Source organism: Salmo salar, chromosome ssa13 (assembly GCF_905237065.1).
Source record: "Salmo salar chromosome ssa13, Ssal_v3.1, whole genome shotgun sequence".
NCBI lineage: Eukaryota > Metazoa > Chordata > Actinopteri > Salmoniformes > Salmonidae > Salmo > Salmo salar.
The window spans coordinates 55,921,661-56,065,839 of record NC_059454.1 but is presented as its reverse complement, the minus strand read 5'-3'; the positions used below and the strand labels follow the sequence as shown (position 1 = coordinate 56,065,839).

At 43.7% G+C, this 144,179-nt stretch overlaps 2 protein-coding genes across 5 annotated transcripts; both read right to left on the bottom strand.

The window, feature by feature from the left end:
- Window positions 1–43,816: 43,816 nt before the first annotated feature.
- Window positions 43,817–82,539, bottom strand: LOC106567451 (neuronal vesicle trafficking-associated protein 2). Of its 2 annotated transcripts, none has more exons than XM_014136724.2 (5): window positions 82,272–82,539; window positions 81,739–81,905; window positions 71,593–71,709; window positions 45,531–45,641; window positions 43,817–45,161 (listed from the first exon to the last, which is right to left on the bottom strand). In XM_014136724.2, the coding sequence occupies exons 2-5, from the start codon at window positions 81,865–81,867 to the stop codon at window positions 44,970–44,972; spliced, it is 549 nt and encodes a 182-aa protein (XP_013992199.1). In that variant the 5' UTR covers window positions 81,868–81,905; window positions 82,272–82,539; the 3' UTR covers window positions 43,817–44,969. The 2 variants fall into 2 exon arrangements, with proteins under 2 accessions (XP_013992199.1, XP_013992200.1); XM_014136725.2 differs by having other exon boundaries at window positions 82,283–82,503.
- Window positions 82,540–90,055: 7,516 nt separating this feature from the next.
- LOC106567449 (cytoplasmic polyadenylation element-binding protein 4) lies at window positions 90,056–117,244 on the bottom strand. Of its 3 annotated transcripts, XM_014136720.2 has the most exons (11): window positions 117,152–117,244; window positions 116,802–116,872; window positions 114,809–115,963; window positions 108,208–108,298; window positions 101,915–101,938; window positions 97,555–97,725; window positions 96,792–96,881; window positions 96,411–96,529; window positions 96,015–96,129; window positions 95,141–95,322; window positions 90,056–94,066 (listed from the first exon to the last, which is right to left on the bottom strand). In XM_014136720.2, exons 3-11 carry the CDS (start codon window positions 115,916–115,918, stop codon window positions 93,839–93,841), a joined length of 2,130 nt encoding a protein of 709 aa, XP_013992195.1. In that variant the 5' UTR covers window positions 115,919–115,963; window positions 116,802–116,872; window positions 117,152–117,244; the 3' UTR covers window positions 90,056–93,838. The 3 variants fall into 3 exon arrangements, with proteins under 3 accessions (XP_013992195.1, XP_013992196.1, XP_013992198.1); XM_014136721.2 differs by having other exon boundaries at window positions 116,802–117,222; XM_014136723.2 differs by lacking the exon at window positions 101,915–101,938 and having other exon boundaries at window positions 116,802–117,222.
- Window positions 117,245–144,179: the final 26,935 nt, after the last annotated feature.

Here is a 144,179-nt window from a genome sequence, read left to right as displayed (position 1 = left end):
ACCCCTCTTAAAACAGAACATAGCCCAACAAACCCCGAAACACTCTAAACAAACACACCCCTGCCACGCCCTGACCAAACTACAATAACAAATAACCCCTTTACTGGTCAGGACGTGACACTGTGCTGCTCTTCAAACATTCACACCAGATTGGGGAGTTGAATCGAATGCCAGAACCTGCTTGTTCTGAGACGATTCTGGTGATAAAACAACAGTCATAAATATTTAGGAACATGCTGAGCTGTACAAGTTCCTGTTAGTTATTATGTTGCTGTTGCTGCCTATTAATTTGTTCACAGCTCCAACTACACCCATAGCAGCAGGGGTAGTCGAGGCGATCTGAGAGGGAAAAGTAAACTGCCACTTGAATAATTCAAAGTCTCCTTGAACGGCCCTGCGGCCAAGTAAAAAATGCATGATGGCCACAGATAGATACACTAACAGTTACAGTCAATTCCAGTCTTTCCACGGCTCTGGCAGTAATTCTAACGCCTTACTGTTAGTCAGTCTATATCTCTGTCCATGAATGTATGATGTGATTGCATTGAGCTGAATAAACAGGGATTGGCTCTGCATTACACTGAGGTTATGTTTAACAGCTATCGACTGGACTGTGGTGAAATAGAAGCTGGCACTACAGCGAGAGTTAGAGTGTGCATCCCAAATGGCACCTATATAGTGCGTTACTTTTTACCAGGGCTACGCTATATAAAGAATTTGGGTACCATTTGAGACGCAACTAGAGTGTGACAACAGATGTTAGAAATGGCAAGGCCAACCTCAGGCATCTTCAATCTCCAACATATTCCACAGGGAGTCTTAGCTATAAGTTGCAGCAACATTTAAAACCAAACCAGACAGGTTCCAAACCATTGCAAAGGAATTCACCTATCCATCAAGTACACAGTGCATTTGGAAAGTATTCAGACCAGTTCCCTTTGTCCACATTTTGTTACGTTACAGCGTTATTCTAAAATTATTAAATGAAAAGTGTTCCTCATCAGTCTACACAAAATACCCCATAATGATGAAGTGAAAAGGGTTTTAGAAATTTTTGCAAATGTATTCAAAATAAAAAACAGAAATACCTTATTTACGTAACTATTCAGACCCTTTGCTATGAGACTCGAAATTGAGCTCAGGTGCATCCTGTTTACATTGATCATCCTTGAGATGTTTCCGCAACTTGATTGGAGTCCACCTGTGGTAAATTCAATTGATTGGTCATGATTTGGAAGGCACACACCTGTCTATATAATGTCCCACAGTTGACAGTGCATGTCAGTGCAAAACCCAAGCCATGAGGTCGAAGGAATTGTCCGTAGAGCTCCGAGACATGATTGTGTCGAGGCACAGATCTGGGGAAGGGGAAAACAAAAATTCTGCAGCATTGAAGGTCCCCAAGAACACAGTGGCCAACATTCTTAAATGGAAGAAGTTTGGAACCACCAAGACTCTGCCTAGAGCTGGCCGCCTGGCCAAACTGAGCAATCGGGTGAGAATGACCTTGGTCAGGGAGGTGACAAAAAACCTGATGGTCACTCTGACAGAGCTCCAGAGTTCCTCTGTGGAGATGGGAGAACCTTTCAGAAGGACAACCATCTCTGCAGCACTCCACCAATCAGGACTTTATGGTAGAGTGGCCAGACGGAAGCCACTCCTCAGTAAAAGGCACATGACAACCCGCTTTGAGTTTTCCAAAAGGAATCTAAAGGACTCTCAGACCATGAGTAACAAGATTTCTCTGGTCTGATGAAACCAAGATTCAACTCTTTGGCCTGAATGCCAAGTGTCACGTCTGGAACCTGGCACCATCCCTATGGTGAAACATGGTGGTGGCAGCATCATGCTGTGAGGATGTTTTTCAGCGGTAGCAATGTCTGAGCAGAGGAACGCACCCATTGAGATGAGCCCAATGCAAGACTTTGCTCTCACACGATTACACAGAGAATTTGCGCATGTGCACGGGTGTGCTCCACGCTGCTACAATGTTGTAGCTATGGGACCAAAACAGCGGAGAAGATTAGCCTAGTGCTTCAACGCTCCTGGTTGTTGTGGAAATTGACCCACTACTACTGTTAACTTCGTGCATCTACCTCATCTTGCTGAGTATACCTTTAAACCTAACCTATGACCCATCACCTTATGCATTACTGCTAGTGGTATGAAGTGACCTCCCAAAAAACACAAAAACTATAACACACATAAATAGCTCCGAGCCTCCCACGCATATGTTACTTGCTGTCCCTAACACCAAAACTAAAACTGAAACTAAATAATATATAAATGAAACAGAAATGTTTAAAAAAAAAATATATATATATAGTTTATTTATATATATATATATATATATATATATATAATAAACTTAAACTAAATAAGAAATTGTTAATCAGATCTGAAAGCTAAATTAATCTAAATTGAATTTCAAATATAAATAATAGAAATATAAACGAATCTAAAAACACAAAACTATAATAACTAGGAAAGGGAATACTGTACAGTGAATGCAGTGATTTCAGCACTTAGTCAGTCAATACAGTATGATGAGAATGGAAGTGGAAAGGTTCCCACATTGAAAAAGATCCAATCATTTTAATATTGACGTACCTCAAGCTGCAAACTAGCTCAATAGTCATTTTCCTGCAGAGGCGGTGATAGAGATGAATGTCTTTTGATGTAACGTGTAAAAAAATATTGATATAAAAACACCTTTTACATCACATCCATGCTTAGATATTATTTTTCAAATTAAAATGTTAGCTGGAAGCTGTGCACCAGAAAACATTTATAGTGAGAATTTGCAGAATGGAAAGCAGAATTTGAATTTTCAGGACCTAGCTACAGAACACTGTTGTCTAGCAACAGCCATATTTATCTTTAAAGGACAATGAAACATATGAAATCTTCAAATGCAAAAGCTTAACCTGAATTAATTTCAGTCAGCGAGTAAACAACCAAATTAAAGGATTTAAAGCGCATTCAGTTATCCATTCAGTTCTCCATTCAGTTCTCCAAAAGCCCTCACAATCAGAGCATACAGAGGCTGCATTCAATAGAGAAATACTTTTCTCCCCTGGAATATTTCAATCATTCTTGGCATTTCTAGTGTTTTGCCGCTAGTCTTTAGGTTAATGGCATGCCACTGTGCATTTCTTTTAAGTCACAGAAGTTTGTTGGTTTAAAGATGGACATTACAGGGTGAACAAAATAATAAGCATATTACCAAGGTTGCTTTTATGGGTATCCGATGGACCAAATTGTGGGGTATTGGGACTGATGAGTCGGTAGTGAAACTGCAGGGCTTATAGGCGGTGTTAGTGACATCAAGGAAATTTGGTGCTTTAATATTTTATACCAGTATATACAATGCCTTCAGAAAGTATTCATACCCCTTGACTTTATTGGGTTACAGCCTGAATTCAAAATGGATGACATTGATTTTTTTCTCACACATCTACATGCAATACCCCAAGTGAAAACATGTCTTTAGAAATGTTTGCACATTTATTAAAAATGAAATACAGAAATATCTCATTTACATATGGTACCAGTCAAAAGTTTGGACACACCTACTCATTCCGGGGTTTTTCTTTATTTGTACAATTTTCGACATTGTAGAATAACAGTGAAGACATCAAAACTATGAAATTACACATATAATCAAAATATATTTTAATTTTGAGATTCTTCAAAGTAGCCACCCTTTGCCTTGATGACAGCTTTGCACACTCTTGGCATTCTCTCAACCAGCGTTATGAGGTAATCACCTGGAATGCATGCCAAATAACAGGTGTGCCTTGTGAAAAGTTAATTTGTGGGATTTCTTTCCTTCTTAATGCGTTTGAGCCAATAATTTGTGTTGCGAGAAGGTAGTGGTGGTTTACAGAAGATTGCCCTACTTGGTAAAAGAACAAGTCCATATTATGGCAAGAACAGCTCAAATAAGCAAAGAGAAATGACAGTCCATCATTACATTAAGACATGAAGGTTGGTCAATCTGGACTGACCTTGGCAGCTTCATTAAATAGTACCCGCAAACCCCCAGTCACAACGTCAACAGTGAAAATTCCGGCCTTCTGGGCAGAGTTCCTCTTTCCAGTGTCTGTGTTCTTTTGACCATCTTAATCTTTTCTTTTTATTGGCCAGTCTGAGATGGCTTTTTCTTTGCAACTCTGCCTAGAAGGCCAGCATCCCAGACTTTCCTCTTCACTGTTGACGTTGAGACTGGTGTTTTGCAGGTACTATTTAATGAATCTGCCAGTTGAGGACTTGTGAGTCATCTGTTTCTCAAACTAGACACTCTAATGTACTTGTCCTCTTGCTCAGTTGTGCTGATGGGCCTCCCACTCCTCTTTCTATTCTGGTTAGAGCCTGTTTGCGCTGTTCTGTGAAGGGAGTAGGACACAAGCGTTGTACGAGATATTCAGTTTCTTGGCAATTTCTCGCATGGAATAGCCTTCATTTCTCAGAACAAGAATAGACTGGCGAGTTTCAGAAGAAAGGTCTTTGTTTCTGGCCGTTTTGAGCCTGTAATCGAACCCACAAATGCTGATGCTCCAGATACTGGCAAAGTGGGTGGGGTTATATCCTGCCTGTTTGGCCCTGTCCGGGGGTATCATCGGATGGGGCCACGGTGTCTTCTGATCCCTCCTGTCTCAGCCTCCAGTATTTATGTTGCAGTAGTTTATGTGTCGGGGGGCTAGGGTCAGTCTGTTACATCTGGAGTATTTCTCTTGTCTTATCCGGTGTCCTGTGTGAATTTAAATATGCTCTCTCTAATTCTCTCTTTCTCTCTTTCTGTCTTTCTCTCGGAGGACCTGAGCCCTAGAACCATGCCTCAGGACTACCTGGCATGATGACTCCTTGCTGTCCCCAGTCCACCTGGCCGTGCTGCTGCTCCAGTTTCAACTGTTCTGCCTGCGGCTATGGAACCCTGACCTGTTCACCGGACGTGCTACCTGTCCCCGACCTGCTGTTCTCAACTCTCTAGAGACAGCAGGAGCGGTAGAGATACTCTCAAAGATCGACTATGAAAAAGCCAACTGACACTTACTCTTGAGTTGCTGACTTGTTGCACCCTCGACAACTACTATGATTATTATTATTTGACCATGCTGGTCATTTATGAACATTTTAACATCTTGACCATGTTCTGTTATAATATCCACCCGGCACAGCCAGAAGAGGACTGGCCACCCCTCATAGCCTGGTTCCTCTCTAGGTTTCTTCCTAGGTTTTGGCCTTTCTAGGGAGTTTTTCCTAGGGAGTTTTTCCTAGCCACCGTGCTTCTTTCACATGCATTGCTTGCTGTTTGGGGTTTTAGGCTGGGTTTCTGTACAGCACTTTGAGATATCAGCTGATGTACGAAGGGCTATATAAATCAATTTGATTTGATTTGATACTCAGCTAGTCTAAAGAAGGCCAGTTTTATTGCTTCTTTAATCAGGACAACCGTTTTCAGATGTGCTAACATAACTGAAAAAGGGTTTTCTAATGATCAATTAGCCTTTTTTTAACGATAAACTTGGATTAGCTAACACAACATGCCATTGGAACACAGGAGTAATGGTTGCTGATAATGGGCCTCTGTACGGCTATGTAGATAGTCCATAAAAAATCAGCCGTTTCCAGCTACAATAGTAATTTACAACATTAACAGTGTCTATACTGTATTTCTGATGTTATATTAATGGACGAAAAATGTGTGACCGCAAACTTCTGAACAGTAGTGTAAGTATTCAGACCCTTTCCTCTGTACTTTGTTGAAGCGCTCTGGAACAGGTTTTCATCAAGGATCTCTTTGTACTTTGCTCTGTTCATCATTCCCTCGATCCTGACTAGTCTCCCAGTCCCTCTCGCAGAAAAACATCACCACAGCATGATGCTGCCACCACCATCCTTCACCGTAGGGATGGTATTGGCCAGGTTATGAGCGGTGCCTGGTTTCCTCCAGATGTGACGCTTGGCATTCAAGCCAAAGAGTTCAATCTTGGTTTCATCAGACCAGAGAATATTGTTTCTCATGGTCTGAGAGTCCTTTGGGTGCATTTTGGCAAAATACAAGCGGGCTGTCATGTGCCTTTTATTGAAGAGTGGCTTCCGTCTGGCCACTCTACCATAAAGGCTTGATTGGTGGAGTTCTGGAGAGATGGTTGTCCTTCTGAAAGGTTCTCCCATCTCCACAGAGGAACTCTGGAGCTCTGTCAGAGTGACCATCAGGTTCTTTGTCACCTCCCTGACCAAGGTCATTCTCCCCCGATTGCTCAGTTTGGCCAGGCGGCCAGCTCTAGGCAGAGTCTTGGTGGTTCCAAACTTATTCCATTTAAGAATGATGGCCGTTGTGTTCTTGGGGACCTTCAATGCTGCAAAATTTTTGTTTTCCCCTTCCCCAGATCTGTGCCTCGACACAATCATGTCTCGGAGCTCTACGGACAATGCCTTCGACCTCATGGCTTGGTTTTTGCTCTGACATGCACTGTCAACCGTGGGACATTATATAGACAGGTATGTGCCTTTCCAAATCATGTCCAATCAATTGAATTTACCACAGGTGGACTCCAATCAAGTTGCGGAAACATATCAAGGATGATCAATGGAAACAGGATGCACCTGAGCTCAATTTCGAGTCTCATAGCAAAGGGTCTGAATAGTTATGTAAATAAGGTATTTCTGTTTTTTATTTTTAAAACATTTGCAAACATTTCTAAAAACCTGTTTTCACTTTTTCATTATGGAGTATTGTGTGTAGATAAATGAGGAACACTTTTAATTTAATAATTTTAGAATAACGCTGTAATGTAACAGAATTTGGACAAAGGGAACTGGTCTGAATATTTTCTGAATGCACTGTAAGAAAGGATTATTTTTCGATAAATAGACAAGTGCTTATCTGTCCTTAGTTGCAGAATCTTATCTTTTTTTGCAAACTTTCTATTGAAATTGGTTGTGGTAAGTTCATTTATATTTTTTGATATATGATTAGCAAAGATGTCTACTTCATCATCCACGCATTGTATTGGTAAACTACAAGGTAGTGTAAACATTGTGTCTTTTAACGATCCAATATGTAATATGGTAATAATATGGTATACATTTTTAAGTCTTGCCATAGATTTTCAAGCCGATTTAAGTCAAAACTGTAACTAGGCCAATCAGGAACATTCAATGTCGTCTTGGTAGAAACTCCAGTATATATTTGGCCTTGTTTTTTAAGTTATTGTCCTGCTGAAAGGTGAATTGTGATTGACCGCCTGCATGCGGTCTTATGTATCATAATTTGAAAGTGTTTTTTTTACATTGGATAAAAGTAGAGACTCAGAGCTAAACATTTGTTTCTATATTACACTGCAGTTGAGGAACAATTGGAAAGTAATTCTTCTTTGTAAGTTGATAAACTTGTAACCCCACTTTTGAGAAAATGGCCCTTGAATGTTTTGGTACACCTACGGGAGAGCTCTTCTTTGTCTACACCCATTCAGCATTGTTCACATCCTTTTACGTCTTAGCCCCACCCATCTCTTAAAGGATTCACATGTGAGGCCATGTGCTAAACAGAGTGTGTAAAGTAGTGTAGTAAACAACCAAAGATTTCAAGACTAAAAGTGGTGAAAGTAGTAGCCCGCAATAAGGAAAAACTCCAGGCCAAAATATACTTTATCTACACCTTGGCCTATATCCTAATCTGACTTTGGTGCAGTCTCTGGTAAACACACACTATGTCAAATCAAATCTACATACATTTTTCACATGCACAGGATACAGAAGGTGTAAACACTACAGTGAAATGGTTACTTGCATATTTGCATAGTATAAATATAAAAAAATAGAAAGTGTTCAGATCAAAATATTGTATAAATATTTTAGAATTATTAGATGATGGTTACCCTGGCACACTTGTTTAAATTGATGGGTCATGTGAAAGAAATGCTATAACTACCCCCCAGACACATCTAGCTAAGTGGATGGGTCACTATTATCTAGACATGTACACATGTTTATGAAATACAATAGATGTCTGTAATCACCCCCAGACACACCTGGCTAACTAAATGGGTTCATGTAATCATCTGGCGAAGTGGAGTCTTTTGCTTAAACATGTAGCTAGCTAAACAATGAACCATATTCCCAACCCATACAGCACAAACGGATTGTTATAGCTAGTCACCATGCATGAAATGCTGTAGTATGAATCTGCAGGCAGCTAAAGCTAACCAACTAGGTTCAATATTACCTAGCTAGCTAAAATTAGGCTATAACTAGCAATGCAAATTGCTTTCTGAGCTACGAATAATATTACTACACAGATCATACACAATGTTAGCAAGCGAGCCAGCCAGCTAGCGTTAGCTAGCTAGCTAACAGTACACTTTAACTGAGATCTAGACTCTTACCGGTATACATGGATGAACGCTTCTCCCTCTCTATCACAGATGCCATGCTTGCCCTTAGTTTGAAGATGTAAACCCGGAGACAGGTGTTTTATACAACAGCTTTCTGTGTTCCCTTTTCGGCTCCTTCCACATTTGAAATGAAACGGCAGAATTTTCTCCATCTCCTTAGCTATCATACTTTGCTTCCACTGGGCATTCCATTGATTTCAAAACTCAGTCAACTTCGTCCATGACAAAAACACTGATTGCTACAACTTCTGGTACAATTAAAATGTTTTTACCTAAATCAGGGATTTAGATTCTGATTCATTTTCAGAGTCAAAGAGAGTCAGCATGGCACGATCATCCTCCAGAATGTAGTCCGTCAGATCTTTTTCCCACTTATCTTTGTTGTTAGCGGTAGCAAGGATTATCTGCACATACTGAGCAGCTCATATTATAGACAGAAGCATGCTACGTTGCAGACAAATCCGAACTCATCTCTCAGCATGTCCAGCCCATCCATTATCTCAGCCAATCATGGCTAGCGGGAAGGTTCTTGACTTTTTCCATGGCTAAACCAACTAACAATTTTATTTGTATTTACAGATGGCATACAAATGTGTTGTTAAGGCACATGAAAGTTCACATGTTCCAGTATGCATTTCTACCCAAAAACTAATTTTGATTAAAAAAATGTAAATGTTTACGTTAAAATGCTCCTGATTGGCACAGCGGTCTAAGGCACTGCATCTCAGTGCTTGAGGCGTCACTACAGACACCCTGGTTTGATTCCAGGCTGTTTCACAACCGACCATGATTGGGAGTCCCATAGGGCGGTGCACAATTGGCCCAGCGTCGGCCCGGGTTTGACCGATGTAGGCCATCATTGTAAATAAGAATTTGTTCTTAACTGATTTGCCTAATTAAGTAAAGGTTACACTTTTTATTTATTTAAATAAACATAAATGCCTCTCCTGTGAAGTAGTGATGTGCGACATATACCTATCTTCTTGAAACGGTTTACAGTTTGTCTACCAGTGTCTGCTGGAAAGCAGACTGAACCAGGTTCTCCTCTAGGATTTTACCTGTGCTTAGCTCTGTTCCGTTTCTTTTTACCATAAAAAAAACTCCCTAGTCCTTGCCGATGACATTTATACACATAACATGATGCATCCACCACCATGTGTTGTGTTGGATTTGCCCCAAACATAATGCTTTGTATGTTTTTATTATGTTACTTAGTTGACAAACATTTTTTTTTACTTCTTCACCACATTCTTTGCAGTTTTACATTAGTGCCTTATTGCAAACAGGATGCATGTTTTGGGGAAAATAATATTCTGTACAGGTTTCAATTTCATTCTGTCAATTAGGTTAGTATCGTGGAGTAACTACAATGTTGTTGATACATCATCAGTTTTTCTCCTATCATAGCCATTAAACGCTGTAACTGTTTTAAAGTCACCATTAGCCTCATGGTGAAATCCCTGAGCGGTTTCCTTCCTCTCTGGCAACTGAGTGATATTAATAACTTCACCATGCTCAAAGGAATATGCAATGTCTTCTTGACTTTTTTTTTTACCCATCTACCAATAGGTGCCCTTCTTTGCGAGGCATTGGAAAACCTCCCTGGTCTTTGTGGTTGAATCTGTGTTTGAAATGCACTGCTCGACTGAGGGACCTTATAGATAATTGTATATGCGGGGTACAAAGATTAGGTAGTCATTCAAAAATCATGTTAAACCCTATTATTACACACAGAGGGAGTCCATGCAACTTATTGTGTGACTTGTTCGTTACATTTTTACCCCTGAACTAATTTAGGATTGCCATAACAAAGGGGTCGAATACTTATTGATTCACGACATTTCAGGTTTCATTTTTCATTAATTTGGAAGAATTTCCAAAAACATAATTCCAGGCCAGTGACAAAACATCTCAATTTAATACATTTTCTGTAAAAAGACAAGAGGTGTGAATACTTTCTGAACGCACTGTACAGTATACCTTAGCTCTCGCATGATTGTCTAGATTGTCCTGTTTTAAAAGCTCACCGCAAATTATGTTTTTCCTCAGATAGACATTCCAAAAACATTGTTATAGGGATCACATTCTTAGTACATATATCTTCAGCAATGTCGTCACCTTCCAATGCAGTCTGGCACATATGTCCCCAGTGTGTCTGTCTGTTGCAGTCTGGGTCTGTGTAGCATACAGTTGAAATTGACCTTGAAAGGCAGGTCATGGCTCCTGGAGAGGGATAGAGAGAAGGCTACAGAGAGCCGAATGGCCTCTGGCCTGGATTCACCAGGCAATAACTCCCCTAGTGGATGCCATCAAATCCCTACAGGAACACATGGCCCTACCAAGCGTCCTCTTCTGTCCTGTCCTGTCCTGTCTTGTCTTGTCTGCCTGGCTGTCTGTCCTGTCCTATTCTATTCATGACTGGACCCAGCAGGACAGCAACAGACAGAAGTACAAAGTGTCAGACAGGAGATTTGGTAATCCTGATCTCATCTACATTTTACATTTTTACAGTCATTTAGCATTTTACATTTTTACAGTCATTTAGCAGACGCTCTTATCCAGAGCGACTTACAGTAGTGAATGCATACATTTCATACAATTTCATAATTTTTTTTGCTGGCCCCCCGTGGGAATCGAACCCACAACCCTGGTGTTGCAAACACCATGCTCTACCAACTGAGCTACAGGGAAGGCAGCTTCATCTCTACAGATATCATTGCCGACACGCTGGGCTTTCTGATCTCGCTGACTCCAGAGTTCATTTTTATCTTGGTTGTTTAAGCAGTTGACGGCTAGCCTTTCCCTATGGCCCTGTGTGATAAAAATGCTACACCAGGAACTATTGTACTATTGTACAGTTATAGTGGTGATAAACATGGCAGTGAGGTTTTTGAATAGCTATAAGAAAATGTATGCAGGAAACAAACAAGTTTATGTGTAGTAGGGAGCTTAGGGGCAAAGTCATGCCTTAATTGTTGTTTTTATGGGCAACTCTCTGTATGTGTTGTTATACAATAGGAAAAAAATGGAGGCATTAATCATTTATATTGTAAGCTACCACAGTTACCAGTCTATAGAACATTCTCATGTATAAACATTCTCAGCCGACCCAAGAGCACAATCCTCCCGCTAGCTGGAACATCAAATGATCCACAGCAGATGCATGCTGCTAAATCTGTCCTCTTTTATAAGATCAAAAGCGACAGCCCTTCCCTTTAGAATATGAAACACACTAGAATAGTAGTAGTGTGTTTCACATACAGTATCTTGCCCCTCATCCCACTCTAAAAACAAACAAGTACAGTTAGAAACCTATTTGCTGGGTAGGTGTCCTGTTATTGTTTTGACAAATGGTGCCATTTTCCTGAGATGCCCTTTCTGGAGCTGTAAATCACCTTGCCATTCTCAGCCCCCTAATACAACACCTTGACATAGGCTGGTAATAGCACTGTGCAGTATTTTTCTCCGAGGCCCTCTTGCCAGTCATCCGTCAGTACTGATGGCTCCTCCTGCTGCTGCTGCTGCTGAGGTGAAGCCTGGTCAGTGGGCCACAGGATGTCTTGGCACTGACAGCTTCACCAGCACAACACACAGTGCTTCATCCCCAACCTAATGTCCATGCAAATCTCAACATGGCCCTGGTTCAAAATTATAATGACAAAGAGCAGGACAGCTGGCTCTTTTACAAGCTCCATTTTGGGCATAATTGACCTGAGCAGTGAGAAGTAAAATGAACAGGAGCCCACAGAGGCTTTGCTGTACAAAGCCAAAAATGAGGATAGAACATGGCCTTTTGCAGCAGAGCTTTTCATCAACATGAAACACTACAGTAGGCTATGTCTTTAAACCAGCAGCCTTAGAAATAAAACCATGATTGTTGTACAATGCAATCATTTAGGTTTATTTTCTCTGAAATGTAGTTTATCTGAAATGGCACATTTGGTCATTTTATTGCTGCACCTTTACTACTGTCATTTCTGGAAATTCTATGTGCATGGGATTCTGTCTACCTTGGCCTTCGCTGTATAGTATACAGCTTATTTCCTTCACAGTATCCAGACTGTTATCACTGCCTCCCTGCAATTTGTCCTGCCTGCAGCAGCTGTCCTTGTCAGTTAATGGTACAGTATGCTGTAACAGTGTTATACTGCGATGACTACTAGGTAGCTTGTGCATTTAGCAACGTTTTGTGAAACAGTAGTCTGTTTGTTTTGGTGTTGTTTACCTCAGCAGTGGAGTTACTGTAGTGTATGTGGTAAACATGAACAAGATAACAAGACTTCCACAGACAAGGAAGTCATTCCAAATGAATTACTAATAAGAGAAACGACAGTCATGGTAGTTGACTCTCAAACGGTCACATAAGTGTAGCTGTAGTATGGTAACATAACAAGCAAACACTTTTGGCAAAAAATGTTATCTTTAAATTACAAACTGTATAAACTATGAGAATAGAAATGTTCAGAACCTTTGTGAAACGTCACAGCACAGTTGAAAAATATATGGCAAATAGACTACCTGTCACGGCTGTCGAAAGGAGAGGACCAAAGTGCAGCGTGCGTGTAGTTCCACATTTTATTTAATCTGTGAAACTTTGCAATACATAAATAAACTGAATTGCCAAAACAAACCGTGACGCAGAGGAGAAACAAACACTACTCAAAAATAATCACCCACAAAACCCAAAGAGAAAAACCCCTACTTAAGTATGATCTCCAATTAGAGACAACGAGGACCAGCTGCCTCCAATTGGAGATCATCCCAAACAAACCAACATAGAAATACAAAAACTAGAACCTAAGAACATAGAACTAGAAAACATAGAAAAACACAAAACACCCCCTGTCATGCCCTGACCTACTCTACCATAGAAAATAACATCTTACTATGGTCAGGACGTGACACTACTGGTCAAAAGTTTCAGAACACCTACTCATCCCATCTGGTTTGGGCTTAGTGGAACTATCATTTGTTCTTCAACAAGCCACCTCCACACTGTGTAATGGCAATTTGACCAAGATGGAGAGTGATGTTGTGATGGAGTGCTGCATCAGATGACCTGGCCTCCACAATCACCCGACCTCATCCCAACTGAGATGGTTTGGAATGAGTCGGACTGCAGAGTGAAGGAAAAGCAGCCAACAAGTGCTCAGAAAATGTGGGAACTCCTTCAAGACTGTTGGAAAAGCATTCCAGGTGAAGCTGGTTGAGAGAATGCCAAGAGTGTGCAAAGCTGTCATCAAGGCAAAGGGTGGCTACTTTGAAGAATCTCAAATATAAAATATATTTTGATTTGTTTAACACTTTTTTGGTTACTACATCATTCAATGGGTGTTTCATAGTTTTGATGTCTTCACAATTATTCTACAATGTAGAAAATAGTCAAAATAAAGAAAAAACCTTGAATGAGTAAGTGTGTCCAAAATTTTGACTGGTACTGTATATATTTACAAAAAATATTCAGTTGAAGTCGGAAGTTTACATACACCTTAGCCAACTACATTTAAACTCAGTTTTTCAGAATTCCTGACATTTAATCCTAGTAAACATTCCCTGTCAGTTTGGATCACCACTTTATTTTATGAATGTGAAATGTCAGAATAATAGTAGAGAGAATTATTTATTTCAGCTTTTATTTCTTTCATCCCATTCCCAGTGGGTCAGAAATGTACATACACTCAATTAGTATTTGGTAGCATTGCCTTTAATTGTTGAACTTGTGTCAAACGTTTCGGGTAGCCTTCCACAAGCTTCCCACAATAAGTTGGGTGAATTTTGGCCCATTCTTCCTGACAGAGCTGGTGTAACTGAGTCAGGTTTGTAGGCCTACTTGCTCGCACACACGTTTTCAGTTCTGCCCACAAATTTTCTATAGGATTGAGGTCAGGGCATTGTGATGGCCACTCCAATACCTTGACTTTGTTGTCCTTCAGTCATTTTGCAACAACTTTGGAAGTATGCTTGAGGTCATTGTCCATTTGGATGACCCATTTGCGACCAAGCTTTAACTTCCTGAATGATGTCTTGAGATGTTGCTTCAATATATCCACATAATTTTCTATCCTCATGATGCCATCTTTTTTGTGAAGTTTACCTGTCCCTCCTGCTGCAAAGCTTCCCCACAACATGATGCTGCCACCCCCATGCTTCACGGTTGGGATGGTATTCTTCGGCTTGCAAGCCTCCCCCATTTTCCTCCAAACATAATGATGGGCATTATGGCCAAACAGTTATATTTTTGTTTCATCAGACCAGAGGATATAGGACTCGTTTTACTGTGGATATAGATACTTTTGTACCTGTTTCCCCCAGAATCTTCACAAAGGCTGTTGTTCTGGGATTGATTTTCACTTTTTGCACCCAAGTACGTTCATCTCTAAGAGACAGAACACGTCTCCTTCCTGAGCGGTATGATGGCTGCATGGTCCCATGGTGTTTATACTTGCGTACTATTGTTGTACAGATGAACATGGTACCTTCAGGCGTTTGGAATAGGCTCCCAAGGATGAACCAGACTTATCTAGGTCTACAATTTTTGGCTGATTTCTTTCGATTTTCTCATGATGTCAAGCAAATAGGCACTGAATTTGAAGGTAGGCCTTGAAATACATCCACAGGTACACCTCCAATTGACCCAAATTATGTCAATTAGCCTATCAGAAGCTTCTAAAGCCATGACATAATTTTCTGGAATTTTCCAAGTCGTTTAAAGGCGCAGTCAACTTAGTGTATGTCAACGTCTGACCCACTGAGATTGTGATACAGTGAATTATAAGTAAAATAATCTGTCTGTGAACAATTTTTGGAAAAATGACTTGTGTCATGCACAAAGTAGATGTCCTAACCGACTTGCCAAAACTATAGTTTGTTAACAAGAAATTTGTGGAGTGGTTGAAAAACGAGTTTTAATGACTCCAACCTAAGTGTATGTAAACTTCTGACTTCAACTTGTGGCGGATGAATCAGAATTAGTTGGGTATTTGCATAATATGCTTTTGTGAGATACTTGTCATTAGAATGTATCCCTTTGGATAATGAATGTTGGCAGTTGCACCTTTCCCTTAACTGGGGCTCAGTTACTTTGGTCCCAGAGAGGGGAGAGGTCAGGCTTGTCTTTCACATATCCCTGGTGCTATGCAGAATATCAGAAAGGGAAGAGGACAGGATGGAACATTGTCTTCATATGTGAATGTATCTGCTAAACCATGTGAAGGGATGGCGTGATTAATGGGGAACCAATTACTTGTCTCCACAATGTCTGTGCACAAGTCACTCCCTACTTTGGCTTTGGGGGAAGGTGTATGGCAGTGTCTGGAACCATTGTATGTCCCCTCTGATGTTGCACTTATCTTGGGATAGTGTATGACCTAGAGACTCACTCCCCTCAGTGAGCTTGTCCAGGAGTGGAGTCAAGAGGGGGTTTACTTGAGATGGGAGTATCTAGAGTTGTCAATTGATTTATGCCATTGGATGAGATGGTGTTTTTGTGCTATGAAGTATCAGGAACGAGATTAGAACCTCGTCTTAGGGACCAAACTGAACGATAATTTATAGCGAATGCTATCTGGCTAAGGGATACTCCTTTCTCAATTATAAAGTCCCTTTGTGAACTGTTCCTAAGATCTGTGGTTCGTCATGTAGGTTGAGAGGGGTGTATCTTGGCTATAAAAGATCATTGTACTTTTGTGTTTTCACTTTTCAATGGTTCATTAGAGATAGTGCATCATTGAAAGTCAAAGTGCTTTTGCAAAACTCTTATTATTAAAGATGTAGTTTAAGTATAACTCTGACTGGTGTGTGAAGTTTGTAACTCTCATTTGATAATGCAGAAATTAGCCACCACAAACTGTATGGGGGGTTGGAAATGATGCAGACAATTACATTGATGGAATCTATAATCTATCTGCACTGTTAAAGCTGATCTACCCCTCAAAAAATAAATAATAATCCAAATAACCCTTTTTTTTAAAGAGTGTAGTTATTCCCTCCGGAAGGCAATCAAACAGGCAAAACGTCAGTACAAAGGGAAAACCAGCTACATCGCGGACACTGACATCTTGATCCCGGACAAGCTAAACACCGTCTTCGCCTGCTTTGAGGATAACACAGTGCCACCGACGCGGCCCGCACCCAAGGACTGTGGGATCTCATTCTCTGTTGCCGACGTGATTAAGACATTTAAGCGTGTTAACCCTCGCAGGGCTGCCAGTCTAGATAGCATTCCTAGCCGCATCCACAGAGCATGCTCAGACCAGCTGGCTGGAGTGTTTACGGACATACTCTCCCTATCCCTGTCCCCACTTGCTTCAAGATGTCCACCATTTTTCCTGTACCCACGAAAGCAAAGGTAACTGAACTAAATTACTATTGCCCTGTAGCACTCACTTCTGTCATCACTAACCAGCTAGCAATGAGGAATTGGCCCAGAAGCGGTCCTCTTCCAGGGGGCTGGAACTGATTGAATCGGGTGTCGGACTCAGCCCGGAATCAAAATGAATGACTGCCAAGAATCGGCCCAAGTACATCAGGGCGTTTCCGTCTACCTGGAATTCAGTCGACCTTACCGGCATCTTACCAGAATCTCCCCAAAAGGGCCTGATATTTTATGCATACAAATTATACCCATCCACCGCCAAAAAAATTGTGTCGGAGGAAACACCGTACACCTAGTGACCGTGCATGGCCTGGCCCGCCACAGTAGTCGCTACAGCGAGATGAACAAGGACATCCCAGCTGGCCAAACCCTCCCCTAACTCGGACCACGCTGGGTAAATTATGCATCGCCTCACGGGTCTCCCGGTCACGGCCGGCACAGGTATCGAACAAGCATCTGTAGCAACGTAGTTTGCAATGCAATGTAGTGTCTTAGACCGCTGAGCCACTCGGGAGGCTCCATCCACAAAGTTCGTAATGCTTATCAATTGCCTTGCACAAGGTATCAAAATACAAAAAAACTACTTAAACAGGACTCTTAAAGAATTTATTTAAAATGTTAATTGTATTTTTTGATCATAGAAACAATGAGAAAATACGGAAAAATAAATAAATAATGAAATGGTAATTATATAAAGCAGCCAGTGTAATCATCTGCCAGAGAGTAGCCCCAATCGGCCCGAGCCCCAAGTAATATGTTTGGGCCAGATAACTCACACCAGAATCGGCCAGAGACCCAAGTAAAACATTTGGGCCAGATAACTCATACCGGAATCGGCCCGAGCTCAATCCCCGCATCCTAGCCATACAGTGAGGGAAAAAAGTATTTGATCCCCTGCTGATTTTGTACGTTTGCCCACTGACAAAGAAATGATTAGTCTATAATTTTAATGGTAGGTTTATTTGAACAGTGAGCGACAGAATAACAACAAAAATAATCCTGAAAAACGCATGTGAAAACTGTTATAAATTTATTTGCATATTTGCACCCTCTCTCAATCAGAAAGATTTCTGGCTCCCAGGTGTCTTTTATACAGGTAACGAGCTGAGATTAGGAGCACACTCTTAAAGGGAGTGCTCCTAATCTCAGTTTGTTACCTGAATAAAAGACACCTGTCCACAGAAGCAATCAATCTGATTCCAAACTCTCCACCATGGCCAAGATCAAAGAGCTGTCCAAGGATGTCAGGGACAAGATTGTAGACCTACACAAGGCTGGAATGGGCTACAAGACCATCGCCAAGCAGCTTGGTGAGAAGGTGACAACAGTTGGTGCGATTATTCGCAAATGGAAGAAACACAAAAGAACTGTCAATCTCCCTCTGCCTGGGGCTCCATGCAAGATCTCACCTCGTGGAGGTCATGAGAACGGTGAGGAATCAGCCCAGTACTACACGGGAGGATCTTGTCAAGGATCTCAAGGCAGCTGGGACCATAGTCACCAAGAAAACAATCGCCGTGTTTGGAGGAGGAGGAATGCTGCCTATGACCCCAAGAACACCATCCCCACCATCAAAAATGGAGGTGGAAACATTATGTTTTGGGGTTGTTTTTCTGCTACGGGGACAGGACATCTTCACCGCATCAAAGGGACGATGGACGGGGCCATGTACCGTCAAATCTTGGGTGAGAACCTCCTTCCCTCAGCCAGGGCATTGAAAATGGGTCGTGGATGGGTATTCCAGCATGACAATGACCCAAAACACACAGCCAAGGCAACAAAGGAATGGCTCAAGAAGAAGCACATTAAGGTCCTGGAGTGGCCTAGCCAGTCTCCAGACCTTAATCCCATAGAAAATCTGTGGAGGGAGCTGAATGTTCGAGATGCCAAACGTCAGCCTCGAAACCTTAATGACTTGGAGAAGATCTGCAAAGAGGAGTGGGACAAAATCCCTCCTGAGATGTGTGCAAACCTGGTGGCCAACTACAAGAAACGTCTGACCTCTGTGATTGCCAACAAGGGTTTTGCCACCAAGTACTAAGTCATGTTTTGCAGAGAGGTCAAATACTTATTTCCCTCATTAAAATGCAAATCAATTTATAACATTTTTGACACGGGTTTTTCTGGATGTTTTTGTTGTTATTCTGTCTCTCACAGTTCAAATAAACCTACCATTAAAATTATAGACTGATCATTTCTTTGTCAGTGGGCAAACGTATAAAATCAGCAGGGGATCAAATACTTTTTTCCCTCACTGTAAGTAATACTGCCTAAGGCGGCCACATGACGTCGGCCGAGTCTGACTCTCAGCCGAGTGCTCCGACTCAGTCGGAATCGGCCTTGATCCACTGTGCTAGCTGGGCTAGTTAAGGATCATATCACCGAAACCTTACCTGACACCCTAAACCCACCTCAATTTGCATACCACCCCAATATCCACAGATGATGCAATCGCCATCGCACTGCACACTGCCCTATCCCATATGGACAAGAGGAATACCTATGTAAGAATGCTATTCATTGACTATAGCTCAGCCTTCAACACCATAGTACATACCCTCCAAGGTCCTCATTAAGCTTGGGGCACTGGGTCTGAACCCCGCTCTGTGCAACTGGGTCCTGGACTTTCTGACGGGTTGCCTGCAGGTGGTGAAGGTAGGAAACAACACCTCCACTACGCTGATCCTCAACACAGGGGCACCACAAGGGTGGGTGCTCAGCCCCTACCTGTCCTCCTTGTTCACCCATGACAGCGTGACCACGCAATCCTCCAACTCACAACCTTTTACATCTTGTCGGGCTATATCACCGCCTGGTACTGCAACTGCACCGCCTGCAACTGCAGGGCTCTCCAGAGGGTGGTACAGTCTGCCCAACGCATCACAGGGGCACAATGCCTGCCCTCCAGGACACCTACAGCACCTGATGTCACAGGAAGGCCAAAAAGATAATCAAGGACATCATCCACCCGAGCCACATCCTGTTCACCCCACTATCATCCAGAAGGCAAGGTCAGTACAGGTGCATCAAAGCTGGGACCGAAAGAATGAAAAACAGCTTCTATCTCAAGGTCATCAGACTGTTAATTAGCCATCACTAGCCAGCTACCACCCGGTTACTCAGCCCTGTACCTTAGAGGCTGCTGCCGTATGTAAATATACATGGAATCACTGGTCACTTTAATAATAGAACACTAGTCACTTTGATAATGTTTACATACTCTTTAAAAAAGAATAGGAGACTCTAGGAGCTCAGGTGCAATAGTTGAATAACCTAATATCCAACATTTCGACAGACCAGCTTGGCAACATAGGCCTACATACATTTACAATGAATACCAAAATCACAATAATCACAAGAATGGCATCAGATCAAAGTCTACGTTGAGACCAAGGGGAGCAAGGGTCTTTAAATTAAAGATCCAGGCAGCCTCTCGTTTAACAATAAATTGTCGAGGGAGTGTGACATATTTGATGCCGATATAACGTAGGGACGAAGTCAAGTGGTTCGTTTCCAAAAAGTTGGGCGCAACTGGGTATGTCGAGTTCCTACACCTAATGGTGCTCCAAGATTCACACTTTTAATTTGCGCTTTGTTTTACCCACATAATCTTTATCACAAGGCAAGTTATAAGATAAATAACTGCCTTAGTGGAGCACATGATAACAACTTTGATTGGGATCTGTTTCCCTGTTTTGGGGGATCTACATTTGTAAATGCCATTGCATTGAGCGCAGCCATTACACTTGAAGTTTCCATCCGGTAGAGGCGCAAATAAACGTGCAGGGATATTTTGCGGAGGTAAATCAGAGTTTACCAATTGATATCTGATATTTCTACGACCAAGGGAAAACACATTACCGATAGTGTCATCGGATCTTAGAACGTGCCAATGTTTGTGAACGATTGCCTTAATTTGTTCAGAGCACTTTGAATAGCAGGTAGTTAGAATGCAAGAATGCTTCTTTTTGCGAGACTTTCCTTGAAAGAGATCAGGTCTGAGATCCTGTCTCAATTTGTTTAGAATTTTCTCAATGGCAGTATTAATCGGACCATTTTTGTACCCCCTCTCCTTGAATTTTCTTTGCTTCTCAGCCATATTTCTGTTGAAATCTGATTCAAATTGGCTGAAGGGCAAACTGTTTTTCAAGGGAAGCAGGTGACTATCAGCCCTCAACAAACTGTTACGATTAGTAGGTTTCCTGTAAAGATCAGTGTATAGAACATTATCCTCACACAAAATCATACTGTTTTACTCATTTCATATGTGTATACTGTATTCTTCTGTATTTTAGTCAATGCCACTGCAACATTGCTCATGCATTGCAAAAGTATTCATCCCCCTTGAAGTTTTTCCTATTATGTTGCATTACAACCTGTAATTGAAATGGACTTTTATTTGGATTTCATGTAATGGACATACACAAAATAGTCCAAATTGTATCAAAAAAGTGGTGCGTGCATATGTATTCACCCCCTTTGCTATGAAGCCCCTAAATAAGATCTGGTGCAACCAATTACCTTCAGAAGTCATTTAATTAGTTAAATAAAGTCCACCTGTGTGCAATCTAAGTGTCACATGATCTCAATATACAGTTGAAGTCGGAAGTTTACGTACACTTAGGTTGGAGTCATTAAAACTTATTTTTCAACCACTCCACAAATTTCTTGTTAACAAACTATAGTTTTGTCAAGTCGGTTAGGACATCTACTTTGTGCATGACAAGTAATTTTTCCAACAATTGTTAACAGAGAGATTATTTCACTTGTAATTCACTGTATCACAATTCCAGTTGGTCAGAAGTTTACATACACTAAGTTGACTGTGCCTTTAAACGGCTTTGGAAAAAGGATCTTCTGAAGATGCTGGAGGAAACAGGTACAAAAGTATCTATATCCACAGTAAAACGAGTCCTATGTTGACATAACCTGAAAGGGCGCTCAGCAAGGAAGAAGCCACTGCAACTGCACATGGGGACAAAGATCGTACTTTTTGGAGAAATGTCCTCTGGTCTGATGAAACAAAAATAGAACTGTTTGGCCATAATGACCATTGTTATGTTTGGAGGAAAAAGGGGGAGGCTTGCAAGCCGAAGAACACCATCCCATGTTGTGAGGGTGCTTTGCTGCAGGAGGGACTGGTGCACTTCACAAAATAGATGGCATCATGAAGGAGCTGGAAAGCTCCACAGCGGAGATTGGAATATCTGTCCATAGGACTACTTTAAACTGTACACTCCACAGAGCTGGGCTTTACAGAAGAGTGGCCAGAAGAAATTCATTGCTTAAAGAAAAAAAACAAGCAAACACATTTTTACATATGAAAGGTAATATGGTCAGATGAGAGTAAAATTGAGGTTTTTGGCCATCAAGGAAAATGCTATGTCTGGTGCAAACCCAACACCTCTCATCACCCCGAGAACACCATCCCCACAGTGAAGCATGGTGGTGGCAGCATCATGATTTGGGGGTGTTTTTCATCGGCAGGGACTGGGAAACTGGTCAGAATTGAAGGGATGATGGATGGTGCTAAATACTGGGAAATTCTTGAGGGAAACCTGTTTCAGTCTTCCAGAGATTTGAGACTGGGATGGAGGTTCACCTTCCAGCAGGACAATGACCCTAAGCATACTCCTAAAGCAACACTTGAGTGGTTTAAGGGGAACATTTAAATGTCTTGGAATGGCCTAGACAAAGCCCAGACCTTAATCCAATTGAGAATCTGTGGTATGACTTAAATATTGCTGTACACCAGCAGAACCGATCCAACTTGAAGGAGCTGGAGCAGTTTTGCCTTGAAGAATGGGCAAAAATCCCAATGGCTAGATGTGCCAAGCCTATAGAGACATACCCAAGAGACCTGCATCTGTAAAAATTCCAAGGGGGCTAAAAACTTTCGTGAGCCACTGTATTTATATATTCCTCAATTCCATTATTTTACTTTTAGTTTTGTGTGTATTGTTAGATACTTCTGTGCTGTTGGAGCTAGGAACACAAGCATTTTGCTACACCCGCAATAACATCTGCTAAATATGTGTAGAGACTTCAAATCCAACTCTGACTCAGCTGTACCCCTGTTCACACCGGACCCTATTCCTTTGTTTCATGGGCTACCAAAACTGCAGGCGTAGATGGGCTGGTGTCCTGGTGAGACCGGCACTCACTCATTATTTTACTATGTCAATATGTCTTTGTTGGTGGCAGTTGTGAAAGAAGTCAATAGCTGGAAGAGTTGCAGAGTCAATTGAAAATAATGCCATTGTTGATTAGATCCTTTTTTTTCATTAATTCTACTATTTTCTCTTGAACCATATGGCCTATCCACTAAAACACATGGACAATATGGACACATACTGTATATACAAAAAATGTATACTTACTTTATACTTGTATTATTTAATTCAAGTAAGCAATTTATTCAAGTATAAATTACCAAAGTTACCATACCATACAGCCATAGATTACCTGTTAATTACCAAAATTACAGAAGATTCTGGTAACTTTGGTAAATTACCGGTAGCTTTGCAACCCTACTTTGGACCCACAACTAGCATCTCTGCGTTGTATGAGTTTTAAAGTACAATTCTTCTGGTATTGATTTCTTCCTGCTACAGTGAGTCCCATGGTCCCATTCGAAGGAGACTGGGCATTTGGTGTTGTGTTAACAGTGTGGGACATTGTCTGCTGACCACTTTCCCCTTGGATGCACCCGTCCACCTCACGCACTGTCAGTCATGGCAGCTTCAAGATGAAGCGCCGGACAATGCGGTCCCCAGTGGTCCCTGTGTGTGTGTGCGCGTGTGTGTGTGTGTCTGTGTGTGTGTGTGTGTGTGTGTGTATGTGTGTGTGTGTGTGTGTGTGTGTGTGTGTGTGTGTCTGCATGTGAGTGTGTCTGTGTCCTATCTACCTATCTCTATCTAGCCTACATATTTGTGGCTGTCAGTATATGTCCTGTGGTTGAGGAAGCAGTCTAGTTATGCAGTGGGAAACAGATGGACCATTGATGGTGAGCAGGGAGAGAGTCACCCGTCCTTGACTATCTCAATCCAAAGTGCATTTACTGTAGAATTGCACCACTCTCTCAAACATAGATCCTGTTTACATATGCAGTTCAGCTTATTACTTTACCTTATGCAGCATAAAAATCATGCATTTAATGTATACTCAAGTAATGCAGGATATTTTGCTCAAGAACATATAACAGTGTCCTTTGGGAGATTCGTCCACTCTTTAGTAGTGTTCTTCTCCCCTTTAGGCTAGAGGCTCAAAGGAACCAGTCAGTAAATGAGACAGTACGTTGAACTTGCTGTCAGAGGACTTCTTCTCTTTCAGAGGTTTTCTTGCAATTCAAATAAACCTGGAGCCTTTTTCCCCATTTAATCCTCCCAGAAAGTTATATTATTGCCATCTGGCAGTTAGCCTAGGAGTTACTAAGAGTGTTGGGCCAGTAAAAGAAATGTTGCTGGTTCAAATTCCGGAGCTGATGAGGTGAACAATCTGTTAATGTGCCCTTGAGCAAGGCACTTAACCTTAATTGCTCCTGTAAGTCACTCTGGATAAGAACATCTACTAAGAATGTAAAATATCCTCTGCTTTGGTGAGATCTCTCCTCTCCACTGTGATAAAAGCATAGCAAGGTGAGAGATGGTTTTGTTAATGAGAATTGGCTATGAAGGACTCCTGAGTGGCGCAGCGGTCTAAGGCATAGCATTTTAGTGCAAGAGGCATCACTGCAGTCCCTGGTTCGAATCCAGGCTGCATCACATCCAGCCATGATTGGGAGTCCGATAGGGCGGCGCGCAATCAGCCCAGCATCGTCCGGGTTTGGCCGGGGTAGGCCGTCATTGTAAATAAGAATGTGTTCTTCACTGACCTGCCTAGTTAAATAAAGGTTAAATTAAAGAATAATAATTAAAATGATGGCTACCGTTCATCCGAGAGGGGCCAGGCCTGTGAAGATAGTGGAACAGCCTCTGGGTCTGAGTGTGAAGAGGTTCAGCCAGAGTCAGGAGGACAAAGCTATTCGCCTGGTTAATGTTGCCTCTCCAGATGAGGTTTAATAGCCAGGCAGTGGCATGATCTGGTTGATAGGCCAGTGAATGAGGGCCCAATTAAAGCTTCATTAGTGTGAGGAATTGGAAAGAAGATTCCCTGGTAAGGGACAGAAATCTTACCACTAGCTTGACTTTCACTGTTTGCTTAGTCTCTCTGTTACTTGGTGATATAAGGGCAATTCCACGGTAGCAGAGTAATGCTGAGACTCTGATGTTTCACTTTAAAATGTTTGACAAAAGGATGACCTTTAACAATTTCCACAGAAAATTTGCCAAAAACACATTTACTTGAAGAATCACTCAAATTTCAATCACGTTTATTTATAAAGCCCTTTTTACATCAGCAGTTGTCACAAAGTGCTTATACAGGAAACCCAGCCTAAAACCCCAAAGAGCAAGCAATGCAGATGTAGAAGCACAGTGGCTAGGAAAAACTCCCTAGAAAGGCAGGGAACCTATGAAGAAACCTAGAGAGGAACCAGGCTCTGAGGGGAGGCCATTCCTCTTCTGGCTGTGCTGGTAGAGATTATAAGAGTACATGGCCATTAAGGCTAGATTGTTCAAACAATCATAGATGACCAACAGGGTCAAATAATAATCACAGTGGTTATAGAGAGTCAGCACCTCAGGATTAAATGTCAGTTGGCTTTTCATAGTTGAGCATTCAGAGGTCAAGACAGCAGGTGTGATAGAGAGAGAGAGAGAGAGAAAGAGGGAGAGAGGGGGGTCGAAACAGCAGGTCCGGGGATAAGGTAGCAGGTCCGGTGAACAGGTCAGGGTTCAATAGCCGCAGGCAGAACAACAGAAAATGGATCAGCAGCACGACCAGGTGGACTGGAGACGGGGACAAACAAGAGTCACCAGGACAGGTATTCCTGAGGCATGGTCCAAAGGCTCAGGTCCTCCGGGAGGGTAGAGAGAGTGAGAGAGAGAGAGAGAGAGAGAGAGAGAGAGAATTAGAGGGAGCATACTTAAGATCACACAGCACACCAGCTAAGACAGGAGAATTACACCAGATAGGACAGACTGGCCCTAGCCAGTCTGTCCCATAGACTATTGCAGCATAGATACTGGGGACTGAGACACAGGGGGTCGAGGAACACTGTGGCCCTGTCTAACGATACCCCCGGACAGGGCAAATCAGGCAGGATATAACCCCACCCACTATGCCAAACACAGAACCCACCAGAGGGATATCAACAGACCACCAACTTACTACCTTGAGACAAGGCGGAGTATAGCCTACGAAGATCTCCTCCACCACACGAGCCCAGTGCAGATGCAAAGTTTGGTAACAGAATTATGGCACCAACAGCACAAACCATCATTGTGTTACCAAACTTTGCATATGCACTGTTCTTCTTCAAGTAAATGTGTTTTGTAAATTGTTAAAAGTTGTCCTTGTGCATAGGGTTGTATAGTTTGTTTAACTTTTCAATCATTTTTGCTTTGTTTTAGATACAGTACATTTTAAAGTAAAAACTCTGAGTCTCAGCATCACTCTTTTACCATGGGAATTACCCATACATGCGATGGCTATGTGACGGCTGACGTGTCCTGTCTTAAGAATACAATTAATCAGAATGCAGTTTCTTAATCAACTGCTAAGTTTTATTGGCTTAGCATACCATTGTATATGATTTAGCCTGTGTTGGATACTCATTATTCAGAAGGCAACACTTAGTGTATTTTGCAGTATGTGTCATCTGTGTCTGCAGTCAGTGTGTCAGCATACTTGGAGTTATTTAATATGATTGACATGACCAGGGGATTATCCCATGACCCAGTTTCACTGTTAGCACTTAGTCTACTCTGTCTGTTTCCAATGAGATACATTGAAGTTGTTTTAACTGAATGTGCACGTACGCTAAATGGAAATTAAGCTGGGGAATGAGCCATTAATTCAGTATGACCAAATTATGAATTACCACTATGAATATAGACTATTACTGGTAATTACATAATCCTTAGTTACCAACCTGAAAATAGCTAACTGAAACATTTGCTCCTTTTAATTCTGTTGAAAACAAAAATGTGCATAAAACTCGCTTCCAATTAACAATACATTACAAGAAAGGTCCTATATAATGAACCGAGGTGTGTGATTTAGATTTAGTTTCTGACAGAAGCAAAAAGTGTTGGCAGGCAGACATAAGCAGACAGGCAGGCAGGCAGACACTAGAGGGAATGGATGGAATCACCATTACAGGTTTGTGTTGCACTCAGGCTCTGCGCTTGGTACAGTATGTTTCAGCCGTCAAGACAGGGATTTACATGACCTCGCCAGACACATTTTCTAAATAATTAAATGATTCTCCACGCTTTGAATATTGCATGTACCAAACTAAAGGGGGGTCCCCAAAGCACACCAGTGAAGAACTGTACAAAGCCTGCTTTAAATGTCTCAAAAGAAAACTAGGCCAAACCTAAATTACATACAACCCTTAGGCTTCCTCAGGGGACCCAACCAAGTCTCCATTAAGAGAGACCAGAAGACTGAAGGAGGACTCACAGGTCAGAAAACTCTGTGTCCACAATGACAAACAGACTATAATTCTGTTGTCCCATATCCTACTCTAACACCATTAAACGGTCTAAAAGATGGCGGTGTACTGTACTTTTGCCGTTAATCTTTACTTTATTGGCACGGAATGTATCCGCTATCATTTCTTATGATCGGCAAGAACCTTTGAACTTCAGTTCGGCAGTTACTAACCTCAATTCCAGCTTCAACTTCGACTTCTACTCATCAGCCCTGGGCTCTTTGTGTACCTCCAACCCAATCTTTGGGCTACCCAAGAGGAAATGCCAGCGAAAAAGAGGCAGGAGTATAAAAGAGGCAGGAGCACCGAGGCATGCCTGAGAGCCCCCGCCACCCCAGAGAACTGGGTGATCTTGCTCTCGAGGCTGACATGAGTAAGGCAGACATCTTCAGTAATTTTCAGGAGAGCGAGCATCCTGGTGAGACTAAGGCGAAGGGAAAACTAGCCCCACTTCCCTCCATTCTATGGGCCACTCTATTAGTAACTTGAGAATAAGATAAACAGGGGCAACAGTCCATTACAGATTACAAGGGAAGACCTAGCCGAGATCTCTCCAACAATGCCTCTCTACCAGACGAACTCAATGCATTTAATGCACTATTCTACGAGGAACAATTTTTATCTGGTCAACACTCGCAAGGCCGCTGTGAGACTAAGGCAAAGGGAAAACTGGCCCCACTTCCCTCCATTCTATGGGCAACTGTTAGTCACTTTATCATAAGATGAGTGACCTCTGATCGCGGATTTGCTATCAATGGGACTCTCTTAACTGCAATGTTCCCTGTTTTTCTGAAACAGGCTTTTGGAAAAGATACCCCCCATGGCTATCCAACTCGAAGGATATTGGATTCAGGGAAATCCAGAGAGGCAGGAATATGTATCTTCAACAACAAATGGTGTGCAGACTGTAGCGCAGTAGAAGTCTCAACCTATTGTCTACCCATCTTGGAATACCTGACGGTCAAATGCGGACCCTTCTACCCTACCGAGAGATTTTTCATCTGTTATCAAGACTGCTGTATATATTCCACCTCAGGACACCAACAACAAGCTGGGATTTAACGAACTGGATGAGGCTATAAATAAGCAGGAAACCATGCTGCTTTTTAAGGGCTCCCAAGTGGCGCAGCATTCTAAGGCACTGCATCTCAGTGCTAGAGGAGAGAATTTGTTCTTAACTGACTTGCCTAGTTAAATAAAGGTTAAATAAATAAAATAACATTTTCTTGTTGCCGGTGATTTTAATTCCGCATCACTAAGGCACGTGATACCCAACTACTATCAACACGTCTCCTTCGCCAGTAGGGGTGAACAGAAGCTCAAACAGGAAGTTTTGTTTACCCTGACTGGAATTTGTTCCGGTACTCTGCCAATAGCATCGACGAGCAACCATGTACGTCACCAACTTAATGAGGAAATGCATCACTGACATTGTCCCCACAGTGAAGGTTCACTGCTTCCCCAATCAAAAGCCCTGAATTAACACCTACAGTACCAGTCAAAAGTTTGGACACACCTACTCATTCAATATTTGTATTATTTTCTACATTGTAGAATAATAGTGAAGACATCAAAACTAAGAAATAACACATATGGAATCATGTAGTAACCAAAAAAGTGTTGAACAAATAAACATTTATTTTAGATTTTAGATTCTTCAAAGTAGCCACCCTTGGCCTTGATGACAGTTTTGCACACTCTTGGCATTCTCTCAACCAGCTTCACCTGGAATGCTTTTCCAACAGTCTTGAAGGAGTTCCCACATATGCTGAGCATTTGTTGGCTGCTTTTTCTTCACTCTGCGTTCCAACTAATCGCAAACCATCTCAATTGGGTTGAGCTCAGGTGATTGTTGAGGCCAGGTCATCTGATGCAGCACTCCATCACTCTAAATCACCGACATTGTCACCAGCAAAGCACCCCCACACCATCACACCTCCTCCTCCATGATTCACGGTGGGAACCACACATGCAGAAATCATCCGTTCACCTACTATGCATCTAAAAAAGACATGGCAGTTGGAACAAAAAATCTCACATTTGGACTTATCATAACAAAGGACAGATTCCACCAGTCTAATGTCCATTTCTTGTGTTTCTTGGCCCAAGCAAGTATCTTCCTCTTATTGGTGTCCTTTAGTAGTGGTTTCTTTGCAGCAATTCGACCATGAAGGCATGATTTCACGCAGTCTCCTCTGAACAGTTGATGTTGAGACGTGTCTGTTACTTGAACTCTGTGGCGCATTTATTTGGGCTGCAATTTCTAGTGCACTTATCCTCTGCAGCAGAGGTAACTCTGGGTCTTCCATTCCAGTCCTCATGAGAGCCAGTTTCATCATAGGACTTGATGATTTTTGCAACTGCACTTGAAGAAACTTTCAAAGTTCTTGAACTGTTCCGTATTGACTGACCATGTCTTAAAGTAATGATGGAATGTCATTTATCTTTCCTTATTTGAGCTGTTCTTGCCATAATATGGACTTGGTCTTTTACCAAAAAGGGATATCTTCTGTATACCACCACTACCTTGTCACAACACAACTGATTGTAAAGAAGGAAAGAAATTCAACAAATTAACTTTTAAATTAAATGCATTCCAGGTGACTACCTCATGAAGCTGGTTGAGAGAATGCCAAGAGTGTGCAAAGCTGTCATCAAGGCAAAGGGTGGCTACTTTGAAGAATCTCAATTTCCAAAATAAAATATATTTTGATTTGTTTATTTGTTCAACACATTTTTGGTTACTACATGATTCCATATGTGTTATTTCATAGTTTTGATGTCTTCACTATTATTCTGCAAAGTATAAAATAGTAAAAATAAAGAAAAACCCTTGAATGAGCAGGTGTGTCCAGACTTTTGACTGGTATTGTATGTATTTAAAATCTCTCTACGTATATATATATTATATAATTCATGGATTGTTTTAAATGCTCATAAAATATGGTAAATACTTACTTCCTCACGTGGGACAATATGTGCTCTATCAGGTACAAATTGAGCTAACGCCAAAAGCAAAGTAATTAACTTGTAAATAAATAATCATAACAGTCATGGGAGCCTGTGCCAGATGACTACATTCAACAAGAGTCAAAGGACAGAGGGATATACTGGCTAGAACCTTCTCATTGTGGATCTGGTAGGACAAAAAGCATGGCCAATGTTATTGTTTCCCCCGATGTTGTTTATAAGGTTCTACTGTAGGTGAAAGGGCAACATGTTGTGTGGACTAAAACAGCATACAACCGAGTGTACCCCAAAGCATGATCAAATGAATTTGCCAGCTACAGTAATTCTGAGAAACATTGAGACATTCTGGTAGATTTTTTTGGGTCACATTAATCAGTTAGCTCTCTATAAGCAGCTAGCTATAGCTAGCTGGTAACTTGCTAGCTAGTTAGCTCCCATGCCAATTTCAAGTCTTTCTAAGCTAATGTCATACATTTTAAGTTATTTCAGAATGAAAGTTAACTGACATTATGTTAGCTAGCTATCCCCAGTTAGATAGTGTGTTTTCACTTATTGCATGTGCATGCTTGTTGCATTCTCCCTGGTGCACTCATTCTTTCTTGAGCTGGATGCTCGTTCTAAATAGTTATCTGTTCAAAACAGTGGCAGCATGTGCAGGAGTGGTCATTCAGTTTTTGAAATGCAAAACTGAAATAGGTGTTTTTATGCTGTTGTTCAAATGCACAGATAACTTTATATATATATATATAAAGCAGGAAACCATGCATCTGGAGGCTGCATGTCAAAGAAACTACCGGTAGTTCGATAACTTGGCATCATATTTCTGTTATGATGTTTTGTTGACTCCAACCACTCCAACCACCTCACGTCCCAGGTATTCAGCCAATCAGCGGCCGCCGCTGAGCTTTTCAAATTGAATAAGGTACTGGCATTGACCTGTATATACTTGCACTCTCCTGTTTCTTCAACCTGTTTCGTACTTCTTGTGTGTTTTTTACAATTCTATTTTCTATGACTATCTACCATGTATTATTGTTATTACTGAATTGTTTCGAAAGGGCTTTCAAGGTAAGAATTTCACTGTACTGTTTTACACCTGTTGTAGCTTGTGCATGTGACAAAATTCGAAACTTGAAAATAGTAAAAAATAAATTAAAAAAAGACTTAAACAAGAGTCAATGGGAATCCAATTCTTACTGTTTCAGAGACCAATTGTTCCCTGTTTTCTATTTTTCAGTAGATGGAATGAATTGATTTGTCCCAAATCAGTCCTTAAATAGAACAGAATAGAATCCTTGGTTGTGAATAGATCCCTGGTGACCTTTCCACACATTTGTCAGCTCAACAAATGAGGCTTCAACTTTAACTGCCTCACAGAGGTCAGGACTGTTAAAAGTGTCAAAACATTAGCTCTGTCTGGAGGGTGGGGGGGGGGTGCGTGTGTGTTTGTTTGTTTGTGCGTGTGTGTGCATGTCTGTGTTTCTGTGTGTGTGAGTGTGTGCATGTTATGTGTATGTGTTCTGTTTTGACCTTGTTTACTTAATGTCTCCCCTGGTGCATGTGTCCCCCTGCCTGGGTGTCCAGCTGAGCTGCAGCCTTTCTCTGACAGCACGACAGCAGGTGGAGGAGATGAAGGTGTAGACACACAGTTTGCATCTCAAATGGCACCCTATTCCCTATGTAGTGCACTACTTTTGACCAGCTCCCACTGGTCAAAAGTAGTGTACTATATAGGGAATAGGGTACAATTTGGGAGACAACCACACAGATGGCTTACAGTGGGTAAGTCTTACACAACACTCCTCTAGCAATGCCTAAGAGCAGCATCCAATGTACCTGAATCATTGGCATCTCAGGCTGGAGCCACTCTGTCAAACATTGCAGTCTGACAATACACCTTGTTGTGATTACACCACCCACTTTTCATATTCAGCCTGAAATATTGAAATCTGGAAATGTTGCTCTATGCTCTCTAAAAACTCACCAATAAATCCTGCAACAAGGAAAGTGTCTTTGAAAATGAAGTCTGTTCAATTAAAGATAAAGCAAATAAAAGAGAGAAGGAGGGAGAGGAAGGTGGGGGTACTATCGGCCAGCATTGAAAACAACCAATCAAAGCGTCAGTATTAAAATTGATGTTTTAAACATGGCTGTTTCAGTGAGAAAATAAATGGCTGTTCATTTCCACGTGTCAACAGTAATTCACGAGGGTGTCAGTCAGTGCCAAGGCTGCATAGACCTCTATTATCTCCTGTCCTGCTCTCTTCACAGATAGTAAAGACTGTCCACAAAGACAAAAGGTATGTCTCTAACAGTGACTTGACTAGTGCAGGGTTTATTGGGTTTGATAAACCTGGACAGCCTAACAATTGAGGCTATTTTCAATTATGAAAATCCCCGTTTAGGAATCAACCTTTGATTGTGGTAAATATTGGTTCAATATTAACAATCAACCCTCTCTTAATGACATAAGGCTTGCTTTGAGATGATGAATGAGAATCAAAGACCAATGCTAATTGCAGTCAGGTAGTATCTACTACACAGTGCCTTCATAAAGTATTCATACCCCTTGACTTATTACACATTTTGTTGTGTTACAGCCTTAATGTTACAACCATATTTTCACGTCCAGACCAGTAAAAGGGGTTGTTTGTTATTATAGTTTGGTCAGGGCGTGGCAGGGGTTGTTTGTTTAGGGTGTTTCGGGGCTTTTTGGTTAATGTTCTATGTTAGCATATTTCTATGTTCGTTCTAGGTTTTCTATTTCTATGTCTAGTTTATTGGGTTGTTCCTCGTTGCCTCTAATTGAAGGTCCTATTTAATAGGGGTGTGTTTTCATTGGGATATGTGGGTAGTTGTTTCTCTGTATTGTCATTTTGTCCTTACGAGACTGTTTTTTCATCATTGTTTTGTTTAAGTGTTTTGTATCACGTTTCTTTATAAATAAAGAAGAAGATGAGCACTTACATTCCCGCTGCGTTTTGGTCCACTCCATACGACGAACGTGACACATATACACACATTACCCCATAATTTATTAACAAATTAAATACAAACATATCTCATTCACATAAGAATTCACACCCCTGAGTCAATACATGTTAGAATCACCTTTAGCAATGATTACAGTTGTGAGTCTTTCTGGGTAAGTCTCTAAGTGTTTTGCACGCCTCGATTGTACAATATTTGGCCATTATTCCTTTCGAAATTCTTGAAGATCTGCCAAATTGTTGCTAAATAACCATTGCTAAATAACCATTTTCAAGTCTTGCCATCAATTTTCAAGAAACTGTAACTTGGACACTCAGGAACATTTCATGTCTTCTTGGTAAGCAACTCCAGTGTAGATTTGGCCTTGTGTTTTCGGTTATTGTCCTGCTGAAAGGTGAATTAGTCTCCCAGTGTTTGGTGGAAAGCAGACTGAACCAGGTTTTACTCTAGGATTTTGCCTGTGCTTAGCTCCATTCCATGTATTTTTTATCCTGAAAAACTCCCCAATCCTTATCGAATACAAGCATACCTATAACATGATGCTGCCAACACTATGCTTGAAAATATGGAGTGGTACTCAGTAATGTGTTGTGTTGGATTTGCCCCAATTATAACAATTTTTTTGCAGTATTACTTTAGTGCCTTGTTGCAAACAGGATGCATGTTTTGGAATATTTTTTCTTTTGTACAGATTTCCTTCTTGTCAGTCTGTCAATTAGGTTAGTATTGTGGAGTAATTACAATGTTGTTTATCCATCCTGTTTTCTCCTATCACAGCAATTCAACTCTGTAGCTGTTTTAAAGTCACCATTGGCGGTGAAATCCCTGAGCGGTTTCCTTCCTCTCTGTCAACTGAGTTATGAAGGACGCCTGTATCTTTATAGTGACTGGGTGTATTGATTTACCATTCAAAGTGTCATAACTTCACCATGCTCAAAGGGATATTTAATGTCTGCTTGTTTTATTTTTACCCATCTACCAATAGGATCCCTTCTTTACGAGACATTAGAAAACCTCCTTTTTCTTTGTGGTTGAATCTGTGTTTGAAATCCACTGCTCGACTGAGAGACCTTACATATAATTATATCTGTGGGGTAGAGAGAGGAAGTATTCATTCAAAAATCATGTTAAACACTATTATTGCTCACAATGACTCCATGCAACTTAAAGTGACTTGTTAAGCAAATGTTTTCTCCTGAACTTATTTAGGCTTGCCATAACAAAAGGGTTGAGTATGTATTTACTCAAGACATTTCAGCTTTTCATTTTTTATTAATTTGTAAACATTTTCAACATTATGGGGTATTGTGTGCAGGCCAGTGACAAAAGAACTCTATTTAATCCATTTTAAATTCAGGCTGTAACACATCAAAATGTGGATAAAGTCAAGGGGTGTGAATACTTTCTGACAGTGTATGTAAAGGAATGTGCTGTATCTTGCTTGTATTGTCCCTGGAGTTATTCAATCATCCTGTTTACTGACATTGTTCAATGTTTATGCAACAAATCTCTCCTGTTTCACGTTGTCTCTGCCCTATGAATATCTAATTGCATGTGTTTTCCCAGCTCCTAGTTGCGTTTTGATCTGAATCTTGACATTCAAGATGTGTCTGAGGTTTCCCGTTGTGAGCATATGGGGAGCAGAGAGCTCAGAGAAGAAGCGCTAATTAGAACAGTAGATATAATAACCCTGTCAGTCACTGACTCTCTGCAGAGACACAACACACTGCCTCCCTGTGAGGCAGCAATAACAAAGAACAGGTAAGGTATTACTGTACTGTATATCTGTACCTATAGTATATCCTTGTGATATGCATGGTATACAGTGGTGGAACCCCCCCCCCTTGACGCGTGGCTCCAGCTGCGCGCCGACACCGTCCTCGGGGACGACCCGGAGGGCGAGGCGAGGGCGATCCGGACAAAGACGATGGAACTCCTGCAGCATTGAAGGGTCCAACACGTCCTCGACCGGAACCCAGCACCTCTCTTCCGGACCGTACCCCTCCCACTCCACGAGATACTGAAGGCCCCTCACCCGGCGCCTCGAATCCAGTATGGCGCGAACGGAGTACGCCGGGGCCCCCCGATGTCCAGAGGGGGCAGAGGAACCTCCCGCACCTCAGACTCCTGGAGCGGACCAGCCACCACCGGCCTGAGGAGAGACACATGGAACGAGGGGTTAATACGGTAATCGGGTGGAAGTTGTAACCTATAGCAAACCTCGTTCACTCTCCTCAGGACTTTAAATGGCCCCACAAACCGCGGACCCAGCTTCCGGCTGGGCAGGCGGAGGGGCAGGTTTCGGGTCGAGAGCTCACTGTGGTGGCGATCTGCGTTCTCCTTTTGGTGCGTCACGGCCTGCTGAAGGTGAACACAGACAGCCTCCCATGTCTCCTCCGCGCGCCTGAACCAATCGTCCACCGCAGGGACCTCGGTCTGACTCTGATGCCAATGCACCAGAACCAGCTGGTGCCCCAGTACGCACTGGAAGGGAGAGAGGTTAGTGGAGGAGAGGCAAAGTGAGTTCTGTGCCATCTCAGCCCAGGGCACGAACACCGCCCACTCCCCCGGTCGGTCCTGGCAATAGGACCACAGAAACCTGCCCACATCCTGGTTTACTCTCTCCACCTGCCCATTACTCTCGGGGTGAAACCCTGAAGTAAGGCTGATCGAGACCCCCAGACATTCCATGAATGCCTTCCAGACCCTAGATGTGAACTGGGGACCTCAATCAGTCACTATATCCTCAGGCACCCTGTAGTGCCGGAAGACGTGCGTAAACAAGGCCTCCACAGTCTGTAGGGCCGTAGGGAGACCAGGCAGAGGGAGGAGACGACAGGACTTAGAGAAACGATCCACAACGACCAGAATCGCGGTGTTACCCTGTGAGAGTGGAAGATCGGTCAGAAAATCCACCGACAGGTGCGACCAAGGCAGTTGTGGAATGGGTAAGGGGTGTAGCTTACCTCTGGGCAGGTGCCTAGGATCCTTACACTGGGCGCACACCGAGCAAGAGGAAACAAACCCTCACGTCCTTAGCCAAGGTAGGCCACCAGTACCTCCTGCTCAAACAGCGCACTGTCCGACCAATCCCAGGATGACCAGAGAAGGGTGACGTGTTGGCCCAATAGATCAACCGGTCACGAACAGCAGACGGGATGTACAGACGCCCAGCGGGACACTGGATGGGAGCGGGCTCTGAATGTAACGCCTGCTCAATGTCAGTGTCCAGCTCCCACACTACCGGCACCACCAGGCAGGAGGCGGGGAGTATGAGAGTGGGATCCATGGGCCGCTCCTCTGTGTCATACAGCCGGGACAATGCGCCTGCCTTCACGTTCTGGGAGCCTGGTCTGTAGGAAATGGTAAACACAAAACGGGTGAAAAACATGGCCCACCTTGCCTGGCGAGGGTTCAGTCTCCTCGCCGCCCAGATGTACTCCAGATTACGGTGGTCAGTCCAGATGAGAAAAAGGTGTCTAGCCCCCTCAAGCCAATGTCTCCACGCCTTCAAGGCCTTGATGACAGCCAACAGCTCCCGGTCCCCCACGCCATAGTTTCGCTCCGCCAGGCTGAGCTTCTTCGAGAAGAAGGCACAGGGGCGGAGCTTCGGTGGCGTACCCGAGCGCTGAGAGAGCACAGCTCCTATCCCAGCCTCGGACACGTCCACCTCCACTATGAACGCCAAAGAGGGATCCAGATGGGCCAGCACGGGAGCCGAGGTTAACAGAGCCCTCAGGTGACTAAAAGCCCTGTCCGCCTCAGCTGACCACTGCAAGCGTACCGGCCCCCCTTTCAGCAGTGAGGTAATGGGAGCTGCTACCTGACCAAAACCCTGGATAAACCTCCGGTAGTAGTTGGCAAACACTAAGAACCGCTGCACCTCCTTTACCGTGGAGGGAGTCGGCCAATTACGCACGGCTGAAATGCGGTCACTCTCCATCTCCACCCCTGAGGTGGAAATATGATACCCTAGGAAGGAGACGGACTGCTGGAAGAACAGGCATTTCTCAGCCTTGACGTACAGGTCATGCTCAAACAGGCGACCAAGCACCCTACGCACCAGGGACACATGCTCGGCGCGTGATAGCGGAGTATATCTGAATGTCATCAATATACAACACTACACCCTGACTGTGCAGGCCCCTAAAAATCTCGTCTACAAAGGCTTGGAAGACTGATGGCGCATTCATCAACCCGTTCGGCATGACGAGGTACTCATAGTGCCCTGAGGTGGTACTGAAAGCCATCTTCCACTCGTCTCCCTCCCGGATACGCACCAGGTTGTAAGCGCTCCTGAGATCTAGTTTGGTGAAGAAGCATGCCCCATGCCTTGACTCAATCACAGTGGCTATGAGCTGTAGCGGGTAACTATACCTCACAGTGATCTGGTTCAGACCCTGATAGTCAATACACAGGTGCAGACCTCCCTCCTTCTTCTTCACAAAAATGAAACTCCAGCCGAGCACTCTTGCGACCACGCCGTGAGAGCCCTCTGTGGCCAAGAAACAGTGGGGTCATGACAATCTAACCAGGGTAGGCCTAGCACCACGGGAAGCGCAGGAGAGTCAATAAGGTAGAGACGAATTCTCTCCTTGTGACCCCCCTGCGTCACCATGCCCAGAGGAGCGGTGGACTCCCTAATCAACCCTGATCCTAATGGTCGACTATCTAAGGTGTGAACGGGGAAGAGCACAGCCACGGGAACAATGGGGATCCCTAGACTATGGGCGAACAATCTGTCTATAAAATTCCCAGCCACGCCTGAATCGATGAGTGCCTTATGCTGGGAATGAGGGGAAAATTCAGGAAAAGTGACATACACAAACATATGTGCAACAGAGGGCTCTGGGTGAGAATGGTGCCGGCTCACCTGGGGTGACGCCAGAGCGCCCTGCCTGCTGCCTCGATACCCAGAGAAACCAACCCGACACCGACCGGCAGTGTGACCTCTGCAGCCACAGATGGTGCACGAGCTGGAACCCCCTCCGGTCTCCCTGCGCACCGCCCCTCCCAGCTCCATGGGTATCGGAGAGGGGGTACGGGGGGATGGAACCAACAGACCCCGATCTGAACGTCCGCGGGTAGCCAGCAGGTTATCCAGCCGGATGGACAGGTCCACCAGCTGGTCGAAAGTGAGGGTGGTGTCTCTGCAGGCCAACTCCCGACGGACGTCCTCGCGCAGACTGCAGCGATAATGGTCGATCAGGGCCCTGCCGTTCCATCCCGCGCCGGCAGCCAGGGTCCAAAACTCCAGGGCGAACGCCTGGGCGCTCCTCGTCCCCTGCCTCAGATGGAAGAGGCGTTCACCCACCGCTCTACCCTCGGGCGGGTGGTCGAAGACTGCCTGGAAGCGGCGGGTGAACTCCTCACACTGGTCCAACGCCGCATCTCCCTCTCTCCACACTGCGTTGACCCACTCCAGGGCTTTCCCGGTGAGGCACAAGACGAGGGCGGACACCCTCTCGAGGCCCGAAGGAGCCGGGTGGACGGTTGCCAGGTATAAGTCCAGCTGCAACAGGAACCCCTGGCAGTTCGCAGCCGTCCCATCGTATTCCTGGGGAAGGGAGAGATGAATCCCACTGGGACCAAAAGAAGGTGGGGCGTGTAGTGGAGACCCCGGTTGTGCTGGTGGAGGCGCTGGGAGAACTCCCTGTCTCTCCCAGCGGTCCATTGTCTGGACAACGCGGTCCATGGCGGTGCCAAGATGGTGGAGCATTGCTGCGTGCTCCCGGACGCGCTCCTCCACCCCTGTACCCGGGGTACCTGCTCCTGCTGACTCCATAAGTTTGGTCCGGAATTCTGTAAGGGGTGCGTACTGGCGGCAGAAAAGTCAGGCGCAGGAGAGCAAAAAACTGTGTTTCCAACGGTGCAGTTTAATAATAAAAACCACCGAAAAACAGAACAATCAATAAATGGGTACAAAACCCGACGCACACCAGACATAACGTGCACAAGCACTTACAATAAACAATTCTGGACAAGGACATGGGGGGAACAGAGGGTTAAATACACAACTTGTAATGATGGAATTGAAACCAGGTGTGTGGGAAGACAAGACAAAACAAATGGAAAATGAAAGGTGGATCGGCGATAGCTAGAAGGCCGGTGACGTCGACCGCCGAACGCCGCCCGAACAAGGAGAGGGACCGACTTCGGCAGAAGTCGTGACAGCTCTGTATGCACTTTAACCCTCATACTACCAACCTATTTTACATTATGTGCATGGGTTACAAACTGACCCAAGAAGAAACTATTGGAAAAAGCAATAATCATTGCATAAATATCAACTTTATTCCTATCAAAATATAATTAGACCTGTACATAATATTATCTTTTTTTTTAACAAAACATAATTTTAGCACAATTACAGTTCATTTGCATTTTCTGTCAAATGAAAATATACACTTTTCCCTTACATAATGTGCAGCTTTTTTTCCTAAGTACAGTTGTGGCCAAAAGTTTTGAGAATGACACAAATATTAATTTCCACAAAGTTTGCTGCTTCAGTGTCTTTAAATATTTTTGTCAGATGTTACTATAATTACAAGCATTTCATAAGTGTCAATGGCTTTTATTGACAATTACATGAAGTTGATGCAAAGAGTCAATATTTGCAGTGTTGACCCTTCTTTTTCAAGACCTCTGCAATCCACCCTGGCATGCTGTCAATTAACTTCTGGGTCACATCCTGACAGATGGCAGCCTATTCTTGCATAATCAATGCTTGGAGTTTGTCAGAATTTGTGGGTTTTTGTTTGTCCACCCGCCTCTTGAGGATTGACAACAAGTTCTCAATGGGATTCAGGTCTGGGGAGTTTCCTGGCCATGGACCCAAAATATCGATGTTTTGTTCCCCGAGCCACTTAGTTATCACTGTTGCCTTATGGCAAGGTGCTCCATCATGCTGGAAAAGGCATTGTTCGTCACCAAATTGTTCCTGGATGGTTGGGAGAACTTGCTCTCGGAGGATGTGTTGGTACCATTCTTTATTCATGGATGTGTTCTTAGGCAAAATTGGGGTTGCTTCTCAGCCACTCCCTTGGCTGAGAAGCAACCCCACACATGAATGGTCTCAGGATGCTTTACTGTTGGCATGACACAGGACTGATGGTAGCGCTCACCTTGTCTTCTCCAGACAAGCTTTTTTCCCGGATGCCCCAAACATTCGGAAAGGGGATTCATCAGAGAAAATGACTTTACCCCAGTCCTCAGCAGTCCAATCCCTGTACCTTTTGCAGAATATCAGTCTGTCCCTGATGTTTTTCCTGGAGAGAAGTGGCTTCTTTGCTGCCCTTCCTGACACCAGGCCATCCTCCAAACCTCTTTGCCTCACTGTGCGTGCAGATGCACTCACACCTGCCTGCTGCCATTCCTGAGCAAGCTCTGTACTGTTGGTGCCCCGATCCCGCAGCTGAATCAATTTTAGGAGACGGTCCTGGCGCTTGCTAGACTTTCTTGGGCGCCATGAAGCCTTCTTCACAACAATTGAACCGCTCTCCTTGAAGTTCTTGATGATCCGATTAACGGTTGAGTTAGGTGCAATCTTACTGGCAGCAATATCCTTGCTTGTGAAGCCCTTTTTGTGCAAAGCAATGATGACGGCACGTGTTTCCTTGCAGGTAACCATGATTGACAGAGGAAGAACAATGATTCCAAGCACCACCCTCCTTTTGAAGCTTCCAGTCTGTTATTTGAACTCAATCAGCATGACAGAGTGATCTCCAGCCTTGTCCTCGTCAACACTCACACCTGTGTTAACGAGAAAATCACTGACATGATGTCAGCTGGTCCTTTTGTGGCAGGGCTGAAATGCAGTGGAAATGTTTTTTGGGGATTCAGTTCATTTGCATGGCAAAGAGGGACTTTGCAATTAATTGAAATTCATCTGATCACTCTTCATAACATTCTGGAGTATATGCAAATTGCCATCATACAAACTGAGGCAGCAGACTTTGTGAAAATGTATATTTGTCTCATTCTCAAAACTTTTGGCCATGACTGTTCAGTCCACATTAGTTCTAAAAAGCGGATTTACCATAACTCCATTGTAGTGTTATTTAGTTTTTAGAATTTTGAGGTAAATATAAATTCTGGCATATTTATGTGGTAAAAATGACTGCAATCTAAAGGGGCGGTACACCAAAATTTGAAATATAAGTAATTTTATTGACAAAAAGTGTTTCATCCATTGATCCTGAGAGACAATTACCAAACATATGGCTTAGTTTCTTTATTTACTTACCCCATAGTCAGCATTACCCCACAGTTGCCGCTAGTGACACAATGGGATTGGTAGTACCTATGGCAGAATGATCCTACTGGCCAAATTCTCAAAGTCACTTAGGGCCCAATTCTGTCCCGAGTTAAGAGCACATAAATGGAACGTAATTCCCTTTTTATACACTTTTCTCTCTATGCCTATTCTGACCTTGAATTTAAGCAAATAAATGAAAGTGTGGTGGAGGTGTGTCTACAGATAGGTTGTATTCTGACCTTGACTTAATTCCAACGCCTTTACGCGGGAGGAAACTATGAAGAAGGTCTAGCGCACGGTTTCCCAAACTCGGTCCTGGGGTGCCTCCTGGGTGCACGTTGTGGTTTTTGCCCTAGCACTACACAGCTGATTCAAATAATCAAAGCTTGATGATGTGTTGGTTATTTGAATCAGCTGTGTGGTGTTAGGGCAAACACCAAAATGTGGACCCAGAGTGGGGCCCCAGGACCGAGTTTGGGAAACCCTGGTCTAGAGAACCTATCGGTTCCAAGTGGAAAAAGCATCTACTTTATTTTTTCAGATATAAATAACACCATTCTTCATGCACTGTAATTTACAACTTGATGAAAGCTATTGATACGAGCTACGTAAATGAATAATCCGTTTGGATGAGGGAATTGTAAATATAAATGACATTTGTTTTAGATATATTTAACCTTATAATCGCTGGAGACAGATGAGAAACCAGACATATGGCAGCAAACTGAAACATATTAACATATCAAAGGCCTTGGAATGGGCACTCCCTTAATGTCTTAATTATAGGCTACCCAACTTTCTCTGTATCCTATTTCTAACATGTTAAATATTAACCACTGTCAGTATCGACTGTCAGTAGGCCTAATAACAGCACAGATTCAAATGCCAATTTACTGTTAGTTACTTTCAGTTGCTATAGCCTACATGATCATTCCATTTAATTCCATTGTTTTGTTTAGCTTAATTTGCTTCCTCTTTAAACACCGTCACGGCCATGTGGTTGTTGCCGAGGATCATTAGTAACAGTTGATAATATTTAAAAAAGACATGTAGGCTAATTAAATTGTTATGGAGTGGAGCGCAGACCAAGCCGTAACAGTTTAAACACGACACATGGTGCAATACTGGGCTGTGTCATCACACAGTTCGATGGTTAGTGCAGGCAATTGACACCCTATTCTCCCTATTATAATTGTACACTTATATATGTACACTAATCTTCCAACATTACCATGGGTTAAAGAACTGAAGTCCATATCGATACAGAAACAAAACACAATTATTCTGATTTATTAAGAGCAAGTTGATTGACAAAGTCATGAAAAGTTGGAAGAATTTAATAAACCACTTTTGGGCTATGATTAAAAAAGCTCATCGTGACCATAGGGTTCTTGGTCACCTCCCTGACCAAGGCCCTTCTCCCCCCGATTTCTCAGTTTGGTCGGGAGGCCAGTTCTTGGAAGAGTCTTGGTGGTTCCAAACTTGATGGAGGCCACTGTGTTCTTGGGGACCTTTTTTGGTACCCTTCCCCAGATCTATGGCTCGCCACAATCCTGTCTCTGAGTTCTATGGACTATTCCTTCGACCTCATGGCTTGGTTTTTGCTCTGACATGCACTGTCAACTGTGGGACCTTATATAGACAGGTATGTGCTTATCCAAATCATGTCCAATCAATTGAATTTACCACAGGTGGACTCCAATCAAGTTGTAGAAACATCTCCAGGATGATCAATGGAAACAGGATGCCCCTTAGCTCTCATAGCAAAGGGTCTGAATACTTATTTAAATGTGATATTTCAGTTTTTTTTGTTGAAAACATTTCTAAAAACCTGTTTTTGCTTTGTCATTATGGGGTATTGTGTGTAGGTTGAAGAAAGAAAAACAATTTCATCTATTTTAGAATACGGCTGTAACGTAACAAAAGGTGGAAAAAGTCAAGGGGTCTGAATACTTTCCGATTCACTGTAAATGTGATATTTCAGTTTTTAGTTTTTTTATATATTTGCAAAAATATATAAAAACCTGTTTTTGCTTTCATTATGAGGTATTTGTGTGTAGATTGAGAAAAAAAAAAGTGAAACATTGACTTCAATTGAATCACGCTACAACGCTGATCTTCGGCGCTACAGATTGAATCCAACCACTACTGTACAGATGTGGCCGAGGATAATGAAGAGATTTGAAGTCCGGGAACTTTGAAAACAACAGGACAAATACTTTCTGTACAGGTCACAGCTTGCTTTATTTTTCCATTTCAAACCTATGGGATGCACACTGAGAAACTACTCCAGGCTTTGCTACATATCATCTACCAAAATCACAATAGTTCAAAAAGCGTTTTTTGACAACATAAAAAAAAAATGGTAACGGAACTAAACCACACAGAGAAGCTTATCTAAAAATGTATCTAAAACATTGCAGAACCAAGAGTTTTAGCAAAGACAGTGATACGCACACTGTTCCCCATCATCTCCACGTCTTGGGTATTTATCCCTAGCTAGGCCCACATATTCATGTTGTGTACAGTATCTGGACTGTTTTTCTAAAGCGAAACATAACTGGCAATAAGGCCATTCCCCCCCCCCCCCCCGTTGAATTATTTTTTAAAACGTCATGAAACCTAGCTACAACAATGCACACACAGAAACTAGCATGAATGCATTGGGCTTTATACAGCTTGCCTCAATGACGGAACTATGACATACAGTACAGTACCTTGAAAAGTGTTCAGTTATCAAACCGTCATGATAGAGAATACTTAGCTAGCTTTGCTCAGATAATTCAGGAAATCTATTGTATACTGTTTTGTATACTGTGTTTATGTTCAACTTCCATAGACGTACAAATCGATACTCACTTGGGAAAACCTTTTTTATAAGAATGTATTCCAGTATGATTATGCACAGAGTGACAGATAAGCCTGGACTTGAATCAGAAACATGTTCCTAGTGTTTATCATTACATGCCTTCCACTACACACAGTCATGACACTACAGGAGGCCAAGCAGATAACAGGCGCACACATCTGAAAAATTAAGTTTGACTCTGTTAGTAGCAGCTCAGAAAAACTGACTCTGAGTGGATTTCAACATTGACTCGTGCCTTTGTACAAACAGTTGTTTGATATCAAATACAAAACAGCAATAACAAGTTAAAAAAAATTGTGATGATAAATAATAAATACATAGAGGGATGAGACATGAAAAGAGAACAGAGACAGCCGGGAGAGAAGGGAGATTCGGATACGGGCAGGAAGGCGGGTGTGAGAGTACTCTGAGCCAAGCAAGACACTGGGGAGACAGACACTCCCTGTTAAAAGCTTGGAATGGAGACGGGCAGACGAGGTGGGGTTGGTGGGAGGGTTGGGCAGGCAGACTCAGTGCCCGTCTGTGTTGGGCGGCTTGGCATCGTGCGGGGCAGCGCCAGCAGGGAGCCAGGGAGAGACGGAGCGAGAGGTGGTCTGCTTGGCCATACTGTAGTGGCTGATCACCGTATAGAAGCGCCCTCGGGAGTTGGCATCCTGAGCAGTGTAGTAGGCCTCCAGAGAGGCAGGGATGCACCGCTTATGCTGCAGGGGGGAGAGAGTGGGGAGGGTTCAATATCATACTCTCCTCATTTACACACTGTTGCACAGCACTAAGGGCTTTTTCTGGTAAAGAGTTGTTGTTTTTTTCCTCTGGAGAGTGCAGTGGCTGTGTCTAAATGAGATTTACTTCAGCTAACATGCCTGTAGTCCACAGCAAAAACCTCTAAAGGTGACTCTGTACAGACAATTAACCAGTGTAGTTGTAACGCTCTGTCCCAAATAGCACCCTATTCCTTATGTAGTGCACTACTTTTGACCAGGGCATATATGGCTCTAGTCAAAAGGAATACACTATATAGGGAATAGGGTGCCATTTGTGACACACACTAAGACCCTCCAGGGCCCACTCACCTTGTATATGAATCCGTCTGGGCAGCTGTGGTCGTAGGTAAACGCCTTGTACACCACCAGGAACACTATGCAGGCCAGGAAGGCCAAGGCCAGGACTATGAGGATAGTGACCTGCGAATGAGAGATACACACCGTTCAATTTAATAGCTGCCGGCGAAGTCAGGTTTCCTGTCAAAGCGGAGATCTAAAACATCTTAAACCAAGGTTCTGTTATTTAATAGATTCGATGGAGTTTGACACTATAATATCGGTATATGTTCAAAAGAGCACGCAAACAACTACTACCATCATTTGTCTGGTGACAAGGTGAGAGAAAACAAGTCAATATGCAAGAGATAACTCATCATCATTTGTCTCCAGAAATGCCATCTGAGTAGAGGTAGAACATGTTCATTGCCTGCCATATTTAGCCCAGTGGAGACAAACAGATTCAATAAACACCTTCACTAATTACATTTTTCACAACCCAGCAGCCAAATTGGTCACAAAATGCAGTTGAGGCAGACAGACGCTGGAAGAAAATAGCTCCGTAACCACATTCCTAAAAAAGACAATCCAATATGTCAGAATACATTACTTTCAATAGAGTGATGCAAATAAGTACATCTGTATAACTACTTGATGTAGAAATTTGGTGCTTCAAATGTGTATTTCCCTGGTAGACAAGATGATTTTATAGTGGGAGATTAACATATAACAGGACTGATTTTCTCTCTGTTCCTCCTGAATCTATGATTGGTTAATTAACATTATGCAAATGTATGTAAAATGATAGCTGAGAGATGTTAGAATGGTTTTGCAATCTGATTACTTTAGAGAGGAGTGAAAGAACGTGTACACACGGCAACGCTCTACCATAATATAAATGTGGTGGTAGTACAGTAAAACTCTGGTTTACTACAGTGTCAAATCAAGTGACTGAAGGGCTATTTTCATCCTCACTTCCACAATTAATCATAATGCACCATAAAACCATTTCCCTGTTTCCAATGGCCTCCCTCCATATCACCCATCACGCCATCTCGGCAGGACGCGAGGCTAGGGGATTTACATGTAGCTAGCTGATTTGTAAAAAGGGGAGCACAGAGGCTAAATGACTATTGACTTGGGTGTTAATGTGAGGACACATGTTTGGTTCTGTCAGAATGTTCATTAAATTACGTTTGCTTATAACACACCCTAAACATGTGAAATGGCTGCTTAAAGGGTATTGGGGCTTTAACAGCAATTCTTTGGCAGTTATCCATATGACATATAAACACATTATTCCAGTACGGGAGCGTTTAAGCATTCAATTGACAGCTTTTAACCTAGATTTGAAGAGTATTGGTAATATTGACAGAAGCATGTGGTCTATTAATATTAATTATGAACTTTTTACATTATTCATAAACTCAATGAACCCTAAACCTCACAGGATTTGGTTTAATGCCATGACACTAATTTGACATGCATAGACACTGAATTTTCTTTATCTATCTATATGTCCATGTTAAGCCTGTATAAGACTCATCTCATAGCTAGCATCCATTTCGATTTACCGTAATTTCCGAACTATTAAGCGCACCTGAATATAAGCCGCACCCACTGAATTTTTTTTGTATATTTTTTTTTTGAACATAAATAAGCCGCACATGTCTATAAGCCGCAGGTGCCTACCGGTACATTGAAACAAATGAACTTTACACAGGCTTTAACGAAACACAGCTTGTAACAAAAATAAATAGGCTTTAACGAAACACGGCTTGTAACAAAAATTTTAAAATTTGCAGTAAGCTTTAGTTGTCTTTTTGCACTGAGTCAATTCCTCACGCTGCTGTTTCCAACGTCTTATCATCGACTCATTAAGACCAAGCTCCCGTGCAGCAGCTCTATTTCCTTTTCCAACAGCCAGATCAATCGCCTTCAACTTGAAAGCTGCATCATATGCATTTCTCCGTGTCTTTGCCATGATGAGGGTGACAAAATGACTACCGTAATCAGAATGATGGGAAGTTTGAGAGCGCTCGATTTAATCTAAACAGTAAACAAAAAAGTTGTTTGACCGTAACCCGTTCGGCAATTTCATTGGTCTAATGAAAGCTTCATGCCGCCAAAAAACTGAGCACGTCACAGAATGTGTTTTTCTCGAGAAAAAAAAATTGAAAGCGGGAAAAATCCATATATTAGCCGCGTCATTGTTTAAGCCGCGAGGTTCAAAGCCTGGGAAAAAAAGTTGCGGTTTATAGTCCGGAATTTACGGTTGTTTGTCTCCCTCGTCAGGTATCGCCAATACAATGGTTGGCTTTGTCACTGTGTCCTTCTAGTCAGAACACTACAGTATATTGAGGGAATGGAACCCTACTATTGAACAGGGAAGTCTGAATCACACAATCTAATATATTCCTCCTCTAGGTGAGGATACGTTGGCCAATTTCCACTACATCAAATGTCCTACAACACTACCCACATGGAAAAATACTATAGTATAAATACTATAGTATTCACTGTAGTGTTTTTGAGGACTTTACTATAGTATTCACTGTAGTACACTGTAGTATTTACAGTCAACTATAGTATAAATAGTGTAGTAAAATAAAACTAGTATATATTACAGTAATTAATGTTCAATAACCTGTAGGTAGGACTGTGGTCTGAATGGATAGTTCAGAGTTCAGCTCTTTTCTATAACCTGTAGGGAATACAATATTTGATCTATACTTTGCATATTGACTTCTTACTTATGGGTGGCACAAATTGGTATATGGAGGATATATGCAAGGTAGGGATTATGGACAGGGTATGTGCAAATGAAATGTGGTGTTTTTGCAGACTGTTGTGTTTTTGTGGACATTATTGTGCGATTTACTACAGCGTTTTTTTTGTGGATAATATTGTAGTATTTACTATAGTATTCCAGAGCAGTGGTTCTCAACTGGTTTTGCCTGTGGACCCAAAATTGACAATGACAATTGAGTCACGACCCAGTATTATGGACTGTTGTTTTGCAGCTATATTTTGTAACGTTGCATTGCACCTGCCTTCTTAGGCAGGCTTCACTTGAAAAATAGACAGTGTCTGCTCACTTAAAAGACACACCCTATCCCCTCAGCCCTCAAATTAAGTGGACACTCTGATGACGTAACATGACGTCTGACGAGTATACACTTGCAGGGCAAGGGGCGAGAGAGGAAGGAACGATTTTTAAATGGACCACCCTTGGGCATAAATTCATCACTCGTTCATCCCGCGATGATTGTGTTTTCAGCCACCGGTCGCTTGTGGTTGCTTTATATGCGCTTCAGTCAATTATGACTGCATGTCTACTTATATTAAATATATAATTATTAATATACACCTACTGTGTGATAGCTAGCAAATTAATTAGCTAACTAATGTTAGCCTGCCTAGCTGGAACATCTGAAGAAGGAAAATGTTTTATTTCTACAATTTCCAAAAGATAACCAAACAAAAACATGTACTTTTTATGGGACATGTTTGTGCCGTCGTGTGCATAAGTAGCACAACTTATTTGCATTTGTTTTTACTTACATGTGTATGTTGACTTCTGCATTGATGTTGTTTTTAAGTTCTCAGACTTTTCTTAGCGGATGTACAGTTGTCGCAACTTGAATTATGGGGAGTTTCAGGCCCCGGAGTGAATATAATTGTACACTTGCAAAGCCGACTAAAAACGAGGGCTGAGGGGCCTTACGTTGCAAACTTCCCTTGCTTGTCTAATCATTTGGACCACCCTTCAAGATGGCAACGGTTATTCCCCCAAGGGCATAAGGCGAGGGTAAGTTGAGATAATTTGTACATGTAGGTGAGGGTGAAGTGACTACGCATAGATAATAAACAGCGAGTAGCAGCAGTGTACAAAAGGGGGGGGTCAATGTAAATTGTCTGGTGGCGATTTTATTAATTGTTCAGCAGTCTTACAGCTTGTGGGTAGAAACTGTTGAGAAGCCTCTTGGTCCTAGACTTGGTGCTCCGGTACCGCTTGCCGTACAGTAGCAGAGAAAACAGTCTATAACTTGGGTGACTGGAGTCTCTGACAATTTTATGGGCTTTCCTCTGACACCGCCTATTATATAGGTCCTGGATGGCAGGAAGCTTGGCCCCAGTGATGTACTGGGCCGTTCGCACTACCCTCTGTTGCGCCTTATGGTCAGATGCCGAGCAGTTGCCATACCAGGCGGTGATGCAACATGTCAGGATGCTCTCGATGGTGCAGCTGTAGAACATTTTGAGGATCTGGGGACCATTGCCAAATCTTTTCAGTCTCCTGAGGGGGAAAAGGTTTTGTCGTGCCATCTTCACAACTGTCTTGGTATGTTTGGACCATGACAGTTCGTTGGTGATGTGGACACCAAGGAACTTGAAACTCTCGACCCGCTCCACTACAGCCCCGTCAATGTGAATGGTGTCCTGTTCGGCCCGCCTTTTCCTGTAGTCCACGATCAGCTCCTTAGTCTCGCTCACACTGAGGGAGAGGATGTTGTCCTGGCACTATACTGCCAGTTCTCTGACCTCCTCGCTATAGGCCGTCTCATCGTTGTCGGTGATCAGACCAACCACTGTTGTGTCATCAGCAAACTTAATGATGGTGTTGGAGTCGTGGTTTGCCACGCAGACATGGATGAACAAGGAGTACAGGAGGGGACTAAGTACACACCCTTGAGGGGCCCCAGTGTTAAGGGTCAGCGTGGCAGACGTGTTGTTGCCTACTCTTACCACCTGGGGGCGGCACTTCAGGAAGTCCAGGATCCAGTTGCAAAGGGAGGTGTTTAGTACCAGGGTCCTTAGGTTAGTGATGAGCTTTGAGGGCACTATGGTGTTGAACGCTGAGCTGTAGTCAATAAATAGCATTCTTACATAGGTGTTCCTTTTGTCCAGGTGTGAAAGGGCAGTGTGGAGTGCAATAGAGATAGGATCATCTGTGGATCTGTTGGGCGGTATGCAAATTGGAGTGGGTCTAGGGTTTCTGGGATAATGGTGTTGATGTGAGCTATGACCAGCCTTTCAAAGCATTTCATGGCTACAGACGTGAGTGCTACGGGTCGGTAATCATTAGTTAGGCAGGTTACCTTAGTGTTCTTGGGCACAGGGACTATGGTGACCTGCTTGAAACATGTTGGTATTACAGACTCAGACAGGGAGAGGTTGAAAATGTCAGTGAAGACACTTGCCAGTTGGTCAGCGCATGCTCGGAGTACACATCCTGGTAATCCGTCTGGCCCTGCGGCCTTGTGAATGTTGACCTGTTTAAAGGTCTTACTCACATCGGCTGCGAAGAGTGTGATCACACAGTCTTCCGGAACAGCTGGTGCTCTCATGCATGCTTCAGTGTTGCTTGCCTCGAAACGAGCATAAAAGGCATTTAGTCCATCTGGTAGGCTCGGGTCACTGGGCAGCTCACGGATGGGTTTCTCTTTGTAGTCCGTAAAAGTTTGCAAGCCCTTCCACATCCGACAAGCGTCAGAGCCGGTATAGTAAAATTCAATCTTAAATCCTGTATTGACGCTTTGCTTGTTTGATGGTTCGTCTGAGGACATAGCGGGATTTCTTATAAGCGTCCGGATAAGTCTCCCGCTCCTTGAAAGCGCAGCTCTAGCCTTTAGCACGATGCGAATGTTGCCTGTAATCCATGGCTTCTGGTTGGGATATGTACGTACAGTCACTGTGGGGACGACGTCGTCGATGCACTTATTGATGAAGCCGATGACTGAGGTGGTGTACTCTTCAATGCCATTGGATGAATTCCGGAACATATTTCAGTCTGTGCTAGCAAAACAGTCCGGTAGTGTAGCATCCGCGTCATCTTAAGTTTGCCTGCATTAAAGACCCCGGCCACTAAGAGCACCGCTTCTGGGTGAGCAATTTATTCTTTGCTTATAGAGTTGCAGTACAAGATGGCGTAGCAGTCAGACGTCTTTGTCCTCGTCTTTGTCGTGTCCCATGTATATATATTTTACATCTTTTTTTCTTTGCATATCTTTTTATATTTTTTCTAAACCTCAAATTCTAAATACTCTCCTGCAACCCGCCTCACCTAATGTGGTGTGGATCTGCTTTTTCTAAAGTATTTTCTTTACTCCTGAATCGGAACCCCAACAGAAACTAGCCAGCTGACTAGCTAGTAGTCAGCTAACCACTGCTAGCGGTCATCAGCTAACCTTTAGCTCGGAAAACTCTCGCAAGTTTGCACAACACGATTCAAACCAGAGCATACCGGACCTATTTTCTCTCCATATCCCCGGACTCCCACCGCAAGCTCTGAACCTTTTCACCTGGATCATCGTAGCTGGCTAGCTGCAATCCGAGTGTCTAATCCTGGCTAACATCTCTGTCTCGAAGCAAGCACCAACTAGCCTGGAGTTAGCCCATGCTAGGCCCATCTCCCGGCTAGGTGAAGATTTCCATCAGCCACTCCTGGGCTACTATACCTATTTTGCCAATTGGCCTGGACCCATTTTACTGCCGGTCCGGAGCCCCGCCGGTCCTTCACGACTGGTCTACCGACGTAATCTGCCTGAGGGGGTTATTCAACTGGCCCCTCCGTCGCGACGTCCCCTGATAGCTCATCTGCTAGCCTGCTAGCCGTGGCCCGCTAGCTGTCTAGAGCATATTGGCTGTTAGCTGAATAGGTCCATCAGACAATTTCTTGGGCCACTATACATATTCTGCCAATTGGACTGGTCCCCTTTACCACACGGAACCCTACTAATCCACCACGGCTGGTCTACCGATGTAAACGCACAAGGAGGCTCTGCACGAGGAGGCTATAAACAGACTCCTCCCATCACAACATCCCTCTGAGGCCCTTCTGCTATCTTGCTAGCCCCGGCTCGCTAGCTGTCTGAATCGCCGTGTCTCCAACCAGCCTCACTACTCACTGGACCCTTATGATCACTCGGCTACGCATGCCTCTCCTTAATGTCAATATGCCTTGTCCATTGCTGTTCTGGTTAGTGATTATTGTCTTATTTCACTGTAGAGCCTAAGCCCTGCTCAATATACCTTAGCCAACCCTTTAGTTCCACCTCCCACACATGCGATGACATCACCTGGTTTAAATTATGTTTCTAGAGACAATATCTCTCTCATCATCACTCAATGCCTATGCATACATCCACTATATTCACATCCTACCATACCTTTGTCTGTACATTATGCCATGAATCTATTCTATCGTGCCCAGAAACCTGCTCCTTTTACTCTCTGTTCTGGACATACTAGACGACCAGCTCTTATAGCCTTTAGTCGTCTCTTATCCTACTCCTCCTCTGTTCCTCTGGTGATGTAGAGGTTAATCCAGGCCCTGCAGTGCCTAGCTCCACTCCTATTCCCCAGGTGCTCTCATTTGTTGACTTCTGTAACCGTAAAAGCCTTGGTTTCATGCATGTTAACATTAGAAGCCTCCTCCCTAAGTTTGTTTTATTCACTGCTTTAGCACACTCTGCCAACCCGGATGTCCTAGCCGTGTCTGAATCCTGGCTTAGGAAGACCACCAAAAACCCTGAAATTTCCATCCCTAACTATAACATTTTCCCGACAAGACAGAACTGCCAAAGGGGGCGGGGTTGCAATCTACTGCAGAGATAGCCTGCAGAGTTTTGTCTTACTATCCAGGTCTGTACCCAAACAATTTGAGCTTCTACTTTTAAAAATCCACCTTTCCAGAAACAAGTCTCTCACTGTTGCCGCTTGCTATAGACCACCCTCTGCCCCCAGCTATGCTCTGGACACCATATGTGAACTGATTTCCCCCCATCTATCTTCAGAGCTCGTGCTGCTAGGTGACCTAAACTGGGACATGCTTAACCTGTTAGTGACCCCTTAACACGCGAATCCCGTTAGCGGGCTGATTTGACAACAGCCAGTGAAAAATCAGAGCGACCAAATTCAAAACAGCAAAACTCTCATAATTAAAATTTCTCACACATACAAGTATTATATACCATTTTAAAGATAAGATTCTCCTTAATCTAACCACATTGTCCGATTTCAAAAAGGCTTTACGGCGAAAGAAAAACATTAGATTATGTTAGGACACCACCTAAACAAGAAAAGCCACACAGCCATTTTCCTAGCAAGGAGAGACGTCACAAAAACCAGAAATACAGCTACAATTAAGCACTAACCTTTGATGATCTTCATCAGATGGCACTCATAAGACTTCATGTTACACAATACATGTATGTTTTGCTCGATAAAGTTCATATTTATATCCAAAAACCCCATTTTACATTGGCATGTAATGTTCAGAAATGTTTTCCCTTCAAACCTTTCGGTGAATGAGCACAATGAGCACACATATTACAGAAATACTCATCATAAACTTTGATCAATTTACAAGTGTTATGCACAGAATTATAGATACACTTCTCCTAAATGCAACCACTTTGTCAGATTTCCAAAAAGGTTCACGGCGAAAGCACAATTTGCAATAATCTGAGTATACAGCCCAGAAGACACCAACAACAAGCAAACAGAAACCCGCCATCTTGGAGTCAATAAAACTAAGAAATGACATTATAAATATTCACTTACCTTTGATTATTTTCATCAGAATGCACTCCCAGGAATCCCAGCTCCACAATAAATGTTCGATAAAGTTGATCTTTATGTCCAAATACATCCATTTTGTTCGCGCGTTAGGTTCCCTATCCAAATCCACAACGCTCGTGCTTACTTAGTCCAGACGAAAAGTCAAAAAAGTTATACTACAGTTTGTAGAAACATGTCAAACGATGTATAGAGTCAATCTTTAGTTTTTTTTAAACATATATCTTCAATAAAATTCCAACCGGACCTATCCGTTCTCTTTAGGAATGAATATGAACTCAGCTCGCTCCCAAGTCTCTGCGCATGACTGAACCCATGCCTTATAATGGGACACCTACTTCCTTGGGCTGTTATTCCCTTCAAATTCATCATAGAAACCTCAAACAAGGTTCTAAAGACTGTTGACATCTAGTGGAAGCTTTAGGAAGTGCAAAATTAACCCTAAGTCACTGTATACTGGCAATCACTTGAAATCACTTGAAAAAACTACAACCTTAGATTTCAGGTTTTTGCCTGCCATATGAGTTCTGTTATACTCACAGACATCATTCAAACAGTTTTAGAAACTTCAGAGTGTTTTCTATCCAAATCTACTAATAATATAAATATCCTACCTCCTGGGCCCGAGTAGCAGGCAGTTTAATTTGGGTAAGTTTTTCATCCGGCCGTGAAAATACTGCCCCCTATCCCTAAGAGTTAACACCCCGGCCATCCTACAATTTAAGCTTGATGCCCTCCTTCTCACACAAATGATCAATGAACCTACCAGGTACAACCCCAAAGCTGTAAACACGGACACCCTCATAGATATCATCCTAACCAACTTGCCCTCCAAATACACCTCTGCTGTTTTCAGCCAAGATCTCAGCAATCACTGCCTCATTGCCTGCATCCATAATGGGTCTGCGGTCAAACGACCACCCCTCATCACTGTCAAACGCTCCCTAAAACACTTCAGCGAGCAGGCCTTTCTAATCGACCTGGCCCGGGTATCCTGGAAGGATATTGATGCCACGTCCTGACCAGTAAAGGGGTTATTTGTTATTGTAGTTTGGTCAGGACGTGGCAGGGGGTGTTTGTTTAATGTGTTTCGGGGTTTGTTGGGCAATGTTCCATGTGTAGCTGTTTGTCTCACAGGACTGTTTTCTCGTCGTTGTTTTTGTATTAAGTGTTTATTTTGTTTTTTTCATCTTAATAAAGAAGATGAGTATTCACATTCCCGCTGCGCCTTGGTCCCATCTTTACGACGAACGTGACAATTGACCTCATCACATCAGTAAAGGAAGCCTGGTTATTCTTCAAAACTGCTTTCCTCACCATCTTAAATAAGCATGCCCCATTCAAATTTTTTTTATCAGGAACAGATATAGCCCTTGGTTCTCTCCAGACCTGACTGCCCTTGACCAGCACAAAAACATCTTGTGGCGTTCTGCACTAGCATCGAATAGCCCCCGTGATATGCAACTTTCAGGGGATTTAGGAACCAATATACACAGGCAGTTAGGAAAGCTAAGGCTAGCTTTTTCATGCCGAAATTTGCATCCTGTAGCACAAACTCAAAAAAGTTCTGGGACACTGTAAAGTCCATGGAGAACAAGAGCGCCTCCTCCCAGCTGCCCACTGCACTGAGGCTAGGAAACACTGTCACCACCAATAAATCCACTATAATTGAGAATTTCAATAAGCATTTTTCTACGGCTGGCCATGCTTTCCACCTGGCTACACCTACTTCGGTCAACAGCCCTGCACCCCCCACAGCAACTAGCTCAAGCCTCCCCCATTTCTCCTTCACCCAAATCCAGATAGCTGATGTTCTGAAAGAGCTGTAAAATTTGGACCCCTACAAATCAGCCGGGCTAGACAATCTGGACCCTCTCTTTCTAAAATAATCTGCCGAAATTGTTGCAACCCCTATTACTAGCCTGTTCAACCTGTCTTTCGTATCGTCTGAGATTCCCAAAGATTGGAAAGCAGCCGCGGTCATCCCCCTCTTCAAAGGGGGAGACACTCTAGACCCAAACTGCTACAGACCTATATCTATCCTACCCTGCCTTTCTAAGGTCTTCGAAAGCCAAGTTAACAAACAGATTACCGACCATTTCGAATCCCACCGTACCTTCTCCGCTATGCAATCTGGTTTCAGAGCTGGTCATGGGTGCACCTCAGCCACGCTCAAGGTCCTAAAAGATATCATAACCGCCATCAATAAGAGACAGTACTGTGCAGCCGTATTCATCGACCTGGCCAAGGCTTTCGACTCAGTCAATCACCACATTCTTATCGGCAGACTCAACAGTCTTGGTTTCTCAAATGATTGAACCAGGCGAGGCACCAACTACTTCTCTGATAGAGTTCAGTGTGTCAAATCGGAGGGCCTGTTGTCCGGACCTCTGGCAGTCTCTATGGGGGTGCCACAGGGTTAAATTCTCACGCCGACTCTCTTCTCTGTATACATCAATGATGTCGCTCTTGCTGATGGTGATTCTCTGATCCACCTCTACGTTGACGACACCATTCTGTATACCTCTGGTCCTTCTTTGGACACTGTGTTAACTAACCTCCAGACAAGCTTCAATGCCATACAACTCTCCTTCCGTGGCCTCCAACTGCTCTCCAACTACAAGTAAAACTAAATGCATGCTCTTCAACCGATCGCTGCCTGCACCTGTCCACCCGTCCAGCATCACTACTCTGGACGGTTCTGACTTAGAATATGTGGACAACTACAAATACCTAGGTGTCTGGTTAGACTGTAAACTCTCCTTCCAGAATCACATTAAGCATCTCCAATCCAAAATTAAATCTAGAATCGGCTTCCTATTTCACAACAAAGCATCCTTCACTCATACTGCCAAACATACCCTCGTAAAACTGACCATCCTACCGATCCTCGACTTCGACGATGTCATTTACAAAATAGCCTCCAACACTCTACTCAACAAATTGGATGCAGTCTATCACAGTGCCATCCGTTTTGTCACCAAAGCCCCATATACTACCCACCACTGCGACTTGTACGCTCTCGTTGGCTGGCTCTCGTATCATACTCGTCGCCAAACCCACTGGCTCCAGGTCATCTACAAGTCTTTGCTAGGTAAAGCCCCGCCTTATCTCAGCTCACTGGTCACCATAGCAGCACCCATTCATAGCACGCGCTCCAGCAGGTATATCTCACGGGTCACCCCCAAAGCCAATTCCTCCTTTGACCGCCTTTCCTTCCAGTTCTCTGCTGCCAATGACTGGAACAAACTGCAAAAATCACTGAAGGTGGAGACACATATCTCCCTCACTAGCTTTAAGCACCAGCTGTCAGAGCAGCTCACAGATCACTGCACCTGTACATAGCCCATCTATAAATAGCCCATCCAACTACCTCATCCCCATACTGTAATTACTTATCTTGCTCCATTGCACCCCAGTATCTCTACATGCACATTTATCTTCTGCACATCTACCATTCCAGTGTTTAATTGCTATATTGTAATTACTTCACCACCATGGCCTAATTATTGCCTTACCTCCCTTACCTTACCTCATTTGCACACACTGTATATAGACTTTTTTTCATACTGTATTATTGACTGTATGTTTGTTTATTCCATGTGTAACTCTGTGTTGTTGTATGTGTCGAACTGCTTTGCTTTATCTTGGACAGGTCGCAGTTGTAAATGAGAACTTGTTCTCAACTAGCCTACCTTGTTAAATAAAGGTGAAATATATATATATATATATATATATATATATATATATATATTTTTTTTTAAATAGAGTTGGTTGAGAGAAGTCTTAATGCCAGCTTCGTTCTGTGGTGGTAAATAGACAGCTAGGAATAATATAGATGAGAACTCTTTTTATTTTTTTTACCCCTTTTTCTCCCCAATTTCGTGGTATCCAATTGGTAGTAGTTACAGTCTTGTCTCATCGCTGCAACTCCCTTACGGACTCAAGAGAGGCGAAGGTTGAGAGCCATGCGTCCTCTGAAACACAACCCAACCTAGCCGCACTGCTTCTTGACACAACGCACATCCAACCCGGAAGCCAGCCGCACCAATGTGTCGGAGGAAACAGCGTACACCTGGCGACCTGGTCAGCGTGCACTGCGCCCGGCCCGCCACAGGAGTCCCTAGTGCGCGATGAGACAAGGATATCCTTGCCGGCCAAACCCTCCCTAACCCGGATGATGCTGAGCCAATTGTGCGTCACCCCATGGACCTCCCGGGCGCGGCCGGCTACGGCAGAGCCTGGGCTCGAACCCAGAATCTCTGGTGGCACAGCTAGCACTGCGATGCAGCCCGGGAGCCGATTAGAACTCTCTTGGTAGATGCTTGCCTGAGGTACTCTACCTCAGGCAAGCAATACCGCAAGACTTCTTTAATATTAGACATTGTGCACCAGCTGTTGACAAATAAACACACACCCCCAACCCCTCGTCTTACCAGAGGTAGCGTCTCTGTTCTGCCAGTGCATGGAAAATCCTGCTAGTGTCACGTCCTGACCAGTGAAAAGGGTCATTTGCCATAGTAGAATGGTCAGGGCATGGCAGGGGGGTTGTTTTGTGTGTTTTGGGGTTTGTTTGTTTCTAGGGGAATGTGTTCTAGTTTTCATTTTCTATGTTTCGTTTTCCAGGTTTGGCCGAGTATGGTTTCCAATCAGAGGCAGGTGTCTTTCGTTGTCTCTGATTGGAAGCCATACTTAGGCAGCCTGCTTTCCTTTGGGTTTTGTGGGTGGTTGTTTTCCGTATAGTCTGTGTACCTTACGGAACTGTTTGTCATTTGGTTATTTTGTTTAAAGTGTTCTCTTAAAATAAATGAAGATGAGCACTATACACGCTGCACCTTGGTCTAATCCTTTCGACGCTTGTGACAGCTAGCTCTATATTGTCCGTATCTTCGTTCAGCCACGTCTCGGTGAAACATAAGATGTTACAGTTTAAGAATAAGCCATTTAATCAGGCGACCAGTTCAGGAGTGGGTGTAATAAATGATCAGATTCAGAACATGACATCGAAACCAGTCCAATAATGTTAATGAACAGTAACACATACCAGTGTTTAAAATGGAAGAAAAATAACAATCATTAGGATTTCGTAATCATAATTACCATATGAATAGCTTCACAACCGTGAAAAGGTGTACATTTTTAACCAGTTCAATAAAATGTAATATGAATGTCAGAATTAATTAACAATAATAATTAACATACTGAACAATAACTAATGTACCTGTTTAGTTATTGCGTGTGTGTGGCCTATCAGTGGGAATACTGGGGGTGTGTCTTAAGTTTGTTGATGTCTGGGGTGATGGTTGACAGGGCAACTCGGAGGTCATGCTGGCTGTCCAGTTTGTTTCTGCTTTTCGTTTTCAGCACGGCCATAGCAGAGAAGCCACTTTCAGAGATAGGTAGTGCTAAACGGTAACATGATTCTGATTGCATGACAGGCGGGAACAGCATACTCTCCCACTACGCTGCGCCAGAACTGTGGCAGTGTCATTTCCGGGAAGTGCATGCTCAGTCCACGTTCAAATGACAGCTCCACCAGCTGATCATCTTGCTTGGCAACGTGACGCTTCCCATCTCCACTCGTAAGGGGTCCTGTATCCAGTCTTCTCCTGTTCTCATCCGGGAAGTATTCACAAAACTTTCCCTTCAGCTTGACAAGATGCTGTTTAACAGTTTTTTTCAGTGTGTCGCTGTGCGCTTTGTTGATCAGATTCTCAATCTCGAAATCAGCATTGGGGAAACATGTCAATCAATCCTCCCGTTAGAAATATGATTTGCCCAAACGGTAAGCTTCACCTTGAAGGCATCCACGTTGTCCCTCTGTTCAAATCGATTGTGCCCCCGTCCCTTGCTTTGACACATTGAGCGAATTCAGATTATTAAAAAAATCCGCCAGGTAGGCAACCTTCGTGAGCTACTCCTCTCAATCGAAATGTTCAGCCCGAGGTGACATGTTTTCCTAAAGAAACGCAGCAATCTCCGCTTGAAGTGGGTATGTGTGGCGCGAGAACGTTATTGTTTTGGCCAGTGAGTATGTGCAGCGTGAAAACCCTCTGAGTCTGAACGTAGCTAGCCATTTCATCACTGCGGACGTTCTGCACGTGCAAAGTCAGCAACAATAAGCAGTACAGCGCACGCACGCCTGTGTGTAGCAGTAACGTTGTGTAAAGTTAGCAACAATAAGCGGTGCGGCGGTATCCTTTCAAAATAAAATATATTTTTTATATATATATTCTTGCACAAGTCTTGCGACCCCTTCAAATCCTTGACCCCCCCAGTTGAAAATCACTGTTCTACAACATTCTATAGTACATACTACACATGATCAAGGGATACTAGAGTGTGTAGTATACTATACAAGGGGAGGGTCTAATCCTGAATGCTGATGGGTTAAAACCGCATTCCAGTCAGTGTTTATTCCACAAGTTACCACCAGCTAAATCTATGACGTTGAAATGCTTATTTACTCTGTTCCATCTGACTGTGCAATCCACTGTCTCATCAGCCCAGCCAGGCAATTTATGAACTTGATCTCCACTATAAAAAAAAATCATCTTTACATTATCTCACATTTCTTTTAGACTAACATTTAGTTTTCAACAGCGGAGATTTGTATAACCTTGCTGTATGTCTCTCCGAAATTTGCAACATTGCTTCAATATTGAAATTCGATCTCCAGCTGTCCCATAGTAATGAATGTGTCGGGAGTCAGGATGAGACCGATAAGCAAGCAGCTTTTCTCAGCCAGTCAAAATCATGAATCGGCATAATTTTTATGGATATACACAAAGAACTATCAATAGAAAACAGGTAAACGAAACAAAGTGCAGCTAGTTTGCAGTTTTTCCAGCTTCAGTTTGAAGTGATTGTGTTAGCTGTGTTGTTGGCTAGCTCCTCTGAACAACAGTGTCCTGACAAATGAGCACATTTTCTGCGCCAGGCGAAATCACACATCATTAGCTCATTGTTATGGATGTATCCAAATAAATGTCACTAGAAAACAGCTTAAACAAACGCAAATGCAGCTACTTTGCTGTTAATCTGGCTGCAATGTTTGATGTAACTGTAAATTAGCCGTAGTTGGCTAGCTAACAAGCCAGGGATAAGAACGTTGCCAGCCAGTATGACAATGGAACATTTAGAACGAAAGACTGGGCCGCGTCACTAGATACAGATTAAAAAGACTGAACGACTGGGTCGCTTCGCTGGCAACCGAACCGATATAACGTACGACCAGTGGAAGGACGAAAAGTATGAATAAATTAATAAAAATAATGTTTTTTATGAAAATATGTCAATCATTATTTGAATATGTTGGTAACCTGTTGTATAAAAAGGTTGACTTCGTCTCGGGCCTAACAATACCCGTGCCAATATATCCTCCAAACACCGGCTTCTCGGGCATTATCACTTAATTATTCTACAGTATACAACACAATTCTGTAGGAAGTACTGTATTATTCTTTTGTAAACTGTAGTATTTTTTCATGTGGTTATTGGCAGATGTGTGCTCCACGCTGGCACTGGGTTAGTTGAGAATAGGATGACCTCTATTTTGCCTGGACTTGCTTGGACTGTAGTGGGGATTACATTGGTGTGCAGTGACAGATGACCCTGTGCCATCAAATTGGCCAATTTGAAGTGCTGGCATTATTTCACTGGGATAGTCAGGGGTCTGGTATCTGAACCGCCTTGACACTGTTTGTTTTGATTTGTATTTTGATTCAATACACACGGTTTCATTTTCTAAAGCTTTTTCCGGCTAGTGGCAAATGCCAAAGTGTATTTGTCCTTATGCCGATTGTGGGCCTACATGAACATTCCCTTAGCACTTAACTCTTCAATGAGGTCAGGGAGGGACGTCATCAAATTAGGTCAAATTTGCCCCGAACATTGCAGCTCTAGTCTAGTTAGTGCAGACAGACATAGGCGAGACATTAGACCATCTGCTCGCCTCTGCTATGCCAGTACTGTTTATCTCCCTGGATGTTAGTTTATTACTCTGCCCTGCTACTGAGGCTCAAGGTTGATGTTTCTACTGCTGTTGTTGTTGGCGTCATAATCTGACGTCAGTATAATCCATATAGACGGAGGCTCATAATCCCCCGGCAGCAGTGGGATTTATTCCCTGGCTAAACATCCCTGGAGTGCAGCAGGGTGGATGTGTTACGGTGCTACAGTAACAATACAGTCAGAGTGGTACAGTACAGAGAGGGTGTGTTCTTCAGCCGGCCATGGAGGACGTTGAGGAAACAAAAGACAATCCAAACAGATTAAAGAGTCAGACGTGATTGTGTCACTCTCCCTGAGCTGAGCCCACTGCAGATGTCCATACTGTGGATGGGTGGACATCTCAACGACTCCGTAACCCGCCGACAACAACTGCTTGTTTTCATTTTCTCACTCCCTTCTGTCTATCACCCCTAATCTCCTCTCCCCCACATGTTGTTCAGCAGTTCACTGAAACTTCTGTGGCTTTTTGTGTAATAGGTTGCTGTTCAAATCTTGATTTATTGTAGGTTCCGAATGCAGGGGAAAATGGCAGCATATGGCTGCAATGTTTCTTCAGTACCATTTCTGTCACCATCAGACATATGGTTTTGCTATATAAGTGTCAGTTTTATCTTCCCTTTCCTTCCTAACACTTGCCCAGCCTTGTAATTCCAGTCTCCTTCCTGTATGCTGTTAGAATGCCACCCTCACAGCAAGACCACTTTTCCAGCCATATGTTAGAGCGAAAACTCTTACAGTCGCTCCAGGGGGGAGAGATAGTGAGAGGCAGAGAGAAAGCTAGAGAGGTAGAGAATCTGTTCTTCTTCCTCTAGCGCCAGGTGGTGCTGACAGAACAATGGGAAGATAAGTCATAAGTAAATCAATAGGTCCTTGATTGAGGAATATAGGCCCATTGTCTGAGCGTCATATTCTTATTATGCTGAAGCTGATGCTCAATACAGAGCCAGGCATAGAAAATAAGCCGTTTTCTTCTATTGTAAGATAAATAACATGAAGAAAATCATCTTTGTCTGTCATTTTCACGACCAGATAACTGTATCTCTGAGTCTAAGACTTCTTAAAATGGATGGATCTTTGTAAGACTGAGGGAACTACAACTGTCTTTTCTTTCTTGGATGTAATCATCTTAGATTTCCTGCTAATGCTCTTAGGAAATGGTTTCAGAGGAGTGAGCAACATGGCAACCTGCAGGGGAATGCCCACTTGGGCATGGTACTGTAGTAGCTGAGGAAGGGAAGGGAGGAGTGTCGCACAGGAGACGTGCCACGAGAGAATGGATGTCCCGTGCGGGTTGATTATCCTGTGGAGGTAACAATGTCTAGAACAACCACAAAGTACAAACAGATTCGCTCTTGTTGAGATGTCATCTGCCTGTCGAGACAGCTCTAAAACAGCAACGCGTACATCTTCAATGCAACCAAATCAGATATCGGTACAGTACAATCTGTATGATCATTATGATACCTACAGTCAGGTCTATAAATTATTGGCACCCTTGATAAAGATGAGCAAAAAAGGCTGTATACAAAAAAATTATACAAATACTGAGCTATAATGTATGTGTCACAACGTCCACAGAAGGTGGCGCCTCTCCCCGGTCGGGCGGTGCTACTAGCTGCCACCGATCCATGTTTCGGTGTCTTTTGGTTATGTCTGTTTTAGTCTGCACCTGTTCATTGTTTGTCATTAGTGGGGGGTATTTAGTTTGTCTGTTTCGTTTGGGATTGTTGCTTGCCATGTTTTTGTGGTGGGCAGGATTTTTTCATGTATTGTGTTACACCGCGTTTCTTGTTAGGCATTAGGGTTGCCGGGCTGCGCCCCGTCAGTTTGGATTTTGGAGTTGTCCTCCTGCCTTATTGCGGCATTTGCTCTTTGGATTATTAAACGTCTGTTCAACGGACCTGTCTTCTGCGCTTCACTTTACCCCTTTCCTACTATCAAAGGATAACGTGACAGAATGCTCCAAGAAATTATGGAAAATATTATTTTATACTAATATAATTGCTCAGAGAAAGAGATGTTGTTTAACAAGTAAAAAAATCTAAATACTGTAGCACCCTCCCTATGCCAGGATAACGACACTGAGCCTTTTTCTAAATTGTTTTATGAGTTGGAGAACACATGGGAGGGATCTTAGACCATTCCTCCATACAGAATCTTTCCAGATCCTCGATATCCTTCATCTGGTCTTATGGACTGCCCGCTTCAATTCAAACCACAGGTTTTCTATGCGGTTCAACTCTGGAGACTGAGATGGTCATTGCAAATTATCATTTTGTAGATTTGATTAGTGCTTGCGGTTATTGTCTTGTTGGAAGATCCACTTGCGGCCAAGTGTCAGCCTCCTGGCAGAGGCAACCAGGTTTTGGGCTAAAATGTCCGGGTACTTGGTAAAGTTCATGATGCCATTGACCTTAACAAGGGCCCCAGGACGAGTGGAAGCAAAATAGCCCCATAACATTAAAGATCCACCATAATATTTTACCGTAGGTTTGAGTCACTTTTCGGCATGTGCTTCTGTTTTTCAATGCCAAACCCACCACCTGGTGTGCGTGGCCAAAGAGCTCTAATTTCATGTCATCTGACCATAGTACCGCTTCCAATCCAAGGCAGTGCTATGATCAGATGATCAGATGATGTGAAAATAGAGCTCTTTGGCCACACACACCAGTGGTGGGTTTACCGTTGAAAAAAGAGAAGAATATGCAGAAAAGTACCTCATAACTTGCATCTACTGGTCCGGTTCTCCAATGTCATAAAACCTTCGAAGAAAAAAGGGTCAGTGTCGTTATTCTCGCTAGGGGAGGGTGCTAGAGTATTGAAAACGGGTGACAATAACATTTTGACCCCCATATTTTTTCAATTTTTCTGTATCACTTGTTCAACTAAATCTCTTTCTCTATTCTATGAGTATAAAATCATCTAATTTCCCAATTTTCCGAGCATACAATTTAGCTCAGTTTTTGTATTATTTATTATATACAGTCTTTTTTGGTCATCTTTATCAAGGGTGCCAATAATTATGGACCTGTCTGTATGTGTATAATGAGCAACACACAATAACGCTTACACACAAATACCAATAGAATGCCTCTTATCCATTAGAGAAGGGAAGCAGTGTCATGTTCAGTATGACTTCATTTCTCATTATGTTAATGTTTCCCAATTAGGACAGGTCTCTCAGGAGATATAACTTCAAGGGTGTGAAAGAACACACTGCCATGTCTAATAAAGACAGTCCCTGGCTCAAGATTATGAACTTAGGGACACAATCTCCATTTTTATTAGGGATAACACTCGGAAGACTTACTGTAGTGGCGTTCTGCGAATACACGCATGCACAGAGAAGAGGACATGGAGTAAACATCAGAGACCGGCGCTGAGCCCCATCTTCTTTCTGACAGCATGGCACTCACTCAAAGCGAGTGATGGCATTTGTTATTTGCGATTAAATGAGTGGAATCCTGGCCATCTACCTGTTCTGAGTAAACACACCGCTAACGAGGTTCGGAGGTTATGCAAACAAAACAAATTTGATTCGCTAATAAGCAGCATGTCAGAGACATAAAGTTGCTGAGGAGAAAGAGGAGATATTAATGCTGATGTGTTCGGGGCTCGGGAAATCTACCCGACAACACCCCCAAGGCTTGGTAAAGAACAACTATAAACAGTCCTCAAACCTCCTCTTTACATCCCTTAGACATGAATATCTTCGGGTCACTCAGTCTCCAGCGTCTCACACACACCTCTTATGTGCTAGATGTAGGGAGAGGAGGAGCAGCTTGATGAAGAGAGTTCTACATGGCCCTGTGTGGACCCTGCCTGCCTGGCTGTGTGCTACCTAGTGCCTACTCCACTGAGTCACTGTCAGAGCATCATCGGCGGCACAACAACAACAAGGCTGGTCCTCCTGGGGAGTGGCTCCACCGCCACGGTGCCAAGGGATCCTCAGGCCAGTTGGCCGAAATGTAATGATGTACAGTACAGAGAGAAAGAGAAGAGATCGAGAGAGTAGAGGAGAAAGATGAACAGATATAAACCTAGAGAGATAGAGAGCCCAGCGAGTGTCATAGTGTAATAACTCACAGAGAGAGAATTGGGGGTACGAGAGAGAGAGAGAGAAAGAGAGAGAAAAACAAAACCTGTTCTGTATCTGGAGCCACTAATTGATCCCCAAGCTCACCTTGGCAGGCCAGGCCAGGAATGGAGGCCCCCTGAAGGTAGGTGCCTCGTGGCCCCAAATGCCGTATTCTGATGGAGGAGAGAGCTCTGACAGAGCACAGCAGTCAATGAGAGTCCCACTGTTTTCATCATGGCCTCACAACATGCACAGTGCTTATGGAAAGTGTCAGTCACACTAACCAGAAACAAACCACAGCGTCCCTGACATGGACTGCTTGGATCACAAATAAGATGCCACTTCCTCAATGTGAGCATCTTTCTATTCTCACATCACGACAGATCAAATGTTCCAATCACTTCTGTAAGGGAGTGAAAAACAGATTACAGAACGTAAACCTGGTAGAGTTGACGGATAATTGAACTCATCCTGAAACTTTATACAGAATGTGTAATCATTAGGGACAAAGTTCATTGGATTTAATATTAGCTCTATATTCAGATGTAATGATTGTGAGGTTTTGGAGGCAGCTGAGAGGTGGGATTAATCAGCGTTAGAACAGAGAAAAAGCCATCTGGCTCTATAAATCATCTCAGGCATTGTTCACACAAAAGCCCTTGTCCCCCATGGCACCTCAAATACGCTGTCCTTTTTGAAATGACAAATCACAAAAAGAAATTGCCCCTTTGGCGCACACACTACTAACCGTCTTTTGTTGTTATTTTTGGTCCAATGGAACAGTGAATAGGAGTCTTAAATTAGCATATAGTATTTCCCATCTGTAGCCTGTTTGTATATGTGTGAGTGGCAACAATAGGGAAAGCAATTCATTGTAACACTTTCTCCGCATGCTCAATCTTAGCTATCAAACAATGCCTCCTATCCACTATCCTCGCCATAACCATTAAAAGTTTAACCTCCCCGTGCAATGCAATGTTGATCCAATCAATGGCCAGCGTTCACCATGAAGGTGTCTCTAATTGGCTACCACTAGGACCTGGCAGTGTTTCCATGGCTCCAGGGTGAGTGGGTCAGAGGGTGACTGTTTGTATTTACTCGCTGGTCTGCAGCCCTCCTACGGCGCAAGTGACAGAATTGTAGAGGACTGGTGGTTGCTGCTGGCCAGAGGCCACAACACAGCTACTGACTGGAGGACTGACTGTATCAAAGGCTGATCCATACTGGCCATTGACATGCCTCAGTTGTGTGGCAGAGCTAAGGAAAGAAGGTTAAAGTAAATATGCTCGTTGGGGATGCTGTGAGCTCGTGCATTAATTATTGTCAGTCTGAAGGGCTGTCTGAATACAGGGAGAGTAGCCTCTGTTACGTTCCCCAGTTTCTGTGTTGTTGTGGGTTTGTGTATATGTATGTGCGTATTTCAGGAAATGTCTTCCTGGATTCCAAAGCAGTTGATTGGTCGGCCCATCACTAATTGGAGCTCTGACCCCACCCTCTCGTCAGGGGATACAGCTGTCTGCAATTACCGACTCCTTCTGCAGCTTGAAAAGCCAGTGTTCCTTTGTTAGGAGAGAGAGCTTCTTTGTATGTCCTTTGTTGGTCTGGTACAGTTGTTGAAAGTGTTTTGTAGCTGTGCCTGTAGAGGTATGGGTATACCATAGTACCTAGTGTTTTTGGTTTATTCAAATTGTTCACCAAGTTTGGTGAATTAATTTGTTCCCGGGGAAGGCACCTTGGGAGTGTTTAGGCAAGAGGACTGCTAGCATATACCTGTAGTATTTACTATGTTTATGCACACTAGGTAAGACCTGGGCGGACCACCCCCTGTATTTTGGTTAGCGCGCCAAGCGGTGCTAAGAATAGGTAACCAGTGGGTAGGTAGGAGAGGGGGAAGTTTAACTTTTACTTTCTTTGCTTTGGTTCCGTCCAGCCCCTTTTCCCCACCTTACCGTGTGAAGGAAGAATAAATTCCCTGTAAACGGTAATATTCTCTGTCATCCTTACCCGCACCTACAATCACATACCTTTTTTCACTCCCCGGGAAGTTGAGCAGGGTGTTGCGTTCTCTCCTCCAAGAGGTGTACATAACAGCCTCTACATGGAAATTATACGTTTCTTTTGTAACATATTTAGAGTTTCACAGAGAACCCATGTAAATCAATGTGATGCCTCACAATCCAAAACACACACTCACTGGCCACGTTGAGTTACGTGGCCGTGACTTGCTATATAAAGCAGGCAGACAAACATCAAGGCATTCAGTTACTGTTCGATTGAAAGTTAGAATGGACCAAACGAGTGACGTATGCGACTTTGAGCGTGGTATAATCGTCAGGCGTGCCGGATCCAGTAACTCAGGGTTTTTCACGCACGACAGTGTCTAGGGTTTACCAAGAACGGTGCGACAAACAAAAAACATCCAGTCAGCAGCAGTCCTGTGGGTGGAAACAGCTCGTTGATGAAAGAAGAGAACGGCAAGAATTGTGCAAGCTCATAGGCGGGCCACAAACAGACAAATAACAGAGCAGTACAACAGTGTTGTGCAGAACGGCACCTCGGAACGCACAAATCGTCAATCTTTTCATGGATAGGATACTGCAGCAGACGACCACACCAGGTTCCACTCCCATCAGCTAAAAACAAGAAGCAGCTCCAGTGGACATGCGATCACCAACACTGGACAACTGAGGAGTGGGAAAACATTGCCTGGTCCGACGAATCCCTGTTCCTGTTGCATCATGCGGATGGCAGAGTCAGGATTTGGAGTCAGCAGCATGAGTCCATGGACCCATTCTGTCAGGTGTCAACATTCCAGGCTGGTGGTGGTGGTGTAAGGGTGTGGGGAATGTTTTCCTGGTACACGTTAGGTCTCTTGATACCAATTGAGCAACGAGCGTTTCCAAACCCTTGTAGAACCCATGCCAAATAATTCAGGCTGTTCTGGAGGCAAAGGAGTGTACGACCCGGTACTAGATGAGTGTACCTAATAAACTGGCCAGGTGAGTGTACGTTGTCTCTTAATAAAGAGAACACCCACACCTGCACAAACAGTTTGTAAAAATTGTGCTGCTTCACATTGTATCCCGACTCTCTACTCCATCTCTCTGTGTCCACTGATAAAATGGCAGACAAAAAAGCGTCAGTGGTCAAAACTAGCAGTATTGTTGAATATGTGGAGATTTCTCTGCAAGCCGAGACACCCAGCCGGCGCCTGTCCTTCATTCTCATTCTGCAGCCTGCCTGCTTCTCTAGAGGACGAGTCCCTTGACAGAGAGAGAGGCATCTCAGCTCAGATCTCTGCAGTTTCACGTCATTTTCTCTCTCCTCATGTGCGCATGGGGAGAGCCTAGCTATTGTTACAGATGAACCAGTTTTCCTTTGTGTGTGTGTGTGTGTGTGTGTGTGCGCGCGCGCGCGCGCATGTGTGCGTGCCTAACAAAAATGACTAGCACAAAATAATCACACACTGAACATTCTGTATGGCAGCATTACTCATCCAAATGTGTAGGTCACACGCTGTTTGTAGAACATCCATGACCTCCAGCCTGTTAGAACACTAATACTTCGGTGGAGTGGAGCATTACTTGCGACAGGCCTTTTTATCCTCAGATTTAGATTTCCTCAGAAGATAATTATAGGATAATTGCTTTGGATGAGTCTCTCTGGTTGTATGGTGTGGGCAGGACTCTGGATGTGGCTGCTGCTGTGTGCTCTACTTGGCAGGTTGTGTGTGTGTGTCAAACATCCTGCCTGGAAAGAAAAGAGAGAGCCATAACCTGCCCTCCGAGCCCCAGCAGCCAGCTTAAACCCCGTCCACCTATCCACCCACTCATCCATCCATCCCTCAATCCGCCTCCCCACTTTAATTGAGTCCTTCTAATTCCCCCTTTTATTTCGACATGATATGTTAATATGTTCCGCTTTGCTGCATCAGATACCAAGAGACCTCCGTCTTCTTTTGTTTTGTGTGTTTAATGAGGGAGAACGTTCCTCCCCTGTTTCCCGGATAAAGTAACTATGGGGAATTTGGCCGCGCTCAACAGGGAGCAATCGCACGGAGAACTTCATCCATCAACACAATGTGCACCGCTTTGGAGAGGGGATGTGCGAGCTTTCTACACAGATCCGTCTCTCTCTCCTCAGTCAGCACTGGGCAGGGTCCATCAGTCACGCAAGGCAGGAAGCCCCCCCAAAAGTCCCTACAGCACACAAATCAGACTGAGTTATAAAAAAAAAGTCTCTCATTTGAATTCCCTTCCACCCAACAGAAGTTGATAGCTCACTGCGCCTTGCAGTCTGCAAGTCTTGTTTCCGGGTCATACGTCTCCGTCTCATCTGCCGGTGTGGGTGGGAAGGCCAGGCATGGTCGATCAAGCCTCTCCATTCTGCCACGTAGGGAGCAAGGCAGAAGATATCCGCCTCTCAGTCAGTCACAACCCCACTCAGACAAGCTTCACAGTCTCTGTTTGTGTTGAATATCTAATTCTCTCTCCTCTCTGCTGGCTCCTCAAATGACCTTTAACGGGCAAAGCCAAACTTCCCCTCTCTCTGCGCTCTTTCCTCCATCTCACATTAATTATAGTCAGACACTCTGCAGAACCCTCTCTTCCATCAAAATGTAACAGTACCAAATGGTTATGGCCCTCACTCTCATCGACTGTATAAGGAATTGCAGCTCTTTGATTTGAGGTGTGGAGGGGACAATGACCAATGCTATTGACACTCATCAAAGCAGAGGGTGTGTTAATTATGGATGAGGTCAATCCATTTCACTCTATGCTCTGGGTCTCCGCTCACTGTTCGAGACAGAGATGCTCTGGGTAAGATAGTAGTGCATCTTGGTTTGAATATCATCCTGGATATCTAATTTGTATGTAAATAATGTGATAACTTCAGACGATACAGCCAGAATTTACTCAGGTGCTGTGGATCGCACACTGTAATATTCATACAGGCGTTCAGTACAAGCTTGCTAGCTCAAGTATTAGAGATTCTCATGAGTTTATGCATGAGTTCTGGCTACCATGACAACCAAATTACCATTCTGTTTCCCGTAGAGCACCTAAGAAATTAAACTAACATCCGGATCCAATGAAGTTGATGCTTTCCCAAAGATAACTCCTCATCAGGAACGATGGTTATGTGCTTAGGACCAGAATTATAATACTGAAAACGCTAGCCGCAACCAGGGGGGGCTGGTGGGAGGAGATATAGGAGGATGGGCTCATTGTAATGGCTGGAATGGAATTCATGGAACTGAGTCAAACGTGGTTTCCATATGGTTGATGTGTTGGATGCCGTTCCATGATATAGCTCCTCCCACCAGCTTCCTCCGGCAGCAACATAGCTGTTTAGCACATCTTGGCGCTGAGGGAATAGTTGGTATGTCTCAGTGAATTAAGAAATAAACTTTCCTAATACCTTGATTCTCTCTGATACTCCATCAGTGAAGCTGATGGTGAACTCCTCCACCTTGGGCACCTTCAGCTTGGTTTTCTTCTGGTCCGTTTGGTACTCAGTCCGTGTCTTCACCACCACCTGCAGGGAGAGGACAAACAATACACAGTCAGTCGGTTACAATGACACAGCACATTATCACTAATGGGTTAGCTGGACTTCAGTTAGACAGAGCCATAAGCCATCATACCACAAAAGTCTTACTGTTACGTCGTCACTGTGTTATATATAAAAGGGCAAAGGCAGAGGGAAAAACTCAAACCTCTGCCAAGCAACTGTCAGGGGGTGGCTATTTTAGGCACTGTCCCGTATGATGCCCGCCAATCAGAACCAATCAACTCTCTTTTAACATGATGTAGAAGAACAGAGAGCTGGGTAAGCAGGGGTCTGTCCTAGTAATGTCACTCTGCTATTCTTCACTGAAATTGGCTCAGAATTGCAGTCAAAATACAGAGGGGGAGAGAGAGAGATACAAATGTACAAGTGTGAGCCTCATTTAGCTGCTTGTATGAACATCACACCCAAGGTGTCGGCAGAAAGTACTATGCGGTAAATGACAGATGAATTCAGCAGTTTGTACTGCTGGTTCCTTATCACTTCTACAGGCCACTGTACTGTTTCTCTCAGCTATTAGACACTATTCACCTGAACCTCTCTAACTTGACAAATCACAAGAACTAAATGAAGCTAGCACTTCCAGTAATGATGGATCAAGGAATACATTTCCAAAATAATTACACCTTCCAGAAACCCCTGGTACCTCCTCTCTCCACCTCACAATCTGGAATAAATGGCATTATATTATCCTGAAGTCTCCAAGAAGAGACTCGGCTACTGCAATTACAGCCTCTCTGACTCCCTCCCGATCACTTTGACATTTAATTTTCCCCCTGAATTACCAGGCTGTCTGCACCCATTTTTCTCCCCATGCTGCCCTTTATTATTTGAGAGACCCTGTTATCATTACCACTGTCATTTCATTTCTCATTCATAGATAAAAGCAATGTGTAGGCTACCCTTGGGTGAGTACCTGCAGTTTCCAGGTAGGTAATTCTAGTCAATGGAAGTACTAGGAGCTTCTCCTGAGTCATATAATCAAAGGGACTGTATTTGCATTATGATATACACGGATCCAAATGGCTAATAATAAAGGATGGGCACGGTTATTCAAATATTCAAACGGACGTTAGTATTTCAATACTTGCAAGAGTATCCATTTAAAAAAAAAAATAATAATCATAGGCCTATTTTAACAATGAAAAGGCTGTGTCTCAATTAAAGAAAATGTTCTATGTCACATTGCTACACACAATAAAACAACAAACTTTTGAATATAGTTCTTATGACGTGGGCCCCATAAAAAGACAAGAGCTGTGTTCGAATACCCATACTAACACATTGTATACTACATACATAATGAATATATACTACCTTCTATATACTATTAGTTCATTTTAGTATACTGTAAACGAAAGGTATCCCTTTCAGTTGAGCGTACTAGCACTTCACCTGTCTACCGGAAGTTGATGCTGATGCTATTCTACAATGTATAAAATAGTAAAAAATAAAGAAAAACCCTTGTATGAGTAGGTGTTCTAAAACTTTTGACCAGTAGTGTATAAATATTTTTTGGGGGGGCTTGCCTGTTTTGCATGTTATTTTGGCATTAATGTCTGTCACATATCAGTTTACAAACAATGTAAAATAAGTAGATACAGTTGAAGTGGGAAGTTTACATACACCTTAGCCAAATACATTTAAACTCAGTTTTTCACACTTCCTGACATTTAATCCTGGTAAAAATTCCCTGTTTTAGGTCAGTTAGGATCACCACTTTATTTTAAGAATGTGAAATGTCAGAATAATAGTAGAGAGAATGATTTATTTCAGCTTTTTTCTTTCATTTCTTTCTTTCAGGCCTCCTTGCTCACACATGCTTTTTCAGTTCTGCCCACAAATGTTCTATAGGATTGAGGTCAGGGCTTTGTGATGGCCACTCCAATACCTTGACTTTGTTGTCCTTAAGCCATTTTGCCACAACTTTGGAAGTATGGTTGGGGTCATTGTCCATTTGGAAGACCCATTTGCGACTAAGCTTTAACTTCCTGACTGATGCCTTGAGATGTTGCTTCAATATATCCACATAATTTTCCTCCCTCATGGTGCCATCTATTTTGTGAAGTGCACCAGTCCCTCCTGCAGCAAACCACCACCACAACATGATACTGCCAAGGTAAGCCTTGAAATACATCCACAAATACACCTCCAATTGACTCAAAAGATGTCAATTAGCCTATCAGAAGCTTCTAAAGCTATGACATCATTTTCTGGAATTTTCCAAGCTGTTTAAAGGCACAGTCAACTTAGCGTATGTAAACTTCTGACCCAATGGAATTGTCATACAGTGAATTATAAGTGAAATAATCTGTCTGTAAACAGTTGTTGGAAAAATTACTTGTGGAGTGGTTGAAAAACGAGTTAACTCAACTGTATCATTGAGTTAACAAAGCCACATTCAAACATGGTCTCTTTTTTGTTTTCTTTAGTAAGGCAGCTCCAAAATACAGGTGTTTCAGCCTAGATCAGTGCTTTCTGTGGTGGTGGGGCAAGCCAGCAGAAAATACGGAGTGTTGCGCCATGATTGGCTCAGTGTTCTGTCACTCATAGGGATACTACGTCACCACCAAATCTAAGGGGAGACATTGAAAATTCGCGCCCCTTGGGTGCTGCCATAGAGTTATATTAGAAGAGCCAATCCAAGAACGCTCAGGGTCATTGGCCACAGATAAAATGGCGTTAAATCACGTTATATGTACAGTAGCTTTGATTGAGCTGATCATGTCAACATCATACTTTCAAAATCTTAGCTAGCAGTCATCATCATGAATCAAGTCGACAATCTACTGGCAAATCCTTTTTAATCTTGTCATATGAAGAGAAATGATGAAGAGAAATTATAGATAAAACGTATCGGTGCTCATCGGCCATGGGACATAAACATTACACAACGAGTTGGAAATCGCAAATTCAACAATGAGTGATTTGGAAGGAATCAGTGACAGTGGCTGTGTGGTCCCAAATCTGGGATTAAGGGGCTCTTTTTCAAGTTTAAAATGATTAACATTCAACATTGGCCATGCTGTCAATGAGGCATGATTTGTGCCACACTCAAAACAACTTTTAACTCGGAACTGCGAAAACTTGACTTCAGTGAGTTCAAGACAACTGGGACGTCGGAAATAAACAAACTCCGACCCGGAAAATACGTTTTGAACGATCATCCAACTCAGAATTGTAAATCCGGCCTCTTTCTAGAGCTACGGCCTGAAGATCAATGACATCATTATTCAACCTTGTTTTTTTCAGAGTTCCCAGTTGTTTTGAAAGCCCCATAAATCCAGAGAATGCCGGACTTTGATGACAAAATTTGCCCACGAAGGTCCGCTGCACCACCTTCCTGTTCAAGTGAGCACACACAGCACAAGGGGAGTTAAAAAATGTATTGTATGCTGCTGCATAAATGATGTAATATGCCAGGGGGATATGTATACTTTAGCTATGAAAGTAATACTAAGTTTATGTTGTGTAGTAAGATGTTAGTAGCCCATGTGCCTCACCCTAATAATTTGGTCTATTTACCCCTCTTAATTTCGCCTACGGTTCTGACTTGGTGGTGCATGTACCCTATAACCTGTTTTAGAGAAATTTAATTATCAAAGATTTTAAGACCTTTCATTGTCTGCTTATATGCGCCCTTTATTTATCCTACGGTTCTGACTTGGTGTACATTTGGTGTACAGGGTGAACACTGTAAGAATGGCCCATGTTCTGAATTCTGTCGCTGTACATTTCAAAGCTGCTAAACAAATAGTTATATTGACTACGTCCATCCTAGCTCGCTCATTAATGTCTTAATTGAAATTACAGATTGCCTCTTATCCGCTTGTCGTCCCCTTATGCCAAAGTTTGTACATCTCAATTGTCATTAGAAACCACATTTTCTTAAGTCAGCCATGTTTTTTTAAAAGGCAGTATATGAGGCTGAATTAACTGTTTCGCTGCCAGACAAGGCTCTGCTGATAGCCAGATGTAGCAGTGGTAAGATGTTTGGACTGCTGTTGGGACAGTTTTATGTAGGCCCTAACAGTTTGTGGGCACCGTTTGTCACCGTTATAGTGCAATTAATGCATTGTTTAGTGTTGTGTTGTGTAGTAGCTTTGCTGGCATGCATCCCACTTTTATTTTTAAACATTTGCCCCACCAATATTTACATGTTAAAATCACCACTGGTTACAGCCCTATTCTAAATCTACACACAACAGCCCATAATGACAAAGCAAAAAACATGTTCAGAGCTTTTTTCCCCCATTGTTTTATTAATAAAGAAATAACTTATTTACATAAGTATTCAGACCCTTTGCTATGAGACTCAAAATTGAGCTCAGGTGCATCCTGTTTCCATTGATCATCCTTTAGATGTACAACAAATGATTGGACATGATTTGGAAAGGCACACACTTGTCTATATACGGTCCCACAGTTGACAGTGCATTTCAGAACAAAAACCAAGCCATGAGGTCGAAGGAATTGTCCATAGAGCTCCGAGACAGGATTGTGTTGAGTCACAGATCTGGGGAAGGGTACCAAAAAATGTCTGCAGCATTGAAGGTTCCCAAGAACACAGTGGCCTTCATCATTCTTAAATAGAAGAAGTTTGGAACCACCAAGACTCTTCCTAGAGCTGGCTGCCCAGTCAAACTGAGTATTCGGGGGAGATCACTCTGACAGAGATTCATGGTTCCTCTGTGGAGATGGGATAACCTTCCAGAAGGACAACCATCTCTGCAGCACTCCACCAAGCAGGCATTTATGGTAGAGTGGCCAGACAGAAGCCACTCCTCAGTAAAAGGCACATGACAGCCCGCTTGGAGTTTGCCAAAAGGCACCTAAAGGACTCTCAGACCATGAGAAACCATGATTGAACTCTTTGGCCTTAATGCCAAGCTTCACGTTTGGGGGAAACCTGGCACCATCTCTACGGTGAAGCATGGTGGTGGCAGCATCATGCTGTGTGGATGTCTTTCAGAGGGAGGGACTGGGAGACTAGTCAGGATTGAGGCAAAGACTAACAGAGCGAAGCACAGAGAGATCCTTGATGAAAACCTGCTCCAGAGCGCTCAGGACCTCAGACTGGGGTGAAGGTTCACTTTCCAACAGGACAACGACCCTAAGCACACAGCCAAGACAACACAGGGGTGGCCTCGGGACAAGTCTCTGAATGTCCTTGAGTGGCCCAACCAGAGTCCGGACTTGAACCCGATCGAACATCTCTGGAGAGACCTGAAAATAGCTATGCAGCAATGTTCCCCATCCAACCTGACAGAGCTTGAGAGAATCTGTAGAGAAGACACATGTCTGAAAATGTGGCCACAATCATAATGTGGACAAGTTCAGGACACAGGACACATTAGAAATACAGGTGTGTCAAGCTTGTACAGTACCGTCATACCCAAGAAGTCTCAAGGCTGTAATCGATGCCAAAGGTGCTTCAACAAAGAACTGAATAAAGGGTCTGAATACTTATGTAAATGTATTTTCTGTTTTTCTTTTCTTTTTAATACATTGCTTTGCCATAATGGGGTATTGTGTGTAGATTGGTGAGGAGAAAAAAACTACTTCATCAATTTTAGAATAAGGCTGTAACCTAACAAATTGTGGAAAACGTCAAGGGGTCTGATTACTTCCAGAAGACACTGTAGGTAGGGATAAAGTGACTAAGCAACAGGATAGATCATAAACAGTAGCAGAAGCATATGTGATGTGTCAAAAAAGTTAGTGCAAAAAAGGTCAATGCAGATAGTTAACCAATAGCTGCCCGGACTATGTAACAAACTATTTAGCAGTCTTATGGCTTGGGGGTAGAAGCTGTTCAGGGTCCTGTTGGTTCCAGACTTGGTTCAACGGTACCGCTTGCCATGCGTTAGCAGAGAGAATAGTCTATGACTTGGGTGGCTGGGTCATCCCCTGATACCGCCTGGTATAGAGGTCCTGGATGGCAGGGAGCTTGGCCCCAGTGATGTCCAGACACAATGCCTGCCTGACTACCTCCGGAGGTGGGCAGGAATATCTGATCATAATCAGATCCCAATGTATCTTTTGATTGTCTACACTTGTCTAAAAATGTTGGCACAATCAGAATGTGGATAAGATCATGACAAAGGTAGCATGTTAGAACCAGGTATAAAAAGGAGCTAGTGAGGTCTACTCTTCATATATTCAAAGATGACAAACCAAGTAGCCTATTCAAACCATCTGATTTCCTTGTGTTTCTTGAGCCATGTAATTTGCCCTGTTCAGCAAACACAGGACCACTGTAAAACACGTCATGAAATGAGCCTTAACTGTACTGTTTCAAATGTCAATAATTCCGCATTAAAAAACAAACTCTTTGGTATTTTCCAAGGCTGTATGCCCAATAGTCTTTACATTTTTTCTATTTATTCAACCACCTTGGGGAAATCTACTGGCATGGCACCTAGTCCACATCAACAACTCCATCTCCAAACAACCACAAAATATGTACTTATCTGACCCCCTGCATGGTATATCTTTAAAAAAAAACATTTAGAGGCGTGTATCAACCCATTGATGTGATGAGTCAAAAAAGTTAGTGCAAAAAAGGTCAATGCAGATAGTTAACCAATAGCTGCCCGGACTATGTAACAAACTGTTTAGCAGTCTTATGGCTTGGGGGTAGAAGCTGTTCAGGGTCCTGTTGGTTCCAGACTTGGTGCAACGGTACCGCTTGCCATGCGTTAGCAGAGAGAATAGTCTATGACTTGGGTGGCTGGGTCATCCCCTGATACCGCCTGGTATAGAGGTCCTGGATGGCACGGAGCTCGGCCCTAGTGATGTACTGGGCCGTATGCACTACCCTCTGTAGCGTCTTGCAGTCAGATGCCAAGCAGTTGCCATACCAAGCGGTGATGCAGCCAGTCAAGATGCTCTCAATGGTGCAATACCTTTAGGGATACGGCTTGGTCAAAGTAGTGCACCAAATAAGGAATAGCCTGCCATTTTGGACCTATCCCATGAATTCCTGTCTGAATAATGCACATGAATCACTGCATCACTGCTACCAGGAGTAATGAGGTGAAATGGAAACTCCAAAGGAAGAATACCAAGATACAAAGCACCCAAATATGCTCTTTACATATGCCATATTCTTTTTGATGTTTTGATGTGTTCACTTTGCTAAAAAGCACTGCAGTTATATATTGACAAATTTATACTGTACAGAGTAACAACATGGCATCCCTCATCCAACAGATCTCTGGGCCAAGTGATAAGTCATCCAGTTCACTTTGGCAAACAGCAGCTTGTTCTTGAAAGAAGTGCAATAAAAGGCCCGGCCTGGAGCCTGAATTCGTAAGAAAATGATTTATTCAAAGTGCTGCATGTACCACGCTCCACTACACTCCGCAGGTCAACTATTTCTAGTCAAGCTCTGCTAGTTTCCCTGAAATCAGTGTCCATCTAATCCAGATATTGGTGCCCCTTTTGGCGCATCCCCGGCCGTCCAGATGGGATCAAGGCTAATTCCTCCCCAATCCCTCAGCACTGGCCTACTGAGGATTGTGTTTATCAGGCACGTTTGTCTCACTGCTGCCCTGTAGCCCTGTGTAGCCCTGGTCCCACAGCCAGCAGTGGTTAGAAGGATAAAAACATCTGTAGCTCACTGACAACTCCTCCCACACAGGATGACAGAATAGACTTAAACCCACAGTGTTATTTCTGAAGGTACAATGTATAAATACCCTCTATACCAGGCCTCTCTCTCTAATATTCGGAGGGGGAGTAATGGTTAACTTTCCTTCTCATCTATTTCAAACATCTTCATACATTCATCTGAGAAGCGTTTAAAGGTAACACAGAGACATTATTTTCATACATCCAATAACCTCTGAGAAACATGGTACCGTAGCATCACCTCGGGCTTGGGAGGCTTTTTACATGAGGGTTGCAAATAGAATCTGCGTAAAGCAGAATGTGAACTGTTCCCACAGCCGTATCTGTAGCCCAACGAAACCACACTGTGCCCACTCTACTCACACCACTGCTCCCAGAGCTCTGAGAGCCTGCATGGACCACCTCTCAATCTCTGACAGGGATTGAACTTGGATACAAGAACGACCGTTCTTTGAGTGGAATCTGGAGACTGTTGCCTAATTTATACCTGGTTCTAATGTGTCCTGATCTTGTTCATATTATGATTGTGGCCACATTATCAGACACGCGTCTAAACATTGTATGTTTGCCATCTTATCCGCTCCACTGTGTCCACATCCCTCCCTGTATGCAAGTTATTTGACATTCCTTCATCATATTTATTTTGACACATATTGATGCCATAAGTCGATGGGTCCCACCTGTCAATGATTTTAGAGGGTGGAATAATGATGATTAAAATGGTTTTACTGTCCAGATCCATCTACATTTGTAAGATATCCAGAGACAATGCCTGCCTGACTACCTCCGGAGGTGGGCAGCAAGATCTGATCACAATGTATCTTTTGATTGTCTACACCTGTCTAAAAATTTGGTGCAGCATGTAGCCTAGTGGTTAGAGCGTTGGACTTCTAACTGAAAGGTTGCAAGATCAAATCCCGAACTGACAAGGTAAAAATCTGTCATTCTGCCCCTGAACAAGGCAGTTAACCCACTGTTTCTAGGCTGTCATTGTAAAATAAGAATTTGTTCTTAACTGACTTGCCTAGTTAAATAAAGGTAAATAAAAAATGATTATAAAAAAACATTGACACAATCAGAATGTGGATAAGATCAGGACAAAGGTAGCATATTAGAACCAGGTATAAAAGGAGCTAGTGAGGTCTACTCTTCATATATTCAAAGATGACAAACCAAGTAGCCTATTCAAACCATCTGATTTCCTTGTGTTTCTTGAGCCATGTAATTTGCCCTGTTCAGCAAACACAGGACCACTGTAAAACACGTCATGAAATGAGCCTTAACTGTACTGTTTCAAATGTCAATAATTCTGCATAAAAAAACAAAATCTTTGGTATTTTCCAAGGCTGTATGCCCAATAGTCTACATTTTTTTTCTATTTATCTAACTACCTTGGGGAAACCTACTGGCATGGCACCTAGTCCACTTCAACAACTCCATCTCCAAACAACCACAAAATATGTACTTATCTGACCCCCTGCATGGTATATCTTTAAAAAAATAACATTTAGAGGTGTGTATCAACCCATTGAAAATTCTGAATGGTGCTCCAATTCCTCCTCGGGCGGGCATGGTTAAGACAGCAGAATCCAAGACGAGGGCTGAAGCACCACTCTGCAAAAGTGTCAGGGTTCTTCCCCTAATGCTTACTACAGAGTGACGGGTTCAGCCTGCATGGGGCCATGGGTTCTTCTGTGCTGCTGATCAAATACGCCTTATGATAAGCTGGGAGCTGACAAATAAATCACAGAGGAGCATCATTTCAGCATATCAGCAGTCACTCCTGAAGTAAAACATGCATGAAATGACTTCAGCAGGTACTGTAGGCCTTGTGATAACACAACAAAGGAGCTGTCCTTCACTCCTATGGAAATTCAAAAAAAAAAATGTAAAAGTACTTTGATCATATGGAGCTGTTTTGATTGAAAATCACTTCAAAGTAAGATTAAATGATGTGCATTATTAAACAATTACAAATATCATCACTCATATCAATCATATTAACACATTCAGTTCAGTGAGGCAGCACGGGAACTGTACTAATAGAAACTGTTATATGGCTTTAGTCAATTCATTAATCATTCTGTGTAATAAGATGCAGCAGTCTGGTTCAGAAATAAAACCGCTTGTCAAAGTAAATTAGAGATGACACGTTTGCTGGTTTCCCAGAATGGATGATGTGCATCCCAGTTATAAACCAAAAACGGCTTCTTTAATCTGCGCTTTAAACAAAGGAGGCAACAGGGCAATTGAGATGACAAGGAGATGGGTTTGCTGTTTTATTCGGTTATGGCTTTGGCCATCAATCAAGGAGTGTGTGTGAATCAGAGGAAATCTCAGCAGACAGACAGTCCATTTTACCTTGTCTGGGGCTCCATACTGGAGATTTCCGACATCCAGAGGGGTGATGAGCGGCACGTTTTGGAAGCCATCCTCCACGCTGACCGGTTTAGCGCCTTTGTCTTGTAGATTACTCCCCAGTTTAACCATCTTTACCAATAGAAAATAGTGCTCTTCTCAAGCAGATGCTGTAAATATGACAGACACTGTTAGTTAATTGTACATGTCTCATTTATCAAACAACAAAACATCTCCTGAGCAGAGGGTTCTTTAAACATTAAATTACATACATTGGATTTAAACTTTAACTTCATAATAATACTTTTTTACAGTCTAATAAAACGCTCTGAAACCCCGTTTTAATTTCCTAAATATTGGATCAATTAAATATTGTGGGTAAAAAAAAAGCCATAGAGCAGGCGTCAAAATAAATCCTATGTTCGTTCATAGGCTAACTGTGCATAGGGATGCATCTGCAGTAGCCTAGCTTAGACTACTTCGCCATTCTTATCGGCCAAATGCAAAAGATCTCAAACAAAAAAACATCTACTTACGATGGACGCACTTGTATAAGTCCTTTTCGGTTTCTTCGTCTGCTGTTTTGTTATATCAAAGACGGGATGCAAGGAGCAGATGCATGCAGGCAGACCGGGCGGAGTTGCAATCAAAGCTCAGCGATGCTGATGCAGGAAACTAGACAGCCCGATCGCTGCAGAGACTAGCGGGCTCCGTAGGCAACCCAGAACCCAATTCCAAACACTGCCTCCTCACCTTATGCTTGCATCTGGCGCCGCTAGGGGGATTTTTGAATGAAATCGCACAATTATTATGCCTGACTTGAAGAAAAAAAAAACACAAACCGCATTCAGATGTATTTTTTTTAGTCTTTATCGCCATCTAGAGACTTAAAGTTAGAACTATGACGTGCCTGTACCTCTCCCTCTGCGTGATAGTCTATCTAGTGGAGGCTATATAGGCTAGGTAAAGAAGGACTGAAGTGCAAGAACGTAAAAAGGGACATTTATTGCACTTCAAAGTCCACATTTGACAGATGTTTTGAGACATCAAAAGTAATTTAATGTCAAGATAGGTCCACGTCCCAAGCCATCTGTTTTGTATATCCAGCTATAGCCCCTATGCCACAATTAATGGAAAAGATAATCCGATGAGAAAGGCAATGATCTGTCCATCATCAAAAATGAATCTAGTGCATTGAAAGTGTTAGCTTATGTTTTATCTGTCTGTATGTACGTTATATTAAAGGGCTGTATTGTCCACCTGTTTAATCTGGCCATCAATACCAAAATCTGTTTCACTAAACACCACAAGAGGGCGCAAATATACAGGAAAACATGCATCCATCCCATCAATCCACTGTATGAACAAGTAAAACGTGGAATTGGGAGGTGGGGTGGGGGAGACCTATGGGCGGGTTAGGGTTAGAGTTAGGGTTAGTGTTAGGTTTGTGCTTAGCATTACAGCTGTAGGTCCATTGCAATACCCTTTCAGGGTTAGGGTTTTCCGTTATTATTACAGCTGTAATGCTAACCTCAAACATAACCCTAACCCTAGCTCCACTTGTCCCTTACCTTGAGAAACAAACTTTTGCCCTCAGAATAGCCTCAATTCGTCAGGGCATGGACTCTACAAGGTGTCCAAACATTCCACAGGGATGCTGGCCCATGTTGACTCCAATACTTCCCACAGTTGTGTCAAGTTGGCTGGATGTCCTTTGGGTGGTGGACCATTCTTGATACATTCAGGAAGCTGTTGAGTGTGAAAACCCCAGCAGCGTTGCAGTTCTTGACACAAACCGGTGCACCTGGCTCCTACTACCATACCCCGTTCACAGGCACTTATATACATTTTTTTACTTGCCCGTTCACTCTCTGAATGGCACACATACACAATCCATGTCTCAATTGTCATTTTTTAACCTGTCTCTTCCCCTTCATCTACTCTGACTGAAGTGGATTTAACTAGTGACATCAATAAGGGATTATAGCTTTCACCTGGATTAATCTAGTCAGTTTATGTCATGGAAACAGCAGGTGTTCTCAATGTTTTGTACACTCAGTGTACTTGTTGTACTGTAGATAAAAATAGTGGCTGCATCCAAGAACCATATATGTGCCTTTTGAAAATAATTAAATAGACTTCATGAATCATTATAAAAAGTGAAAAATATGTATGAAAACAAGTACAATTGAAAACAAGTACAATTAAAAGAGAGAAGGTGCATTTTAATAATGACACTTGATGTGGTGTACAAATCCCCCCCCCCATTTATTTTTTGACAATGTCATATTTTTTCTAAACGCACATACATGGTTCCCCTCCAGTCAGTCAACTTCGGGTACAAGTTGAGTAGCACATCGCTTGGAGGATCTACAATCGAGCCTGAGAAGGCCAATAAAATCCACGCCTCGCTGGGAACCTGCCTTCCACAGGTGATAAGCGTGAGGCTCGGTTTAATTCCTTCAATTATTCCTCTCTTCACCTCGGTGTGAACAGGAACGATTCACGCTACTAAAACAAACAATTGGAAAATGAGACTGTCTAAACTGTTGCATAGTGTTAGAGCCTGCTCACCCGCTGGACGTTTTGTGCTGAAGTTTGTACTTGTTCTCATTAGTTTCCTAATCACAAACAATTTGCTAGCGCAATGAGTAAGATGTCTAAGAAAGCAACCGAAACGACAGTGGCTACGCCGGGTTTGTGGTGGAGATCATGACCCCAGTCATGCGGTTATAGTATTTCTCTGAAAGATACGATTTATGTGTAGTTTGTCTTGGCTTGGAACACGCTCAGGTGGCCCTCGCTCGAACCAGTCAGTGTGCGCATTGCCACGTACTGCGGACAAACTCCCTGGAAAGACGTGTAGCATTCTTGAGAAAGCTTGGAGTTACCGATGGTGACTTTCCTTTCCTGGATGCAGGTACCTCGGCTTGGTGCCGGAAGTGGAGAGAGACTTGGGGCTGTGGTTGGAACTAGCATCCCAACAGGGGGATAGTGAGACGGTTGGTTACATACAAAGCTCATGTTCGGATGACGACTTGGTGCCTGTGGGAGTTTCTCGGTTTGAGGAAGAGGACTTGGTTCTGGGACGGCCACCTCCTCATGCTACGGGAGTAGCAGGGGAAAACATAGTTTACAACGCATCGTTCATAGAACTGCGCTGCAGGGTAGCTATGCGTTTGGAGGTGACCAAAGTCAAACACCACCTACCCCAGTTTCCGGATTTCATTGAAGAATTGACAACAACCTGGTCCGACCTACATTCAGCTAAGCTGTTGCTGCATGGGTGTGCCCCCTTCTGGAAAGGATGAAGGGGACAGGGCTGGTACACACACCAGGGCATTGCTAATGCGAATCCTACTCTCCCTAAGCAGCACTGTTGCTTTTCGGCTGCTCAGCTGGAGAAGGTGTATAGTGTAGAGGGGGTGGCTGCCCGGTCCCTGTTGTCTGTCACTATGCTTCAGGTCTACCAGACCGAGTTGCTGTAGGAGCTCGGCATGGCTTTGGCCACAGGAGAGCCCCATGCAGAGCTCCTGGATGAGATCCGCGTTACGGCCGACTTCATTCTACGCATGTCCTGGTGCACCGTTCTGGCGCTTGGGAAAAGCATGGCAACTACTGTGGTGGCACAGCGTCATCTTTTGTGATGCTTTCGCAGGTGCCATAGAGGAACAGACTGATGTATATCGATGAGCCAATATCTCCCACGGGGTCGTTAAGCTTGGCCGTGGAGGCTATGCTGGCACAGTTTGAGGCCAAAAAGAAGCAGGAACAGGCGTTGCACGCTTTTCTTCCTCGGAGGTCCTTTGGGGATGCCAGGGGGGCAGCTTTCGGAAGGCCGGACAGGGGTTTACGCCCATTCTAGACATACATGCCCTGAACAAACATCTCAGAGTTTACTAATTGAAGATGCTCACAAATCAGTGGCTGTTACAGTCCGTGCGTTGGTTCACCACCATTGACCTAAAGGATGCAAACTTTCATGTACCCATGTACCCAAGTCACAGAAAGTTCCTGAGATTCCATAAAGAGGCAAGCCTTTGAGCTTCTTGTCTCCATCTTTTCAAAGGTGGTGGAGGCGGCTCTGGCACCCACGAGGAGCCAGGGGCTGAGGGTATAGGCCTATCTGGACGATTGGCTGATCGCAATGGAGTCAAGGGAAGGTGTCCGGGTTCCAGCTCTGCTTGGCCCAATTTCGGTTTGGGGCTCACAGTACGTTTTTGCCAGTTACTGCGCCTACTCGGGATTGTAGCTTCTATGATAGTGGTCATTCCCCTAGGACTATTATTGATGCGGCCATTCCAGCAGTGGGTACTAGCAACGAGCTTGGATGCATCTTGCCACCTAAACTGGTCGATTCAGGTGTCCCCGACATTCCTTCGGGTACTGGCCCAGTGGAGGGATCCCAGCTGCTGTCACAAGGGGCTCTTATGGGCCAGGTGAGGTCTCACAAGGTGGTCACGACAGATGCGTCCTCCCAATGGTGGGGCACGCTGTGCGATGGTTACTCAATTTGGGCAGTATGGACAGTGTCACAGAGCGCCTGGCATATCAATTACCTTGAACTTTTGACGGTGTACTTAGCTTTTAGGCGCCTAGTCCCGCGTTTGCCGGGCCGTGATGTGCAGGTCAGATCCGACAACATGACGACGGTGGCACACATCAACAGGCAGGGGGAACTCGGTCCCTCCCCCTCCTCCCCTTGGCTTCCTGTTTCTGTGGAGCAGAGCACATTTACTCTCACTTCGGGCAGTGCATGGTGTTCTCTAAGCAGCGTCTCTCTCACTGACGGGTTGCATCACTGCCTGGTATGGCAACTGCTCGGCCTCCGACCGCAAGGCACTACAGAGGGTAGTGCGTACGGCCAAGTACATCACAGGGGCCAAGCTTCCTGCCATCCAGGACCTCTATACCAGGCGGTGTCAGAGGAAGGCACTAAAAATTGTCAGACACCAGCCACCCTAGTCATAGACTGTTCTCTCTGCTACCGCACGGCAAGCGGTACCGGAGCGCCAAGTATAGGTCCAAGAGGCTTCTAAACAGCTTCTACCCCAAGCCATAAAACTCCTGAAATTCTAATCAAATGGCTACCCAGACTATTTGCATTGCCCCACTCCCCTCTTATATGCTGCTGCTACTCTCTATTATCTATGCATAGTCACTTTAATAACTCTACCTACATGTACATATTACCTCAATTACCTCAACTAACTGGAGCCCCCGCACATTGACTCTGTACTGGTACCCCCTGTATATAGCCTCACTATTGTTATTTTATTGCTGCTCTTTAATTATTTGTTACTTTTATTTGTTACTTTTTTTTAGGTATATTCTTAAAACTGTTGGTTAAGGGCTTGTACGTAAGCATTTCACTGTAAGGTGAAATACCTGTTGTATTTGGTGCATGTGACAAATACAATTTGATTTGATTTTGATATGATTTTATATGATTGTGGCATATTTCCCTGGCATATAGCAGCAAGGAGCAGGGGTTACCTAGACGAGTAAGCGCCCACTCCACCGGCATCTTGGGTGTTGTTTATAGGGTTGACTATAGGAGATATTTGTGCTGCGGCGAGTCGGGCATCACCACACACTTTTGCTTACGGCAAGGACAGGGGAAAGTCACTAGGCAGCGCACCGTGTGCTCAATACCCAGACTGTCACATCTGGTGGTGTCAGGTCTGGGTTGTCTGCCATTGCCCATTGGGGCGTGATTATATTTCCCCATAGTACGTTTTACCAAAGTTGACTGACTTAAAGGGAACGTAACGTTATGACTATAACTACTGTTCCCTGAAGGAGGGAAAGAAGATACAACACCTGTTTGGCCCCGCACCGCCCGTTCCTGGGCTTGGTGAAGAGCATTGTGGAAGGCGGGGCTTCCATCGAGGCACAGATTTCATTGGCTTTGTCAGGCGTGATTGTAGATCCTTCAACCGAAGTTGCGAGAGTGCGACTCCCCATAGTATGATGTACCTCGTTTCCCTTCTTCATGAAACAGTAGTCACAACGTTACATTCTTTGTTTCAAGGGTTCAGTGCACTACTTTTGACCAGGGCACATAGGACCAAAAGGCACATAGGACCAAAACAAGGAGATTTCAAATTACTGTCCTAGAGAACTCATTCTTATAAATGTAATACCTAAGGGACAACATGTCCAGGGCAGATGCTTTGCCTTGCTTTGAGTCTTACCAGACACCACAGCCTAGCTGTGCTTAATAATGAGGGGTCCATGTCTCTGTGACCTGGTTGCTGGCTGCTACAGAAGCAGAGAGAGAAAGAGAGAGAGGCAGGCATCCGGTCGCAGAATGGATTGGCTCAGCAGAACCTTTGTCTCCACTGTCAGAGAGACAGGCGTGATGTCATCTGGATCTTTCATTCAAGTTTTTTGTCACTATAATTCGATACTGAAAAAAATATAAATGCAACATGCAACAATTTCAAAGATTTGACTGAGCTACAGTTCATATAAGGAAATTAGTAAATTGAACAAAAATTCATTATGCCCTAATCTATGAATTTCACGACTGTGCAGGGGTGCAGCCTTGGGTGGGCATGGGAGGGCATAGGCCCACCCACTTGGGAGCCAGGCCCAGCCAATCAGAATTAGATTTTCCCCACAAAAGGGCTTATTACAGACAGAAATAGTTCTCAGTTTCGTCAGCTGTCCAGGTGGCTGGTCTAAGACGATTCCGCAGGTGAAGAAGCCGGATGTAGAGGTCCTGGACTGGCATGGTTACGCGTGGTCTTTGGTTGTGAGGCCGGTTGGACGTACTGCCAAATTCTCTAAATTGACATTGGAGGCGGCTTATGGTAAAGAAATGACATTCAATTCTCTGGCAACAGCTCTGGTGGACAGTCCTGCAGTCAGCGTGCCAATTGCACATTCCCTCAAAACTTGTGACATCTGTGGCATTGTGTTGTGTGACAAAACTGCACATTTCAGATTGGCCTTTTATTGTCCCCAGCACAAGGTGCACCTGGTTAATGATTATGCTGTTTAATCAGCTTCTTGATATGCCACACATGTCAGGTGGATGGATTATCTTGGCAAAGGAGAAATGCTTGCTTGCAGGGACTTAAACAAATGTGTGCCCAAAATTGGAGAGAAATAAGCTTATTGTGCATATGGAACATTTTTGGGATCTTTTATTTCAGCTCATGAAACATGTGACCAACACTTTACATGTTGTGTTTATATTTTTGTTCAGTATATGTACACTTCCTGCAGCGGTATATCCATGCAATGCCATCCGAGAACAGGGTTTGGGTCCAGATTGACTGGAGCCCAACTACTGTTTTTGATGCAGCCTCATGAGGAAAGATTTTCCCAAATGCACTTTTTCTCTTGCATTACCTATTTTGATGATAGCAAGGTAAATTCATGGTTTTGCCTACATTGAAGGAAAATTGTATGGCTTTACACTTACTCAGGCAATAAGAGTGCTGCTACCTACGGTACATAAGGTCCCAAGGTAGTAAGCTAATGGTTTTCTTTCAGGTTTGACACATTATTAGAAGACTACAGTACATTAGAGTGAATTCTGAGTGGTGCTTTATATTGGTAATGTACCAGTCAGCAGGCAGGTGGAGCTGCTGAGTCTGATATGATCACTTACAGTATGTTTGTAGACTGACATTAATCACATTCTTTATCCAAGGACATTTCTGCAGGATTATCAATACCCTGGCATGTGTGATGATACATCTATTTTGAATGACTGGCTTCATCAGCTACAGTTTGTATAAAGCAGGGGTGTCAAACTCATTCCATGGAGGGCCTTGTGTGCTGGTTTTAGTTTTTTCCTTTCAATTATGACCTAGACAACCAGGTAAGGGGAGTTCCTTACTAATCAATGACCTTAATTCATCAATCGAGTCCTTGGGAGGAACAAAAACCTGCAGACACCCGGCCCTCCATGGAACGAGTAGCATTATAGTGACCTTCTTTGAAAGGATCCAGTAACGACTGGCATACAAACACACTGATTTCTTAGACTGGAAAAGGAAATAATGGTTGCAAAATAACTGCTCATAAAATATTAATGGTTAATCTGATACCGACATTTGCGAAAGCTGCTGGTGGTCGCCATTTTAACACCCTCTCTCGCTCACACAGCATAACGTACATAACTCATTGCGACCTTATTTTCTTGTATGTAGTAAAGATATCTGAATTGATTCAGAGGTTTTATCAGCCAGGGCCCAGCAATGGCTGCTGCCTAGCTTTATGAAAGCAGCAACCAACGAACATCTACAGAAAACGCAATACACTTTTAACTGTCCACACATAAATAAAAACACAGTGGGCCTTATTGTCACAGTTAAGTTTTATTCATTCAACATTTCACATTACAAATATTTAAAAGTTATGCATACTGTTATAAATAGTTGGCTGCAAACAATTAAATAACAGATTTCTCTTTTTCATTTCACTAGCACTTCTACAGACCAACTCCTAGAAATATGGACAATTTGTATTACATAACTTAATTTGAAAGGAAAATACAAAAATAGTAACTTATAAAGTGAAATGACAATAAAAATTAAGGTGATATCTTAAGTAAAAAAAAAAATATTAATAAATACAACCTTCCCATACACAGTTAAAAACTATTGACATTTTGCCATTAAGTAACATCATTAACAGACCAATATTTAAATATTTATTTCCTTCAGAAAATGTGAACCATATATTGTGGAGCACAATATAGCAATTAGTAAAAACTAGACACTAACATATTAAAAGCTTCACCTCAAAAATATAACAAAAATCTGATCAAAATTATAAAAAATTATACATTCCAATTAAAAATATACCAATAAACAGCTAAATACATTATTGACCTAATAATTACAATGCAATCAATCACAGTAGCTTGAAATAAACAAATTAAGCAAATGAGCACAAAACCTTTAATGTTTTAAAAAATAACTTCAATTATTTATATTAGTACAAATAGTTTGATTTCTTTTTCTTTTCTTTTTTACAAACACCAGCATGAAAAGGATTACAATAACAGTAGAAAATGACTGTGAAAAACATATTAACATCTTCTTTAAATGTCTGCAATTAAAAACGGCATTAAAGAATTACATTGCAAAGTCTTTATCTGGAAAAAAGTTCAAAAAAAGTATTGCACATAACAACTCGAAGTTAACTTGCAACATTTACCACATTCAAGTCTTAATGTTCCCCTTCCTCCAACTAGGTTGATTTGCCTCAACAGACAGTGGAGATGAGTTATCAAGTCTTTTCAACAGGGTCCTAAAAGATGCTCAAGTCTTGCACTGCTAAAATATATTTTAGAGTTAGTTTTTTTGTTATTTTCTTGTATATTTTTCTGTGCATCCTGCAGAGGTCTGAGTATGGGGAAGGCAAAGAGATGAACACATGGGAGGGGAGTGAGGTGTGGGGGTGTCCTTAACAAATTAAAAGTTGTGAAACATCTGGTGCACTACAACAATTAATTTCAATAGCTAATTCATGTACTTATCTTTTTTTTTTTTTTTTATCATGCATGCTAAGGATTATAATAGGAGCTAGTTGGCAAGTTCAGGAATATACATTTTCAAATGTTAAAATATCTAAACACCAAACATCCATTCTTGTGATACGAGATTCAGCCTAATTATGAACCATCATTTGCATTCTCCTTATAAAATTGTTACATTCCAGCTATGGAGAGAGGAAACCAAAATAATAGAAGTTATCGTTTTCCAACTAGGATAGCCATTTTTTTTAAACATTACATTTTAAAATGACAACTTTTTCTCACCATGCTGTTAAGATCAGATTTTTGTGAAACATTTAGTGTATGAGATCTAATACCTTAAGCAATACACTTTTCATCATTCCTCTGCAGTTTTGAAGTCGCATCAACACAAGTGTGCACTTAGTTGTAAAGATTCCTCAGCACTGAAATGTATAAAAAGCATAATTGAAAATAATATATTGAAATCACTCAACTTTTTTCTTTAAATTAAAATTTCCATATATGCAGATCTCTCAGTAACAAAAGTACAAAAGCTACCTTTCACAATGTGAAAAATTGAGGTATTGCAAAAAGGAGTTTTCCCATTTGTGAAAAAATGTGCCTAAAATGACTGTTGAAAAAAATGTTTAGAAAAGTAGTGCATAATAAAATGTTTATATGTGCATGACAAAATAATTTAGCTAGAAAACACTGTACCAAAATTCAGCAGGCCATGTATAAAATAATCTTTTTCTCATTAACAGCAAATTCTTCAAAAAGGGTTTTTAAATTCTAAAATGTTCACCCACCACACCCAAGCTAAATTCATGGTGCAGAACTGGTGCATTAGCACACCATCAAGCCAACACAAGGATACGTATTTCACTAGTGTATTAAGTTATATTTCAGCACTTACTCCCTGACATATTTAACGCTAGTAGATTCAGATACTGTATGACTATATTAACCAGACCAACTGAGTGTTTGTTTAGCTTTTTGTGTTACATTTCCAAACCTTTTGCAGATCTATCCAAGTTACACAACTGCCTAGCAAGAAGCTTCTCCATTTTGACCTTTGGAAATGAGCGGATTGACTGGTGAAAAGGCCTGGGTGCTTGTAAGCTCAATAAATCCAGTTGTTTTCACTAATGTTTTCCTGGATTTTGACTGCACTGTTTGCTATTCAAGGCCAATCTTTGGTTTACTGGTGTCCATCTGGTCTTCGTAAGGAAAGGGTAGAAATGATATAAAAACGAGAATGAAAACTCTTAAAAGAAAAAAAAAAAGAAATGAGCTAGTATTACTCACTACTGCACAGCCGTCTTTGCTTCCCTAAAGTGTCTAGGAATAAACTCCTTATTGCAGTCTTGAGTGAATGAACTGCATGTGGGACGCACATAATAGAGCACATTACATGGAGTATCTTCATTTATGCTTAAAACACTGGCTGAGTTAGCTCGGCTGGCACAGGAAAAGAGGTCTGCTGTTCTAGCTATATCAACTCCTCTAGGCGTAAGTGTGTGTTGATGACAACCCCCAACTTTTCTAATTCATTTCTCTCTTTTTTTTTAAGGGGGGTTAAAAACAAAATAAGATTGTGGATAAAGGCTTGGGAGATTTGCACACCTGCATTAATAATAATAAATGAAAAAAAAACAAAAAAAACAGGGCTTTCTGCTCACATGAAGCCCTGATGAGAACTAGACCCTAGCCCCTCCTCCTCTCCGAGCTAGCAAGACCACAGACACAGAGAGGGGGGGTTCACTTATTATCATCCCGACACCGGCCAGCACTCAGGGCCTCTGGGACCTCCAACACCATACATTCCTCAATAAGATGCTCTGTTCATTCTTACTACAACCCTGGTTGGATTACAAAAATAAGGAAGTGACAAAGCAGTGTCTAGAAAAGTGTGCCTTTTCGCTGACGCCGTTTCCCTTTGATTGTGGTCCTAAGGGAAAGGTGGAGACCAGCTTCTTTTCTTTAACTTATTCGGCACATTAGCAGCTAAGCTTGAGGTATTAGTTTTTGCATGTCAAAATGGAGATCAAACTCAAACGCCTGTTGTGAAATCGATCTTGTCAAGTAACATCAAATATTAGCATGGTCTTAAAACATTATTTCAAACATTTGATCTGTAGTCGTTTCTTTTTCAAACCAATTGAGATTAAGCTTTGGTTAAACTACTGGGATTTTATACTGAATCATCTGCACTCTAAAGTAAATAAATAAGTGCACTCTTCTTTAGCGACACCTTTTATATTCACATTTGCTCTGAATTACAACTGAACATACTGCTTTGAAATTCATGGTCAATGACACGCCAAATTGGATATCAGAGTGACAATTGAAAGCCCATTTTTTCCCCCAAATGTCTATATGCACTAATAAAATATAAAATCAACTGGAGAAAGTAAAGAATGGGATTTAAACATTTTCTTTTCCTTCCTTGACATATCTGGATATAATTCCAGTCTCTCATCTTTAAAATAAATATGAATTTAAAATTTTTAAAAAAATTCAAATTAGAGCTAAAAAGTAACCAGCAACTGAAAAGTGCATTTATTTGTACAATGATTTGCGACTCCTACTCCCCCCTCTGCATCTTTCTCTGTGTGTCAGTCAGTTCCAGCGGAAGGAGATGTGCCTAGGCCGGTCCCCTCCTTCCTTTACCAGTGGCTTGTGGAACTCCCGGCCGGCGCGTGAGTGAATGGCCGCCCAGCAGTATTCACAGTAATACTGAAGACAGGTGACGTTGGCGCAGAAGAAGGGGGCAAACTTGCCCCCACACCGGGTTCCCTGACACTCATCACACAACTGGTCGTCCAGGACGTATGGCTTCACTTCCACCTGTAGAGAGAACCATCTGTCAGACACCCACTAGAGAATAAAGCTAGGATTCATTTACATTAATGAACACTACATCACCCATTAGTGAGGTCAGGCACTGATGTTGGGCGATTAGGCCTGGCTCTCAGTCGGCGTTCCAACTCATCCACAACGATCTCAACAACCCATTTCTGTATGGACCTCCCCAAACTGTTGCCACAAAGTTGGAAGCACAGAATCGACTAGAATGTAATTGTATGCAGTTGCGTTACGATTCCCTTCACTGGAACTAAGGGGCCTAGGCCGAACCATGAAAACAGCCCCAGACAATTATTCCTCCTCCACCAAACATTACAGTTGGCACAATGCATACGAGCTGGTAGCGTTCTCCTGGCATCCGCCAAATCCAGATTCGTCCGTTGGGACTGCCAGATGGTGAAGCGTGATTCATCACTCCAGAGAACGCATTTCCACTGCTCCAGAGTCCAAAGTTGAAAGTCACTGAGGTCTTCAGTACTTGCCATTCTACTGATAATGTTTGTCTATGGAGATTGCATGGCTGTGTGCTCGATTTTATACACCTGTCAGCAATGGCTGTGGCTGAAATAGCCGAATCCACTAATTTGAAGGGTGTCCACATATTTTTGTATATAGATATATAGTGCATCTTCAAAGATTCAACACACAACACATAATTGTACTGACAATTACGCACGTCATCATTTTCACAAAAACATTTTATCTACAAAAATTCTCAAGTCACTACAAAAGTAGAGACATGTTTGATTGGCACATACTAATTTGTGAACAATTATTCCAGTTTGACCGAGTGAAATAGCCAAATTCTTCTGCAGGTGGCAGCTGGTTAAAGGTACAAGGCATTTGTTTTCTGTCCTCGTATGCCCCAGTCAAAATGACAAAATATTTTGCTTTAATCTTTTAAAACCAGAACAATAAAGAACAATTTGTCCTTTTACAAGACAGGAGACATTATCTGTTTTGTACAACATTTCTGTCCGTCTGCATATTTGTGTGTGTAATGCTGCATTTTCCTGTGAGAGAAAGAGAGAAAAAACATAAAAAGTCTTCACTAACCCGTTTATCGATTTCTCCATGCTGCAGTTGGACAAAACGAGCGCTGATAGCAGCAATGTAGCTCTGCTGATTAGAGAAGGCGACCCGCCCTGCTCCCTTGGGGTACTTGAGCTCGGGGTCTGTGTCGATACCGGCGTAGCACACCCCTCCATACAGCCTGTCCATGATCATTGCTAGCTCCACTGTGAAAAGAGGGAAACACAGGTTACAGATGGGTTCAAATGCAGCACAGTTCCAGGATCTAGCCTCATAGATTTAATGTGACATTCCGAACTTGGCCATAATATTCCAAATAGCTGTACTAAAGTCCTTCCTTCTCCCCCCATTACACACATGCTGATGTGATGAAATGTCCCGTGTGGCTCAGCTGGTAGAGCATGGTGTTTGCATGGTGTTTGCAACGCCAGGGTTGTGGGTTCGATTCCCACGGGGGCCAGTACGGAAAGAAATATATGCATTCACTACTGTAAGTCACTCTGGATAAGAGCGTCTGCTAAATGACTAAAATGTACATTTTTACATTTTACATTTTAGTCATTTAGCAGACGCTCTTATCCAGAGCGACTTACAGTAGTGAATGCATACATTTCATACATTTTTTTCTGTGCTGGCCCCCCGTGGGAATCGAACCCACAACCCTGGCGTTGCAAACACCATGCTCTACCAACTGAGCTACAGGGAAGGCTAAATGTAAAATGTAATGAAAGGCAACGCTCATCTAACCGGTTTTAATATACCATAGAGGAGCTAGGGCTGCATCCCAAATTCCCTATGGGCCCCCTAGTCAAAAGTAGTGCACTATATGGTGCCATTTGGAACACAGAACCCAGGACTAAAGTGCCAATGGGAGTGTGGACTAGGGTCAATAGGTTACCTGCACGGAGAGGGCGTGGCACACCACCCACAAATATGGTCTTCCTGGGGTCCAGAGGCTGGGAGCCGTCCATCACAAAGTCACTGTCGTTCAGGTTCCAGGGGCGGATCTGGACCTGTTGCACACATACACAGGGAGACGTCCGTATCACAACATGTTACGTCTTAACGTCTGTCATGTCTACCATGTTACGCTTGTAATGATGGAAAGCCAATTCTACAAAGAAAAGTGGCTGCTTGGTTATTCCCTTGGTCAGCCACTAATCGAATGGGCTCACTAAATAATAAATGAAGCAGTAAAACGCTGCTGTGGTGCTGCATCTTGATACCTTTCACAATAGTATGAGAGAAGGGGAGAGAAGATAATAGCAGATGGGTGATGGGGCAATCCGCTCACCGGCTTGTCTTTGATGGTGGGGCTGGACACACACAGGTAGAGCTTCCCGTCCTCTTCAATACAGGCCTCGATCAGGGCCTGCACAGAGCTCTCATCCTGGAACAGCAGGAAGGCATAACCTACAGAGCAAACAGAGGACAAGATCACCTACACGGAACAATGTCACAGAGATTACTAGAGGACTTACCCCTAGCGTTTCATTCTCTGTCTGCTTGCTGGAAATGACTGTCAACGGTAAGACCGCTCTGCTCATGAGTTTGTTTTAATATTTCAGACTATTTAGGCCTCAATAGTCAATTCTGATTGTACATTTTGATGGCAATGCTGTATGTGGCTGACGATAAGGGCAGTAGCAGTAGGTCGACTTAAAACGCGACTCACCTTTCGGGGGAAAGTAAGATTTGCTCTCTGCCTTGTGAGGCCAGTCCACAAAGAGGTGTCCAAAGCGACGGAAACTAGCCGTTATCTCATCTAAAAGGCGAAAAAGAAAAAAAGAACATTCAACTATTGCTTCACAGTGGTTATACCGTGTGCAACATCAGATGCCTGTTCTTAGCGGGGTAGACTACAGGGATATGTGAGTCCCTGTTACGTTGGCTGTAGATTGTAACGGTAAACAAGGAGAATAAAGCAGAGCAGATGGTAGCATCAAGAAAACAAGCAGGGCCTCAGCTGTTCTCTAGTCCCCTGCCAGCAACACCAATCTGACACGAGATGTCCTCCACTCCTTACTCAAAAAAAAAAAAAAAAACACAATGTACTACAACTATGCCTACTTAAGAGCCAAACCCTCAGAAAGCAATAAGAACCAGGCAGAAACTGAACCAAGTAACACGAGATGTTGTGATATGCAGTGAGAAAAATGACAAGAGGCTTTTCACCATGCAGCGCCGCTCTTACGGCAGAAATTGGTCACAGAGGGAGACATCTTCAACAGCCGTCATGTAACCCTAGACTACAGCCCCATGAAGACATGCACATTCTAGACCTCCACCCCATCAACCAGGTGTCCAGTCCACTATCATCCTTGTGTTCACAGTTCATTGCCTCCACCTACGTAAACGTCGTCAGCAGTGGTGTTCAGTGAAGCTGTTTTTATATTTTAAAAAAAAGAAGAAGAATAAAAAATTTAAAAAAAGGTTACCTTCATCGATATCAGGGGGGAGACCGCCAACGAAGACCTTGCGTGAGTAGCGCTCCACTCGCTCCCCGTTCTGGTGGGGGAAGCAGTGGGGCGAGCCTAGGCCAGGCAGGCTCTGCTCGCCGCGCTCGTCGTCAGGGAAACCATCCTCCATGGGGAACAGGGAAGAATGGACTGAGGAGAGGATCCCAGACAACGCAGTCAGCCAATAACAGAGGATAGCATGACTAAACACAACTGATACAACAACAAAAAGATCAATACTCATTGGGTTTATTTCCTAGGTGTATCATCAACATGAGTTGAGTTGGGGGGGTGGGGGGTATCATTGCATGGTTAGGTATGGTCTAGCAACTTTAGCTACAACAACGTGCCCATTTTCCAGTAGTTCATCTGACATGAATCTTTGAGTGCCAGAAACAATGCTACAGTAAGGCCCTGCTGAGCTGCATTAAGAGGGACTGAGCCAGGTATACTAATCAATCTCCCGCTCTCCGCATCCGTCCCCCAGCACAGAACTACACCAGCCACCCCCCGTTTCAGCTCAAAAACACACAGTCCACACACCCACCCACATGAGCGCCTGCAGCCAAGCCCATGGCAGCAGCAGAGGCCGGGCAGGCCTAAAATAACCGTTCCGGCCTGGTGTCCTGGAGCCACCCCAGCCTTATTCCCCCAGCCTTATTCCTAACCAAGTGACGGAAACCAGAGCTGAGCAGCTTTATGGGAGAGAGTTAGCCCTGAGTCTGTACACTGTGTGTATTGTGTCAAAATCTAATCAAATTTTATTGGTCACATACACATATTTAGCAGATGTTATTGCGGGTGTAGCGAAATGCTTGTGTTCCTAGCGCTGACAGTGAAGTAGTATCTAACAATTCACACAAAACTAAAAGTAAAATAATGTAACATAAAAATACAAAGTTTGGACACACCTACTCATTCAAGGGTTTCTTTATTTTAACTACACTGCTCAAAAAAATAAAGGGAACACTAAAATAACACATCCTAGATCTGAATGAATGAAATAATCTTATTAAATACTTTTTTCTTTACATAGTTGAATGTGCCGACATCAAAATCACACAAAAATAATCAATGGAAATCCAATTTATCAACCCATGGAGGTCTGGATTTGGAGTCACACTCAAAATTAAAGTGGAAAACCACACTACAGGCTGATCCAACTTTGATGTAATGTCCTTAAAACAAGTCGAAATGAGGCTCAGTAGTGTGTGTGGCCTCCACGTGCCTGTATGACCTCCCTACAACGCCTGGGCATGCTCCTGATGAGGTGGCGGATGGTCTCCTGAGGGATCTCCTCCCAGACCTGGACTAAAGCATCCGCCAACTCCTGGACAGTCTGTGGTGCAATGTGACGTTGGTGGATGGAGCGAGACATGATGTCCCAGATGTGCTCAATTGGATTCAGGTCTGGGGAACGGGCGGGCCAGTCCATAGCATCAATGCCTTCCTCTTGCAGGAACTGCTGACACACTCCAGCCACATGAGGTCTAGCATTGTCTTGCATTAGGAGGAACCCAGGGCCAACCGCACCAGCATATGGTCTCACAAGGGTACCTAATGGCAGTCAGGCTACCTCTTGCGAGCACATGGAGGGCTGTGCGGCCCCCCAAAGAAATGCCACCCCACACCATGACTGACCCACCGCCAAACCAGTCATGCTGGAGGATGTTTCAGGCAGCAGAACATTCTCCACGGCGTCTCCAGACTGTCACGTCTGTCACATGTGCTCAGTGTGAACCTGCTTTCATCTGTGAAGAGCACAGGGCACCAGTGGCGAATTTGCCAATCTTGGTGTTCTCTGGCAAATGCCAAATGTCCTGCACGGTGTTGGGCTGTAAGCACAACCCCCACCTGTGGACATCGGGCCCTCATACACCCTCATGGAGTCTGCTTCTGACCGTTTGAGCAGACACATGCACATTTGTGGCCTGCTGGAAGTCATTTTGCAGGGCTCTGGCAATGCTCCTCCTTGCACAAAGGCGGAGGTAGCGGTCCTGCTGCTGGGTTGTTGCCCTCCTACGGCCTCCTCCACGTCTCCTGATGTACTGGCCTGTCTCCAGGTAGTGCCTCCATGCTCTGGACACTACGCTGACAGACACAGCAAACCTTCTTGCCACAGCTCGCATTGATGTGCCATCCTGGATGAGCTGCACTACCTGAGCCACTTGTGTGGGTTGTAGACTCCGTCTCATGCTACCACTAGAGTGAAAGCACCGCCAGCATTCAAAAGTGACCAAAACATCAGCCAGGAAGCATAGGAACTGAGAAGTGGTCTGTGGTTACCACCTGCAGAACCACTCCTTTATTGGGGGTGTCTTGCTAATTGCCTATAATTTCCACCTATTGTCTATTCCATTTGCACATCAGCATGTGAAATTTATTGTCAATCAGTGTTGCTTCCTAAGTCGACAGTTTGATTTCACAGAAATGTGATTGACTTGGAGTTACATTGTGTTGTTTAAGTGTTCCCTTTATTTTTTTGAGCAGTATATTTTCTACATTGTAGAATAGTGAACACATCAAAACTATGAAATAACATATGGAATCATGTAGTAACCAAAAATGCATACTCTTGGCATTCTCTCAACCGGCTTCGTGAGGTAGTCACCTGGAATGCATTTCAATTAACAGTTGTGCCTTGTTAAAAGTTAAATTCCTTCATGCGTTTGAGTCCATCAGTTGTGTTGTGACAAGGTAAAGGTGGTATACAGAAGATGGACTTTTACCAAATAGGGTAAAAGTACATATGGCAAGAACAGCTCAAATAAGCAAAGAGAAACAACAGTCCATCATTACTTTGAGACATGAAGGTCAGTCAACACTGAACATTTCAAGAACTTTGAAAGTTTATTCAAGTGCAGTTGCAAAAAACCATCAAGCGCTATGATGAAACTGGCTCTCATGAGGACCGCCACAGGAAAGGAAGATCCAGAGTTGCTTCTTCCGCAGAGGACACGTTCATTAGAATTACCAGCCTCAGAAATGCAGCCTAAATAAGTGCTTCACAGAGTTCAAGTAAAAGACACGTCTCAACTGTTTCAGAGGAGAATGTGTGAATCAGGCCTTCCTGGTCAAATTTCTGCAAAGAAACCACTACTAAATGACACCAATAAGAAGAAGAGACTTGCTTGAGCCAAGAAACACAAGCAATGGACATTAGACCGGTCCAAATTTGAGATTTTTGGTGGTTCCAACCGTGTCTTTGTGAGACGCAGAGTAGGTGAACGGATGATCTCCGCATGTGTGGTTCCCACCGTGAAGCATGGAGGAGGTGGTGTGATGGTGCTTTGCTGGTGACACTGTCAGTGATTTATTTAGAATTCAAGGGACACTTAACCAGCATGGCTACCACAGCATTCTGCAGAGATACGCCATCCCATCTGGTTTGCGCTTAGTGGGACAATCATCTGTTTTTCAACAGGACAATGACCCAACACACTTCCAGGCTGTGTAAGGGCTATTTGACCAAGGAGAGTGATGGAGTGCTGCATCAGATGACCTGGCCTCCACAATCACCTGATCTCAACCCAATTCAAATGGTTTGGGATGAGTTAGACCACAGAGTGAGGGAAAAGCAGCCAACAAGTGCTCAACATATGTGGGAAATCATTCAAGACTGTTGGAAAAGCATTCCAGGTGAAGCTGGTTGAGAGAATGCCAAGAGTGTGCAAGCTGTCAAGGCAAAGGGTGGCTACTTTGAACACTTTTTTGGTTACTACATGATTCCATAGGTGTTCGTTCACAGTTTGGATGTCTTCACTATTATTCTACAACGTAAAACCCTTGAATGAGTAGGTTTGTCCAAACTTGACTGGTACTGTATATGTGATGGGATGTATAGACAATATGGACACTATATGGATAGAATATGTAGTATACCTGAATAATAGTACACGTGCCGCAACAGTTAAATAGGATAGGCCTTGACTAGAATACAGTATACACATATGAAGTGGGTAAAACAATATGTAAACATTATTTAAGTGGCCAGTGTTCCATAAGGCAGCAGCCTCTAAGGTGCATGGTAGAGTAACTGGGTGGTAGCCGTCTAGAGACAGTGACTAAAGTACAGGGCACGCTACTGGGCGGGGGCCGGCTAGTGGTCACTGCTTGACATGTGTATCTGTGAGTCTCGCTCTGTACACAAACAAATGTAATGCTGACAACCACAACACCACAGACCAACAATGAAGCACAACATCTACATGCAAACACATACTGTCCCCCTTCATAAACACTGGACATGGATGCAAAAGACAGGGTCTTTCTATGCAAGTTTTGAATGTAAAAGCAAACTAACATTATCCACTTGAATAACCCAAAATAATTAATTTACCTCGTCTCCTCCCATAATTCCTTGCTGCATGTAAAAACAAGACAGGTGAACATAGGGATGCATAGAACATCAACAGTTTCATTGAAATGCTCATTCTTTCAGTCACAACACATGCCCTTCTCCTTTGCAGTCAAATCCTACACGTGATTAGTGCTGTATTGCCTCCTCAGTGCCCAGCAGTACATGGCAGACAGAGCCAGAGGACGCCCTTGTGTCATGAGGATCCCGCACCCACTCCCTTCCATGGATCAGATGGCGAGCAGCTCTTCAGGAAGTCAGTGGAGGGTGGTTTTACACATTTTTTACATTTGAGTCATTTAGCAGACGCTCTTATCCAGAGCGACTTACAGTAGGGTGCATACATTTTATTACATTTTTAAATACGGGCCCCCCATGGGAATCGAACCCACAACCCTGGCGTTGCAACCGCCATGCTCTACCAACTGAGCTGGTGTGACGCCCTCTGATACGTGTGTGCATTCCACAGAGTAACTACCAGCTGGTGTGACTGCCTCTCTAAGACTAGTACTCTCTGAATGGTATCTATGCAGGACCACCATCTGTACAGTTTGATCAGTGTCTGACCATATGACCGAGCAATATAGGCTAACACTATGAGACTCAGGGGGAGACTCCATGTTGGGTCACTGGGCTCTCAGTTGCACGTCGGCTTATGCATATCAACATTCAGTTGAAGAAGCTGTATATTATTATTATTATTATTTTTTAAATGAACCATCTTTAGGCAATAGGTTTCATTCTCAAGTAAGGACACAAATGGGGAGCTTAGTTATTTCATTGCATAGCTAGGCAAATTAGAGGTCTGGCTAAATGCAAATAGCATAGCCTCTGGCCCTTATCACATGTAAAATATCTAAAATAATATCTTGCCTATGCAATGAAAGAACTAAGCTCCTCATTTGTGTCCTTACTTGAGAATGAAACCCATTGCCTAGAGATGGTGACATGTTCATTTAAACAAAATATAACATTGTTTCCTCAACTGTATTTTGATATGCATAAGCCGACGTGCACCTGAGAGCCCAGTGATCCACCATGGAGTCTCCCCCTGAGTCTCGTAGTGTTAGAACATTATTTAAAAATAGGAATTAGAATAGCAAAGCTGTAAAACATTATCCTAAATATAAACCATCAACTTAGTGAATTCCACTGCTGTTTAATATGAGGGATTCAGCATGAAATGTCCTTCATTACTAATGTTTAACACCCTTATTTTTATTTTACTACGTCAATATGTCTTTGTTGTAAATGTGTTGGCTCCAAACTTGTGGCAGTTGTGAAAAAAGTCAATAGTTGGAAGAGTTGCAGAGTTAATAGAAAATGTCATTGTTGATTAGATGCTTTCTCATTGATTAGGCTATTCTCTCTTGAACCATATGGTCTATCTACTAGAAACATCTTTTACATTTTTTGTCATTTAGCAGACGCTCTTATCCACAGCGACTTACAGTAGTGAATGCATACATTTCATTTCATGCATTTTCTTTTTTTTTTGTACTGGCCCCCCGTGGGAATCGAACCCACAACCCTGGCGTTGCACACACACCATGCTGGCGTTGCAAACACCATGCTCTACCAACTGAGCCACACAGGGAAGACCGTGGACAACATGGTATAATATAAAAAATGAATACTATGACATTTTTGTTGTTGTACTACTTTACCCCTTTTTCGTGATATTCAATTGGTAGTTACAGTCGTGTCTGATGGCTGCAACTCCCATACGGACTGCCGAGAGGCGAAGGTCGAGAGCCGAAGGTCGAGATCCTGCCAAACCGCACCGCTTCTTGACACACTGCTCACTTAACCCGGAAGCCAGCCGCACCAATGCGTCAGGGGAAACACCGTCCAACTGGCGACCGTGTCAGCGTGCATTCACCTGGCCCAAAACAGGTGTCGCTAGAGCGGGATAGGACAAGGACATCTCGGCCGGCCAAACCCTCCTCTAACCCGGACCAAATTGTGTGCCGCCTTATGGTTCTCCAGGTCAGGCCGGGTGGCTGCGGCACAGCCCGGGATAGAACCCGGATCTGTTGTGACGCCTCAAGCACTGCAGTGCCTTAGACCGCTGCACCACTCGGGAGGCTTAAAACTACATTTCTTTAAAAGTTATTCTAGTAAAAATTACTTATGTTACAATAAATGATCTGTTAATTACCAAAAAGATCCAAGATTGCAGTAGATTTGGTAAATTAGTCTACCGTAGCTTTCCAATCCTTTCCAAGTCTACCGTAGCTTTCCTATCACTATTCAACTAATCTGACATCTAGAGCAAAAAAATAATACATTCAGTTCTGGGGGAGACGTGTTAGAACAGATACTAGAATGAGGAGCGGTAGGGGAACAAGGAGCTCCACCCGCTCTTTTTTTGGAAGTTACAGGCAAGTCTATGGGCAAAATGTCCCCATCCCATCCGAAATTCAAATGACACTTACACCTGCGAAATTGTGATTTGTTGTAATTACCAGTGCTGAAAAATCAGCACACCTGGTTGCAATCCATACAGTCTGTTGATAGATGCTACAACACCAGTAATTCTACGTGCATCTGTCCACAATAGATTACTATTCAATAAATCCACATCAATCATTAAAGAACTAATGGCATAAAAATCGTCCACAGAGCAGCAAACCCACACTGGTGCCTCAAGAGCACGCTAAGCACAAACACGGTGCTGCTAATCTTGCTGACAACGTTAACATATGGCTTGTTTCACCCACCCTCCATCCATCCATCCGTTCGTTCGCTCGCTAGCATGGGTTAAGCCATCAGATCACTAGTGCTATTTACATATCATTTACGGGCAAAGGACTATCTCCCCCTGGATGTGTGAATCCTAGGCGACCTAGTGAGAAGAAACAGAGTATAAATCATTAAGAGATTCAGTTACAAGCATACGCTGTAATACACAAACTGAGTCGTGGTTACATTAGCCCACGTAGTCCATCGCCCAGCCGCCTGCTCGCTGGCACCTCATACAATTTACACTGAGCCATTTGCGCGCACCCTGTTCCTCCCATGACCTCCTGCCAAATGTACTTGAGTGTTGAACTGTGCCATGCTGGGATGCCTTGGTGAAGGGGATAATGAGAGGAAAAACTCGTAATAGCAAACCCATTGTGACTGGTGTGGACCAGAGCCATGTATTAAGAGAGTTGGGCCATTGAGGTTTCAGCGTTGTTGCATTTACATGACACTTCAACATTCTATGGCAGCCATGTCAACGCCCCATAAGCATTACATGGGGAATATTTAATGTCTAGAATTGGAACAATATTTTGCTTTGTTTGTTTGTCCGACCAACTCTCTATATACATGGCTCCTGTGTGGACTAGATGAGTGCCGTGATTGGTGAATTCCGTTCCGTCACACAAATTCTCTAAGCCCCTCCCTCCACCTATTCAATCAAAGAGAGAACAGGCTGGTGGACAGGCTCAGCAGTCAATGGTGACACAGAGCCAACACACCATTTTGTAACTTCTCAGAGAACAGAGTGCTCTTTTTAGTCGCAGAGGACAATGCTGGAATCGATTCAAAGCCACTTCTACAGTCCATTTTTTTCCCCCTCTTTCCTTTTAATCTGTTCTACAGAGGTCCACGTTTGACGGTCAGATCATTCTTTTCAATTAGGGATAGGGGGGCCGGGGCGTTGCTTTGGTACCCTTGGAGCTCACCCAAAGCGACCCAGTAAGGTCAGGACACAGCCGGAGTAGGGCCTGCATCTGTGTGGATCTTTCTAATGTAGAAACACATTGCCCTGGAGACAGTGGCAAGAAACTGCTGCTGCTCACAAGGCGAATGATGCATCATAATGATGTTTTTCTTTGCCCTCTGTAGCTGACACGCAGCACTGGGGGCGTCATTCCAATAATCAGCAGAGGCACAAACTAGATTGGAGAACATCTGAGAGGCAGAGAGCCTGAAGTGATGAGCTGCTGTGTGTGACAAAGTTGTTGACTTTCACTTTGTGGTTTAACAGCTCAATACGGAGGTGTAAAAATGAATACACATGCTACGGAAGAGATAAACATTAGAAACCCATGCCTAAGCTACTCCCTCTAACCAGTCGTGACCCAGTCTGTCCTTACCCAAACAAACCAAAGAGTAGGCTAGGTCGTCCTCACTGACTGACAACAGGAACATTCCGGTTTGCAATGTTTGCGTCACAAACAAGACGGACAACCTATAGAGACCGTCGCAAGCATTGCATTTTCATGTCCCATAAAATCTTTTTTTTTTTTTTTAACTCTGCGAAATCAACAAACCCTTCACTAGCTGCAGCTATGAAAATACCTCCCACACAACCAGCACCTAACCCCAAACATGACCTCTAAACACCTCACTTTACATCACTATAAACTCATTCAAAATCCAGACAGTTTAATTAGTGACGGAGTCCCTTCCTCCACGTCACAACGTCTCCACCCTCCACATCCTGGATCTGCCTGACTAATCCTGAGGAAGCCTTGCACCACTAGCACCACGGGGATGGCCTGTCAGCACACCCAGCACAAGTGCTCCTTTCCAGGCATGGCTGGGCCAGGGAAAGAGGCTCCTGTGGAGGTCTGCTCCAGAGGTGCTGGCGTTTATAGGTCAGTGTAGCTGCTGCTAACACCAATCTGCTGCGCCACGGCATTGTACGTGTGCAGCCGCACAGCTCTAATGGACCTAAGTTGGGCAGCTGCTCAAAATCCATCTGCAACGACCTCAAAATGGGGAATTACAGGCAACTATGAACGAGAAGGAAGAGTTGGGAAGGAAAACTTGATTATCTCTGAATGTCTGTTCCATTTGACTTCACACCTGAAAATGGGACTTTCGTACCTTATGCAATGCAAAGTTGAGAGGTCTAGTGGGGACCGTGGCATTGCAACATAACGGTTTAATTAGAGGAAGGAATCGATGCAAACACATTCGTTTTCCATTGTAAACTAGCATCTGCTGCTGATGGAGCCTATGAGCCTCTTTGAGCTGGATCTGTGTGTCAATGGCTATGTACGGGGTATGTAGGCACCTGAGCAGAGCTGTGAGAGAAACTACCACCCCCACTACCAGCTCGAGGGGGGGGGTTGCATTTTTATAATATTTTGGACCGTTGTGAAGTTTTCAGACGATGTGAGCTTCTCGGAGTGAGCTCCTCTTCCTATAGCAAGTAACTGCTGTACTCGTTAAGAAAGTATCAACTTTACTCTGTATATCTAAAAAAAAAATGACCATACTAGTTGTTTCAAGTAAAACTACCAAAACTATTGCTCATGGTGAACCTGATCAAAATAAAATATAAGCCCCGAGTAGGTTTATTTATTTAAAAACTGTGGTAGCTTAGGCTACTTTTATTCCAGTAAAACAACATTTTCAACAGCGCATTTGATAAAAATAACCTAGCAAATTGCAGTGGCTCTCACTCAACGAATAAAGCCTAATATTGCAAAAGCCATTTTACAAACATTTGAATGCTTAAAGTGACACGCAGATGTGCCAGATCAGAAATAGACCTCAATTTGCACCCTCTGTAGAATAGCCTAGCCTAGAATTTTGACGTGCGCATTGGCTCTAGTTGTATTAAAAAGACGCACTACGCAGAAATCGCACCAGCATTTCCTGGTTGCTAAAATATTAATAGGTTGCCTAATTTCAGTTTGTGACAAAACAGTCATTCTGTAGAGAATCATTGTACCATCTAAACCACTGTGAAATATATTTTCCATAACCCAAAATAATGTATATTCAGCTGTTAAACTGGTGTACAAAACCGAAAGTAAAAGAAATATATCAGAAAAGGAAGCACAGAAATAGCACAGTTACTTTCAACAGGAATGAAAGATCTATAACTCAAATTTATGTGAATCTGGTCAGGTGTAGCTGTAATGGAATAGCCTACAATGAGTTTTTTTTCAGCTCAGATTTACTCAAGTGGCAATGGCATACAACCCGGCATAGCTTATAGGCCTAGGGGTTTTATTTATTTATATAATTATTATGTATTTACCGGACCGAGGTCCCCGTACAAGAATGTGTACCATTACACCCCTACTGCACAATCATAAGTCCATTTTTCAATCTCAGTAGAATAGCCTATATAAGCCTCCACACCTTACATCCTAGTCTACTCTAGGGCCACTGAAATAAAAAGTCTAAATCAGCAGTTCTGACATGGCTGTCCTCGATGACCTTGCAGCAGATTTGGGAGAACAAAGGCTGTAAGATACGGCCGTTAACAGCAATTTTGTGACCGGACATGCGATCCTGGTGTTGTGCGATTGTCATCTTACCTTTCAGGGTATCTTGCTCAGCCCTCATGATGTCAATGAGAGAGTTCTCCAGGGAGTGCATGTTGAAGCCATCAAAGGATCTGGTGCGCTCCTATGTAAAAGATAGATGAGAGTTCTGCTTTAGAGGGATGGAGCCGCCGCTGGTTAAATGTTACATTTGCTGGCCTATATTCGGAGTCCGACGCCATGAAATTTCCATTAGGCTTTCATCACACACACACACACACACACACACACACACACACACACACACACACACACACACACACACACACACACACACACACACACACACACACACACACACACACACACACACACACACACACACACACACACACACACACACTTCATGCATGGAATACGGAATAATGTGAATAAAGTAAATGCAATCGTGACTGTTACTTTTTGCTGCAGTGTTATAATTATTTTATAGCTTTATCTTTTCAGAAGTAAATCTGTATCTACACATTTTCGTTGCAAGTATGATTCAGTACAGAACGCAGGTCTTCGGCTCAAAAACACACTCACTGTGCACGCAGAGGAAGCTCAGGCAAGCAATGACAGATGAACTTTAAACACAAGACCATGAAAAAGGGCTGACACTGCGACCAAACTGGAAATGTTCAATTCTTTGTCAGTCGGGCACGACGTGGCAGTGCGATAAGAGAGCGCTCATAACATAAACCAAACACGTTCTTAAGCCAGCAGTTCAACTTGTATACAAAAACAATATTGAGGCCTACTACTAAAACAAGGCAGCCTCTCACTTGCTGTCCTTGACTTGAAGGTTTTCAATGGACACTCAACACTTCCCATGACAATGGTAGTCGCGACTCATTTCTAAGAATTACTTGAGCAGCAAGCAGGTTAAACCCCTCTACTGAATGGCATACCAGGAATAACACAAGACAAGTCCTACCTGATGATAATGTGAGGCTTGTTGCGCAAGAGCTGGAAATGATTCACAGTATCCTTCAACCCAGGCCAGACAAGATCTGGCTGTCATATGACAGGAGAAGCAGTAGTATGAAGGCTCATGTGGTGTTCAGGACATGGTCACGTCTCACATGTTATGGAATCATATACCATGATTTCTACACAGGCCCCATTTCAGGAATTTCAACCGTTCACTGAAAAATCCATGCTTTGAATAAAACTTAAGCGACATCCTATCACCTTCAGGTAAAATACACATCATGCTAGGCGGTGGGAATTGAAGCAGGCGTTTAATGCTCCATGGCCACCATATAAAGTGATAACATTAACAACCACACCCTTGACAGGGACAACCAAACTATTACCAGCAGGCTGGTGCTCCAGTAGACTATGGTTTATTTTCTACAATGCTGAGACATGAACTACGAGATACCATAAAGGTGTGACATTGTGCAAGATCCTGATAAACCCTTCCGCCACCACGACGACGCACAAGCATGGCTGCTGTTGTTGTTGTTGTTGTTAAGCATCTGAATGGATTGGCAACCGTAGCGATTAACTATCTGTTCTGCCCGCCTTTCTCACGCACCTCCTCCCCTCTGACGAACAGGCAGCAACACTCATCCCTGGAAGCTTAGAGGGCCCAGGCTTCGTACTTAGGCGCACACAAACAGCCCTTAAGAGCACACATGGCATGGGCCAGCTGAACCTGCCTGGCCCTCAGTGTCTCACAGCCTCAGAAGTTTGGTTAATCTCCAAGGTACACAGATAGAAAGGTACGCGGGTCAGATAAGGCACTTCCTTACCAAGCTCAGCAATAACCTTTGAAAAAATAAATACATGTATAAAATAAAAAGTCAGGCTTTAGGTGTCTGCATGCTTCCCAGCCGAAACAGTTTCAGAAGAGTTTTTTTGCATATATTATGGCGACATTGTGACATTTGTTTGTTTTTTCGGCTGTTTGGGCAAACAAAATGTTTTCCTCGAAGCCAGCAGAAGTTCGGGAGCCAAAGTCCACACCACTTTGTCTGTAATTGGGCAACTGTAGGGATTATTCAATAAAGTCTGTTGTCATTCAACGAGAGACGACTCGTATTCATGCACATTTTCTCATTGACAAATACTGCAGCAAACATCTTAGAAAACAAGTCGTTTTACATCCTAAGATCCCCTCTGCAAAAACTTTAAATGAATGACAGATTAGATTAATTCTGACTATTTTGAGGTAGTGTGTACTGGCAATGGCATCTCAAAATAACCAAACAGTACTATTGCCATTTTTTTCCCAAAAGGTCTTAAGGGAGTATGCCAGCACACACTTTCAGTTCGCCTAACGAACTTCGGCTAGGCGCCAGCCGAACTGAAGCATGACGACGCCTTTAGTCCACATAATAGGAGAGTTACACATATACAGGAATGTAATCAAAGAATTCCCCCGACCCCAACTATGAGGAAAAAAAAAGTTGCACCTTACAGAGACAAAAGAATCAAGGGAAACAGTCAGGGAGAGACCAAACCGGTGTAACAAAGGAAACTGTGAAGGAGACCAAACCGGTGTAACCCATTTGTATTATAATATCTTTCTCCAGGCAGAGAGCCTGTGTCTGGGAGCTTGAAGCTAGGGCCAAACTATCCAACGTGAAGAACACTGCTAAAATAGGCCTTGATGAAACACCCTGAGCAGAATGATTAAGTATGGCATGCTAAGGGTGTTTCTGCTACAACATTAATCTACAATGTCACGGCTATACTAATGAAAAAGTGAATGGAGGGGGGGGGGGGTAGGTATAAGGGGCCCAGCTTTGACACTGTTGATTTTTGTGTTGCTGGTCAAAGTACTTCAAAGCCTTGCACATTAAAACACCCTCAAGCCCATTAATCCAGCCTCAGAGCCTGGTTAGGGAGGCAGGGGGGTGCAGACGGGTCCCACGGGGGACCCAGATCTACTTTGGTGATAAAGTAATTAATGAACAGCAACAGAGCCTAATCAGAGAAGGGGTGTTAAATGCCTGTGACACTTCTGACATTTCTTTTCTCTCTCTCTCATTTCTTTTATCTCTCTCATTACAACACACAAGATGCTTCCTGTTTCAAAACGACATTCAAGGGTAGGAGAAGGGCGAATAGAACACAACACAGTTATACGCTAGTCACTGATGGTTATTTCATTATTCCAGGGACATTTGCCGCATTTAACGCCATAGGATCATTCCATAATTGTCTGATGTCCTCAAAATGTTAATAGCTGGAAGTGTGTTCTGGCCATAAACGAGGTGTTGAATGACAATTAATGAATGATGCTCGTTACTACAGCAGTAGAACAAAAGATTCTATCTGGAACTGACCTCAGAACAGCAGTCAGTCACACAGTCTAGTCCACACGATCAAAAACATATTCCCATTAGTACACTGTCAACTGATACAACAGTGATGTGAACAACAAGACATCCTGCCACATTGTGACCCAATGGATATCAGACTAATTTGAATGTTCGTAATGCCTTATAGATTGTTTTTTTTACAAAGCAGCAAGGTCTACTATAAACTAATGTCTTACAGGTATTTCAGTCATACCTATTCAGTCAGGATTTATGAATCTCTTTAAAATGAGAAAATATTCAATTAATTCCAGATTCTAAACGCTCAGCCTTGTATACAAGGACAATGCAATCACCATCCAGTAAGGTCCTTGTGCACAGCCCAATGTCCCCATAATTCTATTAGGGCATCAATATATATTGCATGGTTCAATGAAAAAAAAAAAATGTATATGATAACCTCAATTCTGATTTGGAGCTGTTATACATTCAAGCAAATATATGTCCTTCATTTAAACTAGCTAACCAGAACACCATAACCTACCTCTAACAACTTCCCTCGTAGATTGCTAATGTGGCCCTTTGGGTGCCTGCCCAGCCCCAAATCCAAAAGGCATGTTACCAGGCAGCAGGCCCTGTTCCTCCCAGTCACGGAAGGCTGTAGAGCAGCTTACACAGGGCTAAGAGGAAGTTTGGGTTTTAGAAAGTGAAAGACCTGCTTTGCCTCAGTGCAGAGAGGTCTAATAACACAGCTCTAGTACCATACCCAAACGCAGTATAGTAGGGACCAGGGCCCTTCACACAAACTGTCTCCTATGTACAATCTTTGAAAGAATATCATGAGAGATGATACTGGTGTGTCTGTATGTGTGTTCGTCCACGTTGTATAATATTATCATGACATCCCTCTCTGGGAGTCACTAAACAGTCACTAATCCCTGAAAGATGACACTGGACCTAGGCAACAGATGACAATTTGTCACGGGCACCTGCACCCAATGACAAAAGCTGCTCTAATACAGAAACAAACAGAGAGTACAGTGGCCTAGCCAGCAAAACAAACAGCCTTCCTACAGTAGTCTAGGTCTCCCAGTACAGAACTGATCTGTGATCAGCAGCACAGCCCAAGGCCATCACAGGATGCACGTCACATCTAAATAAAAAGGAGGGGCCTTTTGTTTTTAGCACCATTGTCTCTTGACAAACCTTTTGTTGCCCGTTTTTGTCTCCCCTGAGTGGGAGCAGCATCTCCCTTCTCTTATTTTCTCCCTAAGCCGCTGGTTAGCCTAATCATGAACGCCTCACCTGTGTCAGCTTGCATGGAACCCGTGCTCTCCTACCCCACCAGAGAGCCTCTGCCTTCACACCAAACATGAGATATTCTAGGCTGAGACACAGGAGGCCTATGGAAACTTACAGCACCATTAAGCTTTGACTAAGAGATGGGTATCACATCACTTGTATCAATGTAACTACTTAAGTCCCTAAGGCATATACCTAAATTACTGAAGCCTCCTTTAACTACAAACAGACATCCAGTGTTGATTAACATAACCAAGGGTTTCTATGAAAATGTGCTGTTACAGTATGGGATCAAGGTATTTTTACATAATGTTACTTGAGCAATGTAGCCTAAATGTGGTGTAAGCTTGATGGCTGAAGGCTACGCTAAAAAAGGAAATTGGTGACAGCTTATAGGCTGCTGCAATCTATTATTTTAAAACAGGTGAGTGGTTAAGAATGAATAGGGAGTGAACAAACGGGGGACTCCAAAGGGACTCCACAATCACCCACATGTTGCCTCTGTGATAAAATGGAAACTATGTGGAGCCATTTGGAAATGCCTGGCAGTCACAAGAGAAAGGCATGTGATCCATGGAAATGGGCTTGTGTTCACAATCGCTGTCCACTTTAAGCTGAAAACATTGCTTGGTCAGGGACAGAGACAGGAAACAGAACCTAGTTATTATGAAGTAATGCCCTTACTACAAAAATCTGTGTTTCCCCTAAATTTATTTAGTGGCGGTGAGCGACCGCTGCTACATTGCTACCATTGTTTTTTTTTGCAGAGATGCGCATTTAATTGGATAGTCGTTGGCTCAATAGTCTATGGGAACAGCTAGCATGTCATTCCACTAACACTAGTAGCAATGCACTCACCCCCACCAACATTGCCACCACTGCTGAAAAAAATCCTAGGGGAAACACTAAAAATAGAATACAACCATGAGAGTTAGCCTAGTGTGACTAAACATGATTGTACAGTAGAGATGGAATAAATCAACAGCACTTTCAAACAGCTAACCTTAGCCTACTATACTGCATTTTGATACAAAACAGATCCCTCGGTCCAGTCACACAAAAGGATTCAACCTCATTTCCAATGGATTTTAAGACCACAACTAAATTCTGACAGTCTCTATTCAACGCTCTGCATCATGAACTGCCGATCAGGCCAACCTAACCTGACGTGTGAGAATATTCAGCCTCTGGAAAAGACAAATTGAAGTATTACAGCCTGCATCAGGAAGCTAAAACCACCAATCTAGCCCTCTACCCCCAATGCATTTAGAAGGCAGAGTGTCATAATCGAGCTAGCCTGAGCAACACAGGGTGATTCTAAACCAACAAGGGCACAGCACTGCTGTGTGATATAGTAACGTAGTAGCTAGGCTGTTAGAAATATGTAACATGGTCGGTATGGCGTCATGGCTGATGCGGCACTTCTGGGGGGGAAGGAGATCCTCAAAGCCTTCAATCAGGCCTTTCAGCACATATTTATACCAGCCCAACCCCCGCACCCACCTTTACCCCACAGACACCCCTGTGCTTGATCGATAAAATAACCTCCATGCCCTTTCCATCAATCCTATCAGTGTTTTCTGCACATAAGACTGTTATCTAAGTCATCTTAATTGTGTGCTATCAAATTGCATTAAAAATGAGACTGCATTATAAAGATGGCATAGACCGGTAGTCTTGGGTTATTATTAGCCCTGTAATCTTAAAATCACTATTTCACGGGAAGATGGGTAATTGATGCTCCATCCATTTCTCTACCGCGTGTTCTCTGGATGAAGAAAAATATCTGATTCGTTCTAGGCTATGTCATAGCTTCTCCATCTCATATACGTGGCACCCATCACTGCAGTGGCAGAGCCATGTTAGTCATAAGGGGCCTCTGGCAATTAAAACATAGGACTAACATTAATATCGTGACAAATTCATCATATAACGGAGAGTAGGGCCTTTGGGTACATAAAATACAATTACATCTCGCTGAGTGGCTCTAAGTATGATTACAGAATTAAGAGGTATAAAAGCGGTGGGAATTATTCACTGACCTGGAAGGGGAAGATGTTCTCGCTCCTGCTCACACTCTCGTCCATCCAGGACTTGGGGTTGAAGCCGGGGCTGGTGCGGGAGTACTTCTGTGACGGCACGTGGTTGTTGGGGAAGGTCTTCTTCAGTGGGGAGATTGAGTTCAGGGGAGTCATGCCTCCGTTGAGGCCCCGACGGTACTCACGCCCCTGGGAGCCTCCCCAGCCACCATAGCCCCCACCGGGGCTCCAGGAGGTGGAGGAGGGGGAGGGAGAAGGGCTTTGGTAGCTACCCCAAGGTGACGGGGGCTTATTCAGGTTATTGGACAAATGCGGCAACTGGCTAAAGGCAGCATTCCTATGGGGGAAGGGAGGAGGGTGGGGGCTGGCCGGGGACCTTCGGTGCTGTTGGTGCTGGTTGTGGGGATGCTGAAAGTGGGGGTGTGGGGGATGGTGCTGGGAGATGGGTCCAATCTGGGGAGAGAAGTTTCCCCCGAAGCCTGGGCTGACATGGTGGGAGAAATTCTGGAACAGGAGGGGCCCGTTGTTAGCAGAGGCAGCTGGGTTAAAGAAGCTGACATCCTCGTTGATGATGGTGGAGGGGGTCTGGGAAATAGCAGCTGACCAGTTGTTGAAGCCAGTCAGGGACGAGGAGGTACTGGACTGGCACGGAGTCCCAAGACCTGATGTCTCTTGGTAGTCGAAGCCTGTCAGTACTGGGGACTCGAGGCGCAGCTTCTCTTTTCCATTGCTACCCTCAGAGGGGCCGCCCTCCACCTTGTTTTCCTCTGACCTCGCCTTCTCTAACTCAGATACGATTCCAGACTCCGGGTGGCCAGGGGATAGTAGCTGTTTTTCTTGCGTTTCTTGCATTTCCTGTTGCTGGGCTTTGGGCTTTTCTGACCCAAGAATTTCATCTTGCATGCTGCCATGGGCAGCTGTGGCTGAAAACAGCCAAGGTGACCCATTGTTACTGCCATTACCAGCTGTGGTACTGTTTATAAAAGCACCAGGGTTTTGAGACGCATTCTGATGATGGTGTGGAGGTTGCAGATGTGGATGAATTCTAACTGGGAAAGCAGACTTGTTGCCAGTGTTATTTTGCACTAAGACTCCAAACCCGTAATCCCCCATTTGTTTTCCCACACACAATATCTGCTATCCCTTGATCTTTAGGTCCTAAAGAGAGGGGGAAAAAACAAAATACACCCGTTATTATTTCAATGTTTGTAAATGAGAATCAGGCTGATAGAGAAATCAGACAGGACATTGATAGCACACTAGCTTTCTCATTTTCTGCTGCTAACCATCTTGCTAGTCGAATAAGTTAGCTAGCTATACTCAGCTAACGTCTGTCGAGAATAGCTGTCAATATAACAACCTTACTAACGAGACATGTTTCTCTGCCACATCAGTTCCCTGTAGTTAACTATTTCGTTTGCATGCTAGCTGTTTAGCTAGCTAGCTAGCAACATATTTAAACTACAGGCTCGTGACGTTGCCACAGTCAGAATATGCTACGCGCTAGCAACTAGCCAATTTGCTAGCAACTCGGATAGCTAGCCTGCCTAGCTAGTAAACGTTAGCCTGCTATTTCGGACAGTCGACAGTTGATCCAACATTTCTAAGGCCAACTAACTTAATAGCTAGCATTTTGTCGACAACAGGCGTAATTAGTGTTCTAGTTGCCATAGTATTATTCAAGAGTATTTGGAAAATGTATCTAGCTAGGTAAATTTAGAACGAAAACATGACAGACAAGCGACCTTGCGTGACAGCTGTCAAAGCCTATTCCCTGTGTGGGTGCTATTTGGACTCGACCCTTTAATTACATAAAACTTATGACGTAGCTAGCTAACGCGTTAGCTATCTCTTTATACATATAGTTTCTGGTTGTTTTAGGCAAAATATGAAACGGATATTATCAAGTCGATAGTCGTAGATGCTAACTAGCTAACTTCTGAATAATCTGGCTAAAGCGACGCTGCAAACATCGATCATAAAATCCCTTTTTCACCTTTTGGTCGCTACCCTTGATCCAAGCGATGACTCGATCCGTCCTGTAGTTAACCTGCAACCTCGATGTGTCTGATAAAATAATGAAAAGAAAGTTTATGACTCAAGCGATATGGTCCTTCTATGCCTTTCGCTCATACAGTAGCTATGGCTAAACAGCTTCTCTCTCCTGACGTGTCCTGCCTGATCAATGACACAGCCCTCTCTGGAGAGCGCTAACCTTGACTGTATAAAACAAAATTACGTCATGAATTAAATATATACAACTAATTCAATACTAGTTAAGTGTAGTGGCTTATTCGGTCGGTTTCATTGTTTAAATTATTTCAAATGTTTCTCTAGTCAACTGACTTGTTCCTGTGTTTCTTCGCCGAAGCTCTACCTCTCCTCAGAACCGACCGTGGCCAAATGACAAGGTTCTCATCCACAAGACACTTCCGGTTAGAGCTCTGCCCCCTCCTTAAAGCCCTCCCACGGATGGCTGAGAGCCTCGCCTCAATTCGTGACACCACCCACACCTCGTGAGACAGCGTCGTGTAATTGGTCATACAAAAAGTAGCCTCACCCATTTTTTCCAAATAAGGCGTACATGCGAAAGATGTGTCCGCCTTTTAAGGTCTTTAACGTGATATGCATATTCTCTTCACGCAAAGTCTCCACCTAGTAGGGTTGAATCGTGAGAGATGAGATCCAGCTGAAATTGCATTCCATGCACGGTATCTTATGCAACCCTATCATGAGCCTGGTATGGTATGGATCCTGAGCAGAATTAAAGCATTGACCAGACTGTAGTTATGATGATATTTACATTACATTTTAGTCATTTAGCAGACGCTCTTATCCAGAGCGACTTACAGTAGTGAATGCATACATTTCATACAATTTCATACATTTTTTTCTGTGCTGGCCCCCCGTGGAATAGAATGATATAGTGACAGTCCTACCTTACTCTTAGATGCATATACACAGGGCACAAAACATTAGGAACACCTGCTCTTTCCATGACACTGACCAGGTGAATCCAGGTGAAAGTGATGATGCCTTATTGATGTCACCAGTTAAAACCACTTCAATCAGTGTAGATGAATGGGAGGAGACAGGTTAAAGAAGCCTTGAGTCATGGATTGTGTATGTATGCCATTCAGAGGGTGAATGGGCAAGACAAAATATTTAAGTGCTTTTGAACAGGGTATGGTGGTAGGTGCCAGGCGCACCGGTTTGAGTGTCAAGAACTGCAACGCTGCTGGGTTTTTCACGCTCAACAGTTTCTCGTGTGTATCAAGAATGGTCTACCACCCAAAGGACATCCAGACAACTTGACACAACTGTGGGAAGAATTGGAGTCAACATGGGCCAGCATCCATGTGGAACGCTTCGACACCTTGTTGTCCAGTGGTCATCAGCCGGTCAATCTTCAAGGCATCCCCAATAGATCTTCAAACTTTACTGTAGAAAAGCCAACGATAAAGCCCTGTACACTGGGTAGGCAAAGTGTTCCTATTTTGGGACCATTTCATTTGTCTGAAAAGACAAACTCTGCCTACCTGGCGGACCGGGAGATCTGTGGCCAAATCGAGTGTGTCTACTGTGCTGGCCAATCAGACAGCTTAAATCACTGTGCCTACAGCTTCTACGACCCCTGCCACAGCAAAGTTTGATACTAGCCTACTTGACGTTTCATAATTTTGAAACCATGACCAGAGAGGAACTGTCAAAGAATACAGCAAAGAGCTGCTGTTATCAGTTAGTTAATGTTTAGGTTTTTATCCAACACTGTCAACACTGTTTTATTCATCACTATTACAAAAGATAAAAAGCGTGTCTCTCTATGTCCACACGCGCTGCAGTTGGAATGAAAGAGTGAATGAATATCAAAGAATATTTCACTTTCTCTGGTCATAGGAACAAAATGAATTTCTGCATGATGCGGTGCGACTACAGTTTCGCCATCAGGTCTCTGGTCAGTCTCTGCAGAAGAAAGGAAGGAGAGCGCAGGGACCATGAGAGGCTGACCCTCTGCTGCTCTCTCCCTCCCTCTGAGACGAATGTCGTGTTAAAAACAACTGGGAACTCTGAAAAAAAACAAGAAAAATCGTTTTGAACGGTCATCCAACTCGGAATTCCAAGTCGGAAACTCTGGCATCTTTCTAGGGGTGCGTTCGTAAATTCAATTTGGCTATCTACTCCGATTTTAGAGCACTGTCGTCTGTGTGCCAGAACGCAGAATAACTGAGGAATTTATGAACGCTCAACACCAGTTGAATATGGCCGGTGTCAGTAAACGCCGGCAAAAAAAGCATAATTAAATTGTTGCCAGCAGTACAGTTAGTCACCAACGCTCTGGATAACATGAAAACAGCCTTACCAGCTCTGCTAGGGCGAGTAAAATGGTCAGAGTGAGGTGTTCTCTCATTTGTGTCTGGAAGTAGCTAGCCAACGTTAGCCAATTAGCTTGGGCGCTTGACTGCCGTTGTGATGTCAGAACGCTCGGATCAACCCTACTCCTCGGCCAGAGCGTCCAGTGCGCTCTGAACGCTTCCAGAGCGAAACACTCTGAATTTACAAGCACACTCTGGCACTCAAGATTGAATTTATGAACACACCCTAGATCTCCGACCTGAAGATCACTGACGTCATGATTTGACCTCGTTTTTTTCCCAGAGTTCCCAGTTGTCTTGAAAGCACCATGACCAACAAAATTGTTATCAAATTATTTCAATGTATCCTGAGCTGTGCCTCGCAAGAGCTACACCAACTGATCTATTTTGTTATCAAAGCTCAAGTTTTGAAATATAAAATATGGTCTGAGAAGAACAATATTGGCAGGCCAGGCATATAGCCAATGTGCTGTGATAATGTATTAGGTCTACTGCACAAACCTCATTCCTACAGAATTGTCAAATTTAAGTTGTATAAAAAAAATTTGAGTGGTAGATCTCGGCTTAAATTTTGACTGGGAAAGTAATCTTGACCCAGAAAAGGCAATGCCCCGACGAATTGAGGCTGTTCTGAGGGCAATATTCAACATGGAAAAGAAAGCTTGTTCTTCTGATCTTAGATATATTCACCATCAAACACTCACAGACAACCAGGATCATGCGATGTGCCTTAAATGAGCATGCAGCCCTTTAACTGCAGGCCATAGGCATGGAAGCTTGGGATGCAAATATCTTCTTTGACTTTCTGAAATTCTTCCTATCTCTGTGGTTTTGAAAGGGAAGTTGGTGGTGATGGGGCAGATTGTGACAGCGAGGGAAAGGCCTGCTGTCTGTGGCAGTGGTGGTGGCACCTGCTTGCTCTCTTCTCTCCATTTTTGGGCAAGCAGGATCAATCTCATTACCAGTGGGCTGTGAAATGATGGGTCAGGGAGCACCGAGAGAGAGCCTCCGCTCTGAACAGCTGTGTCACCGACAGAGATCTAATTAAACCAAGCTGCTACCTAGTCTTCTATTCTCTCACCCACTAATCAAGCTCTTCCTGCCTGATCATTTTCCTGGGCTACTCGGGTCACAACTAACTGAAATTCTCTCATTTGCCTTTTCATGAAACAAATCAAAAACAAATGCCCCATTTTATTTGTTTGAAGTGTGAGTGTGGTGTACTGGGGGTTCCACAGAGTGTGTAACCGCATGATGGTGGTGGCCATGGCTACTAGAGCATGAGAGCCCATTTTAGAATGTTCCGTCTCATTTCTATTTAACCTCATACTTCACTCAGTGAGACATGTCCCTTCACCTGCTGATAACAGCTTTGACTGAATTGAATTCAAATGTGTGTGTTATTATCTGCCTGTGCTGTCATTGCTGTGTTTGACAAGCCAACGGAATTCAAATACAATGAGGCGTTTGTTTGCAATGGATTCCATTACTCCGCATTATAATGCAGCATCAGGCGCCATTTAAAGATGTGTTATAAAGGTTTTGTATAATTGCAGCCAGTAGTTTTGAATGTAATGCTCACGAGCCAAAACGGGTCCCTGAAAATTGTGTACAACGTCATTGTTCTTTATCCTCTATAGAATGTGCCCCCCAAAAAGACAACCTATGTGGGGTGTGTATGTTGGGCTCACCCCACAACCTCATTGGACAATACTTTGCTGATCTGATCACACTTTAATCTTGCAACCTCTTTGGACATCATTCCACCTGCCAATCAACATTGTACATCAAGTTTGGTTGACAGCCGAATCAATCAACAGCTGAGGTGGTGCCCACATTGGATTACCCTATAACGTGGAATTTGTGTGTGAAAGTTTAGAAAGACAAAAGGTGGATACATGGAATTATTTAATTTTGATGGATGGTTGACACAAAATAAAGGAAGGCTGATAGTATCTGAAATCAAATCAACGTTTATTTGTCACGTGCGCCGAATACAACAGGTGTAGACCTTACAGTGAAATGCTTACTTACAAGCTCTAACCAACAGTGAAATGTCTAAAAGGTATTAGGTGAACAATAGGTCAGTAAAGAAATAAAAACAACAGTAAAAAGACAGTGAAAAATAACAGTAGCGAGGCTATATACAGTAGCGAGGCTATAACAGTAGCGAGGCTATATACAGGCACTGGTTAGTCGGGCTGATTGAGGTAGTATGTACATGTAGATATGGTTAAAGTGACTATGCATATATGATAAACAGAGAGTAGCAGTAGTGTAAAAGAGGGGTTGGCGGGTGATGGGTGGCAGGACACAATGCAGATAGCCCGGTTAGCCAATGTGCGGGGGCACTGGTTGTTTGGGCTAATTGAGGTAGTATGTACATGAATGTATAGTTAAAGTGACTATGCATATATAATAAACAGAGAGTAGCAGCAGTGTAAACGAGAGGTTGGGGGGGGGGCACACAATGCAAATAGTCCAGGTAGCCATTTGATTACCTGTTCAGGAGTCTTATGACTTGGGGGGTAAAAACTGTTGAGAAGCCTTTTTGTCCTAGACTTGGCACTCCGGTACCGCTTGCCATGTGGTGGTAGAGAGAACAGTCTATGACTGGGGTGGCAGGGGTCTTTGACAATTTTTAGGGCCTTCCTCTGACACCGCCTGGTGTAGAGGTCATGGATGGCAGGCAGCTCAGCCCCAGTGATGTACTGTGCCGTATGCACTACCCTCTGTAGTGCCTTGCGGTCGGAGGCTGAGAAGTTACCGTAACAGGCGGTGATTCCATACCAGGCATTTTCTGGTTTGCAGAGAAATGCATTGACAGGGAAATGAAACTACCACAAGGTCGTTCTTTCAATTATTTTATATTTTCAATAATACTGTCACCAACAACAACAACATACCACACGTGCACAAAATAAATAGTGTTTTTCTAAAAGCACAAATGTTACAATAAGCAAATAAGCATAAAAATAATACTGAGGTCTTGTAGATCAAACTTCACATTTTTGATGTTTTTTGTAACTTATGATGCATGGATTTGATCATTTTATTCAATGTATTTCTGCTGTTATCAAAACAGCTAACGGTAAGCCATGCAGCCACTTGAAAACTTGCTTCAGAGTGCGCGTTCACTACATGACAGGAACAAGCACGGTGTGTCTTGACGGCAGGTTAGAATGTAAGGATGGTCTTTTTCCACTGGGAAAAGACTGTAGATTGTTTATTTTTTCATGTACGAGCCATACATTTATACGTCGAGTCCAAAACGGGAGGTCGTTAAAAATAGGTTGTTTTCAATCTTCAGGAACATCTCTTTTAACAGTTCAAGATCCAATCATTCTGCCATGACATTACATTTGTCATGTCCCTTTAAATGGGGTTCATTCGCTTCAGCCAACATTTCAGGATTTCTGTAAAGGAGTAAAAGGGAACCACTCTGTTTCCCTGGGTGCTGCTGTTCTCAGAACTCTGGAGGAGCAGCTTTTTTACACTGAGTAAATGCTTATTTATGGCCCATAGTTTTTCCAGTTCAGAGACAGATAGCAGCCTAATGCTTACACAGTAATAATTACATAGAGTCAGTTAATGTCGACCAGTGTTTCCCAAACTTGGTCCTCGGGACTCCAAGGGGTGCACGTTTTGGTCTATCAAAGCTTGATGATTTGTTTATTATTTGAATCAGCTGTGTAGTGCTAGGGCAAAAATCAGAACAGGCACCCCTTGGGGTCCTGAGGACCGAGTTTGGGAAACTCTGATGTAGACAGTAGATACCTTCATAGCTCTCTGTCCTATAGCCGTTGTTTTTCCATTTTCTCTCCAATTCATCAAACATGGTCCTAGGGATATTTTATCATTCACCTTGACAATAGTGGGAAGAGCCAGAGGAAGGGACCATTTGATATACTGTACATATTTTTCTCGCACAGTGGGGTGGAGATGTTGAAGTGTAGGCAAATAGAATACAGATGAATAGAAGAACTGGTCTTACTGGCCTTGTTCAGAAAGAACCCCCCCCCAACTCATCTTCCTTCCCATGCAACCCAGGGAAATAACATCCATATTTATAAGAGAGAGCAGCTTGTCGGATGATAACAGCTTTTAAACTATGTAACCTACTGTATTTCCAATCAGGATGTGCGTTTGTTTGTCCACCGTCGCATGTAAACCAATCGCAGACCCAGCCATGTTTTGTGTCTGTTTTTCCCTGTGTATATATCGCAATAGTGCCGCGGAGGCTATGAATAAAACATTGAATCCATAAAAAAATGTATCACCCCTACCTAAGGCATAATTATTGTGCGATTTCTCCTAGAGGGCTGAGAATAGACTGTAACAAACCCACATTATGTTGCGTAATACCATTGTATCGCGCCACAAAAAATATTCAAGCCGTGTACATACACCAAACAAAACAATCTGGGAAAGCTACTGGGTGCCTGGCCTTGTGTTCACAGCAGTCATCTGTCCTCATGAGGGCAAGGCAGGAGGATCAACAAAGGCATAATTTATGTTTGACGTGTTGTGTATATACTATAAACATAGTGTTTTTTTTCAGCAACATGTGCTTAACACCACTGCTATGTAAGTGCCAGACGCCCAACCTAAATTTACACTAGCATGTCCCACTATATTTCTAGACTGCCTCCTTATATTTGACACTTAATCCATTCCTTATCACCGTAGATTGTTTGAAAGGAATGGAATATAGTCATGAACTATGTTCCAGTACAGCAGGCCATGGGGCTTTTCATATTGTTCTCTGTGTATTTGTCCTAGTGCATTTTTCCCCAGGGATGAAATACTAATTAAGCCAAAGAGGTCTGGCCAGTGGAATATATCAGTGTTTGAGGGAGGAATGTTGGATGGTGGATGTCAGAAAGGTCTTACTGATTTCATTAGTCCTTTGGGTACTGTAAGGAATAAATTACAATGGACCAGCTGTGTGTGTGTGTGTGTGTGTGTGTGTGTGTGTGTGTGTGTGTGTGTGTGTGTGTGTGTGTGTGTGTGTGTGTGTGTGTGTGTGTGTGTGTGTAACAATTGAGATCCTCCCTCTACCAGCACTGTGTCCACTTTCCTTTTGGGGCAGCTCTCCGCTGTTGATGAGCTTGGCCTGTTGACAGGGAACATCTGACAGTGGCCAGAGCTAGTGGCATAGCTTACTGCGACGGTGAATGATCAAAATGGCTACCTTAGCATCATCTCACTCACACTACCGATCCACCTAGAACGACCTCTCTTTCCTCTCACCCCTCTCTCTCGCCTCACTCCCCTTTCTCCACCTACAGGTATCTCTCTCTTCTCTCTCACGTAATGCTGACGCGGCCTAAATAATGGAGCTTTGGAAGCAGAAGTGCTGAGTAAGACCGACCTGAGCCATCCTTCACCCCGGTAGAGATGCATAGTGGGGCCTCATCAATAATGTAAAGTCCTCCGCCATGCTGTATTTGAGGGGACATAGCCTACAGTTTATGGTTCCACCTCTACTCAGCTGACGGATGGAGTTTCAACATGAACCTCATCAGTTGATGCCTTGTCAGCCCATGGACAATGTAATGTCTATGTGTCAGCCACACGTGATACAGTGGCATCCCATGTGAAAGAACCTGACTCTTTTTCAACAGAATCTAAACAGTGTTTCACATTTGAAGGAGAGTGAAATAGAGTTGCGCCAGTCACTAAACGGTTATCTACTTGTCCCAGGAGTGCTTGAGACCATCATCATCATAAAAACTTGAAAGCCTGAGGAGGGAAGATACTTATGTTTTTGACTCCCTCTCTCGCTCTCTTTCCGAGCTTATATTCTTCTGTCTTAATTACTGCTCCAGATGTTCGTTTCTTGGTGTCCCCATAAACTTCCTGTGTTTTAGCACCAGACAAAAAAGAACTGAGATGGATTCCCTGAGGCTTGGCATAGCCCCATTCTTTTCTTCACTGCTTTCAGTATACAGTAGCCTACCTGGGTCTGGGCAACTGGCTTGGCTATGCATGAGGTAAACTGTATCTGTATCTAGTCCAGGTTGGGTTTCAGCCTTCCAGGTCATACATGATCATAAGTGTACCGTAGCTTTAATGTATGATTCAATCCAATATTCCAAAGTGGGTGCCGGTGCTTACAGAATAAATAATCGAAGACGGAGTTAATACAAATGGAAGGGCATTGATCCTAGAGTCATAGTTCAGTTTTATTTTCTGTTTCCTGGGAACATTATGATTAGCACCACAGTGTTTTTATGATGTGAAGAGGACTGTTGACCTTTTAATCAGGACCAGAGCGAGGCTGGGCTTTAGTAAAGAGATTGATTTCCCCTCAGGGCCCCTGAGGCACTGTTATGTTTATTGACCTCAGTTTGCAGAGTTCACAATCTGGCGGATTGATAGTTGGTCCCATTGATTGAAGTATAACACATAGATTATTAATCAGTTTAAATCTCTCTCTCTGACTCTCCTCCCTGCCCGGGATGCTCCCAGCCTCCCAGCACAACGGGACTGCTGCCTAAGTAACAACGATGGAACCAAAGGAGAGGCCCTGCAGTGTGCACTGTGCATGAAAAAGAGCTGTCCCCGGCCCCACCTATACACTGCACCACCATACAGGATCAATACCATACAAAATCCATGAGGAAACCATTTAACATATCCTTTGATCATCACTTATGACGTCCCCTAATAACCTCTTGATATTACGGTTTCATGGGCAGGGGAAGGGAACGCCTATGACTACATCTTTCTGCTTCTCTTTCTCCTTTTCTCCATCTCTCCGTTCAGAACGCAGGCCTAGGCAGGGGACAGATGGCATGATGCAACATATCAGACCAGCAATCTGCAATCCCACAAAACATTTACACCACCACTCCACCCCCCTCCAGGGCTAGCATGACAGACCCAGCCCTGTGCTGCCTGCCTGGGACAACACACCCTGCTAGTCTCCTGTTACCAGTTACCTTCGCAGAAACACTACGTACAGGACATCCCTGCATGTGTCGACGCCCATACTGTCTGTCCTCTTAGAGACGCCACAGAGCAACATGATGGTGTTGGAGGAAAGGAGTGGAGCGAATAGGTACTTGTGTGAGAGAAAAGGCTTCAATGCCTTGGTTTATATATGTGCTCTATTTTGGATGAGTTTGATGCATCTGTTTATGTGTGCCTCTAACCTTAGAAGCCATAGACATATACATGCACACGTTTACCGGTCATCAATACTCTGAGACCATTCTAAACCTTTATGAATTCAGATGAAACCTACGTAGCTAGCTCTGATCAATACTACCCTCCATTGAACTTCTCTTTCATCTGCATTCATTGAGCTCCTCCTTTTCATGGGGATGGGAGAGCTGCTTGGGGGGGGTGAAGGGATGTGGCACAGTTTTTTGGGAAACATGTTCTTTCAGTTTCCACTCGCCAGTTCTGGCTGGGTCACTGGCAAGCCATTCTGCTACAGGCCAACATGGGAGCTGATTAGATTGATTTCTGTCATTCGCTGTCTATAAATCTTTATTGACACATAAACAATTGCTATGCAATGTATAGCACTTTCAGGCTCTAACCTTCACAGTAACTCACAGGCATTATCGAACAACCGTCCCACAAACATTGCAACAACACAAACATTAGCGTTTGTCCATTGAATTATGACAGTCTCTGGCATGGACCAATCTTTGTCGTGTATTATTAAGCTTTTTTTTCCGTAAATATTTATTATGGTACTGTATTTTATAGCTTAAACAATTAAGAGCAAATCTAAGAAAACATAATTTTATGGAAAAGATAAGACATTTTCTAAGGAATCCTGGTTAAGCACAGTATTTCTTTTTCCATTACCTGATTTTGATTCAGCCAGGCATTGAGAAGGGGTCCTCTGTCCTTGTGCTCATGGCAACGGCTGAGCCCGAGTGTGTTGCATCTCGGCAGTGTGTGAGCAGTGAAAGGTGTGGACCACAGCACACATCACTGTCACACCAGGCTCTCCTCCGGGCCATCTGTGCAAGGCCACGGCCCATTCCCCATAGCAAGGCCAGCGCAGCAGCACACACAGAGATAAAGCTGTATTGCATCTGCACGTGACCAATCAACCTTGATTTGATTTGATAGGGGATATCAGCTAATATACTACACAGAGACAGACATAGACGCTGTATACCAGAGGCATGCTAGTCTAGATGGCACTAGTAAGTCATCTCTCAAGCGCAACTTTTATGTATGTCTTTTTATGTAAACGACAACTCTCTGTGCCGGTTGCCAAGTCAACCATTGCCCTATTATCCTATAAGTTATCTTCTTCCTTCTCATCACATCCAATTGGAGTGCTGCAACATCTCTCAATACAAAGTCCACTTGAATCTCTGTCCGGTTCTATTTCAAGCCAAAACATTACCATTGATCATGGTTTAAGCCAGCTCACCCTTCCTTAGGCGAGGCCAGGTCAGTGCACCTTAAGACTGTTTACCTGCCTACCTAGTTGGGGAGAGAATTCAGATAACTGTTGGAATATATGGAGTGTTTTTCTAGGCGACCGGCCCGCTGCCATGCTAACCTTTGTGAGAGGTACCCATATTGCTGCTGTAAAACATTTGCACTTTATGTGGACTGCAAATTATGCATGGCATGGTATTGTACGAAGGTCCTGCTTGATACGGGGAATACATGTATTGTCTTTGGGCACCATATTACAGAGCAACTACATAAGAATGAATTGTTAAAACGTGTTGTTTTACGTATGATAAAAAGACTGCATTCCAAGCAAAAATGTATCGTACTGGATCACTTGCAGTGGAGGATGATGCTATGCAAGCTGTCGTTGTCCCTGTCCCCATAGGTTGAGTTGTCATAGACCAGTCCAGAGCAGTTTTTTTTTTTTTGTTAATCTCATGGAGCGGATGCCCGGCAAATGCACTGTAATCAAATTCCTGCTGGAAGGTCATTTGTTCAGCTGCCCACAGAAGCGAGGAGGCAGGAGGCACTCTGCCAGTAGGGATAATGTAACAGCCAGGACATCACATTGGGGTGGCAGGGAAGCCTAGTGGTTAGAGCTTTGGGTCAGTAACCGAAAGGTTGCTGGATCGAATCCCCGAGCTGACAAGGTAAAAATCTCTCGTTCTGCCCCTGAACATGGCAGGTAACTCAACATGGCAGGTAACTGAACATGGCAGGTAACTGTTCCCTGGTAGGCTGTCATTGTAAATAAGAATTTGTTCTTAACTGACTTGCCTAGTTAAATAAACACACACTCCCAAGCCCTGCCCCAAACACACACTCCCAAGCCCTGCCCCATCCTCCTACAGTACACTCTGTCCACCAGCCCCATCCTCCTACAGTACACTCTGTCCACCAGCCCCATCCTCCTACAGAACACTCTGTCCACCAGCCCCATCCTCCTACAGTACACTCTGTCCACCAGCCCCATCCTCCTACAGTACACTCTGTCCACCAGCCCCATCCTCCTACAGAACACTCTGTCTACCAGCCCCATCCTCCTACAGAACAGTACACTCTGACGGCACAGACATAAAGACCACTATTTAAACACCTCCAAGTGTCCCAATCTCATTTCCAGCAGCACCACTACAATACATTGAAATGCATGACATGGTCCAGTATTTTTAAATCAGTCAGACTGACACGGAATAAGCAATCAAAGTATTTTACGATACAGTTGCAGCTCAAGTTGGTGTTTGAAGGCCCAATGGTTTCTCTGTCAAGGATTTCCAGTTAGTTCATCCCACCCCTTGTGAGAGGAGTTACTCTTCCACATTAGTAACTTGCCCCCCTCATACTCCCCCACCCCCGGGGTAGGTCTGCCAAAGGGTTTAAGAGCACAAAGGTCAGACCAGAGCAGGGTGAAAAGGGCTGGTGCATAACGGACCTACTCAGCCTTGAACAAGCACCACTACCGCTCCTAGAGCAGCTACTTTTTGTTTTTTTTCAAAGGCAGAAAAAGAAAGAACACAAACTGTTTTGGCATGTGCACCCTACAGGATTCTCTGAGGTTGCTCTAGTGTGCAATTAAATCACAAAGCTAATCTGTTCTTTGGCTCAGCAGCACTGGCATGGAGGAGGAGGAGTAGAGAGACAAGAAAACTCCTCTTTTAGCTGCTTGCTCTTTTTTTCATCTGGCGATGCGGTTTACTCTGTAAGATTTACCAGACCAGATATTTATTTATATATTTTTTTTATTTAACTAGGCAAGTCAGTTAAGAACAAATTCTTATTTACAATGACGGCCTAGGAACAGTGGGTTACCTGCCTTGTTCAGGGGCAGAACAATAGATTTTTACCCTGTCAGCTCAGAGATTCGATCTAGCAACCTTTCGGTTACTGGCCCAAAGCTCTAGCCACTAGGCTACCTGCCGCCCCATATAGCTGATACAGATAAGGAGTCTGATTCAGATGCTGTAATTGGCGCCAGGAATCAACATTATAAAGACAGCCTTCTACCTTGCCTGCCTGCCACTGACGTGCAATTATCTTTTATGGGTAGGGGGTGCCATGGCACCCCAAGATGCAGTGACCCCGCCGTTCCGCTCTACTTCGGTCGCCGCTGCACCCCTCGTCTCAGTGGGGGTGGGATACCCCCTCTACCTGAATCCTCCACAGCAAGCAGCCCCAGATAGCCACCCAACAGGAACGTGTCATAGCCCTGGTGATACCACAAGACACTATGCACTCCCATCTTTCATTTTTATTTTATTTCACCTTTATTTAACCAGGGAGGCTAGTTGAGAACAAGTTCTCATTTACAACTGCGACCTGGCCAAGATAAAGCAAAGCAGTGCGACACAAACAACAACACAGAGTTACACATGGAATAAACATGCGTACAGTCAATAACACAATAGAAAAAAGAAAGTCTATATACAGTGTGTGGAAATGGCATGATGAGGTAAGCAATAAATAGGCCATAATAGCGATGTAATTACAATTTAGCAAATTAACACTGGAGTGATAGATGTGCAGATGATGATGTGCGAGTAGAAATACTGGTGTGCAAAAGAGCAGAAAAGTAAATAAAAACAATATGGGGATGAGGTAGGTAGATTGGATGGGCTATTTACAGATGGGCTATGTACTGCTGCAGCGATCAGTTAGCTGCTCAGATAGCTGATGTTTAAAGTTAGTGAGGGAAATATAAGTCTCCAGCTTAAGCGATTTTTGCAATTCGTTACAGTCATTGGCAGCAGAGAACTGGAAGGAAAGGTGGCCAAAGGAGGTGTTGGCTTTGGGAATGACCAGTGAAAAATACCTGCTGGAGAGCGTATTACAGGTGGGTGTTGTTATCGTGACCAGTGAGCTGAGATAAGGCGGGGCTTTACCTAGCAAAGACTTATAGATGACCTGGAGCCAGTGGGTCTGGCGACGAATATGTAGCGAGGGCCAGCCGACGAGAGCATACAGGTCGCGGTGGTGGGTGGTGCATGGGGCTTTGGTGACAAAACGGATGGCACTGTGATAGACTGCATCCAGTTTGCAGAGTAGAGTGTTGGAGGCTAATTTGTAGATGACATCGCCGAAGTCGAGGACCGGTAGGATAGTCAGTTTTACAAGGGTATGTTTGGCGGCGTGAGTGAAGGAGGCTTTGTCGTGAAATAGGAAGCCGATTCTAGATTTAATTTTGGATTGGAGATGAGTCTGGAAGGAGACTTTACAGTCTAGCCAGACACCTAGGTATTTGTAGTTGTCCACTTATTCTAAGTTGGAACCGTCCAGAGTAATGATGCTAGATGGGCAGGCGGTGTAACGGTCGTCAGAAGGTGAAGAAGTGGACCGTTGCTGGAGACTCCGGACTGCGGACCATCGCTGGAGGCTCCGGACTGCGGACCGTCGCTGGAGGCTCCGGACTGCGGACAGTCGCTGGAGGCTCCGGACTGCGGACCGTCGCTGGAGGCTCCGGACTGGGGACCGACGCTGGAGGCTCCGGACTGGGGACCGTCGCTGGAGGTTCCGGACTGGGGACCGTCGCTGGAGGCTCCGGACTGGGGACCGTCGCTGGAGGCTCCGGACTGGGGACCGTCGCTGGAGGCTCCGGACTGGGGATCATCACTGGAGGCTCCGGGCCATGAATCATCACTGGAGGCTTCGTGCCATGGATTGTCACTGGAGGCTCCGGGCCATGGATCATCCCTACAGGCTCCGGGCCATGGATCATCACTGGAGGCTTCATGCCATGGATTATCACTGTTGGCTCTGGGCCATGGATTATCACTGGAGGCTTTGTGCCATGGATCATCACTACAGGATCTGGGCCATGGATCATCACTGGAGGCTTCAGACCATGGATCATCACTGGAGGCTTCGGACTATGGATCATCACTGGAGGCTTCGTCCGTGGAGCCGGAACAGGTCTCACCGGACTGGGGAGACGCACTGGAGACCGGGTGCGCGGAGCTAGCACAGGATACACTGGGCCGTGGAGGCGCACTGGAGGTCTGGAGAGTAGGGCTGGCACAACCCGTCCCGGCAAGTGCGGGGCGCTGGCACAGGACGAACTGGGCTGTGAAGGCACACTGGTGACACAGTGCTTAGAGCTGGCGCAGGATATCCTGGACCGAGGAGATGCACCGGAGACCAGGAGCGCTGAGCCGGCACAATCCGTCCTGGCTGAATGCTCACTTTAGCCTGGCAAATGCGGGGAGCCTGCAACAAAGGTGAAGAAGTGGACCAAAGCGCAGCGTGGTAAGTGCTCATGATTATTTACTTTCAAGAAACACTCAAACAAAATAACAAAAAGGGAAAAATGAAAATGCGCAGATCCGTCAGGCACATACGCTAAACAGAAAATAACCTCCCACAAAACTCAGGTGGAAAACAGGCTGCCTAAGTATGATTCCCAATCAGAAACAACGATAGACAGCTGCCTCTGATTGGGAACCACACTCGGCTCAAAAACAAAGAAATAGAAAAACATAGATATTCCCACCCGAGTCACACCCTGACCAAACCAAACATAGAGAATAAATAAGATCTCTAAGGTCAGGGCGTGACATGCGGGTGCGGGCAGCAAACGGTTGAAAAGCATGCATTGAGTTTTACTAGCATTTGAGAGCAGTCGAAGGCCAAGGAAGGAGTGTTGTATGGCATTGAAGCTCATTTGGAGGTTTGTTAACACAGTGTCCAAAGAAAGGTCAGATGTATACAGAATGGTATCGTCTGTGTAAAGGTGGATCAGGGAATCACCTGCAGCAAGAGCAACATCGTTGATGTATACAGAGAAAAGAGTCGGCCCAAGAATTGAACCCTGTGGTACCCCCATAGAGACTGTCAGAGGTCCGGACAACAGGCCCTCCGATTTGACACACTGAACTCTGTCTGAGAAGTAGTTGGTGAACCAGGCGAGGCAGTCATTTGAGAAACCACGGCTGTTGAGTCTGCCGATAAGAATACAGTGACTGACAGAGTCGAAAGCCTTGGCCAGGTTGATGAAGACGGCTGTACAGTACTGTCTTTTATTGATGGCGGTTATGATATCGTTTAGTACCTTGAGCGTGGCTGAGGTGCACGCGTGACCAGCTTGGAAACCGGATTGCACAGCGGAGAAGGTACGGTGGGATTCGAAATGGTCAGTGATCTGTTTATTGACTTGGCTTTCATAGACTTTAGAAAGGCAGGGTAGGATGGATATAGGTCTGTAACAGTTTAGGTCTAGAGTGTCACCACCTTTAAAGAGGGGGATGACCGCGGCAGCTTTCCAATCTTTAGGGATCTCGGACAATACAAAAGAGAGGTTGAACAGGCTAGTAATAGGGGTTGCAAAAATGGCGACAGATCATTTTAGAAAGAGAGGGTCCAGATTGTCTAGCCCAGCTGATTTGTACGGGTCCAGGTTTTGCAGCTCTTTCAGAACATCTTCTATCTGGATTTGGGTGAAGGAGAAGCTGGGGAGGCTTGGGCAAGTAGCTGCGGGGGGTGAAGAGCTGTTGGCCGGGGTTGGAGTAGCCAGGAGGAAAGCATGGCCAGCCGTAGAGAAATGCTTATTGAAATTCTCGATTATCATGGATTTATTGGTGGTGACAGTGTTACCTAGCCTCAGCCTCTTAACGATTAACTTTATTACATTCAGGTCCAGGTTCCCATCTCACGCTCAGGTGTCATTTATCATCCGCAAATGAGGAAATATATTTTGTGTGTCATAGAGTGCCGTGCTCCGGTTCTCTCTCTTTCCTTTAGTCTGTTACTCTACTCTTTCTAGAAGTAGAGAGGAGGATAAGGGCTACTTGAGCTGGGGATGTTTACCCTTCAGCTCTGCCCTGACAAGGGTCCCAGTCTGCTCCTCCAGCCCCCGACCGAGCAACCTGGACTCTGGGGTAGACATAACATAATAAAGTTCATTGATATGATATGTTACATTTCGTGTGGTATGTATAAAATTTGTCCATCATCCATTTCATGTGATATGTTATGAATTGCAATTTTGCAAAAAGTATTATAGTGTATGTTACGAATTCCAATTTGTTGTGGCAAACGTTAGGTGGCTAATGTTAATGTTAGCTAGGTGGATAACATTAGTTACGCTAGGGGTTAAGGTTAGGGTTAAGGTTAGGGTCAGGAGTTAGGTTAAAGGGTTAGCTAACATGCTAAGTAGTTGCAAAGTAGCAAATCATTTGTAAGTAGTTGCTAATTAGCTAAAATGCTAAAGTTGTCCGTGATGAGATTCAAACACACAACTTTTGGGTTTCTAGACATTCACGTTGTGGGCCCGCCAACCCATTAACCTCAACTAAGCACCCTAATTTCGTTATTGCCTTAAGTAACCTTCTGTCTTATGTAACCACACCAAACATAACATATTATACTATTTTGAGTGTCTCGGATGTTACGTCTAGTGTATGAGACCAGGCTGGACAGAGCTGCTTAGCCCGGCACAGACCAGCCCTCTGTCCTGGCATGGAGTGGGGCTCCTGTCTCACACCCTGACCACTGTTAACCTCACGGGCCCGGTTTCAGGGCAACGCCTCATAGACCACACTGTTGAGAAGAAACTGCACAGTCACTCTCAACAACGGGGCCATTTTGTTTCAGGTGCCGTGGCCTGCCGGTTTAGTGTATCAAGCCCAGAACTGAATTACCCATACAGGAAGAAGTCTGGCTTTTTCCCAGGGCTGGATTCAGCTGACAGTCTAAAAGCTTTTTTCCCTTCTTTTCTCTCTCAGTCAATGCATCAGCACAAGGTCAAACTTAAAAGGAAGGTTGAATGCAGCAGGGTTCTGTGGTGTGGTGTGCTGCCTCACATGCAGCAGATTTAGCTGAGTGCATATAGGCTACAGTACAGTTCGCTCTGTAAAGCTGATTTACGGATAGAGAAATCACTGATGCCACTGAAGCGCTCAAAACTGTCCGTCCCTATACCCAGAGTCCTCTCTTGCTGTCCCTCGCCGTGCCACATAAACAATGCATTATGGCTCTGTGGGTGACGAAGAAAACACTAATTACCATGACAACATGATGGAGCAGCGTGGCAGTGCAGTGTTCTGTGCACGGCTTCTCATGGTGACTCATGATGCAGAATCATAGTCAGGCAGCGTGCTGCTCCTTCGCCAAGCTATTCCTCACGAGGTCATGCAAGCGTGTGTCCATGTATACCCAAAAGCCACCTCTCCACCGCCACCGCCAATGGTGCCTGTACTCCCTCTCCATGGCAACAGCGATGATTGCATTGCAGCCTACACGTGAAGGCTGCGGGGTAGAAGCAATGGAGAGCACATTCAAACAGAGGGAAGACAGGCATCACCATGCGCTAGTGGGAGTGAGGGACACCATCTTGTGCTGTGGAAAGGATTGGGAACACAGCTGGCAAGGCGAGGTGAGTGGGTTATCTACATGAAGGCACCAAACATTAGTCTCTACAACATGCCAGAATATATTGGTGGTTTAATCAGATTAATGATTCCTTATTCTTTAATATTACAATGAGTGATCGACATTTAGACTCAAAAACAGCTCCCCAAAATCGCCCAAGAGACTGCAACACAGACACGATCGAGATGGAGAAAAAGCATATGATATAAATCCTATGCATCTCATGCAGTGGATAGTCTAAAATGGTTGCCTAGCACTCTCGTTCCTTTAGAGACTACAGCATCCATTTGGCGTGACAGTGTGTATAAGTGTGAGTGGGTCTGTTTGTGTGTGAGTGTGAGTGTGTGTGTGTGTGTGTCAGAGGTATCCTGGACCCTGTCATAGAAATGTCACTACTGGTGCTCTGAGATGCGTTAGACAGATGGAGCTTGTGATAGGTCACATCTGGCGGTGGGGGAGGAGAGGAGAGAGTCTTTATAGTCATTTACAAGGTAAGAGTACTCAAGTAGAGAATCTAGGTTAAAAACTGGGATATAAAAAAGATTAGATAGGAAAGTATGAATACTTTCTATTTTATTCACACACATTATACACCGAGTATACAAAACATTAGGAACACATCATGACAGACTGACCAGGTGAATCCAGGTGAAAAGAGAAGAAAAACAGGTTAAATAAGGATTTTTAAGCCTTGAGACAATTGAGACATGGAGGGTGAGTGGGCAGACAAAATATTTGAGTGCCTTTGAACAGGGTATGGTGGTACACGCTTAGAAAAAAAGGTGTTATCTAGAACCTAAAAGAGTTCTTTGGCTGTCCCCATAGGAGAACCCTTTGAAGAACCAGTTTTGGATCCAGATAGAACCCTTTCACCTCCAGGTAGAACCCTTTACACAGAGAGTTCTACATGGAACTCAAAAGAGGTCTACCTGGAACCAAAAAGGGTTCTAGCTGGACCCAAAATGGGTTTTCCTATGAGAACAGCCGAAGAACCCTTTTGGAACCCTTTTTTCTAAGAGTGCAGGTGCCAGGCACACTGATTTAAGTGTGTTAAGAAAAAAAAATGGCGCTGGAGGGGATGGATGCCATTTTATTGGCTCTTAACCAACCTTACTATTTTGTTCGTTTTTTCACAGTGTTTGTAACTTATTTTGTATACAATGTTGTTGCTATCGTCTCTTATGACCGGAAAGAGCTTTTGGACATCGATTACTCCGTTCGAATTGGACAAAGAATTTTTCTTTAATGAGTCATATGGGAAGGATATACTCCAAACTCCCGAACAGTCCCTCATCCCCGGAAGAAACTGAGATTTCGCAGAAAGAGATCGGGGTGCCTTGTGAGGATCAGACGACGAGTGGCTAATCTGCCTTTGCCATCCGTACTGCTAGCTAATGTTCAATCGCTAGAAAATAAATGGGACGAACTGAAAGCACGTATATCCTACCAACGGGACATTAAAAACTGTAATGTCTTACGTTTCACAGAGTCGTGGCTGAACGAAGACATTAATAACATACAGCTGGCGAGTTATACACTCTATCGGCAGAATAGAACAGCAGCCTCTGGTAAGACACGGGGTAGGGGCCTATGCATATTTGTAAACAACAGCTGGTGCACGATATCTAAGGAAGTCTCAAGGTTTTGCTCGCCTGAGGTAGAGTATCTCATGATAAGCTGTAGACCACACTAACTACCTAGATTGTTTTCATCTGTATTTTTCGTAGCTGTCTACATACCATCACAAACCAATGCTGACACTAAAACCACACTCAATGAGCTGTATAAGGCCATAAGCAAACAGGAAAACGCTCATACAGAGGCGGCACTCCTAGTGGCCAGGGACTTTAATGCAGGCAAACAAATCAGTTTTACCTCATTTCTATCAACCAGAGGGGAAAAAACTCTAGACCACCTTTTCTCCACACACAGAGACGTGTGCAAAGCTCTCCCTCGTCCTCCATTTTGCAAATCTGACCATAATTCTATCCTTCTGATTCCTGCTTACAAGCAAAAATTAAAGCAGGAAGCACCAGTGACTCGGTCTATAAAAAAGTGGTCAGATGAACCAGATGCTAAACTACAGGACTGTTTTACTAGCAAAAAATGGAATATGTTCTGGGATTCTTCCGATGGCATTGAAGAGTACACCACATCAGTCACTGGCTTCATTAATAAGTTCATCGATGACGTCGTCCCCACAGTGACTGTACGTACATACCCCAACCAGAAGCCATGGATTACAGGCAACATTTTCACTGAGCTAAAGGGTCAATGCAGGACTACGATCAAATCGTACTACACCGGCTCCAACGCTCGTCGGATGTGGCAGAGCTTGCAAACTATTACAGACTACAAAGGGAAGCACAGCCGAGAGCTGCCCAGTGACAAGAGCCAACTACTACTTCTATGCTTGCATCGAGGCAAGTAACACTGAAACATGCATGAGAGCATCAGCTGTTCCGGACGACTGTGTGATCCCACTCTCTGCACCCGATGTGAGTAAGACCTTTAAGCAGGTCAACATTCACAAGGCCGCAGGGCCAGACGGATTACATGGACGTGTACTCCAAGCATGCGCTGACCACCTGGCAAGTGTCTTCACTGACATGTTCAACCTCTCCCTGTCTGAATCTGTAATACCAGCATGTTTCAAGCAGACCACCATAGTCCCTGTGCCCAAGAACACTAAGGTAACCTGCCTAACTAATGACTGCCGACCCGTAGCACTCACATCTGTAGCCATTAAATGCTTTGAAAGGCTGGTCATGGCTCACATCAACACCATTATCCCAGAAACCCTAGACCCACTACAATTTGCATACCGCCCCAACAGATCCACAGTTGATAGTATCTCTATTGCACTCCACACTGCCCTTTCACATCTGGACAAAAGGAACACCTATGTAAGAATGCTATTCATTGACTACAGCTCAGCGTTCAACACCATGGTGCCCTCAAAGCACCATGGTGCTAAGCTAAGGACCCTGGGACTAAACACCTCCCTCTGCAACTGGATTCTGGACTTCCTGACGGGCCGCCCCCAGGTGGTAAGGGTAGGTAACAACCCATCTGCCATGCTGATCCTCAACACTGGGGCCCCTCAGGGGTGTGTGCTCAGTCCCCTCCCATTCACTCATGACTGCACGGCCAGGCACGACTCCAACACCATCATTAAGTTTGCCGATGACACAACAGTGGTAGGCCTGATCATCGACAACGATGAGACACCCTATAGGGAGGAGGTCAGAGACCTGACCGTGTGGTGCAAGGACAACAATCTCTCCCTCAACGTGATCAAGACAAAGGAGATGATTGTGGACCACAGGAAAAGGAGGACCAAGCACGCCCCCATTCTCATCGCAGGGCTGTAGTGGAACAGGTTGAGAGCTTCAAGTTCCTTGGCGTCCACATCACCAACAAACTAACATGGTCCAAACACACCAAGACTGTCATGAAGAGGGCATGACAAAACCTATTCCCCCTCAGGAGACTGAAAAGATTTGGCATGGGTCCTCAGATCCTCAAAAGGTTTTACAGTCGCATCCTCAAAAGGTTTTACAGTCGCACCATCAAGAGCATCATGACGGGTTGCATCACTGCCTGGTATGGCAACTGCTCGGCCTCCGACTGCAAGGCACTACAGAGGGTAGTGCATACGGCCCAGTACATCCCCAGGGCCAAGCTTCCTGCCATCCAGGACCTCTATACCAGGCGGTGTCAGAGGAGGGCCCTAAAAATTGTCAAAGACTCCAGCCACCCTAGTCATAGACTGTTCTCTTTTCTACCGCACGGGAAGCGGTACCGGAGCGCTAAGTCTAGGTCCAAGAGGCTTCTAAACAGCTTCTAAAGCAGCTTCTATCAAATGGCTACCCAGACTATTTGCATTAACCCCCCCCCCCCCCCTTCTACGCTGCTGCTACTCTCTGTTATTATCTATGCATAGTCACTTTAATAATTCTACCTACATGTACATATTACCTAAATTACCTCGCCATCGGTGCCCCGCACATTGACTCTGTACCGGTACCCCCAGTATATAACTCCGTTATTGTTATTTACTGCTGCTCTTTTATTATTTGTTATTCTTAACTCATACTTTTTATTAGGTATTTTCTTAAAACTGCATTGTTGGTTAAGGACTTGTAAGTAAGCACTTCACTGTAAGGTCTACACATGTTGTGTTCGGCGCATGTGACAAATTTGATTTGATTTGATTTGAAGAGCTGCTACGCTGCTGGGTTTTTCACGATCAACAGTTTCCCGTGTGTATCAAAAAGGGTCCACTACTCAAAGGACATCCAGCCAACTTGACACAACCGTGGGAGGCATTGGGGTCAACATGGACCAGCATCCCTGTGGAACGCTTGACACCTCGGAGAGTCCATACCCTGACGAATTGAGTCTGTTCTGAGGGCAAACGGGGGGAATGCAACACAATATTAGGAAGGTGTTCCTAATGTTTGGTATACTCAGTGTAATTGTTTGTGTTGCCACGTGTGTGTGTGTGTGTGTGTGTGTGTGTGTGTGTGTGTGTGTGTGTGTGTGTGTGTGTGTGTGTGTGTGTGTGTGTGTGTGTGCGCGCGTGACAACCAACAACCCTGTGGATCTGTGCGGCGTTCGGATCTGTGTTGGTTGGTATCTGTGGGAGTGTGTAGCTGTTGCATGTGATCTGGCTTCTCTCATGACCGGATTAGGAACAATGAGCTCCACACAGAGGCTGGAGAGGCAGCACAGCCCCAGGAATGGGTGCTCCAGCACCTCCACCATCCACTGCCCAGCCTGCCCTGCGTTATCGCTAGGGCCCTCGCACCTCTTGCACCACACCACATGACCTATCTCAATGCCAACCCCTCCATGTCCCCCCACACCCTACACCATCCCTCTGTGCCCCTTTCCACCCCTCCATGTCCCCCTACACACTACACCATCCCTCTATGCCCTCTTCCACCCCTCCATGTCCCCCTACACACTACACCATCCCTCTGTGCCCCTTTCCACCCCTCCATGTCCCCCTACACACTACACCATCCCTCTGTGCCCCTTTCCACCCCTCCATGTCCCCCTACACACTACCACATTCCTCAGTGGACACCCCCCCCCCCCCCCATCTCACTCTCACTCCTTTCACTACCCTACCCCAATCAAATGCCCACATCAACCCTTATATGCCCCACCTCTGAACTCATCCAACCCCTCCATGTCCCCCGCATCATCATGCCCCACTTTTCCATACCCACATCATACCCTCCTTCCCTCCACCCCTCCACCCCAGGCTCCTGTTTGAAGCTGGCTTGATTGAGATGAGCCCCCTCTCCATATCCAGGCCAGTGTCTGTTTACTCCCCACAATAGTAGCTACAGTTGTAGCATCTTCATTTGAGCAGGTTTGCTACAGCAGGTAAATAATCCTGCAGCAACAGGAAATGTGAATTATGTGGATTATAATTAATGGAATACTTTTGCAGGGGTTGATACATTTTACGTTAGGGCAAATCAAGTCTGACATTTTCAAGTGGAAATTACAAACTTTAGAAGCCTTTTTAAACATCAAATACACTACAAGTTTGCATTTCCTGCTGTGCCGAAAAATTCTCAGCAACAAAAGAATGACCAAATAATGATCCAAATGAAGATCCTACATCTGTAGCTGCCATGATCACAATGAATAATAGGATGTTTGGATTCTAAAGAACAATATCTACTTAACCCTGTTGAAATCTAAGACAGCAATGTTTTGTCTTGAACACATCTCTCCCTTTACTTTACTCTGAGCTGGCCATACAACGGCGCTGAGTGACCTCGGCCCTGTGTGACTGGAGAGAAAGACAGGAGACCTGGCAGGTCTCCAGTTACCGTTATCGCGGAGACAACAGGGATCTCAAGGTTAAGCCATGACCTGCTCCTTGTCATCAAATGCCATACCTAGCTAATCCTACTGCTGCCCAACTGACCCCTCATCCTCCTCCTCTAACATCCCCTCCCCCCCTCTCCTCCTCCACCTGTGTAGGTTAGTTGTCTGTTTAGGAGGTAGGTGTGTCATGTTTAGCTATGGGATATAGGGGGTGGCTTTGCTGGGGTGGTCTACCTTCATGCCACTCTATCCGTGTGGCGTACCTCACAGAACTATGGGGACAGCGGTGTGTCTGTCTGTGTGACGTAGCTCAGAGAACTATGGGGACAGCACTGTGTCACTCGGTGTGGCGTACCTCACAGAACTATGGGGACAGCAGTGTGTCTGTCCGTGTGGCCGTAGGGACAGCTGCTGTTTATGGTGCTCCAGTGGTTTGTTTTCTTCAGACTCCATTAGGTACCCAGACACACTAGAGCAGCGGGGGAGAGCCAGCATGCAGTGCTCAGGAATTAGACGGTGACTGATGCTGAACCTTGTCTCCATCCCCATCCTACCACCTCTCTCTTTCCCACTGTCTCTATCTCCCTCTGTCTCTTTATTGCTCTCTCTGTCTCCCTCTCCCTACAGTCTCTCAGGCCCTGGTGGGTGCACAGGAACATAAACAGATGCACAGAGAGACACAGACAAACACAAGTACAGACACAACGACACACTCACACAGACACACACAGACATGCACACATTCAACGACACAAGCACAAAGGCTCTCACTCAGACACAGAGAGAGAGAGAGAGAGAGAGAGAGAGAGAGAGAGAGAGAGAGAGAGAGAGCGACACACAAACAGGGGATTGTTGTGTGGAGCCGAGAGGCTGAGCTCCAGTGCAGCCGACCCAGTCCACCCGACACAGAGCAGCTGCACATGGTGAGCCCATGTGACTTACTTTTGGCCATGTGAGTCTCTCTCTCTCTCTCTCTCTCTCCCTCTCCTTCTCTCCCTCTCTCCCTCTCTCCCTCTCTCTCAGAAGCCTGCAGTGTGACAAGCCGGTGCTCATGGAAATCCACAGTGTTGGGGCTTGTGGGATTCCTTCCTGCTGGATTATGTCACTTAATCTACAGTATGTCTGTCTATGTTTCACCAGCTCTACAATACAGATTTTTCTATGACATTAATTATGTTTCCATCCACAGTTTTAATGCGAGTAAAGTCATACCGTATAAAAAAAAAAAAAACACGGCAAGTGTGATGGAAACACAAAGTGTCAGTACAAATTCATACTGTAAATGTAGATTTTTTTTGTGTCTGTAAAATTAATTATGCCACAGTTGCGGTGGAAACTCAATGACATGCTAAATTGTACTAGCACTACGACCTTGGAAAGCATCAAGAGTTTATAGGCAGATTAAATAATAATTTATGATGGCCTTCATGATGGTTAAGTGATGGACGGTGATGAGTTTGACGCAAATTTCCAATAAATATTGAGGGTACCATATCTCATCGTATAACCTACCCTGTCCACCTGATCAGCGAACCGTTGTTTAGACAGCGTGCACCAAAACCAGATTGAGAAAGTTTGCTATTTCTCCCAACCCATTGAACTTCTGCTTTTTATTCGGTACATGGAAACGTCAGTGCAAAAGTGTTTCTTATGTATACTATGTCATCGCGCACAGCATGTTATCCTCAACAAGTCAGTTTGAAGGCATCACACCTCTGGCGTACAGATTTTAGAATATTCGCGTGAAAATCTGTCACCAACTGGATGGAAACCTAGCTATTTATTTGGCCCTATCTGTTTCTCCTATAACCTTGGTGCATTGTCAACCATTATCTTGTTACATGGGCAAATTGACCACATAGTTACCCTCATTTCATTGGTGAATACACCGCAGTTCTATGATTATGTAGGCATGTGTATAAAGGGTTACATTACTGCAGATGGAGAAACACTGTTCTCTGGGGGCTGGTGACCTCCAGGAGGAACTCCATGCGCTGATTACGAAACTCTTCATTCAATGGAAATTTGGGGATTGTGTAAGAGAAGCACGTACTACCCAGCTGTGCCAGTCTTTCATCCCTCCATGGCTTATAAAAGACATGTTTATCGGTTTACTTCTCATGTAATTCTATGTTATCCACCCCCCTACTGTGTGGACTGTATCTATCTACACATGCAAACGCATGCTAGCTAGCACTGTTCTGAATTTTCACTCACTTAGCTAGCTACCCTTCCCCCAGCGCTCACTGACACCCACACACACACACACAACCACACACACACACACACACACACACACACACACTGTAAACACATGCGCAATAACACACACACACACTGTAAATACATGCGCAATAACACACACACACACACACACATACACACACACACACACACAAATACACATGCGCAATAAAATACACACACACACACACAGCTGATTACAGGCACATTGTCACAAGCTGATTATACCATACTTTACACACGTGGTAGCCAGTTAAGAGAAATTTGGACATCTCTGCACAAATCTTGCTCTGTAATTCATTCAGCAAAACAGAAGAGTTTGGGTCAGGTGACAATGTGACACACATCCATGCCTAACCTCTCACCAGACATATGACCTTGGAGGGATCTGGAGCGCCTGAATAACTAGACTGCATCATTGTCACACTTCGTCTCGTCTATGAGTCTTTATAAATCTATATGAATGTACAGTATGTCTACATGAATGTACAGTATGTCCACATGTATGTACAGTATGCCTACATGAGTGTACAGTATGTCTACATGAGTGTACAGTATGTCTACATGAATGTACAGTATGCCTACATGAGTGTACAGTATGTCTACATGAGTGTACAGTATGTCTACATGAATGTACAGTATGTCTATATTAGTCTCATGAGTGTATGTCTATGAGAGTAAGTCAAACTCTTTATCAAAATCATTAGTTCAGCCAGATAAACAACAATACTGTACATCATATACCATATGACTAAGGCAACCTTAGTCATAAAAGCGTCCACTCTAACAGTATATAAAGCAAAGAAATTCCATAATGATTTACACACACAATTTAGTCATGTTCATAGACAATTAGAGGACGTGCCATCCTGTTTTATCTAAAGAGCCTGAAAAAGTCAATTAAATGTGATAAGGAACGTCACAGCCTCTGTCACATCCGCATGTCAAACACAGCTAGGGGACGGCCCGGCAGCAGGCACCGTATGGCAGCTTTGTTCACAAGCCGGCTCAGAATCCCTCACTTCTTAGTTTGGGAGGACTAAATAGATCATTAGTGTCCTATTTAGCCACCCAGAGACACCCAGCCCTGCACATACAGTACTTCACCA

What these genes read in the sequence shown, in the direction of transcription:
- LOC106567451 (XM_014136724.2), bottom strand. Translation starts at nt 81,867, where the DNA reads ATGGTTAAACTGGGGAGTAATCTACAAGACAAAGGCGCTAAACCGGTC. An exon ending in AGTATGGAGCCCCAGACAAG is followed by an intron (nt 71,710 to 81,738) that starts GTAAAATGGACT and finishes CTCTCCCTGCAG; the next exon opens with GTGGTGGTGAAGACACGGAC. An exon ending in GAGTATCAGAGAGAATCAAG is followed by an intron (nt 45,642 to 71,592) that starts GTATTAGGAAAG and finishes TCTCATTCGCAG; the next exon opens with GTCACTATCCTCATAGTCCT.
- LOC106567449 (XM_014136720.2), bottom strand. Translation starts at nt 115,918, where the DNA reads ATGGGGGATTACGGGTTTGGAGTCTTAGTGCAAAATAACACTGGCAAC. An exon ending in GCCACGCCCTCTCCGTGCAG is followed by an intron (nt 95,323 to 96,014) that starts GTAACCTATTGA and finishes CTCTTTTCACAG; the next exon opens with TGGAGCTAGCAATGATCATG. An exon ending in ATGGAGAAATCGATAAACGG is followed by an intron (nt 94,067 to 95,140) that starts GTTAGTGAAGAC and finishes TTCTCTCTACAG; the next exon opens with GTGGAAGTGAAGCCATACGT.